This window comes from Capra hircus, unplaced genomic scaffold (assembly GCF_001704415.2).
Source record: "Capra hircus breed San Clemente unplaced genomic scaffold, ASM170441v1, whole genome shotgun sequence".
Classification (NCBI taxonomy): domain Eukaryota; kingdom Metazoa; phylum Chordata; class Mammalia; order Artiodactyla; family Bovidae; genus Capra; species Capra hircus.
In genome coordinates this window covers 19,700-138,471 of record NW_017189740.1, presented here as the reverse complement: position 1 = coordinate 138,471, position 118,772 = coordinate 19,700, and the positions used below count along the sequence as shown (strand labels likewise).

The 118,772-nt window shown below is 48.7% G+C and overlaps 1 protein-coding gene and 1 pseudogene across 8 annotated transcripts; both read left to right on the top strand.

Annotated features, from left to right (window-relative positions):
• The first annotated feature begins 26,823 nt into the window (after positions 1–26,823).
• On the top strand, positions 26,824–92,094 carry ZNF185 (zinc finger protein 185 (LIM domain)). Of its 8 annotated transcripts, none has more exons than XM_018044712.1 (24): positions 26,824–26,847; positions 39,791–39,869; positions 40,011–40,134; positions 40,349–40,414; positions 42,160–42,201; positions 42,304–42,381; positions 42,871–42,960; positions 43,796–43,882; positions 44,576–44,659; positions 44,899–44,940; positions 46,207–46,281; positions 51,404–51,490; positions 54,617–54,721; positions 56,535–56,633; positions 58,986–59,081; positions 59,871–59,960; positions 66,127–66,321; positions 77,779–77,970; positions 81,663–81,773; positions 82,800–82,880; positions 84,881–84,952; positions 85,958–86,060; positions 91,023–91,121; positions 92,046–92,094. In XM_018044712.1, the coding sequence occupies exons 2-23, from the start codon at positions 39,836–39,838 to the stop codon at positions 91,119–91,121; spliced, it is 2,052 nt and encodes a 683-aa protein (XP_017900201.1). In that variant the 5' UTR covers positions 26,824–26,847; positions 39,791–39,835; the 3' UTR covers positions 92,046–92,094. The 8 variants fall into 8 exon arrangements, with proteins under 8 accessions (XP_017900201.1, XP_017900204.1, XP_017900203.1 ...); XM_018044715.1 differs by lacking the exon at positions 26,824–26,847 and adding an exon at positions 27,869–28,255 and having other exon boundaries at positions 42,163–42,201; positions 44,902–44,940; XM_018044714.1 differs by lacking the exon at positions 26,824–26,847 and adding an exon at positions 27,869–28,255 and having other exon boundaries at positions 42,163–42,201.
• A 21,307-nt stretch (positions 92,095–113,401) lies between these two features.
• Positions 113,402–114,721, top strand: LOC102189745 (annotated as a pseudogene).
• Positions 114,722–118,772: the final 4,051 nt, after the last annotated feature.

Below are 118,772 nucleotides of genomic sequence, written 5' to 3'. Positions count from 1 at the left end.
TTAAAGAGTCACTGGGTACAGGACCCTAGATGGTGTTTCAAGGTAAAAGGTTGGGTTCACGGGCATTGGTTTGTCACAGTTTCATTAGCAGTGTGTTGTGTCTCTGAAGTATGGAAGTGTCCTGTGACTTGGAGGAACATGGAGCGGGAGTTTGAAAGTGAAAGTTGCTCAGTCGTGTCTGACTCTTTGCAACCCCATGGACTATACAATCCATGGAATTCTCCAGGCCAGAATACTGAAGTGGGTAGCCTTTCCCTTCTCCAGGGGATCTTCCCAACCCAGGGATCGAACCCAGGTCTAATGCATTGCAGGAAGATTATTTACCAGCTGAGCCACCAGGGAAGCCCAAGAATACTGGAGTGGGTAGCCTATCCTTTCTCCAGCGGATCTTCCCGACTCAGGAATCAAAATGGGTCCCCTGCATTGTAGGCAGATTCTTTATGAACTGAGCTGTCAGGGAGGCCCTAGTAGAAGTTTGGTCAAGCTAAAGAGGTTGGGTAAACTTTATCTTATCAGCCTGGGAAATCATTGACAGTTCAAGCAGTGGGGTAAGAAGCCACCAACATTCTAGCCACCCTAAAAAGAGCCTAGGAGTCCAGATAGGAAGTAACACTTCAAGCAGTGATGCAGCCATCCGTGGAACTAGAAATGGAGTCTTGGTGGAAGGCCCTGAAAAGGAGTCAGCTTGCTGTAGGATTCTTCTGCTGGGTGAGAGGGAGGAGAAGGCCAGAGCACAGAATGGAAGACTCTACTTTTGGAGCCACTGGAAGGAAGGTTGCAGGCCAGGAAGACTGAAGGTGGTGGACCTCACTGAGGAGCACCGAGGACCAAAATGCTCTGGGCCCCCACCTGTTTGGGGAAAGTGTGACCACCAGGGAACCATGGGCTCCGCACACCCCTGGGGACTTGTCAGAAAGTGGGGGCCCACCAAAGAACTGATTCTGTTTCACAAGCCCCGGCTTTGGTTCTGAACCACTGAAGTGGTCTCCCAGCAGGTCAGTGAGTCCAGCTAGAACCTCACCTCAGCCCCTGTAAGGCTGAACATGCCCACCTCACCATCCTGTTTTCTTTCCTGCCACCATAGCCTTGGAGCACACATCCCCAAAATGACCCCTGGGTAACTGACCCAGTCTGTGCCTCTCCCTCGTGGCACCTGTCTGCAGAATCAGGCCTGAGGGAAGGCCCTTGTTTCCAAGTTTGGGAAGAGCTACAGACCCAGTGCCGCATGTCCATTGGAGAGCTCTCTCATTTCAGGCCCTCTCCCCTCCCCAGCCAGGCTGACCTAGTTCTGCCCCTGGCCCATCCATACCTGGGTCAGATACACTGGGACAGCTGAGCTGATCTGTCTGCCCGCTTTGGTCCAGACTCTACACCCATCCAGGTGTCCTCCCCTAAAACAGATCTACACCCTGTCTGTCTGCTGCCAAAACACTTTAGTGGGGCCCAGTTTTCTCCTGAATCCATTCTGCGACCTATCCATAACAGCCTGTGCCCAGCCCACCTTGCCAGCGTCTCCCCCTGGCTTGACACCTGCCATGCTGCAGCCAATCTCTGCCCCTGTCATGCATGCTACCCTGATTCTGCTGACTGGAAATTGTCTTTCCTCTGCTCTCCCCACCCAGGCCAAGAGCTCCTTGCAGGCAGAGCCAACTAGTGTCCCCACAGTGGAGAGCAGAGCTCAGGAAACGAGTCACCACCTACCTGGCCTGGCATCCTAGAATGACAGCTGCAAGCAAAGGAAGCAGCCCAAAGAATGGGGAACAGGGCAGCCAGCGGGCCTAGTTGAAGCAGAGGTTCCAGGCCTGGCATTCTTGTGTGGATTCGGGAGGTCTTGTGAACCCCATAAATTGGACGCAGCCTTCTGGGCATCTGTGAGTGTGTGTCTTTTGGCAGGTGAGGCACATAGCCATCATCAGCTTTTGAAACATGTCTGTGACCCAACACAGAATTCGAGCCAGTGGGGAAGGGGGCCAACAGCTGTAGAGAAGCCTGATTTGGACAGAGGGTCCAAAGTGGACAAGCCAAGGGGGCAGAGGCCAGAGTGTGTGCCTGGGACAGGGGCTGCCTATGGCCAGCTCCACCATCTGTGGGGTCCCTGACTCCAAACTGGGGAAAGACTGGAACCAAGGCAGAGGCTGGCTCGGCAGACAGTGCAGGAATGGTTCAGGCCTTTGGCCACAACCCTCCAAACTTTGGTGTGCATTTCTACCTGCTGACAGGAGCTCTCGGCCTCTTCTCTGCTTGCTGGGTGAGACAGCCTGGTGTTAGAAGCTGTCCCTTCTACTGAACTGAAATGCCTCTCTCTGTGACCTCCCCCACCTTCTGTCCCTCCACCAACTCCAGAAGGTTAGGCTTGCAGCTCCTTGTGCTCCTGAGCACCACTCCCCTGCACAACTGGGCCTGCAGCCTCTGCTTTCAACCCTCACCTCTAACATCATTTTCTTCCCCATGAAGATGTCTCTCTTCTGGCTTCCCACAGAGCCTGCCCTACATGCCATCAAAGCCCTTCCTCAATCATACAGTACTCATGGCCTTAGCTGCCCATTCTCTTCTGAGCCAGGGGCCAGGGGCTTTTGATGCATTTCTCTGTCCCTGAAGTCCTGGGTGGTGCTTACTTCTGAGAAAAGTGAAAGCCACTCAGTAGAGTCCAACTCTTTGTATAGTCCATGGAATACTCCAGGCAAGAATACTGGAGTGGGTAGCCTATCCCTTCTCCAGGGAATCTTCCTGACCCAGGCATCAAACCGGGGTCTCCTGCACTGCAGGCAGATTCTTTACCAACTGAGCTATGAGGGAACCATAGCTGAGAAGGTGATCAGTAATTGTTACTAGACTCATGGGCATTGAGATGAGAAAGGCGGTAATACCCACATTGACCACCTGGGGAAGCCTCAGGCAAGGGCACTGAGCACTGCTCCCAGTTCCCCAGGCCAGTGCACCCAACATTACGCTGTAGATTCAAGGGACACAGGTTCTCATCTCAGGCTTTCCAAAGTGAAGGGCCCAATGAACACAAATAGATGTTTAGGAATGGAGACACTACAACCTTCCATCACCAGCATCCACCTCTTTTCACAAGCATTGCCTAGTTGATGGTCTCAGTTCAGTTCAGTTCAGTCACTCAGTCATGTCCGACTCTTTGTGACCCCATGAACTGCAGCATGCCAGGCCTCCCTGTCTGTCACCAACTCCTGGAGTTCACTCAGACTCACGTCCATCGAGTTGGTGATGTCATCCAGCTATCTCATCGTCTGTCATCCCCTTCTCCTCCTGCCCTCAATCCTTTCCAGCATCAGAGTCTTTTCCAATGATTCAACTCTTCGCATGAGGTGGCCAGAGTACTGGAGTTCCAGCTTCAGCATCATTCCTTCCAAAGAACACCCAGGACTGATCTTTAGGATGGACTGGTTGGATCTCCTTGCAGTCCAAGGGACTCTCAAGAGTCTTCTCTAACACCACAGTTCAAAACCATCAATTCTTTGGCACTCAGCTTTCTTCAGAGTCCAACTCTCACATCCATACATGACTACTGGGAAAACCATAGCCTTGACTAGACAGACTTTTGTTGGCAAAGTAATGTCTCTGCTTTTGAATATGCTATCTAGGTTGGTCATAACTTTCCGTCCAAGGAGTAAGCGTCTTTTAATTTCATGGTTGCAATCACCATCTGCAGTGATTTTGGAGCCCCCCAAAATAAAGTCTGACACTGTTTCCACCGTTTCCCCATCTATTTCCCATGAAGTGATGGGACCAGATGCCATGATCTTCATTTTCTGAATGTTGAGCTTTAAGCCAACTTTTTCACTCTCCTCTTTCACTGTCATCAAGAGGCTTTTTAGTTCCTCTTCACTTTTGTCATCTGCATATCTGAGGTTATTGATATTTTTCCCGGCAATCTTGATTCTTGCTTGTGCTTCTTCCAGCCCAGCGTTTCTCATGATGTACTCTGCATAGAAGTTAAATAAGCAGGGTGACAATATACAGCCTTGCCGTACTCCTTTTCCTATTTGGAACCAGTCTGTTGTTCCATGTCCAGTTCTAACTGTTGCTTCCTGACCTGCATATAGGTTTCTCAAGAGGCAAGTTAGGTGGTCTGGTATTCCCATCTCTTTCAGAATTATCTGCAGTTTCTTGTGATCCACACAGTCAAAGGCTTTGGCATAGTCAATAAAGCAGAAATAAATGTTTTTCTGGAACTCTCTTGCTTTTTCAATGATCCAGCGGATGTTGGCTACTTGATCTCTGGTTCCTCTGCCTTTCCTAAAACCATCTTGAATATCAGGAAGTTCACAGTTCACGTATTGCTGAAGCCTGGCTTGGGGAATTTTGAACATTACTTTACTAGTGTGTGAGATGAGTGCAATTGTGCGGTAGTTTGAGCGTTCTTTGACATTGCCTTTCTTTGGGATTGGAATGAAAACTGACCTTTCCCAGTCCTGTGGCCGCTGCTGAGTTTTCCAAATTTGCTGGCATATTGAGTGCAGCACCTCAACAGCATCATCTTTCAGGAGCTGAAATAGCTCAACTGGAATTCCATCAACTCCACTAGCTTTGTTCGTAGTGATGCTTTCTAAGGCCCACTTGACTTTACATTCCAGGATGTCTGGCTCTAGGTGAGTGATCACACCATCATGATTATCTTGGTCGTGAAGATCTATTTTGTACAGTTCTTCTGTGTATTCTTGCCACCTCTTCTTAATATCTTCTGCTTCTGTTAGGTGCATACCATTTCTGTCCTTTATTGAGCCCATCTTTGCCTGAAATGTTCCCTTGGTATCTCTAATTTTCTTGAAGAGATCTCTAGTCTTTCCCATTCTGTTGTTTTCCTCTATTTCTTTGCATTGATTGCTGAAGAAGGCTTTCTTATCTCTTCTTGGTATTCTTTGGAACTCTGCATTCTGATGCTTATATCTTTCCTTTTCAGAGGACTCCAAATTAGACTTACCTTTGTTGGGCCTGACTCTCACTCAGCCCCAGGAGTTTTGTTCACATTAGCTCCTTCAGCCCAGAGAACTTTCTAGAGGGACCTAGGTAGGGAAGAAAAGGAGAGAAGAGTATCCCTCCTTTTGTCTTATACTGCAGCCTATCTCCCAACTCTTGCAAGATGCCTTGTCTAGCAGGTACTAGGAGATGCACAAGCCATTGGCTTTCTTCTCCATGGGGTGGAGGGGGCGTGGCAGGGGTTGGGGACCATCAATTCAGAAACTATTAACAGACTCCCTGCTAAATCCAAAGGGATACACAGTTGACCAAGACAGAGCCCTTACTCAGAGAGTCCCAATCAGATGCTCCTTTCCTCTAGAGCAGAGGTCTGCAAACTGTGAAGTCAGTGTCAAGTCTTCTTGTTATCTGCTTTGGTCAATACAGTTTTCTTGGTACACAGCTACGTTCATTTATTTACATATTGTGGCTTGAAACAATGCAAACTTATTCTCTTAGGGTTCTAGAAGTCAGAAGTTCAACATCAGTTACACTGAAACAAAGTCAAAGTGCCAACAGGGTGGTTGCTTTTGGAGGCTCTAGGGGGAAAATCTATTCTCTTGCCTATTTCAGCTTCCAGTGGCTGCCTGTAAGCTTTGACTTGTAGCTGGTTCCTCCATCTTCAAAGTGGAGGTCTCTGCTTCCATTGCCACATCTCTTTCTCCCCAACATGTAGACATCTTTGGGAGCCGTCAATCAACCTATCACAGTAGCTAATGAGGTACATGGGATTCCGAAAAGGATTACTATGGCCTGATGGTCACTGGGGCAGGAATGTCCTGGTCCTCTAAGGTTTGCCAAAACCAGTCAAGCATGAGGTTCTATCTGAATGCAAGGACAAGACAGTGAGACAACTCACTTAAACAGTGGCCAGGGAGAGTTGAAGCCCTGTGGGTAGATGCACACAGAAGGTGCTGAGCAGGCCATTGAAGCAGAGAAGGTACTAGGCCCTGGTATGTGGCAGGCCTCCATCTGGAAGAGGGGGCCAAAGGGCAGACAAGTCCTGACAGGCTCAGCAGCCATGAATCCAGGGTGCGGCAGCTCCCGCAGAGCTTGGAGAGAGAGGCGAGGCCCTTGGTAAAATGCCAAAGGGCTGCCTACCTAACACTCTAACCTGCCTCTGATGGGCCAAGAGCTTTGAGCAAACTGCTAGGTCCCTGGAGCCCTGTCTGCCAAATACTATTCAGATCATTCACTGGGCTGGTTTGGCACCAAGTGATGGTTGTCAAACCTGTACAGAGGTCACAAGTATGACGGCACTGGCTTAGAAGATGCTGGGAAATGTAGGTGGATCTGTAGGGTGGGTTCAGAAAGGCCTGAGAATCCAATGTCCCAGGTGAACAAGTCTTTATTCAGCACTTCCTCCAGGCCCAGGACTAGGCCTCTGATCCTGGGGCTGTGCCTCATGTCCTAGTAGGGGAGGGACTGGGATATGGACATGTTCTCTGTGCCCCTTTTGGGGCTGGGATTAGTATTCAGGAGAGAGAAGCTCAGAGGCTGAGCTAAGGCCATGCAGCCAAAGGCCATCTAGCCACAGTGAACTGAGGGGGCTCCCAATATGAGCCCCGGTGGTACCGAGACCAAGCCTGTAGAGACTTGGCCCTGCAAGAGAGGCAGGGACAAGCCCCAAGGTCCCATGGCTCTGAGATGGGAGATGGCGCGCTGTGCCACTGCAGCTCAAGGGCTCCAGAGGTCCCTGTCCTGTTAACATAACTGCCAGATTACTCCCTATTCCAAATCCAGTTCTGGCTCAGACTGCTGAATGTTGAGTGGCTGTTTTCAGTGTGGAGGGTCCCAAGAGAACTTCTGACATCTACAGCCAAGCATCATTAGAGGGACTCTCCCTGGACTGGGAGACCCATGGCAGCACGTAAGGGCCCCTCCCTGGAATGCCTCCTGTCCCCTTTGCTGGCTAACTCCTACAAGTCTCTTCTGGGCCAGCAGCCTGGCCAATTGAAGCTCCCCCTGTGCCTGCTTCCTCCACCAATGGCTCTAGCCCAAGATTCCTGGCTCTTCTCCCTGTGTCCCCCTAGACTAAAGAGTCCTCCAAGACAGGGCCTGCTCAGAAGCTCCCTGTGACCCCTGTCGTGCCAGCCCCGTGGAGCCTACCTCTCCCCACCTCAGTGTGAGTGCTCCATAGAGCTGAGCTAAATGGAACTGAAGGGGAGGCAGAAACTTCCTGGGGTATCAGCCAGAGGAGGCCTCTGCTGTAGGAGGCCACAGGCATGAAAACCAAGCAACACAGTAATGAGAAAACAGGCATGACCCAGGGCTGAGGAAATTCTCCAGGACCATGTTTCATGAATCCTAGTTGGCCTAGGACTGCCTGGGAAGAGCCAGGCTCCGTGTAGCAGTCTTCTGGGGCCAGACTCCAGCACCCAGTTGGCCAAGCTTTCTCCTCTAGGATCTGTAACTGAGTGAGGGCACCTAGGTCAGCCCCTTCATTGCTCAGATAAGGGGCCAACACTCAGGGATGGTTGAGATTGGTCTAAGAAGAAAAGCCTTTTCATGAAAGGATACCTATTACAATGATAATCCCCTCCTAGAGTCTTCTGTCCAGCTCCTTGTAGAAGCCTATGCTGAGGGAAGTAGCAAGGGAGGGAAAGTCATAAGAATGAAGCACTCAAGGGCCACTGTGTTCCTCCCTAACCTCCAGTACCTCTGAACATGACCTGACATGGCAATGGGGTCTTGGTAGGGCAGGTTGAGATGAGGGCATTCAGGGGGACCCTAATGCAATAAGATGATGCCCTAATGAGGAGAGGAGAGACACAGACTGCCATGTGGGTATGGAGGCAGAGGGTGGGAGGGATGCAGCCACAAGCCAAGGAAAGCCTGGGGCCACCAGAAGCTGGAAGACGTGGGAAGGATTCTCTCCAAGAGGTTTCTGAAGGAGCATGGCCCAGCATATACCTTGATGTCAGATTTCTGGCCTCCAGAACTTTGAGAAGATAAATGTCTGTTGTTTTAAGCTCCCCTCTTACTCCCACCATGGGTGGCACTTTATTGTGGCAGCTTCAGAACACTCCTACAAACACTTTGACACCTGTCTCCTAGTAACCTCACAGCCAGTCAGGGGCAGAAACCTGGCCCATCTTCCCATTCCACTGTCCATGCTCCTGGTGCTGCCTCTCAGCTCACTGCTTCCACCCCAGTTGTGAATAAACAGCGCCCTTCAGCTTCAAAGCACTCCGGACATACTAATTAACTCTCAGTTAATTGGATGAAATAACGTGAAGCTCTAGTGACATCATCTCCATTGTGTGCCCGGATCTAGCCACAAGCGAAGTCTGGTGACTGCTGAGCTGTGAGCTTCATCTTGTGGTAACATGTTGTGCCTTTCACAACCATCCCCAGAGCAGCAGTCTGGGAGGCCCCATTCCCCGCTCAGCTCCACGGGCTTCAGAAAACGGCCAGCTGTGGGCACGCTTAGCCAATCAAGCATGGGTGACCCTAATGGTTTCTGTGATTAAGCATGTGTGTGTGTGTGTGTGTGTCTGTGTCTGTGAGGGGGGGAGAGAGAGAGAGAGAACCACACAGCCCTGAAATGTCTTATAGCCTGCAGACACTCACACGTACCTTCAAGTATCCCACAGGATGGCCCTGTAGGCCTCTGCGACCCTCAGGGCCTATGCACCTCCTGACTTGTAGAGCCCAAAGAGAATTCCCCTCACCTTTATATTCACAACCTCAGCGGCAAGCAGTACTTGAGCTGGGCAAGTAGCTGCTTGTGAGGCTATGAGTCAGGAGCCTACCCCAAGTCACAGTGGGGAGAAACTCAGACCAAGGCCCACTGGACGCAAGGAGTGGTAGGGCTGGCACTGTCCCCACTGCACTGAGGGCCCCGAGGACTAGACAGGGGGCATGCTGTGATACATGGAGTCCAGGATGGGGCTGGAGTCCTAACTTGGACTCTGCCATGGATTAACCAGGTCTCCCTGGCTCCATGCAGGCTCCCTTTTATTCCCCACCCAACAACCAGGGGCTCTGTGCACCAGGTGGTTCTGCTCTTGCCAATCCCTCACATGTGTATCCCAACAGGGTGCCCTGTGACACCATCAGTGGAAAAAAAATAAAAAGCTAATGCAGTCCAGTAACAAAGAAAGGAAGGCCATTCCTGCTAATTATCTTCCAATCCTTCAGATTATTAAAAAAAAAAAAACAACAACCCAAAACTCCAAGTTTGGTGCCTTTGTGTTTTTCTTACTTTGTATAGAAGTGAAATAGACCCTAAAATGAATATGCAGACCATACATAAATGTGCAGCTTGATGTCAGCTCACATAGAGAACATTATCTATGCAAAAGCACCCAGGTCAAGAAACAGAATCTGGCCAGCACCCCAGAAGCCTGTCTGCCAGGTCCTCTCCTAGGCACTACCTCCCTGAGGGGAACCCCTCTCTTGCTATCTAGTAGCAGACATTAGGTTTTCCCATTTTTATGTCTGACAAAAATGAAACCACACAGTATGTGCTCTTACATGTCTGGCTTCTCTCACTCAACTTCTCCTTGTGTCCTCACGTGATCTTCCTTCTGTGTGTGTCTGGGTCCTCATCTCCTCTTCTTTTAAGAAGCCATATTGGACTAGGACCCTCTGTAACTACCTCATTTTTCCTTAATTATTTCTGTAAGGATCCTCTCACCAAATACTGCATTCACCCTCTGTAAAATTTTAAAGATAAAACTACATGCAAATGAAGAATTTCTGTTCATCAGGACACACCGTTGTTTTGTGTGGTGGTCAGTCTCATTAGTTCTCAGGAAACGCAAATTAAAACTATGAGATCTAGGAGATCCAACCAATCAATCCTAAAGGAAATCAGTCCTGAATAGTCATTGGAAGGACTGATGCTGAAGCTGAAGCTCCAATATTTTGGCCACCTGATGTGAAGAACTGACTCATTGGAAAAGACCCTGATACTGGGAAAGATTGAAGGCAGGAGGAGAAGGAGATGACAGAGGATGAGATGGTTGGATGGCAACACCGACTAGATGGTCATGAGTTTGAATAGGATCTGGGAGTTGGTGATGGACAGGTAGGCCTGGTGTGCTACAGTCCATGGGGTCACAAAGAGCTGGACATGACTGAGTGACTGAACTGAACTGATCTAGAATTTTTAAAAAACAGAGAATGCCAAATGTTGTCAAGGATGAGAGGGCAACTAGAACTCTCATGCATGGCTAGAGGGAGTCTTAATGGGTACAAGAACTTTAGAAGACTATTTGACCATGTCTATTAAAGTTGAATATGTATATTTCTTTGACCCTTATTGAAGCTGCGTGTAGGGACCAGGGAAAGAGGATATAAAAGTATATCCCAACCACTATCAAGGGCTATGAGTTGAATAATGTTACTCCCAAATTCCTATCTTGACATTTTCACCCACATCCTGTTTGGAAATGAAGCAACATGCTTCTATATAACTATAGGTCAAAATATCATAATAAAAGTTGAAAATATACTGAATGTTTTGATAGGGAAAATACTACATATCAAAATTTGTGGGATACATTCAAAGTTGTGCTTAGGGGAAAATATTAACCACAAATATGCGTGGTTATAAAAGAAAAGGCTAACATTAATGAGCTAAGTATCCCTCTCAAGAAATTAGGAAAAGAAAATAACTGCCCTCCCCCCAAAAAGTGAATGAATGAAGATACAGAAATTAATGAAAAGAAAAACAATCAATACAGAGGGTGAACAAAACCAATATTTTATTGTTTGAAAAGTAGCAAAACTTTGGTGAGATTAATCAAGAAAGAAGACAGAAGGTACAGGAATGGAATGGAGACTATAATTATAAATGCTATGAACTTTAAACGGTAATAAGAAATTATGAGCAAAAACAGCAAGTTTGAAATAAAATACAATTCATAGAAATAATGCAACTTAGAAACGTCCAAATAGCCTTATAACTGTTTAACAATGGGATGAGCATTTAAAAGTTTCCCCACCCCATGATGGCTGATTTTATGTGCCAACTTGACTAGGCTATAGTACCCTGTTACTCAGTCACCCTTCTAGCTGTTGCTGTGAATGTATTTTATAAATGTGATTAAAGCCCATAATCAGTAGACTTTAAAGGAGATTATCCTGGATAATCTGAGTGGGCCTGATTCAATCCATTGAAAAGCCCTAAGAGTAGAGTTTCAGCTCCTGCCAGAAAGTTCTAGCCTGTCCTTCCTCACAGCCTGCGCTACAGATTCTAGGCTTCCTAGCCAGCCCTCAATTACTGACACTATATCTCTTTATACATCTCCTACTGATTCTGGTTGAACCCTGACTGATATACTCGCCCCTCCCCAACACAAAACTTGCAGGCAAAGATGATTTCAGTAGTGAACTCTATCAACCATCCAAAGAAACGATTCCAATCTGAAAAAACAATACTTTCCAGACACTAGGAAAAGAAGGAAGACTCCCTAATAATAGATGGAAAAGGAAAATAGACTAATTCTGCTTACAATAAACACGCAGACACACCCATACACATTCAGCAAAATATTAGCCAAGTGACCATAGTCAAAGAATCCTATATTCTGACCAAGCATGCTGGCATCTTACAGGGACAACTCATATGTCTGTAAATGATGAAATTCAATTTGAGGAGTAAGCAGCACACCAACAGTCAAACTTTCTAATGAAATGAATTTGAAATCAGTGCACATCCTTCAGTGACCTTCATGCCCCAGGACCTAAGCCTGACGAGCTGGCCTGGATCACTTCCCGAGATTTCCCCAGGCCACCTGCACACCTGCCTTGGGAGCCGCTGTACTCAATCTTTGGAGCACACCCGTGTCTCTGGAGTTGTTAAAAATGTGAATTGTCAGACCTCATCTCTAAGCTAAAAATTAGGAGCTCTGCATATAGTTCCCTGCAGCTCAAGATAGGCTCCTCTTAAGACAAACTTTAAGCCCTCATAGCTCAGTTAGTAAAAAATCCGCCTGCAGTGCAGAAGACCCTGGTTCCATTCCTGGATGGGGAAGATCCACTGGAGAATGGATAGGCTACCCACTCCAGTGCCCTTGGGCTTCCCTTGTGGCTCAGCTGGTAAAGAATCCGCCTGCAATGCAGGAGACCTGGGTTCAATCCCTGGATTGGGAAGATCCCCTGGAGAAGTGAAAGGCTATCCACTCCAGTGTTTTGGCCTGGAGAATCCCATGGACTCTATAGTCCTTGTGGTTGCAGAGAGTCGGACACAACTGAGCGACTTTCACTTCCACTGAGAGGAGAAGCAGAATCTGTCAAATATTAAAGCTGCGTCCACATGTGTGTACTGTGCCTTTGACGGCTTCCAGAGCCAGGCAGCTGTATCTCCTGGGGCAATGTCATGGGATCCAGCAGATACTTTCCTGAAGAGTTCTAGCTGCCTCAGATTGCTGTTCAGAGTCAGCCACTCGTCAACTGTGTGGCCTTGGCCAAATGACCCAAGTGTCCTGGGCCATAGCCTAAAGGGGGCCGAAAGGGTCACAGCTCCTCTGACCTCAGGTGAGACACCTAATGTGTGCTGGCAGCAGTCAGTGGGGAATGAGGGTGGGCATTTTTCAGGCAACCTGGGGGCCAGGGCAGCAGCTCTGCCCTGCTCAGACCCACAGGGAGCTGCCCCCTCAGCAAAAACAGACAACCATGGAGAACTTGGCTGGAGGCTGGTGCCCAAATTCAAGTCACTCCCTGATCTTTCTAGAAATATCCTGCTAAGAGTCAAACGCATGCTTTCTTTCAAATGTGGCATTTTGCATTGATGTTCAAACTCTGGCATAAGTAGCAGGTTGCATTAGTTTCATATATTTACAAGCTTCAGGATTCAGATAATTTGATTTCGGCCAAAGGAAGAAAGCCTCCTTAGAAACTGACAGAAAGAAGGGAGGTGAGACCCTCCCCAAGGGAATTTCTTTTCCCCAATCTGAACCCAGTGAGGTGATAGATGTGCAAGCTAGGAGTCCAGGCCCTGGAGACAACCCAGGCTCAAATCTCAGCTCCCACACTCACTAGCTGTGCAAACTTGGACCTCAGTCTCTTCATCTACAAAATGGGGATAATCATAGTATTGCCCTCAGAGGGCAGGTTTCAGAAGTGTCTTCTTTCTGCTTATTGAAATGTCAGTCTCAAACTGGATTTGACTCTCCCCTCCCTGCATCCCACCCAGTGCAGCCTCCCCGAAACCATGGCTCGTCTGAGACCCTCCTGCCACTGTATTGTCTTCAGGAAAATTAAGGGACACTGGCTCTTTCATGGAGGGGGGAGGTGTGAGCTCTTTCAAGGGTTCTTTGGGAGCATGTCCACTGTCAGTCCCCTGTCATGGATGGGTAGGCCAGCCCCTGCTGTTTCTTTCCCCAAGAGGGGAGAGGAGTAGGGGTGGGGAGGGGCTGTGGCAGTGGCTGGTGACAATGACAAGGCCTGTATGTACCTTTTGTACATGACAGTGGAGGGTACCTGGCTGCCACAGCAGGTGGATGCCCCTAGACTCTGAGGGCCCTTAATGCCTCACATTTTGTTGTCTGCCGGGGGTAGAAGAGCTCAAGCTCTTAGTGGGAACAAATCAGTCGTGTGCAAACAGCCCTGGGAGCAAGCAGGAGAGAGCCGCAGGCATCCTGTTCCCCTCTGCTCTGGCTATCTTGCTTATTCTGCTCCTGGTCACTAGATGAGCCTTGACAAATGTGACTGCTGATCTTCACAGACTCTTTCCTCATGGGAGCTCCCTTTTGGTTAAGCTGAGCAGGGCTCCTCACTGGCCTCCGTTAGTCTACACCCAACCCTTCCTATGCTGCCAGAGGATGCAATATTCTCTGTGGCCTCCAGTGGCCGTTGTGAGCTATCTCTGCCCCCACATGCTTGGCCTCTACCCTGCACAGTCCCTCTGAGCCCCAGCCCTGTACTATCCCATGTCAGTTTGTTTCCTCCACTTGACTGCCCCACAGGCCCTCAGTCTCACTACCTCCCAAACAAGTTTCATTCCCTGACCCTCAGAAGGGCACTCTTAAAGAGTGGATTCCTACCCCAACTTCCTTCCTCAATTGTTTCATGAGGCTTCTCTAATTCTTGAATAAACGATGTGTGCAAGTAACTGAAGCAAGTGGGCACCCTCTATGTGTCTCTCTCATTCCCAACCCAAGCTCCCTCTGGGCTCAGCCCATTTCTTCTTCTGTCAGTAAACACCTACCCCTCTCTTTGTGGGTGAACCCAACAGTTCAACTCCTCTGAACACTGGGAAGACAGGGCTGGTAGGGGCCTCCCTTGTTGAAGCTGTGAGGCCAGGGGAAGATCAGATGAAGTCTATCCCAGCCACATAGGAATGTTTCTGCTGCTGCAACAAACTTACATCAAAGTGGCCACAAGATGAGCTAATAGAAGATGGACAAACATGACTCCACGTTTACTTAGCTTTATGTGGAGTCTTGATTTCATAGGGAGGGCAGCGTGCCCATGCCATTTCCCTGATCTCTTCCCCTCCTCCCCCAGTTCCTGGACCAGGAGCCCCCCCTCCCAGCCCCCTCTCCACTGCATCCCCACATTATGGTTGATTCCTGGCATTTGAGATTCTTTCTGTTCCTTCTATTATTCTGGAACACAGGCTCCCTCCTCTTCCTCCCCCACCTTTTCCCCTAGGGGAATATCATAGAAGAATAAAGACATTCATCTTGAAAAAACTGTGAGTCCAACTTTTACCTCTAGGGAACAAACTTCAAAGAACCTTGATGATTGTGCCATTTTATTGACAGGAGAGTTCCTGCTTCCTTTCCTTTCTCCCTCTGTCTCTCTTTTTCCAAACACCCACAGAGCAGCCCATGTCCCTTGTGGGTGCCTCCAGGGGCCCAGACCTGTGACCCGAAGGAGCTCTCCACCACCCCAGGGAGACGTGACGTCACCTGCTGCCTCTGCCTCCTCCTTCCTTGAGGTCAGGCTTCCCTCCAGTCATCTTCTCAGGACCATCTCTTTCCCTTCCCCACTCCTGCCCCTGCCCCCAGCAATGCTCTGCCCCCTCCCCATTGGCTCCCATCCCATCCCAGTGGATCTTCCTCCCTCCAGCACTAGTTCTCGCCTCAGGACTCAGTGACTTGTTAAGCCTCTTAGGCAGCTTTGTCTTCCCCTGAGGCCTGTCCTGTATCACAGGGAAAGGGTTGGGGAAGAGGTTCAGGGAGCACCTTCTGGGATGAACTCATGCAGAGACTTTTAAGATGTAACTTTTTAATTTTTTGATTTATTTTTAATTGGATAAAAATTGTTTTACAATGTTGTGTTGGTTTCTGCTACACAACAATGCAAATCAGTCATAATTATATATATATCCCCTCCCTCTTGAGCCTCCCTCCCCTTTCCCATCCTTTAAAAAGCACAATCTAACCTGTTTTCTAAACACACCAAGTATTTACTGGGCTTCTACTTGTGAACAAGTACTGTTCTCACACAACTGTTGGGTTCGATCCCTGGGTTGGGAAGATCCCCTGGAGAAGGAAATGGCAACCCACTCCAATATTCTTGCCTGGAGAATCCCCATGGACATAGGAGCCTGGTGGGCTACAGTCCATAGGGTCGCAAAAAGTTGGACACGACTGAGAGACTTCACTTTCTTTCTTTCACACAAGTGTTAAGAGTGGCCAAAAGCAGTCATCATGCAAGGACTGCTAAGGCCGTCCCAGGTGGGGGAGGGGAGGGGAGGGGCACAGTGAACTCCCACACAGTTTGTGTGCTGTATGGCTGTTCTATTACAGAGGTAGTATATGTTCAAGAGAGTGCTGCCTCTGCCAAGCCACTCCCTGATGGTGGGACCTTGATGCCGGGACACATCCAGCTGTGACTCTGCTTTGAATTTTGAAAATGAGTGTTTGCAAAGTGGCATCTGCATTTTGTTGCTGTACTGGAGGTGATCCCATTCTGTTGACCCAACACTTACTGAGTACTTAGTAGTGCCCTGTGCCTGTCGTGAAGAGGAGGGTTATGAATGGAAGCCAGTTTCTCCTTTCTAGAGCTCATGGGCCATGGGGGAGGCAGAGGCAAACCATGTGACTGCCACATGATGTGGTCCAGGAAGAACCTGAACCACGTGTGTTGCCAAGGCAGTCCCCAACAGCTCAGAGGAGCTACCATGAGGTGAAAGCATCCATTGTTCATCCAGTCCCTGCTGTGTGAAGTCTTTTTTTGTTTTGAAAGTGTTATTCGCTCAGTCGTGTCCAACTCTTTGCAACACCATGAACTGTAGCCCTCCAGGCTCCTCCGTCCATGGCTTTTCCCAGGCAAGAATACTGGAGTGGGTAGCCATTCCTTTCTCCAGAGGATCTTTTTGTTTTAGATCAAATTAATTCATTCTTCATTCCAAGTGACCCCTGATTCTGCCATCCAAGTGTGTTGTGGATGCTCCCATGTTCAATGTTTCTACACCGTTCTCATCTTGTAGACTTTGTTTCTTCCTCAGTCTGACCTTTATAGACTGAAAAGCATTTCAGTAGAGACACAGGCTGTTCACTATTGGAGCTTGTCCCCATGCCTCGACAGTCACTCACTTCCTTGGCTGTGTTAATGGTTTCTCTGTGGGCCCTCTGAGGGGCTTTCCTGTCCTTCCAACACATACAGTGGGGGAGTCCACAGAAATACACTTTTTGGAAGTGATACATGGCTGGCCTCAAGGCAGCACCCAGAAGGAGGAAATCTCTCCTGGGCAGCCCACCAGCTGGCCCTGGCCCCACATCTTGAAAGTTCTTGGGCCAGAGGCAGCCTGGCACAACTTGAGTGGGCTCCTTGTGAAGTCACTGGGGCATCAGCATGGCTAGGTGGGCTGGGCTGGGCTGGTAGAGGCAGGGGCTGGCAGGGTTTGCTTCTGTGGTAAGAATGGATCTCTTTTCTTTTTTGTTTTTAATTAGTGTTTTTTTTTTAAATTATGAAAGTAATGCACTGCCATAAAAATTCAAAGAGTACAGAATGGAATAAAAAGAAAACTTAAAGTACGTTCCCACTCAGCCCACACAAACCCACTGCCTAGAGGAAGCCGTTCTGATCATTTTCATGTGAAACCTTCTAGATACTTTATGGCATATACAAACAGAAATATAATGATGCACTTGTTGAAAATCACTTTTTTAAACAAAAGGAAGATGCATATTTAAAAATAAATCAAGCATTGCAGAAAATACACACACAAAAAGAAAGTCAAGGTAACTCAAAATCCATCTCCTAGACATACCAAGTGTTTCCAAGGTGTTTCTCAATGCATTCAAACAATTTTATAGAAATGAACTCGCACTATACACGCTCTCATGTACCTCATGGAAACTGCTTTCTCTCTCTTGTTCAACAATATAGACATTTTCCATGTTCGTATCTAGAGACCTGTAATCATCATCTCAATCAGCTTCATATTATCCTGTTATAAACTTTGAATGTACACATGGATGGAAACCTACATTGTTACCAGCTTTTTAATATAAAAAATAATGTTGCAATAAGTGTACTTGTACTCATGTTCTCTCTCTCAACTACATGCAATTGCCACCTGAAGATAAATGCCAGTAACTCAAAACCATTGTATTGGCAACAGTAACACCTCTGCATCCATTGCATTGGCAACTGTAAGGCCTCTGACCACGTCAAGTCTTGGCCAGAATGTGGAGCACTGGGTGCTCTCGCCCACTGCTGACCCAAAGGAAAATCACTGTTCTATTGTGAGGTCAAACATGCCCATATCCTAGGACCCAGCATTTCTACTCTTGGGTATAATATACCCTAGAGCTCTGAATATCCAAGTGTGATTTCCCCACCAGTAGCATGAGCATTGGGCTTCTCTGGTGGCTCAGATGGTAGAGTCCACCTGCAATGTGGGAGACCCTAGTTTGATCCCTGGGTCAGAAAGATCCCCTGGAGAAGGGAATGGCTACCCACTCCAGTATTCTTGCCTGGAAAATTCCATGGACAGAGGAGCCTGGCAGGCTACAGTCCATGGGGTTGCAAAGAGTCAGACATGACTGAGCGACTAACACTTTCATTTATATAACATGAGCATCACCTGGGATCTTGTTAGAAATGCCAATGCACTCCTAACCAAACTGGGATCTCTAGGGGTGAGGTCCAGCTCTCTTCGTTTTAAGAAGCCCTCCAGGGGATTCTGAAGCCCACGGAAGTTTAAGAACAACTCACCTCAAGAATCTCTTGTCCATGTGGTCAGGAGATGTGTACAAGAATTCCAGAGCAGCCTTGTTCTTAATGGCACAACAATCAGAAGCTCACCAAATAGTAGAGATGAGAAGAAGTGGCCAAATATTGGTAACCCCAACTTTGGTGGGGACAGCTGTGGGAGGAACAGGTTTGGAAGGGCTGAAAAGGAGTTTGATTTGGGTCACCAAATACAATGCCTAATCAATGTGCATTGAATAGACCTTGGGATATAGGAATCTGAAATTGAGGGGAAAGTCCTGAGTTGGAGATGTAAGTTTGGGAGTTATCAGCCTTCCGATGGTATTTAAAGACACAAGATGGCAAGATGAATAGAAATCACCATAAAAAAGAATATCATTGAGAAGATTTCCAAGGACTGAGTCCTGGTAACTTCCAAAGTGAGGAGGTTGGAAAGAGTGGAGACAATGAGAAAGGGTCAATCAAGAGTAAAGCATTTCCAGAAGGAGTGATTCCTGTATCCAATGATGCTAACATATCCAGTAAAATTAGAACGAAAGTTGGCCACTGGATATAGCAAGATGGAGAGCACTAGTTTTAAAAAGAGACATTTCTGTTAAGTGCTGTCCATAAGATAGAAGGAAAGAAGAGGAGTAAGAGAAAGTGTAGGTTCTTCTCTTCATGGTTGCTACTGAGAAATGGAGGAGGGAAATAAATGAAGAGTAGCTTGCATTTTGATCAAATGATCCAACCAAGTGGAAATAATTGATGACCCAAGAAAAAGGTAGAAAAAACCTCTTAGCAGGTCAGAGTAGGTGGTAGGAGATGGGGTCAAAGGCCCAAGCCAGGACAGGTCATCCTGAGTATCAGGACAAAAGTCATAGATAATGGTGCTGGCTGGTTGGCAGATGTTTATATCCATCACATTTTATATAATATATATATATATATATACCACTTTATAGATATCAGATGATAAAAAGATGTTTTTAATTTTTGAAAAGTAAGCTTATTGAAGCAGAGTTGATTTACAATGTCGTATTAGTTTGAGGCATACAGCATGGTGATTCAATTTTTGGTTTGTTTGTTTTGGCCACACCACGTGGTTTGCAGGATCTTAGTTCCCTGACCAGGGATCGAACCCATGTCCCCTGCAGTGGCAGCACAGAGTCCTAACCACTGGACTGCCAGGGAATTCCCAAAAAGAATTTTTGAATGTTGGTATTGCTAGGTCAAAGGGAGTCCTCATAGTTCTTGTTACACATTTCTACAAAAGTTAACATTCATCCTCCCACCTCTAGGACCCTTGAGGCTAAGGGTGACCATTTTCCCACATCTCAGATAACCCTGGGTTTTGCAGATCCAATGTAACTTTAACTTCTCTGAGACTGTATTTTCATTTCCTTCGCATGTTAATGGGGCTCCCGCAAACCTTGTTTTGTGAATTGTCTGTTCCCTTCTTTGCTGGCCTATGTTTCCTATTGCTGGCTTTGAAAGGAGCCCTTTTTTATTTTTGGAAGATTAAGTCTTTTGCTGTCACATGCAGTTCAAATAAGTCTTCCCTGTTTGTCATTTGTCTAATGACAGTTATGATGGGTTTTGGCATTCAGAAGTTTTTAATTTCTCTCTTTTCTTTTATGGTTCCTGGTTTTCATGACATACTTAGAAAGGCTGTCCCCATCCCAGGATTCCTTCTAGTACTTTTATGGTTTCATTTTTTTTTTTACATGAAATTTCTGAGCCGTCTGGAGTTTATTTCAGTGCAGATTTTGAAGTAGGAAATCCAGCTTGTTTTTCCACATGACTAGTAGTTCCAATGTCATCTACTGAGTGATACAGTTTTAATCCCTGATTTGAAAAGTCAGTGTATTGTTTGATAAAATACCACATTTGACATGAACTTTTATTCCTTCTTTCATTCATTTGGCAAATATTTCGTGTGTGACCACTCAGAAGCCCTACCAGTGCTTGAGTGAACAGGCAAACATGAGACATGTTTCCTATATCCAAGAGGAAGGGAGGAGACAGAAGACAGTGATTCTGTAGGGTAATGAGTGCTGGAGCTGAAGGGCAGCCCAGGAAGAGACACTTGACTGGTCTTCATGGTTAGGGACAACTTCCTGCTAGAGGCGTGTGCGGAGTAGGAGTTAACCAGGGCAGGGGGACCTCAGTCAACACCAAGGCTTGGAGACCAAGGCTTGGAGACAGAGAACAAGGTTTCTGTGAGGATCAGCAAGAAGTCCAGTATGATGGGAATCTGGAGCTTGGAAGTTGGGAGAAGAAGCTGGAACCACAACAGGCATCAGACGTGGAGGGTGACAGGGAAAGAGGAGTCTCAGAGGGTACCCCGATTTCCAGCTTGGACAGCTGGGTGAGTGAAGTCACCAGACTGACAATACAGGGGGACAATAGATGTAATGGGGCAAGAGTGGAAGCCAGAAGACCGTGGTGGGGGCAGGGGGATCAAGGGTGATGTCTTGGACTAGGAGAGTGGTAGCAATGGAAGCGGGAAGAAGTGATCAGGCTCTGGGTATATTTTGGAAGTAGAGCCATAATAAGGACTTGCTGATTGATTGGATGTAGGAGATGAGGGCCAAGGGCCTGGGCCTTTAGGCATGCACAGCTGGGAGGTGCCACTGATGGGGACGACCTAAGAGAAGAGAAGTTTGAGGGGTGTGGAGTTTTATTTGATGTGTTTAGTTTCAGTCAACCCTTGGACATTGTAGGAGTCCCTGGCTAGATCTGAAAATTAGACTGACAAGAGAAAGGAGTACCCATTTATTTAATATAAAGTTGAGAGCCTTCATAAGAAAATGAAGACCTGAAGAAATGGTTAATTCTGTTTTTTTTTTTCTAGGTTTAATGAAGAAAGGAAAGTCATGCAAAGCCAAAGATAGGATGAAGAGTTTTGAGCAAAGTGCAGTAAATTCAGGGGAACTTAGCAAGGCCTCTTTGTTCGGATTCTTCTTGGCCTTATCCCTGTCTTAGAGATAAGGACGCTCCTTTTGTCCTGGTATCAGGAGAGCACCTCTCACCTGAGAGTCTTATGAACTGCTTCCAGGAGAAAGGTGGGAGTGTAGGGAAGGTCAGAGAGACCTTCTTGTTTCTGCCATTTTCTCAAACTCCCTCATCTTAAAATATTCAACATGCCATGTTTGCTGGTAGCATGTCTCAAACCCCATCAACATCCATGTGGTGAGTGTCTCTCAATGTAACAAGCTCTATTCTCAGCACTCTCTTACCAATGTAACCTTCACAACGACCCCAAGAGGTAGATGCTGGTATTCTCACCTCCTTCAAACAGGTGAAAACCTAGAGGTGACAAGTGACTTGCTCAAGGTCACACAGCTATTAATTGGCACAGCCAGGATTTGTACTCACACAGTCCAATTCCAGAGTTTGTGCTCCTAACCTTCAATACACTTGGGGAAGTGGAGAGTCAGGGAAACCAAGGGATGCATGTTTTTCTGGCATGAAGGAGTGATCAACTGTGGTTAAGAGGTTAAGTGAAGGCAGAGATGTGAGCACTGGGTTAGGAAACATGGAGAATCACTGGTAACCTTAACAAGAACGATTTTAAGGAAGCAGTAGGGTTGAAATCCTGATGGTAATGGGTTTATGAGGGAATGAGAAGCAGAGACAGCCCATGTAGACAACTCTTCCGTGGAGTTTTGCTCAGTAGAGGAGCAGAGAAAAGAGACACTAAGTGGAGCTAAGAGCAGGGTCAAGTGAGACGACTTTCCTTCTTCTTTTTTTTTTTAACATTGATGGATATGCTCCAAATAAAGTGGACCTTCTTATGATGCAGAAAAGAAAGGGACAATTACAAAGACGGAAGTCCTTGCAGAGGTGAGAAGGATTACGATCCAGAAATGGATAATGGCACCATTCTGCATTTATGTGACCTTTGCCAGCACCTTTATCACCTTGAGGTGGACAGGAAGAAAGCAGATGTTTAGATTTGTCCAGATCTGAGTGTCAAGTGAAGGTGACAGAGGATCTGTGGAGCAAGGAAAATTCAGATGTTAACAAAAGAGGTGTTAAACTGATGGGCCATTGACTGTATGCTGGACAGAGAGGGCCAGGAAGGGAGGAAAGAGCTAATGGATGGGAAGAAAGCAGACCAACAGACAGGAGATCCCCATGAGCCAGAAAGAGACTGACTATATGTCTCATCAGGAAGTAGAACTAATGTGAACAAGCCCCCTGGAAAGAGAGGAAACAGGGGTCAGAAAGTGGAAGCCTCGCAATACAGGCTTCAGAGGTGATAACAAGATGTAGGTTGCCCCTGTGGGAAGACGCAGCTGCAGTGGACTTGACAGGTTCTTTAGCGATGTTGGAGTTGAAGAACTGGGAGGCCTGAGGAGGAGGATGGTCTGCTGGCAGGGATGCTGAAGTCCCACACTCACTGCTCCACGTCATTGCACCCCCTTCCGATTTTCCCAGTCACCTTCTCACATGCAGTGAGATCTGGGTGGAAAAGAACAATGTGTCCTGTTCAAACACTTGCCTGAATATTCACCTGAGCCTCAAAGGAGGAGAGGTGTTCATCCAAAGACAGACTAGTCTACTCCGAGTAAGTGGCGTGTGGGAGAAGGGAATGCCCCCCCTTGGCTGAGGTTGTGGGGGGACCTCACTTAGGGGAGGGACCCCAGGCTCAGTTAAGGGGGAAGCTGAGAGCTTCCTTTTAAGGAGAAGTGATGCAGCTAGACTGCTGATGTACGACAGAACTTGCTGCGGGGATGAACTCTTGTCTATCTGTGCTGTCTGTTACAGGAGCCCATGGCCACATGGGGCTAAATGTGACTCTTGTGACTGAGGAACTAAAGCTTCAATTTTATCCTGCTGTAATACATTTAAATTGAAATAATCACGAGTAGCCAGTGGAGCTCTAGAGGTGTGCTAGTGTGGGAGCAGCAGTCCTAAAGGTCACAAGGGGGGAAGAAAGGGGCATGAAGGAGGGTACAATGCCAAGGAGCCTAAAGCCATGTGGCAAGTTCATAGTCTCCAAGTTCAAGCTGCTGTAATTCCCTTTCCTCCACGAGGAGAGGGTGGTCTGCCCAGATGGACGAGGAGGCCACTGAACTGTCCCCCTCCACCCCCAATCTCTCGAAGGCTGCTCCCCTTGAGGAAATCAAGGCAGCTAAGCACCCAGGGAGGTTTCTGGAAAAACTAAGGTGAGTCACAGTAACTTGGCTCTCCTGCATTTCCCCTTCCCAGGTGGGCACGGCCCCTAGTGAAGGCACAAATCAGCAACTCTTGGAGCTCGACAGACCTTCAGGTTGCTGTGGCCTCAGTTCCTCCCACTAGCCGTGTAGCCAAGCCAGGCTTAGCAGGGCCCCTGAGCGGGAGCATCCTCCCTTGCTAGATGGATCCAGCTATTCCAGAGGCACTTTTCCTGTGCATCCTGCATGCACCGCTAGGTCTCCCAGCCCAGGGCCCCACTCAGGTGGAGGGAACCTTCCTGTTTCTTGAGCAGGTGGTAGCTTTCACATCTTTCCTCTTCTTGGCCTGTGATCACCACGCTCAGTGGGCACCAGGCCTGCCAGATAGTCCAGGGACCTGGGCTGATTTTGGGGCAGCAGTGGAGCCTCTGGGGGGGAGCAGGGCTTGGGCCCCAGCCCAGGAGGACCAGGCAGCCCCCAGATCCCTCAGGCATGGCCACTTGCTGAGAGTGGCTGAGCTCTGGGGACGAGGGGGTGCTGGGCAGCCCGCCCACTGTCTCCTCCTCATGACTTCCCTTCCTCCTCCTCCCAGGAGCCTCCTTGCTGGCCAACTGTACTAAAACTCCGGAAAACCATGGCGGGAAGGTTTTCCAATTAGAACATTCTTTTTCCGATCTGTGGATGATTTTTAAAGCAGCAAAAAGCCATTCTTTAGGGCATGTGGGGATTATCTGCCAGCGAGGCCTTGGCTCAGCTCGTGCACTCGTGCTCTGGAGGCCTGGCCTGGGGCTGCTTCACAACCAGAGACAAAAGGCAGTCTGTGTTCCGGGCATCAGGTCACAGAGGCCAAGACCGATTGCTGAGTGTTTCCTGGGCTTCTTCAAAGTAGTAGTTTCAAAAGGCAGCAGGGGAGTTCAGCCTGCTGGGGTGGGAGATGTGCACGCGGCTGAGGAGGCCTGCCTGTACAATCTCTCTGCTCCCAGAGGTGGGGGCACTGTCCACAGTGCAGGAACTGCTTGGGCGTGGATTCCGCACCGTGAACCTGAACTGGTCTGCCTTTCCCACCAGATCTGGGTGCGGGTGGCAGTGTGGTGGGGAAAGGAGGTCCTAAAGGGGGGCATTTGATGATTAAGAATAAGTGTGTATGTCACACACTGGAGGGGTCCAGTTCCTAAGCCGGCAGTGCAGGTTGAGGGCAGTGCAGGGGCCTCACAGGCAATACCCAGAAGGCAGGGTCTTGCTCCTAGCCACATTGAGAGCTGGTTATAGACTCAGAGGCCGGGCCTGAAGGTTTGGGGTTCCATAGGGGCCACTGTGGCTACAACCACGCCTGGGGACCCCTGTCATGAGGGGACCCACCCTGCTTGGAGCCAGTGGAGTCACCCAACAAGTGGAAACTGGTTGAAGAGCTTAGGAGGATGAGGTGTCAAGGCAGGCCCTAGAAAGAGGGAGGGCAGGGGGGGATTAGGGTGCAAACAGGAGCCCAGCCCTCCTCACATGTGAACCTGAGAACCCCAACTGGATGGGGGTTCCATCCACAGCAACCAGGGCCCAGGTTTTAGTCCTATTTCTGCCTCAGAATGGCTGTGTGGCCCCTGTGGGCTACAGTCCATCCCTCTCTGGACCTGTTTCCCCATCTGCACCATGGCAGGGTTTGGATCCAGCATGGGTCTCCAGTACCCTCCGGTGTGAGGACACTCTGCCTGGGCTGGTTTTGGTTGTTTTCAGGTTCAACCTCAGCCTGAAAACTGTCAGGCCCTACCCATCGTCTCCCTCCCTAACCTGGGAAATCTTGGGCTGGACTGGCTTGCCTGGGTTTTGTTCCCAGCCCTAGAGACCTGAATGGGGCCTTCCTGGAGCTGATAAGCCCTGCTGGCCACTTCCTTCCATACTGCCGCCTGTCCCCCTGTCATCTGCTTGCTTCCCAAAGAACTCGCCTCCATTGCCTGCTCCTGGTTCCTGGCTCCCCTCAGCATAGGGGATCATCACTTGCCCACTACTGCCTCTTTCAGGCAGCCCAGACTGGCTGCACCTTCCAGCCCATCAGTGTTAGAGGCAGCACTTTTACCCTCAGAGCAAGGTCTTGTTGTGGGGAGAGTCCTTGAGCTGGGGCACTCCAGGAGGACTCTGCCAGAGCCTGGAGGGCTGGTCAGCTTGGAGCTAGAGATGGTGGTCAAGGCACAAGAGGAGCTGAGAGTAGAAAGGGACAGGGCCAAGCTCAAGCCAGGCAAGGGTAGAGCCCAGTCGCAACCAGGAGCCACCAGAGTCTTGGCCCTCCAGCTCTAATCCAAGGGGAAGTTCACGAAGGACCCCAGTGTTCTGGCTAAGAATGGATGGCAGTTCACCAGCATGGAGACATCTTGTCCAGGGCCCTGGTGGGACAAGAGCACTCAGTGTGTCTGCCCAAGAGCAAGGAGAGCAGAGGAGTCAAAGAGGAGGCTAATGAAGTTGGCAAGAGCCTCAAAGCCTGGATGAGATGGCTGGAGGTTGCCCTGGCAGGGGTTGGGGTGGGGGGGGGCTCCGTTGGGGCAGTGAGCAGGTGGGCAGGGCAGGGCAAGGTAGGGCAAGGCAGTCACCTTTCGAGTCAAACTTGTTTGCAGGCAAGATCAGCTGCAGGGCCTGGCAGCCTGGCAAGGAGGGAGGAGTTAAGGAAAGGCCAATCCCTCTGGCTGGTGCTGTCATGGCGGGACTGACCCAGTAGGGGTTGAATCACCTGGTATGTAGGAAGAGCTGTGAGGCCCTGGGGCAACCCAGCCCCAGGCAGCCCTTGCTCACTGGCCATTGTTGCCTTTGGACACCACTCTCGCTTGTGCTCTCTGGAGTGAGCTTTCCATTTCCTACTGGTGGCCTTCGAGAGGGGGGCCACCCTCCTTCTCACCCTTATATCTACTGCATCCCTGTGACCTCTACCTTCTACCTCTTAAGTAAGGGGCTCTGGAAGGGTAAGGGGGCCCAGAGAGGGGGTGAGACATATCTAAGGACATATAGTGAGTATCATCTTTAGGAGCTAGGATGCCAAGTCAAATCCATGCTGACCAGCAACCTGAGATCAGGGGCAGGGAAGTATTAGATGCTGGTCCCCAGACTGGAAGCAGAGAAACATTTGTTGGAAAGAGACGCAGATGAGCTGAAGTGACTTTATACTTTAGATATAATCCCTATTCCCACACCCCACACATATATTCACTCAGATATAGGGCTGCTTCCTCTCTACCTGATAAAGCCAGAGAAGAGCAAGGACAGCTTCCTGAGTGTCGATCACCTCCCAATCCTCCCCAACCCCCCATATTGGCTTCCATGTCCCAGTGATGACTCAGACAGGGCCCTGCCTTCCCCAAGCTCACCATCTAGAACAATAAAAGGTGACAGCCACTATGCTTGATTGATGCAGTCAGAGGGAACTAGGGAAGCATGGACAAGGAAGTGATCTACTTGCCTGGGTGACCTGTGGAGTCAGGAGAGAATTTACAAACACTTGAGGAAAGTTTTGAACAATGACTAAGTGCTCACTAAGCAGACAAGGGGACCAAAGACATTCTAGGGAGTCTGAGCACCAGGAGTAAAAGCGTCAAGGAGACAGGATATATTCAGAAAGCGGAAGGTGAGTGTGGCTGAAACATATTGAACCAAGGGAAGAGAGTGGCTGGGTCTGCAGCCAAATCCTTGAGCCCCTTAAAGAGGTTGCCTTTTATCTTGAGAGCGATGGGAAGCCATCAGAGAGCTACAGGCAGCTTTGGAGCCATGTGCAAAGTCCTCGACTGACTTCTGTGTGGAGACTGGATGGGAAGGAAGGCAAGACCAGAGGCAGGGAAAACAATGAAGAGGTTTGGACTAGGGTGGCGGCAGTGGGCGTGGAGAGAAGTGGATGGGTTGGAAGACCCTTGGGACCTAGATTCAGCACTGTTTGTTGAAGGAGAACCCGTTGCTCCATGGTTTGGATGCTCTCATCCTCATAGACCATCTCCTGGCCAAATCTGTGTGGTCTCTTGGAGAGAGAAGCCCCACAGGTAAGGGTAGGGGCTTCTTCTGACACTCAGTCCATCCTAGCCCCTAGCCCAGTGCCTTCACTGTCACCAGTACTCAGCAAGCATAACAATGACACAGGTACTCAAAGAGCAGGAATGAATGAATGACACTCATGAAACCGCACTGGACCTCAGGATCTGGCTGTGTCCCCCAACTGAGTTTGTGGGAGTGCCCTGGCTAGGCGGACAGGGTGTTCGCTGCAGTGCCTTTGGAACCCCAAGTTTCCCAGGAGGGTTTCCCAGCGTGAGAACTCAGGCGCCGCCGGGTAGTAGGCTCTCTGCCTTTCTTCTCCTTTCCAGCCTCCGGGACTTCCTGCATGATCTGAGCCGACAGCCACCAGTCCGCCTCCCCACCCCTGTCTGGTATCTCCATCTGTAAAATGGATCTAGGGAACAGTAGCTCTCCACAGAATGAACCCGCAGCATCTGCACAAGTCATCGCCCTGAACGGGGCCAGATCGGGCCGGGAGCGGGCTTGGGAGCAACTGGGCAGCCTGGGCCCTTCACGTGGCGGCGCCCTCCCAGCTCGGGGGCGGCGAGCGCGGAGGAATTTGCCTGGAAGTTTTCCACCGCGGCCGAGCCTTCGGGAGCTCGCTCTGGGCTCGGGGCGGGGAGCCCCGGCCTTGATTTCTCCAGCGGCCCCGGGGGGCGGGGCCGGGAAGCGGCCTGCGGGCCGAGGACCCTGGCAGGGGAATGTCCGGAATGTGCCAGGCGCATCTACCTACCCCAGGAGAGGGCAGAGCTTCGGGGCCGGCCGAGAGGAGGGGCGAGGGGCGAGGCTCTGGGCGCAGGAGAAAACCTGTTTGTTCTCCTGCGGGCTGAGCCCAATCCGCGCCTCCTCGCAGACCCGCGCGCTCCCCACCGCGCCCCGCGCCCCACGTCCGCTCCCCAGCCCGGCCAGGCCTGCGCTGCCCACCGGAGGGAGCCCGAGACCCGAGCCCGCCGGACCCTACGCCCGTCCCGCGAGTTGGGCACCTGTGCCAGGTAGGGCTGTCGAGTCGCCGTCCGCCATCAACGCGGCCGGCAGAGTCCGCGGTGGAAGGGAACTCGGGCAGAGCCCAGCCGAGTGACAGCGATGACTTGGGGCCTCAGTTTCCCCATCCATAATCTTCACTCTCTCTAAGGGCTTCTGCCGGCTGAGGGACAATACTTAGTTTTCTGATTTCGCTGTGAGTGAAGAGACTAAGAAGAGAGGCACCTAAGGCTGGCCTGGCCCACCCTCTTTCTGCTAGAGAGGGTGTGATTGTTAGTAAATGGCCTGGGGCCAGGGTGCTCTGCGAGTTGATTGCAGGCCGCGGGAATAAGGGAATCTGAGATCAGCTAGTTTTTCTTGTGTCCATTTTGTAGATGAGAAAACCAAGACCCAGAGCCTGGCTCACCCTGACGCCCAGACCGGGAGGCTCACCGGTTACTTGTGATGAGTGTGTGCTGGGCACCAGGTAGTCTCCTGAAGGGCCACTGGGAAGGTAGCTGCTCAGACCGAAGGCGCCAAATCAAGCACTGCTGGGTGTTATCAACAGGATCTGCCATGAGCAGGCTCTGTGGCTAGATTGTTTCGAGGGCAGGGGAGCCAAGAGCCTTGTCCTCTTTGGAAAGGCACAGTGATACCTCTGCCTTGGAAAGAGACTAAAAGCTCAACTCCTCTGCCTACTCTGCTACTTCTGAGCAGGGGGTGTCCAAGAGGGTAAGACACCTGGTTGCCTCCCACCCAGGGCTGCTGGGGGCTCACATGAGGTCGGTGGTGAGTGTGCCAGGGCTTTGCAATAGGAATTGTGCTCACGCTGAGCCATTTGCCCTCGGTCTTCACACTGTGAAAGGCCACATAGACACATCTCAGGACCACTCAGCAAACCCTGAGAGAGAGCCCCTCACAACCCACCCAGAGGTGGTCCAGACCCCTGGCACCTGGACCCAGTCCCGCCTGGGCCTCATGGCCTTGTGGACTTCTGATCGTGGTACCTGGCTTGGAACAGAAAACAGGGCCCCATGGGCCAACAGGCCTGGACAGTTGGGAGGAGCTCTGCATTCCCACTCGTCATTACCAGCTCGCTTAGAGCTGCGGTGGAAGGTGGGGGTGGAATAGTGCCTTACCTTACCAGGGTCTCCACTGCCTCATCTGAAAAATCAGGGGTAACTCAGAAACTAGTTCAGAGGCCCTGCTTACTGCTTCGAAGCAAGGGGCCAGGACATAGATGCACAGACCAGGAGCCAGCCTGCAGGTTGGCCCTGGTACTTGTGCTGTTCACCTCATCACCCCTGGACCACCCCAGGATAGGAAGGAGCAGAACCATCTCACCTGCCCTACCCCCACTGTCCATCAGTTCCCAGACCTAGCCCTTGTGCCTTCAGAAGCCAGGACCTTGCTGGGGCCTCTGTACTCAACTGTGGGGAGCTGATGTGAGGCGCCAAGCACAGGGCCAGGCACACAGCAAGTGCTCAGATCTATTCGTTTGTACCCTCTGGACACACACAACTCAGTGACAGAGGTGGACGACGACCACACTGAGGGCTGCCACCCTGAGTAGCATTAGCACAACGGGCTGTGGGAGCCTGGGATGGGGGAGCAGGCCTGGCTGGGAGGATCAGAAAATACTTCTGGAGGAGGAGGACTTGGAAGCAGCAGAAGGAGCTCAGGAACCGCCCGGTCAAGGCCCGCACATTCTTCTTTGAAACTGTCCACCTCCCTTCCTCCTCAACTTGAGCCAGATTCCAGACAGAGTACCCCAACCTGAGGGCACTGGTCCCAGGAGCAGCCAGCGCTTCACTTCGGCCTCCAGCCTGCCTTGTGCTTCTGCTTAGCACCCCTGTGGCCTAAGATTCAGTGGGACAGAGAGTCTGGGCCCCAAGCAGCAGGCCTGGGACCTGCCCATGGTAGGCGTCAGCACCTGGTCCCCGAACTGCCCTCAGTTGATGCCAAGAAAAATTTCAAATCTGGCCCAGTACACTCCGGAAGTTGGAAGCCTGCTGTCTCCCTTCTCCACTCAGCCTCCATGGGTGACTGATCCCTTTGGACTGGATCTTGCTTCAGGCCACAGCTCATAAGGTGCCAGCTCATGCATAATACCCGCTTGCTTTCTGCTTGCTGAATGAGGCTGCCCCAACTGCCAGCCCCTGCCCCTGGCATCAGACAGGAGTGTGGTTGAGGGAGAGGAGAGCTGCTTTCCATGGTTCCAGAGTCCTGAGCAGCAACCCATATGGCGCCCAAGGTCTTTGGGTCCCGAAGTTTGGGATCCATCAGGGGTTCTGCATACCTTCCTGCTGCACTTGCAGAGAGCTGACCGATGCCAGGACAAGGGCAGCTATCCAGAGACCCGTGTGCCTGAAAGTGACCCTCAGAAGAGGTTGACTGGTGGTCATAGGGTGTGTGATGGGACACGCAGGATCCTTTACAGTTGAGTGGTAGGAAAGCGGCTGGGAGACCAGACAGGGTTAAGACCCCAGCTTGGACACAGTCTAGTTGTGCAAACCTGAGCACGTCATGAAAGCTCTAGAGGCCCCGTGTCACCTGTCCAGAAGGGAGGCTGAAGCCAGGAGCGCTGTGCTTTCAGGGCTGTCAGTGGAGCCAGGGTCACCATATCCTCCTCCAGGAGCCATGGTCACCAAGAGTGAGGTTGAGGCCAGGTTGGAAGGGATATGGCCTCCCCACCCGAGGAGAAACCATTTTAAAATCCTTGCTAGTCTGTGCCAATTATGCACATATTGTGTGTACCCACAGATAAGTGATTTGCCACAGTACACTTCATTCTTGGTCATTTATGGATGCCTACTAACTAGCATCTGATTTGCTTTCTTTGACGATTTTCACTCGGGTTTTTAACTTGTATCTTGGAGTAATCAAAAGCTCACATAAAAGTGGTAAGAATGGTACCAAGAACCCACCCCCCGCCATATCTGGATCCCCCACTGTGAACATTTCTGGTCATATTCTTCAGGAAGGGGGACACTGATGTGGGAGCAGTTGTGTGACTGTCACCTTCCAGGGGCCACAGCAGGGTCAGGAGATGGGACCGGCTGGACAATGAAAGGACCAGTGGCCCAGGAGGTGTCATTCTCAAACTCTATAAGGAATTAGGGGAGCCGGAACCTGCAACTTAAGCACACGTCCCGGAAGACCTAGATGCCAGAGGGACCTAAGGCCACTTTCAGAAACAATCCCTAGGATTTTCCTGTGGGGAGGGTGTTCACAACCCACTGCAAGAGGTGGTGGCAGCCAAGGTGGCTCTGTGACCCTGTGGCCACAGCCTGGGTCTGAGAGGAGGCCTGGCCTCTGGGAGCAATGGTGTGCAGGCTCCCCACCGCTGCTGCTTGTTGTCCCTGGCAGTCCCTGGCTGCATCGTGGGTGCACCGCGGGTGCTCTGTGTGGCCCCTTGATCTGATCCCCGGGATTGTTGGCTCAGCATGGGACTTTCTGATGACTCAGTCAGTTTCCCACTGAACAGGCCTGAAGATTCCTACCACCAGAACGGGTATCCCGGGTACAAATGCTCACATCAGGCAGCGCCGGGTTTAAGACTGAAACAAAACAAAATGCAAAACCAGGACTTGCCTTATTACTTCTGCCCAGTGAGCTCCTACTCATTCTTTCATTGTTTTCAGAAACACCCGAGCCAAAGGCACCTTCTTGGGAATTGCAGTGCTGTTCTAGGCCCCTGTCTGTCTGCCCGGCACCGGGTCGGGCTTCAACTTTCTGAAAAGCCTTATGGGATAAATGAAAATGTGGCCATAAATGAAAATTTGGGAAGTCGGGATCTGCAGTGGACAAGAGTGAGGAAGGAGGGGGCTGGGAAGGCAGATGACAGCCTCACTCGTGATCTCCCATGACCAGGGGCAAGTGGAGAGGACTTCCCTGTCACTGGACCTGCTCTAGCAGAGGCTGAATGGGTGGCAGGAGTAAGGGTGCAGGGGTGTTCCTGGGGTGGAGAGAGTTCGTTGGGGTGGAAGTGGGCTCTGATGACCCCTGGGTCCCTTTCAACCCTCTTGACTGTCTGTGGGCTCCACTGGAATGAACTGAAGACCACCTTGGTTCCAGGCTGCAGAGACACCTGGAGTGTGTGCTGGGAGGCTCATCAGGGGAGGTGGCCACACGGGATAGCTCTTGTCAGTGGCTCTAGTAAAGGGTCCCGGGCATGTTGATTCTGCCCAGCCCCCTGGCCTCCACAGAGACGTCTCAGAGGGTCCTGCCCAGAAGCCCTTGCTGGTCCTTGAGGCCAAGCCACCTCTGCAATAGCCCAGTTACCCAAAGCAGTTGCTTATATCCAGCCTTCTGAGAGCTTGAAAAGGGGCACAAAAGTGATGGATGGCCAGGTGGCTGTGTCTTTCTGGGGTTTGAACTCCCCATCTCCTGGAGGGAGCTGGCCAACCTCAGACATCTGCCTCCCCAGGCCCTTCTGGTGCTGACGCCAAGAAGTCTAGATTCTGGGGTGTTGAGGGCTGGGATGAGGGGAGGTAAAATTCCAGACTTTCATGCAGAAGTCATTTACCTGTAAAGCACATTTACAAATATTCCCCCCAGTCCATGCATTTTTTTTCCATATTACATTTTCCCCCTCTGCAACCCAAGTCTCCTCCAGCTCTTTTTTCCACGTGGTGCGCTTCCTTCCTGCCACCCCTTGGCTTCCAGGCGTGAGGCCTAGGATGGGAGCATCACGAGCCGGCAAGGCGCTCTGCTCTGCTGCTTGCACAGGGCAAAAAGGCTGGCCAGGGCTCCTGGGAGCTGTGTGCTGCTTAGCCGACTGAGGGGCTTGGACATGACCCAGCTGCTCAGCCATCAATCTGGAAGGCCTCTGAGGGGCCCCTTCCCCCTGAACTGCTGCCGAGAATCTCTGAATCCCAGGAACCCCTGGAGGAAAACAACCTCTCTGCTGACTGTCCTCTCGCCAGCTGCCGGGACTGGGAATCAGGATGTCCTCGTTCCTGAGAGTTGGTCTCGGGAGACTGTCTGACAAAATGGGATGTTTGATCATTCCAGCCCTTTTGGCCTGGGGAATCAGGTCAGCTGACTCAGTGGCGGCTTAAGTTGACCAGGGTCCAAACTTCAATACTCAGCCAAGCTTGTGCATTGAGAAAAGGACCGGATGAGGATGACCAAACAGGGATCCCCAGCCCCCTTCCTGCTCTCTTCCACGTCCTGCCTGGGGCCTCAGCATTGTTTGTCTGGGTGCAGGTCCTCACTAGGGTGCTGGGCCTTTGACCTCCAGGGATGCTGCCAAGGAAGAATGGGAGGCTATGGCCCTGGTTATGAGCTTCACTGAAGCTGGTGCCACCCCCTCATGGCCAGGCGCAGGGGTCTGGGAGTGCTTTGAGACCCAGGCTTCATCCTCAGCCAGACAGGATAAGTGATGGGTCCAGTGACTTTTTCTGACACCATGGGACTTGGACTCTGTGTCTCTTGCTCCTTCCTTTGCACGTGAGTTGGAAGAGACAGCAGGTGTTCCTCTCCTGTGAAGTCACTGTCCTGTCAGCTTCTGTTTCTGCTGCCCCTTCCTTAAGGCTCAGGACTTCTGGGCCACCTGCAGAGGGAAGCTCGCTAAGAAAGCCCCATGGCTAGAGGCAGGGCTCTCCAGCAGGTGGGCTTTGACTACCTCGTTGTCACCCATCCCTTGGGACCCATCATTACCCTGAAGGACCTTGAGAGGGGTCTCTCACAGGCATTCATACACAAGGATGAACCCTCATCTTAAAGCTCAGAGGCATTTGCTTTAAACACAGCCAAAGAGGACCCAGCTGACTCTTCTGGGAGGTGGCTATAAGGCACAGGGACTTTTCTTTGACCCTGTTCCCCAATGCTGGGACCCCTGGAGGCTCTTCTTCATGGAGTACATGGAGTACCAGCCCCACCGATGGGGCCCAGATCCCCCATCAGGAGGGCCAGTCTTCTGGTGTGTTGAGCTGTTTCACAGCCGCAAGGGTCATGCACAGGTGTCCTCCCTACCTCCCTATCTCCCCTTTTCACAGAGGGTGGCGGCCCCCAGGTTGAATTCAGCCTGGAGGTAGGCATGGAGGGACTCTGGCCAGGGGAGCTGACTGGATCCTCAAGCAGTTTGTCATAAGAGGGCCAGAGGGAACAGGTGTGACAGCCGGGGTCCTCCTTGCAGGTTTTGTTTCTCCATGGTTTAGTCACGATACCTTCATCCAATGGTGGGGGAATCAGAGACCCATAAAAATGCTCACAGACAGAGCTTTACTAGAACATTGCCTCAAGTTGGCCCAGCAACCATCCCCTGCACTGGGTGGCCCAAGGCCTCAATGACTTCACCCAGATGCCCCTGTCACATCTGTTTTCGGTCACTGGGCTTGGCTGCATGGGTCACGGTCAGCTATGCCCTATTGCCCTGTCCCACTGCTTTCTCACTCTTGATTTCTGAGCCATACCTAACGTGTCTGCCCGGAGCTGAGCCAAGGACTCTGGTGCCAAGAGACTGCATTGTGTTTGATCCCTGCCAGCCAGAGATGGGGCTCTGCGAAAGGTCCATACACATGCGGAAAGACAGCTGGACCTCCTGTCAGCTTCCTGGCTGCAGAGTGTCCCAACTCCTCTCTGGGAGGAAGGCCTGCCCTCACTCCCCTGCCAGTTGCACACCCACTCATGCTTGCTCATGGTGGCCAGAGTCCAGCACATACACATGCAGAGAAGCCCCGACTCCTGTGCCCTCTGGCTGCAACTCCTGAAGGCAAGGCTGAAGGTGTTTTGTTCTTCTTCCCTCCCAGTTCACCTGGGAGGTCCCTGCCTGGTACCCAGCACCTGCTGCCCAGGGTGGGAGAAGGACAGTCACCCAGCCTGCTGTCAACTTTCACGTGAGCCCTGCCGCCTTGCCCCAACAATGGTGTTCTTCCCATTGTCTGGAAGAAGGCAGCCCATCCTAGATGGGCCAGGGAGCACCGAGGAAGAGTGTGGAAGCAGCCACAGAACAGAGGGACACCAGGGGGACATGAGGACTCCTGTGAGAGGTGCCGCCTGGGCTGAAGCTCAAGGCCTTTTGTCAAGGGTAGAGACACAGAAGCCTGCTTGGGAGAGTGGGTGGGCACAACATGGGGAATCAGGTAGGTTGGTGATTGCAGAAAACTTTCTCCCAGTTAGTTTTCTCATCTTGGAGGCAGAGCGTGTGCCTGTGGGGTGACAGGGTGACCCCTCCTCCTGCTGTTTCTCTCTCCATCTCTGTCTCCTCATATATCAGCCAAGCACTGGTGTCCTTGTCTGCCAGCTCTCCCAGGTCCCTCCCTGCCGCTAGTGTGCCTTCACCAGCTCCTCTGCCTCAGCTCTGACCCCACTCGCTGATGGCCTCAGATGCCTCCCGGCTCACTGTGGCTGGGACCACAGGCTCTGCACACCCCATCACTGGCTCTTCACTTTTCTCTATCCAGTCAAGGCCAGAAGCTCTTTTCCTGGGAGGTTGCCAAGAGGCCTTGCAAGGCTGCGGCAGCTGGGAGGAAGGTGCGGGGCAGCTACCCGCATCAGAGAGAGCCTTTCTCAGCCAGCCCTGCCAGGGACACTGCCCCAGCCTGCCCCAAGAGACAAGTGCAGGTGAATGGAAGAGGGAGGGAGAAGGAAGTAAAGGGCACAGAGGGTGGCCTGACTTGCTCAGGAGGACTTGTATTTGGTCCAGAGCTGCCCTGGGACGAGTCCGGATGTAGGGCCTTGGTTGGATTTAGCAAGGGAAAGGGTCCTGCCTAGTGGAGTTGAGAGAGAGGATGGAAGGTGGTAGGGAAGCCACCTATTCCTTTGGTGGCCCACGACAGGTGCTTAGGCAGAGTGATGTGACACTTCCCAAGAAATGAGAAGCCATCTCCCTATCAAGGTAGATTCAGGGCTGTCGTCCTGAAAAGGTGCACAGTGAGGACACCTACTAGCATCCAGATACCAAGCCATGGCATGGGACAGAGCTGGCACCAAATTACAGGGAGGGGCACATCATCTGGCTTGGGGGTGTCCTGCCACAGGTTTGGTGGCTCAGCACCACTTCACAGATGAGGCTCAGAGAGTGGGACTCATGGGCCAGGAGAGCCTAGAAGAGTTTGGAAGAAGCCCAAGTGCCCAGAGGAGGAAGACTGGAAGGCCTGATCAGGCGGGGATTCTCCTGCCTTTTGAAGGTGGCTGGAGGTAGAGGCTTTGGGTGATGTGGCATCCATCTTGTCTTGTTCTTCACCTTCTGCATGGGGTAAATGGGGAGGTGCATGAGTCTGCAGTTAGAACAGTTTTTCTCTTTCCATGTCTTCTTGAATTCAGGTGCAAGCCCTAGCCATGAGAGACCTGGGTGTGTTGGACATGGAAAGGGTAGAGGCTGGGGCTGCAGGGCGTTGGCTGCCCATCTTGGAGAGGATGCTGGGGTCTGGGGCTTGGAGTCAGTCATGAGGCTGAGAGGCCAGGCAGGCACCATGTGCATGGCTGATCCAAGTTCAAGGTCTCTTCTGTGCAGCAAGAACCATACTGGTGCCTGGCCACCTGGACCCCAGGCTCTGTGATGTCATACCTGGGGTCAGCAGGGCTACTGTGCAGCCACAGCTGGGTGCTTAGGTTCTAGCTGGGTCCACCACCCTCTGAAAGTGTTGGAGTGTGGCCTGGAGCCATTTGCCCAACCTCCCCCAGCTGAGTTTTCTCATAGTGAAGCAGGAGGATGGCATACTTACTGCAGGCGGGTTGCCCTGGTGTCAGAGCCTGTGTCTGCAAAGTGTGCTCCTTCTGTCCTACTGTGTCCTTGTGGTTTTGAGCTTCTAGGAGTATGTCTCCTGCCATGTGCATGTCTGACCTGTCTGAGAACTCAACCCACAATGCAGACAGGGGCAGCTTTGCAGGATGGGGTGTGGAAGATGATCATACACAGAGGAGTAAAATGTTTTTGTATACATCCTTTAGATGTTTCTTTTCCTGTGCATTTTTATGTAAATATAGTTTAAGGAAATGAACACATCCTACAGATATTGTTTTAAAAGCTGCCTTTCACTTAATAATATATAGAAACCAATATACATGAAAGTTTGTTAAATATTGCATATATCAACATCATTTGTAATGGTTGCCTACTATTTGCTTGAATGGTAGATCATATGCTTAAAGACAACTATTGGGAACTTATATTATCACCAAATTTTCACCATCATGTTCAACACTGAGATGACACCCTCTTGTATACTGAGTTCTACTTATGCACTTGTCTCCTTAGGAGAGGTTGCTATGAAGGGAACAGCTGGATCAATGACCTTGCCCTCTCTGAGGTTCTCAGTACACAAGGAGACTTGTCCTCCAAAATGATGCCCTGATTGATCCGCCAGCCAACCTGGTTTGAGAGCCTTCCAGGAAAGAGCCCTCTTGAGTGGTCCACACCCCATCCTGCAAAGCTGCCCCTGTCTGCAGTGTGGGTTGAGTTCTGAGATGGGTCAGACTAAGGGAGGGGATGGTAGGTCTAAGAGGAGAACTGGGTCAGAAGACTGGTGGTGATATTGTGTAAATCAGGAGCATGGCCCCCGCCAACCTCTAGTCCAGTGGCATAAATGGGGGCAGGGGGTGGCAGGAGGGGACTGACCTGGCAGGGCCAGCTTCCAGGGATGCTGAGGCGTATGGTCCACTTGGAGCACAGTGTTGACATTGAAGTGGGAAGAGTGACTGGGTCAGGGGAGTTTTGCCCAAGTCTTAGAGATGGTAGGGAACCAGAGGAAGCTGAGTGAGAAGCGAGGGCTGATGTGGGCCGAGAAGAATCAGGGGGCAGTGTGTGCTGCCAGAAGGAAGCACAGATGGCAGCTGGTAGTGACTGTGGCCTGTGAACTGTAGGTGTGAGGGGAGTGGTAAAGTGGAGGGAGAAGCTAACTCACTGGGACACGGATTCAGACCTCAGGTGTGCATCCATCTGGCTGGGACTCATCCGTCCTGGTCTTTGCCTGATGAGGTAGGACAAGAAACTGTGAAGATGGAGTCTGGAGCAGGACCCACCCAGCTCCACTCCCTTGTCGTGGGCTCTTGTGAGTGCCCCTGCCACTTTGGCCTGGGAGTCCCCTGTGGCCCCTCTGCCTGTATCATTGGGCATGTGCCTGCACCTGCCCTGATTTGGGAAGTAAGTGGCTTGTTTGGTTCTGATTTGACAGAAAACTTCTAGGCAGCATGACCAAGACACTTATCAAGGGGAAACTGATGAGTTTCCAACCAAGTAGTGGGAGGTCCTGAGCTGAGGCCCAGAAGAGGTAAGGGCCCACCCCCCCCCCAAGGCCTGTCAGTCAGTCACCAGCCTGAGACCAAGATCTCAGATGGCTAAATGGGCTGCTCCTGGGGCTGCTGGGATGGGTCAGTGGGCAGTGTGGTCCTAGGATCACCTCCGGAGTGAGCTGTGATGTGGCAGCCTTAGTGCAGGGCTAGGCACGCAGGGCTCCCACTCGCAATGATGAGGTGCCATTCCTGGCACGCGGCAGGCTCAAGCCTCCTTGGCTGCTCAGTCAGTGCAGTTTATGGGAAATCCAGCCCTTGCTGACATGGCAAATTTGGTTTGCTCTTGGCGCCCTGCCCTGCCCTGCCCATGTTACTGTGCCCCTGACCTTCGTGAAAACATGTCCTGGACTTGCCAGCTAGCAGCATGGCCCAACTGCTCAGGCCCTGGCCCTGCAGGGGCCCAGAAGATGGCGGGCCTCTAAAAGGGAGACCCTTGTGCCTAGGGCTGTGTGGGCAGAGCCAGGGGCTCTGCTTCCTGTCACAGCCACTCACCGAAGCCTCCTGCCCCGCTCCTGAGGCCCAAGGGACAGACTGTGGTGGATCAGTGCTTTGACTCAAGCCATCTTCAGTCAGTTCCATCCTGGAGAGCTGGCTTCCCTTCTCCAGCCCCTCCTGGACCTGGGAGGCCTCAGAGACTACCATGGCCTAGCCCTCACAGGCCACAGAAGGGCAGCACTTGCCTCAGGGGCAGAAAGGCAACAATGAGGCTAGAAGACAAAGTGAGGAAGAGAAATCAGAGCACAGAACACCTCACCTGGTGCCCAAGGGCTTGCCCATTGGATACAGAGCCTACCCTCGAGCCACACAGGGCTGACACCTCCAGGCCATGCTGACTAAGGACAGGCTAAGAGTCACTATGATCACTGTGCTAGGTTGTGCTGGGCAGTTGCAAGAATATTGGTGTCTTCTGTCCTCACAGCAGTCCTGAAAGATAGACTTTTTTTTTTAATTCCCATTTTATAAATGAGGACACTGAGGCAAGTCAGAGGGAGAGGTTAGATGACCCCTTCAAGGTCTGTCAGATGGCCACTAAGGAGTGAGAGAGACAGCCCAACCCCAAAGAGACTGTCCCCCAGCCTCTATCCTTCCCCCATCCCTCTTCCTGGATCCATCCCCCCAACATACAGGCCATGCGTTCCCCAAGGTGAGTGGCCCTGGGCAGATGTAGGATGTGCTGCCCAGAGGGGCCCTTTGGCCAGACTTCACCAGCTCTGGCTTCCCCATGCCCAGAGGACAGTCTGGAAGGTCTCAGTGTGCCAAGGACCTTATGGTGATAAGCCATTATAAATACAAGAAGTAACAAACCGTTTGCTTGCCTTTGCCCCCAGGAGCCCTGTTGAATCTACTGAGAAAGGACGTTCAGAGTGAACGCCATGAACATCTCAGCTCTTGGAGGAAGCAGCAAAGGTGAGGTCTGGGTGCCTCCTGGGCCTGGACTTGGCCACAAGGTAGCAGAGTGAGAGCAGTTTATGGGGAGGGCTGCAAGCAGGCCTCAGGGCCCTGGGGTGGGGCGCCCCTGCTGAGGCTGTCTGGCCTTGCCACCACCAGGGAAGCCTCTCACAGCAGGCGAGGAAGAGCGCAATACTGTCCTCAAGCAGATGAAGGTTCGCACCACGCTGAAGGGGGACAAGAGCTGGATCACCAAACAGGATGAATCGGAGGGCCACACCCTGTAAGTCTGGGAGGCTGGGAGGGCTGGCAGCAACAGGTTGGGTATGGGATGGCACTCCATGGGTTACGTTAAACCAGTCCCAGGGTGGGAAGAGCCCACTGCCAGAGTGTGCAATGTGGACACGGGCCAGAGAAGGAGAAGGTGCGATGGGAATGGTGGGCCAAGTTCCTGAGGTACGTGTAGCAGTCCTCTTTTGTGTTCCTTCTCTTCTCAGTGAGCTGCCCTCCGGCTGGACTCGTGCCACCTCGCCTTCATCAGCTGGGGAGGTCCCGAAGGCCAGGTGAGAGGTGCTTCCCAGATGGCAGGTGGGTGGGCCCGCACTGCAGTCTTCGGGGGACAGGGAGGCCTTTGAACTCCACTGGAAGGACGGCTTTTCCACTTCCTGGGGAAAGGAGCACAGGAATGACTGGATGCAGGTCCCCTGGGGCCAGCTGCCCCTCCAGCTACACCTCCGTGACTTCGGCTGTGAACTGAGACCAAAATTGTCACTGAACACCCCCAAAGGGGTGCAGACAGTGTCTCTGAGATCCTCTGGGGTCTTCAAGAGTCACATATGACTCCGTTGTATAGGTAATCAGAGTGCCAGGGCAGACTCAAACGCTTGCTCCAACTGTCTCCAAGTTCAAGATGGCATGTTTTGACAGCTGGCTCTCCTCTCTGTTTCAAGGACTTTTGCATAGAGGTGTTCAGGGCGGTTCTGAAGTGTCAGCACATCCTGCCCAGATCAGGAGGAACTACTCCTAAGAAGTAGGGGGTTAGCATTACGGGATAGAGAATTAGGGTTAGGGTTGAGGTTGGCAGGGGTTGGGGGCGCTAAATTCAGCCTTGATCCTTGTTCCAAAGAGCCAGCAGTTGGCAGTTGAGGACAGTGGCCACAGCTGGAAGGGTGGGGTCCAAGTTCAGTGGTAGCCCAATGGGCTGCCTCTGGTCATGGTGGCCTTGCCCAGAATCTCTCAATGACTCAGCACCTGTCACCTACCAGGTCCTGTACTGGGCACAGAGGACACAACCCTTTCCTCAGGGAACTGACATCCTAGCAGGGTAAATGGGCCTGACCCAAGTAGAGAGATGAGCTTAAAAGATAGAATAGTTGGCAAGGGCCTGAGCATAGGTCAAAGATAATCTACTCATTGTGGAGTATGTTTACTTTGGGGGTGCAGTTCTCAGCCTGGGCTTTGGTTTGGTAGTATGTTTGGAAAACACATGTGATAAGTGACATTTTTTGCTCTGCTCCCAGCCCAAGTAAGTTGTGGGGATGGAGGGCAGTACCTGTGCCACCTGCCCATGTAGGTCCCTTTAAAGGGGTGGTCTTAAGACCATCCCACGCTACTCCAGCCTAATCTTCCCTGCCCACATCCCTCACCCGACTCCTCTGAGTGCTCCCTGCCACCAAGGTGGGGAGTGAAGGCATCCCACTGGAGCTGGAGGAGGGAGGCTGGAGCAGAATGGGAAGTAAAGGATAGCTGGCCTCACTGGCTCCTGGTTGGGCTCCACCCCTTGGGCCCTCATGAGTCTTCTTGGAGAGTACTGGGCAGAGTGGGGCATCAGATCAGGTTAGGGGTTCTACCTAACATGGCTTCAGCCCACAGCCTCTGACCATAGAGCCTCCAGCCTGAGCTGGGTCAGCTCTGAGGGTAGAGGTAGGGAGTGTTGTCATCCATCTCAGAAGAACACCTGCTCAGGGGAACACTGGGGCCCAGCAGAACAGGGAGAAACACGACTTTGGATGGGATACCTCTGTGTTCATGCCCAGCCATGGAACATACCTTCCTGGGCACCAGCTGTGAGCCAGGGCCCAGAAGAATCAGCCTTTCCTGGGGAGCATGAGGGAGACAGGCAGACCAGGACAGGCATCCTGGCTAGGGATGCAGATGTGGCTCGCTGTCTTGAGAAGCAACCGGCACCTCTTGCTCCCCTTGTTCTGACCACACTGGGACACCCACCAGCCCACCCCTTTTACTGTCATCGGGCAGCCTGGGCCCACCCATGAGACTTCAGTTTACATCCTACCTTCTTTTCCCTCAGCAGGCCCCTGACCACGAGGGCTCCCACGGGCTATATCATCCGGTAGGTGACCACAGGAGCCTGCCCGCCTCCCCATGCCCACCCACATGGCCCTGGCTTCTCCCAGGGGGCTCACCAGGCTGCTTCTCCCGGACTCTCTTTCAGCGGAGTATTCACCAAGCCTGTGGACAGCTCGTCCCAGCCTCACCAGCACTTCCCCAAGGCCAATGGAGCCCCCAAAAGGTATGTTCACAGGGTGCTGGCCAGTTGTCCAGTGGGAGGTATGGGAGTCCACTGCCTGTTACTGGGGGTGGTAGGTGTTAGGTCTCTTCCTGTGTAAGGAAGGGCCCTGGACCACACGACCAGTGCCCTTGTCCTTGTGCCAGTCATGGCACAGGGTCACCAGGACAGAGTCACAGGGAAGAGGCTGTGCAGAGCCCAGACTTGCTGATCAGCTGTGCTGAGTTGTGTGCTTTGGGCCGCCATCTTCTCAACAGGCTGAACCTGGTGTCAGAAAAGCAGGACCAAGGGGGCTGGGCCTGTCTATGGCAAGAGGGTGGCCCTGCTCAGGGTGGTGCACATGTCCAGGGTATCTGGCAGGGCTTAGAGCAAAGAGGAAAGGGCACCAGCACCCACTTGTCCACCTGCCATGTGCCTGCTGGGCCATGGAGGCAAATGTGGAAGCAAGAGGGGGCCTGCGGGTACACACCTGAAAACTCCTTGTCTCTCTAGCACGGCCAGTCTGGGGAAAGCAGCTCCCACTGGCCCTCCCCGCCCTTCCTCCTCTGGCTACAAGATGACCACAGAGGATTACAAGAAGCTGTGAGTAGGCAATCGCAGACCCAACTTGGTTCCCTCTTTCCAGGGCCCAAACATGGGGCCCGCTGAGGGCAGCTGCCTGCTTGCCTCTGAGCACAATGCAGACTGCTGTCCTGCCACTCTGACCTCCTTGCCAGTTGCCACTGTGGCCTGGACCCCACCAGAGGGTGGCAAGCCCCGGAAAGTTGTACATTGTACACCTCGTACTTCTGATCTCAGGGAAAGCAGGGGCTGTAGGAAGCTTGCAGAAGGAGCTGGTGGGTCTAGAGAAAGCATCTTGGGTCATGGCCCTGACTGTTTTCTGGACTGGGCCAGGGTGGCCTAGCACCTGATGAGTCCAAGAGTGCTGCTGGCCCTGGCAGCCTGTCAGCTATGGGCACTTTGTAACTAAATGTGGGTTGCTTCTTGTATGTCAATCTTTGGGGTCCCCCTTGGAGCTCCCCATGTGGCCCCACACAGGGTCCCCTCCTGTAGACCTAGCAGGGCAGGGTCTGGACAGATGTGGATTGTGCCTGCATTCCCAGGGGCCCAACATCTTGCTTGTCCCCTGTCACCATCATCCACTGACATGGAGCAACTAGGGAATCTCTCTGCAGAAGGGGATGAGGCTTGAACTGGGTCTTGGGGGACAGTAAGGGTGGGAACAGGGAGAGATAGCAAGTCTAGCTTTCCAAGAGGAAGGAGTGGCTTGAACAGAGTCCAGGGGCAGCCAGGCTAACACATGTTGTTGTTCTTATAAGTTAGGAGGCCAAGCTGCAGAGGGCATGACAGAGAATGGTGTGAGGGTGGTCGAGGGAGGAGGGGCCATGACTGGCAGCATCTTCAATCCCCCACCCAGGGCCCCCTACAACATCAGGTGCAGCTCAGCATCAAGAGCTGCTGAAGAGGAGGAGGTACGCTTCTCTTCTGATGAGCAGAAACGGAGGTAACGATGCCTGCTGGGTGTCCCATGGACAGGGCAGGGCCCAAGTCTCCACCGCCTGGGGAGACAGGGATCGTGCATGACATATGGAGCATCTGTCTTGTCTGTTGTCGGAGGGTGGCCGCCAGCAACAGGGAGCATTCCTGGAGTCCCTGAACCACCCACTCAGCGCTGGGCCTGCCTGGGGGCCCCCTCTTAGGAACTTTCTACGAGGGCAGAACCGAGGTAATGAGGAATTTCTCTATTAGTTTGTTCAAAAGGGTCCTGAGCAAATTGGACCAAAGTAGGCAGTGCCTGGTGCCCAGGGACAAGCCACCTGCATATGGCTGGGGAGAGGGCCAGGCTCTAGAGGGGCCTTTGCCCCTTGTCCCAAAGTGAGGGCTGGGTGCTTGGGCACAGCTAGGTCCCAACCTCAGCCTGTTGCCCCCAGTGCCAACATCTGCTGGCCTGTCCTTGACATTGGAAATGCACCGAAGGCCCCCATGCTGAAGGCCCAGCAGACGGGCAATGCTAAGGGCAGAGTCAACAGTAGCAGAGGGAAGAGCTAAGAGCTCCAGGCCAGGCTGCCTGGCATTGATTTCCCACTGTGCAGCCTGCTAAGTGTGGGCTCTCGGGTAGGTCACTAAAGCTTTCTTCTGCTTCCTGAGTAGCTGCCCTGCCTCATCCATTAGCTGCCCCCTCTCTGTGCCACCCCAGGTCCGAGGCTGCCAGCAGTGTGGTGAGGAAGACAGCTCCCCGGGAGCACTCCTACGTCCTGTCAGCGGCCAAGAAGAACGCTGGGTGAGCTGCTCAGCAGGGGACCCAGCAGGGCCACCCACCTGCTCCATACTCTGGGCCAGGTCCTTTCCCCTCAGGGCTCTGCTCTTTCTCTGCCTGTGACAGTGGGTTGACAGGGACCCCACGTGTACTTTCTGGGAACCTGAGAGGTCTGGCTGCTGCCATCAGGGCAGGCAGGGTGCTGGGGATGATGTCACATGTTTGTGGCTTCTGCGAACACATCACCTTTCTGCCTCCTTCAGCAGCTCTGCCCAGGAGACACTGGCCCCGTTCATTGCCAAGAGGTAAGTGTGGGCAAAGGGAGGTGAGCTCTTGCATTCATAGGGGTGGAGTGAGCGGAGAGTGGGTGCAGGGGGGATGGAGTTGCTGTACCTGAGCAGAGGGAGTTGTGCAGAGTTGGCGGCTTCTGTTTGGAAGCCAAGGAAGTCCATGGTTGGCCATGGTGGCACAGAAGACCCTTGCAAGCAATGCTGCATAGGCAGGAGCATGACTCAGAGAACACGGCTGGTGACGAGAAACTTCCATTTGCCAGTGGCCAATAGGACCAGGTCCCTGACGCAAGATGGAGCTGTAGTGTTTCTTGGAAACACTGGGGTTTTGCACTGGGGTTTTGCACACTGGCCTCTGGGGTTTTGCAGCAACAGTAGGTACCAGGGAAGAAAGCAGTTGCTCCTTGGCACTCCTTCCCACCCTACCAGAGGTTGGCTGGACAATGCCTTGGCAGGAGGGATAATTGAGAACCCCTGGCTGACCAGGCCCTTGAAAGTGACCATGACATTGGAGATGGGTCCTAAAGGCTGAACAAGAGCCAGTGGGCCATGATCAGGACATCAGGATGGTGCTGCTGAGTGAGGGGACAGGACATCTTCTGGGAGAGGAGAGTACTTGGGGAGGACAGGGAAAAAAACTTCTGGAAAGCTGAACTTAGGGCTATTCTGTTGGATAGAGAGGGAAGACATCTATGACAAGCTGAGGACTGAAAAACAAGGGGAACTTGGCATGCCAAGTGTTCCAGGCAGAGGGCCCAGCTGTGCAGACTCAGAGGTGGGAAGACCAAAAATGCTGACCAGAATACAGCCAGCATGATCTTAGAGACAAGTTCCCACCAAGAGTCGGTTTGTAGTACTTTGTCATGGCAGCCTCAGGAACCTCATAGAGCCGTCCCAGGCCTCTCTCCCACCTTCTGGTGTCGCTGGCAGGCCTTGCCTTGTAGACACATCACCCCTACCTCTGCCTCCACTGTCACAACACCTTCTCTTCTCTGTGTGTCTGTGTCCAAGTTTCCCTTTTATAAGGACACCAGTTGTTGCATTTAGGGCTCACTCTACCCCAGTATGACCTCACTGTAACTTGATGACAAATTGATTGCAAAGACTATTTCCAAATAAGATCACGTTGCCAGGCTCTAGGCAGACATGAATTTTGTCAGGACACTATTCAACCCCATGTCCTGTCCTTATCCCAAACTGCAGTCACTCAGCCATCAACATGACTGAAAGAAAGCATGTCATTCAGGCCCCAAGTGTATCTGTTTCTCTTCTTTCCCAAAGGGTGGATGAGGATGGGTCTTCTGAGAAAAGCCAGGACCCACCTGCTCTGGCGAGATTCCCTGCTGACTCAAGCAGGTAATCAGTTGCTCACCTCTGCCAATGGCTGGTAACTACCAGCTTATCTCCTTACAGGGCCTCAGAGTCAGTGTCCCCATGTGCCCAGTGACAGGATGGGACACCGAAATCAGTAAGGGCCTGTCTGGCTTGATGTCCTGAGGTTGAAAGGAGCAAAACAGCCTGGTCTTCTGAGACAGAGTGCTTCAGTCTTGTCTGTCTGGTGCTTATCTGTGTCAACTTAACCCTTGCACCACTAAGCACTGTAGTGGCCAACTGTGGGATGTGAGGTGGTCTGCAGCCAGGGTACTCGTCTAAGGCTCTCCTGTAAGTTGATCAAGTTCACCCTGCCAACGCTGTCCTCCGCCTCCTTCTTTGCCAGTGCAGACAGGGGCAGAGCCAAAGTGTCACGGGCCATTTGGGTGGAGCTCATGCTGAGCCCAGGTGGGTGCCAGGAACTGGCTCTGGCTCATGAGCCCATGAGATGGGAGGCTCTGGCAGTGGGGTGACAGGGCAGGGAGTCTGATTGCGGGTGATCTCACTCCAGGCAGCGCTTTGATTTGCCCTGATTTCTGAGCCCTAGAGTGTTGGGCAGATAATGGTGCTCTCTTTTGTCTGCAGGCTAAAGGCAATCAATACCTCTTTGTACTCTGAGCTGAATCACGCTAAGTCCTGTGAGAATGCCACTGCCCCTGGGGCTGTTACGGGTCTTGTAATGCCACTGCATGTCCACACGCCCCTCCTTGACTTGAGCCCCTCAACCATTTGTATGTGACCTTGGTCCTTGGGGCCATCTCTTCTGTGTCAGGAGAGAGATATGATAACCTGCTACAGCCCAGATTGGTGGAGGACAGAGAAAACTGCAGGAGTTCAAGGCCAGTCGCAGGTCACAGCCAGAGCAACAGGAAAATTTAAGAGCTCTTCACGAGGTAGCATTGATGGGATATGAGGGCTTAGTATCCCAGCGTTGCTGGAACAAAGGGTCACAAACTGGTTGACACAAATAGCCAAATGTATTGTCTCCCAGTTCTGCAGGCTGGAAGTTTGAAATCAAAATGTCAGTAGGGTTGATTTCTACTAAGACCTCTCTATTTGGTGTATAAATGGCTGTCTTCTCCCTGAATTTCTTCACAAGGTCTTCCTCAGTGTGTCTGTGTCCTGACCTCCTCTTCTTATAAGGACATTAGTCATATTAGACTATGAGCCACCCTACTCCAATATGACTTCATTTTAATTATATCTGAAACATCCTTATTCCAAATAAGCTCACATTCTGAGGTACTGGGGATTAGGATGTAAATATATAAATTTTGGAGGGGACACAATTTACCAAAAACAAAGCACATTTTTGAAAAGTGAAAGTGAAAATCTCTCAGTCCTGTCTGACTCTTGTGACCCCATGGACTATACAGTTCATGGAATTCTCCAGGTCAGAATACTGGAGTGGATAACCATTCTATTCTCCAGATTCCCCAACCCAGAGATCTCCTTAATTTCTGTTTTGGGAAAAAAAAAAAAAAGCAATTAATGTTGGTTTCACATGCTTTCTTAAAGCACAGAGAAGGAGAACTAAGTCGTGTTATCAATTGACAGGCATTTTAGCATTTATTCCAGAAAACTCCTTTGGATGTTTACTACCTACCACCTGGCTGTCACAGCAAAGTGGCTGTCTGTCTTGGTCGGGCCGCCATAACCAAGTCCCCCACCATAAGTATGTGATAGTGGTTGGTCAGGAAGGCTCTTCCATTAGTGTTTGCAAATCACAAGGTACCTTCACCATGAACTGCTGGCTGGTCCCAGGCAGCCTTCCTGTCTGACGCTACCCCCATGACGCCCTGCAATGACTCAGGGGGTCACCATCAGCCCCCCATGCCCGGCTCCTGCCTGCCTAGTTATCTAGAATTCCAGGTCTGGTTGTATCCCTGAAGGAGCCCAGACCGCTGGGGAACAGGGATTGAACCAAAATAGCTGGTTTGTGGCCAACTAGGAGGGGCACCCCTGTCTCAAGCGCCAAACCCTACAGGGGAACAAAAAGAGTGCCACAGCAGGATGCCCCATCCCACTCTGGACCCCTGACCTGCCTGGGTGCCCCAAAGGCCCCTCAGTACCAAGTGTCCAAATCTGAGCTCCCATCTCCATCATCTCTTCCGTCCCTTTCCCTCCCCACCTCAACAGCCCACCTGTGGCAGTGGCCCTGCCTCCATGCACCATGTGGCCTAGTTTCTTGGGTTCATCTCATTTCCCCACTCTTGATGTGAAGGATAACTCCTGCCCATCTTCCAAAGTGCACATTCTCGGATACCCCCTCTCATTGACACTAGCCTGTGTGAGAGCCCCAGGCCTGGCTGCTGCCCCCATCACAGCACGGCTCAAGCTTTCTTGCCTCTCTGCTTCACCTGATCAGGTAAGTCTGGGCCCCAGCATGCTGCCTGGCAGAGGAACTAAGGAGCCGTCAGTAAGAGCACAGCTTCTGGTACAAGGCAAAACCCTTGCATTGCCCTCTATGGGCTGTGTAGCCTTGAGTAAGCCCCTTTACCTCTCTGTGCCTCAGGGTCCTCATATGTAAAATAGGGAGCAATAGGGAGCAGTGATACCTATCTCCAGAGGCTGTCCAAAAGACCAGATGGGATAATGCGCGTGAGGTCCTTTGTGCAGTGCCTTGGTGCTGGTACGGTTGTGTGCTTCTTGAGCTGCAGAAAAAGACAGTGAAAGAAAGTGAAGTCGCTCAGTCGTGTCCGACTCTTTGCAACCCCATGGACTGTAGCCCGCCAGGCTCCTCTTTCCATGGAATTCTCCAGGCAAGAGTATGGGAGTGGGTTGCCATTTCTGTCTCCAGGGGATCTTCCTGACCCAGGGATTGAACCGGCTCTCCTGCATTGTAGGCAGACCTGTCTGAGCCACCAGGGAAGTCCATCATCAGATGAAAAGGCCAATATTGCCCTCTATTGGTGTCAGAGGGAAATGCCACCATGGGCAGCCGAGAAGGAGCTCCTCTGTCCTCCCTCCCTGAATTCTCTCCCTCTTTTAGCTGGATGAGTCCTTTGGCACAGGCCACTTGCATTCCCACCTGCAGCTGTGGCCTCACTGGATAAGAGCTTCTGGCCTCCAGCAGCTCTCAACCTGGCCAACCACTTCAGATTGAACTAGAGCTGTGGGTGGTTGAGGGTCTGGAGAGGGGTGAGGCTGCTGGCTGCAGAGGAGGAGAGGCTGGAAGGCCCCTGTGTGAAATTGCTGGGGCTTCCCTGAAAGGGTTCCAGAAACTGGGTGGATTAAACAACAGAAATGGATGCTTTCAGAGTTCTAGAGGCCAGAAGTCCTAAATCAAGGCAGGTGTCAGCAGGGCTATGTGCTCCTCCGAAGGCTCTGGAGTAGAGTCTGTTCCAGGCCTTTCTCTCAGCTTCAGTCCTTGGCACCTCTTAGCGTGTAGATGCATCACTCCGACCTCTGCTTCTGCCATCACATGGCTGTCTTCCGTTTGTGTATTTGTCCCCTTTCTGTAAGGCACCTGCTCTACTCCAATACAATCTCATCGTAAATATTTACCTCTGCAAAGACACTGTTTCCAAATAAGGTCACATTCACAGATACCAGGGGCTTTAGCACATCTTTTAAGATGGACACAATGCCACTCACAGTAGGATCCATGGGGGCTGAGCCTTTAAGTCAAAATCGCTCCGGAGGCAAGCGTTGAGGAAGAGGCACCAGCTGAGGCAGCGCTTGGTTCCTGTTTCCTGTCTGACAGAACTAGAAATGCCAGGGAGAAGGTATGCTTTACTTGCCTGTGACATCCCCAAGTGGAACGTGTCCTTGCTCCCCGGCACAAAGGAACAACAGGCTGTCTTCATGGTCATCACGAATGGAGATGGGCTGAGATCAGAGCTACCCATGTGCACCAGGCCCCCTCTGGGCTTTCATGTGTAGAGAAGCCCTGTCCGCCAGAGCCCTTCCATTTCCTCTCGTCATCTCAGTGCCCAGAAGGTACAGAGATGAGCAGTTCACTGACCTGCCCTCCAGGGGCTCCCTGTCTCCATCCTGCCCCCCACGCGCCCCTCCTCCTGCTGGGATCCCCGAGTGTCCTTTCTGATGTGCCTGATCATGTCAAGGCCCCACCCTCACCTCAAGCACATCTTGTGGACTTTCTTTGCCACAGTCGATCTGGTCTCTGTCTTTAAGAGCCCTGCTGGCCTCTACCTCCTCCCTTCTCCCTCTGTCTCCCTCCAGTGAGTTTGGGCTGAGCTACTCCTCCATGGAACTTTCCAGGTGCCTTTGGGGCTTGATTTGGGCATGGCCCTACAGGTTACTTGTGTCAGCGCCCATGCCGCTTGGCCCTCATCCCCTGTTCCCCAGGGCAGGCCTGGGACTCACCCCTACCTGTACCCCAGTGGCCAGGGACAACCAAAGGAAGGAGTGAGTGGCTGTAATGTGGACCTAATAGGTGGTTTGGAGTGAAGGGGAACCCCACAAAGCCAGAATGTTCTAGATTCTCTCCAGCCCTAACCCTCAACACAGCCAGATCCTCCTGGGTGTCAGGCCCTGCAATGGGGACACAAAATCCAGTGGAATTGGAGGGCTGTGTGCAGTCACTCTCAACCAGGCTCTAAGCAAGGGAACACTCAAAGGGACCTCCTGAGGGCTGAGAATGTCTGATCCTGCCTGGGCTGCTGCTCATGGGCACCTGCTCTCTGACCTTCAAGCCCTGAGTCTCCCCTTTCACTGGCTGTCACTCCAGATTTGGTGTGTAGGTTTCCTGGGCATCTCGCTCACCATGTGTTCCCATCAGCCCATGAACTAACAAATTGCCACTTTGGATGCTGCAGTGCGGCCACCGACAGGGCTCACCTCTGTACCCAGAAGGCCCCTCACTGTGTCTGAAGGAGGCTGGGATCAAGAATACGAGACTGCTAAGAGGTCCTTTGGTCCCCTTCCTCTGGGACATAGAGGCCAGTGGCCCAAGCTCAGCTGCAGCACCAAGAAGACTCAAGTCTAAGGAGGAGACAAGAGAAAAAAAGGGAGGGGCAAGGTCTGGGTGTCCCACTACACTAGCCAGGACGCTCCTGAGAGAGGACAGCCTGGGACCCCCAGCACAGATGGAGAAGGGGAGGCCTTTCTTACCAGCAACTCTCTACCTCTCTTTTGGCTGCAGTGCAAGAGGTGAGGAGACTGTCCGCCTGCAGATCACAACACTCGGAGCAGGACTCCACCTGGTGGCCCCACACCTGGAAGGAATGAGGTACACATGATTCTAGAGATGGGAGCAGCAGGGCCAGGCTGCAAGTGATGAGGTTTGTGGGCTTGTTGGTGGGAGAAATGAGCAACCTGGATTCTTTGCCCCATCCCATTTCCCTCCAGAACTCCTGGGAGCCAGCACTTGGTTCCATAGCCCTGGGGACCCCCTGTCTGGAGTTGCTGACTGTCTGCCTGGTGGGGGGAGGCAGACACAGACACATGTGTGGTCAGGCCTGAGATGCCGACCTAGCCATGTGCCAGGAGCCCCTGGAAGTGATGGCTCACCCAGCTGGGCCCTGAGGATGGGAGCAGCCAGCTGTACTGGGTGGGAATCTGGGCTTTGTGGAGCCCCACCCCTGTCCCCAGGCCACTAAGGCAGTTGTGTGTGACTGGGGCCACCAGGAATGGGGCAGGGTCACTGGATCAGCCTCAACAGTTCAGGAGTAGGGCGGTTCAGGGAGGTGGACAACCAGCAGGGAGCACAGTGGACTCAGGCTTACTTGGAGGTAGGGGGCAGACAGTCAGGTAACATGCAGGCAGGGCTTGGGGGATGGGGGGATGGGTCCAGCAAAGCTGAGGTGGGAGCAATTGGAAATCTGAGCAGGGAGGAGAGACCTGCGGAGGGAGGGAGACTTCTGCGCTTCTCTGCGGCACTTTGACTCCTGCTCATTTAGCTACTCACCTGCCTCCATGCCAGCACCTGGGAGGCTGCAATGAAGCAGACAGATTGGGACCCCATCTAATGAGGCCAGAGTCTGGAGAGTGATGCCAGACTGGACACCCAGGCTAATCCTTGGGGCAGTGGGAGCTCCAAGCAAGGGCCTCTCACCCTCATGGTGGTGGGGGTGGTTAACGAAGGCTTCCTGGAGGAACTGACATCCAAAATGACTCCTGATGGATCTGTGGGTCCCTTGACTCTCTTCCTTGGCTCCTTCCTCTCTACACCCCAGGCCCAGTCAGGCACTGAGTCCTGTCCATTCGTTTTAGAGATATTTCTGTCCCTACTCCCTTCCCTGGGGCCAGGCCTCCTCTATCACTCACCTCATCCCAGAATCTTCATATTTCTACCTGGGTGCCATTTCTAAAGGGCAGCAGTAGTCCTCTGCCAGGCCTGGGAAAACCCCTGCAGCACCCCCTTCCTTTTAGGCTCTGCAGCCTGAACTCTACTTTGCCTGATGGGGCCCATTCACCCGCTCCTGGCTCCCTTTATATACCTTCCTCCCTGGATCTTGCCCTCCAGCCTTCCCCAGCCCCACTTGGCTGTGCAGGTTGTAGGCTCTGCTGGGGATGCCCTTCCCATTTGCATTGTTCAGCCTCCCATCTGCTGCACCTCCTTCACCTGTGTGTCTTTCTGTGAAGGGCTTTCCATGCTGAGCTCACACAGAGAGTCTTCTACACAAAGTCACGATTGTCCATACACAGATGGCTCTGCCCCAAGAACTCCAAGTTCCTGGAGAGCCCAGAGCCTGTCCCAGAACAGGACCACAGTAGCATTTATTGCTGGAATAATTGAGAATCACCCAGTGTGACAATGTCTTTAATATGGCAACACTGGAAGCTGCTTCACTGGTTTCCTTAAGGTGACCAGTACCTGGGAAACAAGGGCAAAGTGACCCTGAGAGACACAGGAGGAAGCCAGGCTGTGCCTGAGGAAGGTCTGCACTGTGTGCCCCATAAGGCCTCTGGCATTTTGTCTGAAAGTGACAAAGCTATAACAGCCCACTGAGATCCCCTGGAGTGCCCTCTCCCACTTTCCAACAGAAAATCAAGTTGGAGAAAAGGAAGAAAGAGGGAAAACTCTTAATCGAATTCACTAAGCCCTGCCCTGCCCTAAACAGCCCACATCCCCATGCAGGATGTAGATGCAATCACTGTGTCCATTTTACAGATGAGAAAACTGAGACCCTGAATGGTTCAGTAACTGCTAAGTCCCATGGTCAAGAGCAGGCAGATCCACAATTCCCACCTAGCCTGCCTGACTCCCACCCCACACTTTTTGCTCCATAACTCACTACAGTAGTGGGGCTAGGGGTAGAGGGCAGGGTAGGATGCTATACTTAGTACTTTACAAATTACTATTTATGATGACCTTACTAGGAGGCCTTTCAGAGTTTGTGGTTGAACTTTCAGAGAGAGGTCAGGGCTCAAGAGATTTCCATGTTGTATGCAGAGGGATGAGAGTGGAAATAATGGGGTTCAAGTTTTATGTTTACATGGGGTACAATGTCAAGGGGCTCGAGGAGAGAGGAGCCAGCAAACTGAGCACAGACCACATTGTGGAGGTGGTGGCTGCCTGGTCATTCCCCTGGAGGCAGCTGGGGAGGGTGGTCAGTTCTGGCCATGTTGAAGGTGAGCTTCCTGAGGGCCAGTCCAGGAAGTAGTGAGTATATGGAGAAGTGGGAAAAGGCAGATGTCATTGGCTTCAGAATGACAGTTGACACCATGGGAGCAGAGGAGGTGACCAAGGTCAGTGGCAAAGCATGCAGATGGTGAGGAATGCCAGAAACACCAACATTTAAGGGGCAGAAGAGGAGAAATAGGTGGAAGAGATAAGGAAGGTGTGGCAAGGCAAGTAGGAAGCAGTGACACAGTCATGATGGGTGGATGGGGGAGAAAAGGTGGAAGGTACCCACTGGGTCAGTGGTCCTGAATGGTCACAATGATGGGAGTGTTTCTGTTGGAGCTGGCACCATGAGACTCCCTGATGACCTCAGAGAGAATACAGGGAGTTTGAATCAAGAGGGTAGGATCAATTTTACCCCAAAGAAGACTATAGTCCAAAACTCTGAAGAAGCCAGACTGCTTGGGTTCAAATCTCAGCTCTTCCTCTTGTTACTTGTGGAATGTGGGACGAGTCACTCCAGGTCCTCTGTGCCTCATTTTGCTCATCTGGAAAGTGGGCATGGATAAGAACAGTGACCATGTTGTGGGGTTGATGTGAAGAGCTAATGCACGCAGTCATGAGAATGGGGTCTGACAGTCAATCAATAGTAGTTGTTAGTAGATTTTGACAATGAGCCAATCCTGCAACATCAGGATTTAAGCTCTTTGGAGAAAGTTAGCATTTGGGGAGGAGGTAGCTGCCCCAACTTAAGTGTGGGTGCTTAACTTCTGCTTCTTTCCACTATAGGTCTTCCTCAGGTTCCAAAGACAAAGAGGTCCCTCACCCCAGAGAGCCCAAGAGAAACTTGACTAGTGAAGGAGCCTTCAGGAGCCCTGATGCAGACTCTGAAAGGTAACTCAGTGCAGGGACCAGAGCCCATGTGGCCCCCCATCCAAGGTCAGTGGATGGAGCTGGAACCAGGGCTGTTCCATTCCTCACTGTGTCCCCAGTGTCTGGGGTGCAGGTCCACAATGAATATCTGTTGAAAGAATGAATGAAGGAATGCGTAAGGCCTGGAGAAAGTTTGGCCTCTGCCAAGATCCCTCAGGGAGCCACTTGGACAAAACTCTGCTGCTGCTGCTAAGTCACTCAGTCATGTCCGACTCTGAGCGACCCCATGGACTGCAGCCTACCAAGCTCCTCCACCCATGGGATTTTCCAGGCAAGAGTACTGGAGTGGGGTGCCATTGCCTTCTCTGGGACAAAACTCTAGAGGAGGACAAAACTGTAGGCCAGGCCACCCCAACCCCAGCCCTCAGCCCAACCTCATTGTGCCTTTACTCTATGGAAAGCAACCCTGTGGACAGCCATGGCAAGCAAGGCCACTGAGCTGGAGGTTTAGGGAAGTCAGTGATCAAAGGATGTGTGGGCCCTTGCAGAGCACCTCACAGGGACTTCCAGGATGGCCTGTGGACAAAGGGAGATGTAGGAGGGGTGCAAGGATGGGAGGCAGAATGATAGCAGGGAATGATGAGTCCAGAGGGGCTGGTTGTGCCCAGCATCATGCAACCATCCAACTCACCTCTCCCTGAAGCCCGACCAGGGGAGCCTGGGTGTGGTGGGCAGGGACTGAGAGCTGGGCACGTCCTCAGTGAGAAGCTGGTAGCTAGTAATGGAGAAGAGCCTACAGGCTTGTCCACCTGCCATCGTCTTCTTATTGTGGAACCTCAGCCCTGAGCTCTGTGGTTTATTAGTGGCCCCAACCATTTTGCCCTGTTTTCTGTTGGTCATCCCCCCACCCACCTCCCATGGTGCCCCCTTGCTCTGTTTCTTGGCTCCCAGCCCATCAAGTTTGGGATGAAAGCTAAAATAGTGCTGGTATCATCCTGGTTTCTGTTGAAACAGTACAGCGTGGCAACTGAAGGCCTGGGCTTCTGGTCCTTGAGGACTGCTCTCAGGATGCCTGAAAGTGAAGGTCACTCAGTCATGTCTGACTCTTTGCAACCCCATGGACTATATAGTCCATGAAATTCTCCAGGCCAGAATACTGGAGTGGGTATCCTTTCCCTTCTCCAGGGAATCTTCCCAACCCAGGGATTGAACCCAGGTCTCCTGCATTGCAGGTAGATTCTTGACCAGCTGAGCCACAAGGGAAGCACATTAAATTAAATTAATTTATGTTAATTTGAGTAAAATTAAAGCCCATTTTTCCAGTGGTCATGTATGGATGTGAGAGTTGGACTATAAAGAAAGCTGAGCACCAAAGAATTGATGCTTTTGAACTGTGGTGTTGGAGAAAACTCTTGAGAGTCCCTTGAACTATAAGGAGATCCAACCAGTCCATCCTAAAGGAGATCAGTCCTGGGTGTTCATTGGAAGAACTGATGTTGAAGCTGAAAGTCCAATACTTTGTCCACCTGATGCGAAGAGCTGACTCGTTGGAAAACACCCTGAATGTTAGGAAAGATTGAGGGCAGGAAGAGAAGGGGACAGAGGATGAGATGGTAGGATGGCATCACCAATTCAATGGACATGGGTTTGGGTGGACTCTGGGAGTTGGTGATGGACAGGGAGGCCTGGCGTGCTGCAGTTCATGGGGTGGCAATGAGTTGGACACAACTGAGCAACTGAACTGAACTGAATTAAATGACATCAAATCAAATTTACATTAAATTACATTAAATCAAGACCCAGTAAATCAGCGAATGTTTATTTTCCCATCCAGATCAATTGCACAGTCAAGTGATGGCAACATGGGATCGGAAGCCATGGGTGCCCCAGATGAAGACTTGGTTGCAGCAGATGTCAGCTCTGGGAGAGGAAGGTGAGCTACCCTGGGGAGGCCAGTGGCCCCAAGTTGCTGATTCTTTCATGTTCCTGGTGACAGTCCAGGGTCAAGCCTCCACAGCTGCTTGGGTTGCTGCAGGCGGAGCACTGCTCATTTTCCATGGTCCTGCCCAATGCTTCTCCCATCTCCAGTACTCCCACCGCCACCACATCCTTTGTCCCTGGACTTTCCACTCTCGAGATTTACCTCTCTTTGAATCTTGCTTCTTCTCCTACTCTCTTCCACTGGCTCTCAAGTTCCTCCCAAGTAGGCACAAAGTAGACATGGGGAGCTAGGTTGATCTGTGGGAAGGAGAGAACGATGGGTGAATCAACTGCCTTCTTGCTTCTTGGCTGAGCTCTAAGGGTAAGCTAGAAGGAAGTCCTTCATCTCTGCTTTTTCCCTTCCCTTCCAGAAGCCCCAAAGCCTCCTCCCTGCCCCCACCTTTCTCCTCTGGCCAGCTCTGCTCTCAGGTTCAGTGAATGGAAGAGCAGTGGCCCAGAGAGAAAAAGTGGGAGACAAGTGTATCCACCTGGGCTCTGACTTCTTGTACTTGGATGGAGTCAGGGCCCATTTTCTCAGGTGATTTGTGGAGTGGCAAGGTTCCACCTGTCCCCAGGTGGTTCCAAACCAAGCATAACTCTTGCTGGGGGGAAAAGTCCAGGTGTGCAGATGTTGGCAGAGATAGTTCAGCTCCAAGCTGTACTACAGCCCTCATGGTTCAGAGCAGATGGCCACAGAGGAATTGCGAAAGTGATGCCTGCAGAGAGCCACTAAAGCACTTTCCAGCCAGCACCCCTGCCCTACAGCAGTCTGTCTGAGGAGGGACTCCTCTGCTTTCCCAACTGGCCCTCTCAGCTGCCCCTACTTGTCCGAGCCCACCAGGAGCTGTTGCCCTCCCTATGGTTACTAGTTTGCAACTGATGCCTGAACCCTGACCCCCACTTCCAAATCAGGAGCACAAGACCACCTGGGAAGAGGGTGGCAGGCTGGGGCTTCTGGTGCCAGGAAATCCCACAGGGCCAGGGCCTTGGTTCTCTGAGCTTCCCCTAGTGGGGAGGGCTGTGCAAGAGCCCCACACCCACAGCCAGTATCACGGTGCTGGCCAGCATGGTCCTGCAGATTGACTCCATTCTCTGGTCCAACATTACTGGACTTGGTTCTTGATTACTTCATCTTTGGATATTTATCCAGATCATCCTTCTTGCGCATGCCCAGTGATAAATTGAAGTCGTTGATTTCTGTTTTCAGTTTCCTTAAAATGAAGCTGAAGCTCATATTAACTTGCAGAATTATCTGAAGAATCTTCTAGATTTTTATGACTTTTAATGCAGTGTTTTACACTGTCTTTTCTATAGTTATAAATTTTGACAATGACTGTTAAGAGACTTGCTTTTATAATCTTTCCAAAGAAAAAGTTGTTTGTCATGAACAAAAAAGCACTCTCCTTTTCCATTCATTTTCCTGAGTTTACTGATTATGGTGGGTTTGGAAATAAACACAAGGTAGAGTGTGCAGGCTAGTACAGGTGACCAGGTGCTCCATGAGCCCTGACTTTGCGGAGTGCTGTGATTCATGCAGAGAGAGAGAACTCAACCTATACCTGGGAAGGCTGCATAAGACAGCACCCACTGAATCTGTATCAGATTGATGGGCACAAACAGACTGCAAACGGTTGCTGCTTCTACAAATAGCCACAGGGCCCAGTAATAATCACAAGAGCATTTTAGCATGTGTTAGGGCCCAGACTGATGCTGAAGCCGAAGCTCCAGTATTTTTGTCACCTGATGTGAACAGCCAACTCATTAGAAAAGAGCCTGATGCTGGGAAAGATTGAGGACAGAAGGAGAAACATTGAGGGCAGAAGAAGAGGGCATCAGAAGATGAGATGGCTGGATGGCATCACCAATGCAATGGACATGAAATTGGGCAAACTTCAGTAGATGGTGAGGGATAGGGTGATGCTGGGAAAGAGTGAAGGCAGGAGAAGGGGATGACAGATGGTTGGATGGCATCACCTACTTGATGGACATGAGTTTGAGCAAGCTCCAGGAGTTGGTGATGGACAGGGAAGCCTGGTGTGCTGCAGTCCATGGGGTCACAGAGAGTCAGACACGACTGAGTGAGTGACCTGAACTGAACCGAGGGAGGCTTGGCGTGCTGCAGCTCATGGGGTCACAAAGAGTCAGACATGACTGGGCAACTTAGCATACTTGCACACATGCTGTTCTCAGAAAACGTATGAGGCAGACACAGTTATCACCCCATTTCAGAAGCCACTCTCTTGGGGGAAGTAGACATAAAGACACAAAGTCCTGAACCAAGACCAGGCTTGGCCTCCTTCCACAGGCCGTGTTCACCTGCTGGCTTCACCCCTCTCCTGGATGATCAGGAGGTGCCCAGTGCCAACTCACAACCTTGCAAGCCTGCACCAGCAACCACCAGGTAAGGGTGGGCCAACTGCCCAATGATCAACCTCTTTGCCTCTGGCACCTCAGGTTTCCCCTCGCACTTCTCAGCTCTATGACATCTTCACATCAGGCAATCACCACAGGACAGGGAAGCCTAGAAGAGGCCCTGACATAGCCCACCCACCGGGGGCAGTGGGAGAGGAGGTACAGGTGATAAGTCAGGTGACCCAGACAACTTAGCACATAGCCACAGGGACTCAAGTTGAGGTGGCAAAGAAGAACACATTGGAAGGTGGAGGTTAGAAAGAGACCCTGCTCTGGAGTAGTCAAGGGGAAGAATCCCAGGGACAGCCAGTAGAGGGCTCAGTCCTAAGGAGCCTTTGGAGGTGGCTGGGGAGGTGCAAAAGTGCAATGGGAAGAGGTTGTACATTCCCAGGCTGCACCCTTCTCTGCCCTATTTGATCTACCAATCCACCAGTGGAGAGAAGCCATTTTACTATGGATTTGTGGAGCATTTAGTAAGTAAAGATCTTTCTGGATTTCCACAGAGCCCTAGAAAATGTAAGTCATGCAAAGATGCTGGAACCCAAAACTAGCAGGACACTTCCCTAGGGATTCCAAGCTGGTCATGACCAGTGCTTAGTCTTGAACTGCAGTGTTAAGGCCACAGCCAGGGCTCACAGGATGCTCTTACTCACAGCAGCCTTTATTGGCACACGTAGGTCCCCCTTTCCTGTGAGAATCCAGCCAGGAAAGGGAAGACCCGGGCCCCCAGTCTTCTTTGGTCTGAGGCTTCAGCAGGCCTGTGTGCTTCCTCCCTCAGCTCTGATGCCATTTCGGCCTCTGCTATCCTAGCCAACAGGAAGAGCAACAGCCTGGCAGACCTGGAGGATACGGAGACAAATCCAAAGGGGTAAGGCATCAGCCAACAGTGCTTCTGTGGTGGAGAGACACAGCTCTGGTATGCACTAGCCCTTGGCTGGGAAGGTGAGATCAGTGATGCCTACTAGCCAAAGGGATGTGGCGAGGGCTGAAGCTCCAGCTACAAACCTCTGGCCTGTGCCTCCAAGGCCACAGAGCCTCCCAGTACACCTTGTTGCATCTAGCCAGAAAGTCCTCCATAATCAGGAAGTCACCCACTCTTTCAATCAGCACCCACTTGGACGGCACCTGCCCTGTTCTGGAGGTTGGAGCACACAGACAAAACCCAGCCCAGACTGGAATAGGGGAAGTGGGGCCGAACACAGCCTTGTGCAACAGGTGATTTTGAGCTGAATTTTGAAAGGTGAATAGGAATCCTCCAAGCAAAGGTAACAGTATATACATAAGACTCCAAACAACCTGGTATTTACTTGGCACTGTATGTAGCTGAGTGTGGAACAGGCTTATCACAGTAGGCATGGGCTGACTGGCCTTTATTACCAGATATCATTAATAATCACAACAGCCACTTCACTTTGGGGAACCTCATGTGTGCACAGACCTGTACTTAGTTTCTCATACGGTCCTCCCCACAATCGTGAGCTTTGCACCTAATTATAATGAAGAACAAAGGACTAGAAGTCACATCTCTGTGACTCCTGGGAAGAACAGTGCTCTGAAAGAAATAACAAGGTTGCTAAGATAAGAGAGTAATGGTGGCAAGGAGGGTACTACTTAGATGAGTGGAGTGGAGCGATGACTCAGGAGAGCTCCTCTAAGGAGGAGAAGGAACCAACAACTCTAGGAAGAGCAAGGAGAAAAGAACTGGAGATGGGGAAACATAAACTAAAAAACTCTGAGGTGGGAACACACTTAGCAGGTTCCAAAGCATCGAGTAGCTGGAGCCAACCTGGTGAGGGGGATCACAGATGAAACTGGGCCCTGGTAAGGCATGAGAGGGAGACTGCATCTTATTTCAATTTTTAAGCCAGAGAGGGATGTGGTCTGATTTAGGTGTTTAAAAAGTGAGTGAATTCCTGCAATGCCACACCTCATTACAGCTACATTTTTTTTTTTTACATTTGTGACCCCTACATAAACCACAATGCTGGGGCTTGGGTGGGTAACAGATCTCTAAGGTATGAGGACCTATTATGTGACTTTTTAATGTTTTGAATTGCACTGAAAGTTAACAGAGTGAAAACAAAAACTGACACCTGTTACCAGATTTGGGGAGGGTTAAAGAGGACCTTCCTGTGGGGCTCGGTTCTTGGTAAGGAACCAAAGAAGAATCTGAGGTCTTACCCATGGCAAAAGAAAGTTTATTAAGGAAAAAAAAAAACAGAAAGTACACCTCAACTGAAACATGGGCCAAGCCAAGAGAGGCACTGGCAACAGAATGATGAAGTACAGGGGTTTTTCAAGAGAGAGGGCTTTTACATATTCACCTAGGCCAGCATGGACTGACAGCTTTGATTGACAGTTGGAAGTTGCATAACAGCAGGCTCTATCACACATTCTTTCCCATAATTCAGTCTGTTATAATCATGTATGTATGTATAGATAGATGTAGGTATGTATGTATAGATGTATGTATGTATACAATATTTATGAACCCTCAATGGACTCCTGGATCCCTTAGGTTACTTGAGGACACACCTGCACATCAAGGGCACATGTGCGGGAATTGAAAAAGCCCCTGTGGGTTTTGTATGGACTGTCTGCCTAGGGCACATGTGCTAGAGCTGGAAAAGTGTGGTTATTTTGTAGCATATTGGTGAGCTCTCCTGGGCCACAGTGGCACATGTCTGGGGTGGGGTTTAGACATCAGCTTGAATTATCCATTATCTTATGTAATATTCCTCAAACCTAGAGAAGGATCTTGCTTCTTGCTATGCAATTTGACAGTGGAGGAAACAGAGGGCTCCTGTGAAGAGCAGAGCTAGAGATAGAGCTCAGATATGGCTAACTCTGGGCTTCCCTTGTGGCTCAGTGTAAAGAATCTGCCTGCAATGCAGGAGACCCAGGTTCAATTCTTGGGTCTGGAAGATACCCTGGAGGAGGGAATGGCAACCCATTCCAGTATCTTGCCTGGAGAAATTCACGGACAGAAGAGCCTGGCAGGCTATAGTCCATGGGGTCGCAAAGAGTCAGACATGACGGAGTGACTAACACTTTCACATGGCTAACTCTAGAGCCCAGGTTTGCAACTACTTTACTCTGCTTAAAAGTTTGCAAAATCAAAACAAACTTTATTGATCAGTGTTTCACAAATCTGGCTGCACTTGATAACCACCTGTGAAGTTTTTTTTTTTTTTTTTAAGTATCCAGAACCCATGCAGAGATTTAGACTTTATTGTTCTAGGGTAGCCGTTCCGAACACGGGACATCTCCCCCACCTCCAACCCCCGAGTCGCTTGGCAATGTTTGGAGACACTGTTGATGGCTACAAATGGGAAAGGGTGTTACTAGCAAGTAGTAGGTGGAGACCAGGGATGCTGCCCAATGGCTGACAGTGCACAGGACAGCTCCCATCACAGTTATCCAGCCCAAAATTTCAATAATGGCGAGGTTGACAAACGCTGTCCTAAAGCTGATCTCTATGGAAAGTCAGAAGATAGGGGCTGGAAAGTTTTTTACGGCGCGCAGACTCCCCCACCTTAGCTGCAGGTATCTGAGCAGTGAGCACAGAACGTATGCGCCTGCACATGCGCAGACCTGCACACCTTTGGCTCTAGGCCAGCGAGAGGCCTTCCTGTGTGCGCCTGCGCCTGGGTGCCCCGCGGGGGTGTAGGGGGGAGGTGAACGTATACGTCCAGTTCCTGTGCGCCTGCGCGCGCCGCCATTTCCTGCGGCCGTGTGCTCGCGTCGCGGTGCTTATCGGGAAATGAGACAGTCCGCACTTCGAAATGGCTACCCTGGGCGAGAGAAGCCTTGCGGGCGGTTCCTGGAAACGCCGCCAGATGGCGCGCGAAGATAACAATTCTGTCTGGCCGCCCATCTTGGCGCTTTGGGCTCTCGCTCCCCATCCCGCGATGGGCTGGAGGATCTGGGCGGTCCCACCCGCATGGAGTTGACCCAGCACCGTCACCACAGTGCAGGCGGAGGCGGGAGAGAGGAAGGGAGCTGGGTGCCCGCAAAGATCCAAAGGGGCTGTTTGGCGAGCTGCTCTGGTGATCTCTGGACGCCAGACGCTGGTCTTCAGAGCTGGCCGCGGCCAGGACCCATGGACACGAGGGGAGGGCGGCTCGACTCTTCAACCCCGAGGGACCCTGGGCGGACTTGCCAACTCAGGGTGCTGGGGCTCCCTGAGGAGAGGACGTCATTATCAAGAGGTCTAGGAGGGAGGTGAACAGGTTGGGTGGTCCGATGCGCACAGCAGTGCCTTTGTCCCAAAGTTGAACTGCGCTAATCTGACTTTGGTTTTTCTTCATCACGGTACATGACAGGTACAGGAAGAGGTGGTATAGTGTAATGAGTATGTACGTACTCCTGTGCCCGGGCTCTAATGTAAGCTCTGTCCCTTACTTGCTGTGTGGCCTTGGGTATCTTACTCATCTCTGTGCTTCAGTTTCCTTACCTGTAGAATAGTGGCAAAAATACATCCTACCACGCAGGGCTGTTGTGAGGGTTAAATGGTTTTGTGTGCAGGTCATTTCCTGGCACAAAGTACTACATACATGTTGGAGTCTCGTTTTATTAAAAGTTAAAGCTAAATAACCAGCCCCAGAGGAATACCTCTTTCCACCAGAACTATTTAAGGACATGAGGAATGCTGGCCTCTGTTCCTCTTTTCCAGGTTTATTGGCTTGACTTAATTTAATAAGACACAGAGTCAATCACCCCTTCTTCAGTAAATTTTTGTCATTAGACTTTACATTTAAAGCATATGCTGTTTTCCTGTGTGTTGCAAGTCTGAGCCTTTCAGGTTTATGTTCTCTCTGCATTAGGAACAGGTGAACTTTAAACACATGTATTCACTGTGGACAACTGCTGTCAATCACTGGAAGAGTCTAATGGAGGTACCACAAGAGTGGAAGGAGCTGTTGTCTTCCATGTAAAGAATATGACTGTGTCCACGATTGGCAGTAGCTGGACTAGGCTTCCAGATTTTTGATCTAGTTACAGCCAGAAGTATTATAATACCTTTCCTATCTCTAAACACTTGACTTCTAGGCAGTTCATTAGGGGCCAGGAGGACTTCTCGGTTGTTACATTGCTCAGCAAGACTTCTTGTGACTGTTTTACTAAAATTTATTTTTCATGGGTCAGGTGGGTTATACCTTCTATAATTGTAGTGACTCTGCTCTGAGGCCTAGGGCAAAGCAGCTTTATTCATCTACTTGTCCCTGTGTCACAGTGGACATTCAAATTGCTCTTTGCTGAGAATCTTGGCTTTATTCACAAACTTGGTGAGGATAATTTCTATTATCATAATTCTACTGGAGCCATGGGTTGGTACAGGACTCTGATTAAGTAAAGTTAGCTCATGGGGTTCTCAAGGCAAGAATACTAAGAACTAAAGAGCCTCTTGATGAAAGTGAAAGAGGAGAGTGAAAAAGCTGGCTTAAAACTCAACATTCAAAAAATTAAGATCATGGTATCTGGTCCCATCACTTCATGGCAAATGGATGGGGAAACAATGAGACACTGTTTTTTGGCCTCCAAAATCACTGCAGATGGTGACTGCAGCCATGAAATGAAAAGAGGCTTGGTCCTTGGAAAAAAAACTAAGACCAACCTAGACAGCATATTAAAAACGAGAGACATTACTTTGCTGACAAAGGTCCTTCTAGTCAAAGCTATGGTTTTTCCAGTAGTCGTGTATGGATATGAGTTGGACTATAAAGAAAGCTGAGTGCTGAAGAATTGATGCTTTTGAACTGTGGTGTTGGAGAAGACTCTTGAGAGTCCCTTGGACTGCAAGGAGATCAAACCAGTCAATCCTGAAGGAAATCAGTCCTGAATATTCACTGGAAGGACTGATGCTGAAACTGAGGCTCCAATACTTTGGCCATCTGATGTGAAGAACTGACTCATTTGAAAAGACCCTGATGCTGGGAAAGATTGAAGGCAGGAGGAGAAGGGGATGGCAGAGGATGATATGGTTGGATGGCATCATCAACTTGGTGGACATGAGTTTGAGCAAGCTCTGGGAGTTGGTGATAAACAGGGAAGCCTGGTGTGTTGCAGTCCATGGGTCACAAAGAGTCAGACACGACTGAGACTGAACTAAACTGAACTGAAAGCTAGCTCAGGGCTTCCAGAGTCAGGAAACATGCTCTTTAGGCCTTTTTGGTTTGTCATTGACTCAAGCCTATATGTCATAATGGGATGAGTGTGTCAGGGTTTTCTTCTGGCTAAGGGAGTGGCACTATTGGAGAAGAGCATACTTTCCAAAAGTTATGAGTTCCGCTCCTCTTGTTATTCCAGCTTGAAGGCAGTGAGTCTGCCTACTATGCAATTAACTTCCATGAATAAAGAGCCCCAAGGCTGGAGGTAGCTGGTGGTATGAACTTCTTGCACTAATATAGCCCCCCCCCCAATATAGCCCTGAGCAATTGGAGGCAGGCTGCTGATTGGCAGGGTTGAGTTCAGGATGGACCAGGATCAAGGTGATGGTGGACTAGATAGTCATTTTCTGGAATGCTAGGCTCATGTTCTCAATAACCTGACTCAGTCTTGGCCACTGGCCTAGTGGGCATATGACATCTTTGGTGCCTGAGGCCATCAGGCACCAGCATCATCACACAGAATATGGAGGAGGCACCAATGATGAGAACAAGGCCCTTGGAAGCATGCCAGGATGGGGATGGTGATGGGAGGGAAGTGCAAGTATAGGTGTGATGTCAGGCCAGGAAGGATGGAAGATCTCCCAAAGAACTTGATACTGTGGACAGCTGGGAGGCCACTGCCTCCTTGCTGGATTCAGAGGGTGGCAAAAGCATCTGGTCTCAGGCTTCATCTTATACAGGGACAGCCTTTGTCAGTTGGAGGGGAGCAGCGGTGCTGGGGTCCTCCTAAGGAGGACATGAGCACTCCCTGAAGTGGGGGCCATGCCAGGCTCCTTTCCCGCCCCCTCCGGGAGAGGAGCCTGCTGTGGTCACAGAAGGTGATATGGATGTGCAGGGGATGATCAAGGACTCATTCTTCCTCAGCACCTTGGTTGTTTTTGAGGAGAAGAATGTGGTTACCAAGGTGGGAGAGGCGTGGCAGGGGAGGCCCCAAGTCCTGCAAGATGATCAAGGAGACCCAGCTGTACCCACCCAGCAGTGCACAGACCCCAGCACCTCAGAGCAGAGCAGCCCCAGAAATCCTGAGCAGCGCCTGGAAGTGGACAGCCTGGTCAACAGGTAAGGGCTACTCTGTGCCGGGCTCCTGCTAGCCTGCCTGAACTGGAGTTTTTTCGGTGGCCATGACCAAGGTAGGACCCACTTTTGCCCCACATCCATGCCAGTGCCTGGCGCATTGCACACCTAGATACTCAGGCTCCTGCCTGGTGAATGCAGTTAAAATGGTGAGTCCCGGGCACAGAGCAGTGTCAAGGGGCTTCTTTTGGCATAAGGAACTGAGATGGAGCCTGTGATTGGAGCAGTCATCTGTTCCCAGAGGTAAGAAACCCTGGCTAATTTCTTATATGTGGAGGAGGAAGGAGGTCTCCCAGAGTATAGGAGCACCACAGATCGGGGTGAGGGTGGTCCCAGGTAAAATGAGGGCGATATGTGTGTGTAAAAAGCATCTGTCAGAGAATTAGAAAGGATGGGGGGAAGGGGAGACTGTGAAAGAGTACAACAAGGTGGAGCAGAGAGAGAGGGTCACAGTGACAGGGAGAAAACAGGAGAGTGCGAGCATATTAGAGAGGTGCCCTGATACTGGCAGTAAAGGTGGGAGTGGGATTATGATTGGTGATGTGTTAGTGTGTGGTATGCATGAGTGACAGGGCAAGTGTAATTGTCACTAGAGATGACCTTGTGGTGTGGGTGTGAGGTGTTCAAGTCAAGGCTTTCCTGATGGCATCTGCCTGGCTGAACATTACATTCATGCCCTATAAAGCTTATGGATGTGCTGACAGATGGTTGAAACACTGCAGGTTTGTATTGCTTGGAAATTTCATGAAGAGCAAATATGCTTTCATAAGCACTTATCACTTCTGCAGATCCAAGCAAGAGCAAAACGCTAGAAGGGAACACAGGAGTGTTTCACCAACCCAGGAAACAGGGAACAGTAGCTGTGGCTCCTATTGAAGAGACAAATAGAATAAAAACTTAAAGCTCAACTTTGAAAAAACTAAGATCACGGCATCCAATCCCATCACTTCATGGCAAATAGATTGGTAAAAAATGAAAATAGTGGCAGACTTTATTTTCTTGAGCTCCGAAATCACTATGGACGGTGACTGCAGCCATGAAATTAAAAGACACTTGTTCCTTGGAAGAAAAGCTACAATAAACATAGACAGTGTATTAAAAAGCAGAGACATTGCTTTGCTGACAAAGGTCCATCTAGTCATGATTATGATTTTTCCAGTAGTCATGTAGGGATGTGAGAGCTTGACCATAAAGAAGGCTAAGTGCTGAAGAAGCCTCTTGAGAGTCCCTTGGATAGCAAAGAGATCAAACCAGTCCATCCTAAAGGACATCAGTCCTGAATATTCATTGGAAGGGCTGATGCTGAAGCTGAAGCTCCAATACTTTGGCCACCTGATGCAAAGAGCCGACTCATTAGAAAACACCCTGATGCTGGGAAAGATTGAGGGCAGGAGGAGAAGGGGGCGACAGAGAATGAGATGGTTGGATAGCATCACCAACTCAATGGACATGAGTTTGAGCAAACTCTGGGAGACAATGAAGGGCAGGGAAGGCTGGCATGCTGCAGTCCATGGGGTTGCAAAGAGTTGGACATGACTGAGAGACTGAACAACAATCTTCATGATACTGGGGTTTTTATACATGGAGGTTCCATACTTAAGTAGGAGGCTATTTTTAGTGCCAGGTTCATGTGTTAGATGCAACAGGTTTTTTTATTTAAGAACATCCAACTGGTCTTTGCGGAGAAGACAATGGCACCCCACTCCAGTACTCTTGCCTGGAAAATCCCATGGACGGAGGAGCCTGGAAGGCTGCAGTCCATGGGGTCGCTGAGGGTTGGACATGACTGAGTGACTTCACTTCACTTTTCACTTTCATGCATTGGAGAAGGAAATGGCAACCCACTCCAGTGTTCTTGCCTGGAGAATCCCAGGGATGGGGGAGCCTGGTGGGCTGCCATCTCTGGGGTCGCACAGAGTTGGACACGACTGAAGCGACTTAGCAGCAACTGGTCTTTGATTCCTTTTGTCCATCTTTGACTCCAGGCCCTGTAGAGGCCCAGACCAAGATACTGAATGAACAGCTTTGGACTTTGTGCTACAGTACTCAGTGGGCTCTCTGGTTAGACAGGGTGTAAAAAATGCAACCTGTAGGTAAAGGAGGAGGTGATTGGGCTTTGGCAGGGGGAGTTAGGGTGGATGTCAGGAGAGTCTTTCTTTATAGGTGAGATGAGGTTGAAGCTGGAAGACTTTGCCAGAAAGATAGATACATTGTGATGGAAATATAGACTCAGGGTGGCTGCAGTGAAGGAAGAATTAATGGTTGGCTTGGTGAGAAGTGATGAGAGAGGCTGTGCAGGCACCTACTCCTAGACTGACAAGCATGACCCACCTTCTGAGGGCCCCAGGCACCACTGACAGGTTTTGCAAAGGAGAGTCTAAAGACCAGACATGACAAGCAGGGTGGATATACAGCAACACAAGGGAGGAGACCAGTCAAGAGGCTGTTTGCCCAGCCAAGAGATAGCCGACAAGTTGCCTTATCAAAGGTGAAGGAAAGTGGTAGCCAAGGCTGCTCCCGAGATTTCACGTTTGAGCAACTGTGTGTAGTGATGGCCCCAAGGTTTGATAGGAACTAGCTGACGGCTGGTGAGGTTAGTGGGGGTTGGTGTGCAGAGATGTGATAAGGTCATTTGGGTCTGTGAGGATGACTATATGCTGAGTCCTGGGAGTTCTAGTGAATCATTGACCCTGAGGGTGGCCTTAGAGATGCCAGCACACTACACACTACATCAATCCAGTAAAGGACAAAAACTGTGATCACAAGCACAGGTGGGCAGGGTCAGAACCTTATGCCATAAGGACTTGGACTTTCTGCAGAGGACAAAGAGCCAAGAAGATTTCTTTTTAAATTGTTATAAAATACACATAACATTAAAATTACCTTCTTAACCATTTTAAAGTATGCAGTTAAGTGGCATTAAGCACATTCATAGTGTTGTACAGCCAATGTCCAGAACTTTTCCATTAAACAACAGCTACCCATCCCCTCTACTCCCAGCCCCTGGCACTTACCATCCTACTATTTGCCTCTATAAATTTTCTACTATAGATACCTCATAGCAGCGGAATCATACAGTATCTGTCCTTTTGTAACTAGCATCTTTCTCTTAGTCTTAATGTCTTAAAGGTTCATCAGTGTAGCATATCAGAATTTTCTTCCTTTCTAAGACTGAATAATATTCCACAGTGTGAACATACTGCTTTTTCTTTGTCTATTCATCTGTCAGTGGACACTTGGGTTGTTTCCACCTTTTGGCTATTGTGAATAGTGCTGCAGTAAATATGGGTGTACAAATATATTTTCAAGATCCCGCTTTCAGTCCTTTTGGGTATATACTCAGAGGTGAAATTGCTGGATCATATGATAACTTTAAGTTTTTTTAGAAACCACTGTACTGTTTTTCCACAGCAGCTGCAGCATTTTCCATTCCCACCTACAGAGCCAGAAAAGTTTTAAGCAGATGATTGATGTGGTCAGATTTGTGCTTTACAGTTATCTCTATGGTGTCATTGAAAAGATTGGACTTGAAATGGGCAGGTACAGGCAGGGAGAAGAGCTTGGAAGTTATTCCAGTCCTCCAGGTAAGAGATGATGGGGTGCTAACTAGGATAGCAGCTGTGGAGATGGAGACAGAACTGTTTAATAAGAATAATGAACCCAGAATTGGGGGAGCAATGAGGAAGAGGGAAGTGTCAAGTCAGAAAGTACATGGCTAGGTGCAGTATGTGACCTCTCCTGGCTCACGTGGTGGGGCAACTCTCCAAGTTGCTGCTGCATTTCCTGGAGTCATCTGAACAAATGCCCACTTTACAGACATACCAAACCAAGGCAGCAGTCTCAAATGGGTCAACAGACAAGGGCACCTGAGGCAAGGCTCTGGCTTCCAGATGTGGCTGTGGACAAGCCCTCTTGACAAACCCAAATGATTCTCCATTTCCAGTCTTTGGGTCTAATCACTGGCATGGTATCTCAACAGACTAGGTTTATCAGAAAATGTGGCATTTGGAGTGTGTGGGCCAGGGAATTAAGGGCTGCTTACTCCTCATAGTCTCAAGTAACAATCAATTCCTCAGCCCCAGCCTGGACATATGTCAGAAGGAAAGGTAGTTTATGCACCCTTCTAGTGGATGAGGCTCGACCAGCCTGGGATTCCAAGAAGCACAGAAGAGGGCAGAGTGAGAACTGCAAGGACACAGGCAAAAATAACAGCAGAATTGTGAGGGAGAGTTGGATGGAGGATAGAAAAAAACCCAATCAGCATCTTAGAATGTCTCAATTGGCCAAGTTAGAGTAGTTGAGAGCTGAGACAGAATAGAGAATTCTTATGTGTGGGTTGCATATAATTTCACATAGGGACAGTTGGTATGGCCCAGCAGAAGAGGACCAGAGGACAGTCACTGCCAAGGATAAAATCTCAGGCTGCGGGAGATTGTTTTTCCATCAGTTTAGCAAACTTTAATTTTTATATTATCTTCATTACCTCCACCATAGTTAGGTCTCAGGTCAAACAACAGGGGGGAAACACAGTCACACCATGAACAGAAAATTGGATTGAAAATTTACTGAGCATGGCCCCACCCATCAGAACAAGACCCAGTTTCCCCCACAGTCAGTCTCTCCCAACAGGAAGCTTCCATAAGCCTCTTATCCTTTTCCATCAGAGGGCAGAGAGAATGAAAACCTCAACCACAGAAAATGAATCAAACTAATCACATGGACCACAGTGTTGTCTAACTCAATGAAACTATGAGCCATGCCATATAGGGCTACCCAAGATGGACGGGTCATGGTGGAGGGTTCTGACAAAATGTGGTCCACTGGAGAAGGGAATAGCAAACCACTTCAGTATTCTTGCCTTGAGAATCCCATGAACAGTATGAAAAGGCAAAAAGATAGGACATTGAAAGACGAACTCCCCAGGTCAGTAGGTGCCCAATATGCGACTGGAGAAGAATGCAGACATAACTCCAGAAAGAATGAAGAGATAGAGCCAAAATGAAAACAATGCCCAGTAGTGGATGTGGTTGGTGATGGAAGTAAAGTCCAATGCTGTGAAGAGCAACATTGCATAGGAAACCGGAATGTTAGGTCCAGGAATCAAGGTAAATTACAAGTGATCAAACAGGAGATGGCAAGAGTGAGCACTGACATTTTAGGAATCAGCAAACTAAAATGGACTGAAATGGGTGAATTTAATTCAGATGACCATTATACCTACTACTGTGGGCAAGAATCCCTTAGAAGAAATGGAGTAGCCATCATGGTCAACAAAAGAGTCCAAAATGCAGTACTTGGATGCAATCTCAAAAAAGACAGAATGATCTCTGTTCGTCTCCAAGGCAAACCATTCAATATCACAGTAATCCAAGTCTATGCCCCAACCAGTAATGCTGAAGAAGCTGAAGTTGAACAGTTCTATGAAGACCTACAAGACCTTATAGAACAAACACTCCCAAAATATGTCCTTTTCATCATAGGAGGCTGGAATGCAAAAGTAGGAAGGCAAGAGATACCTGAAGTAACAGGTAAATTTGGCCTTGGAGTACAAAATGAAACAGGGCAAAGGCTAATTAGACTTTTGTTAAGAGAATGCACTGGTCACGGCAAACACCCTCTTCCAACAACACAAGAGAAGCTCTACACATGGACATCACCAGATGGTCAATACCAAAATCAGATTGATTATATTCTTTGCAACCAAAGATGGAGAAGCTCTATACAGTCAGCAAAAACAAGACTGGGAGCTGACTGTGGCTCAGATCATGAACTCTTTTGCCAAATTCAGACATAAATTGAAGAAAATAGGGAAAGCCACTAGACTATTCAGGTGTGACCTAAATCAAATTCCTTATGATTATACAGTGGAAGTGACAAATAGATTCAAGGGATTAGATCTGATAGAGTGCCTGAAGAACTATGGATGGAGGTTTGTGACACTGTACAGGAGGCAGTAATCAAGACCCCAGAAAAAGAAATGCAAAAAGGCAAAATGGTTGTCTGAGGAGGCCTTACAAATAGCTGAGAAAAGAAGAGAAGCTAAAAGCAAAGGAGAAAAGGAAAGATATACACATTTGAATGCAGAGTTCCAAAGAATAGCAAGGAGAGATAAGAAAACCTTCCTCAGTTTGAGGAAGAAATGCAAAGAAATAGAGGAAAACAATAGAATGGGAAAGACCAGAGATCTCTTCAAGAAAATTAGAGATACCAAGGGAACATTTCATGCAAAGATGGACACAATAAAGGACAGAAATAGTATGGAACTAACAGAAGCAGAGGATATTAAGAAGAGGTGGCAAGAATACACAGAAAAACTATACAAAAAAGATCTTCATGACCCAGATAACCACGATGGTGTGATCATTCACTTAGAGCCAGAAACTCTGGAATGTGAAGTCAAGTGGACCTTAGGAAGCATCACTACAAACAAAGCTAGTGGAGGTGATGGGATTTCAGCTGAGCTATTTCAAATCCTGAAAGATGATGCTGTGAAAGTGCTACACTCAATATGCCAGCAAATTTGGAAAACTCAGCAGTGGCCACGGGACTGGAAAATGTCAATTTTCATTCCAATCCCAAAGAAAGGCAATGCCAAAGAATGTTCAACCTACCGCACAGTTGCACACATCTCACACACTAGCGAAATAATGCTCAAAATTCTCCAAGCTGGGCTTTGATAGCACGTGAACTATGAACTTCCAGATGTTCAAGCTGGATTTAGAAAAGGCAGAGGAACCAGAGATCCAATTGCCAACATATGTTGGATCATAGAACAAGCAAGAGAGTTGCAGAAAAATATCTACTTCTGATTTGACTACACCAAAGCCTTTGATTGTATGGATTGCAACAAATTGTGGAAAATTCTGAAAGAGATGGGCATACCAGACCACCTTACCTTCCTCCTAAGAAATTTGTATGCGGGTCAGGAAGCAACAGTTAGAACCGGACATGGAACTACAGAATGATTCCAAATTGGGAAAGGAGTACATCAAGGCCGTATATTGTCACTCTGCTTATTTAACATATATGCAGAGTACATCATGCGAAGTGCCAGACTGGATGAAGCACTATCTGGAAACAAGACTGCCAGGAGAAATACCAATAACTTCAGATACGCAGATGACACCACCCTTATGGCAAAAAGGGAAGAGGAACTAAAGAGCCCCTTGATGGAAGTGAAAGAGGAGAGTTTAAGCTGGCTTAAAACTTAACATTCAAAAAACTAAGATCATGGCATCCAGTCCTATCACTTCATGGCAAATAGATGAGGAAACAATGGAAACAGTGAGAGGCTTTAGTTTAGGGGGCTCCAAATCACTGCAGATGGTGACTGCAGCTATGAAATTAAAAGATGCTTGCTCCTTGGAAGAAATCTATGACCAACCTAGACAGCATATTGAAAAGCAGAGACATTACTTTGCTGGCAAAGGTCTGTCTAGTCAAAGCTATTATTTTTCCAGTAGTTATCTGTGGATGTGAGAGTTGGACTGTAAGGAAAACTGAGCGTTGAAGCATTGATGCTTTTGAACTGTGGTGTTGGAGAAGACTCTTGAGAGTCCCTTGGATTGTAAGGAGATCAAACCAGTCCATCCTAAAGGAAATCAGTCCTGAATATTCTTTAGAAGTACTGATGCTGAATTGAGGGTCCAATACTTGGGCCACCTGATGAGATGGACTGACTCATTGGAAAAGACCCCAATTCTGGGAAGGATTGAAGGCAGGAGGAGAAGTGGATGGCAGAGGATGAGATGGTTGGATGGCATCACTGACTCGATGGACATGAGTTTGAGCAAGCTCTGGGAGTTGGTGATAGACAGGGAAGCCTGGTGTGCTGTAATCCATGGGGTCACAAAGAGTTGGACAGTAATGAGCTACTGAACTGAACTGAATAATTTTATAGTTCTGTCATTCCCGATGCCTGAGTATAACAAAGACAATGTAATTTGAGGTATAAAGGAAGACCTAGGATTTCTTGGATGACTTAACTGGTGAAATTTATTCCTCAGTTACTTGGAAGAATCAGAATTCCTCATGAGGGAATACTTGTTCCAACAAAAGTTTAGCAGCAGTAGTTGCAATGGCCCTTTTAAAAGGGAAAGCTTCAAGCCAGTGAGGGAACAGACATGGTAATAAGAACATATTTAAAATCATGAGATTTTGGAGATGAGTGAAATCAAATTGCCAATGAAGGAAAAGGTCCTGAACATATGTATATTAACAAAATTCCATAGGTAAGTGATAAAAATTTCCAATACAAACCCATTGGCTTAGAATACCAGAATTTAAATTTAAAAAAGTAAAATTGCAACCAAATTAACATTTTAAAAATAATTGAAATTATGACTGATAACATTGTGCTGTTGTTTTCTAACATCGGGCAATTCAGGGCAGCACTGGGACTCAGAAATAAAAGCATACCATGGACAGTGAGAGCACTGACAAATCTCTAAGAATTTTATATGATTTCTGAAATATTTATGTAATGAACATTTTACCCATTAAATTTAGGAAATGCTCTGCATTAGTATTATTGTTATTTATTATTATTGGATTGATGCTTCTCATGTAATTTATATAATATAAAATATATTGTACATTGTACAGTATAAAATACAAATATACAACTCACAAGACAGCTGTTTTTATTAAATTAACAATATTAGACTAGCTTTGTTTGCCAAGAATTTACCTAAATTCTTTGAATTTGAATTTTTAAAAAATTAATGTTAGTTTATAAAAAAATTCTTATAAAATAATAATTTTTCTTCTGTACATTCAAAGTACTAGAAAATTTTTAATGAGTTTTAGAAATACTTAATTTATATAAGTATTTATCCCTAAGTCAACTGGAATAAAGGTTAAGTGATCTTGTAAGTTTACTTGGTAATTCTATTCAAAAGTAAAGAGATATTACACATTTATAACATACACGTGTACATAATGTTCAGATAGACTCAAATGGAAATCTTATGGCTTTAATTCTAAAATTTCAACCATGTGTCAGGTATAAACACAAATTAAAGACTCATTGGTTTGTATAAGAGCTCATTCTCCTTTTTGCCACACTTTATATTTTTATCAGAATTCTGTTTCTGGCAGATGGGATAAGTTGAGGTCACCTGCTCAACATGAAGGCTAAAGCTTCCTGCTAATATTTGTACAGGAGGCTTTAAATTTTTTTGCCCTAATATATAATCTTATGGAGACTGTAGACTAAATTTTGGGTGAGGGACCAAGGAGAAACTAGTCAGTTGGGGCACCTTAAAAGTTATCTACGTGGACAAAATATCTAGAACATTTCCAATTAGGTTTTTCAGCATATTGTTTTTAAGCTTTGTGACCACGGAGAGCTCCCCGCCATTGAAGGGAGAGCCTAGAAGGCAATATATTTGTCCTAGACACTTAGGGGAAGAGAAGTCCTTAATTACAGTTACTTTGGGATATTGGGAAGCAATAGTTGCTTCTGTGGAGAGTTGACAGGGAGATGGGAATGAAGAGACGAGAAGAGCTAGTGCACCCAGCTCTTTCAAGCAGCTTGGCTGTTGCAGGGGGGAGAGAAGCCATGGAGTCGGAGTGGGGTGGGACGTTTGAAGTTAAGAAAGACCTTTTTGTTTGCCTTTAATGGGCCGTCTAAGTTATTAGCCCATGCTTCTGCTTTTATCCCACTTCTATCTGCAGACTTAGTGATGGGAAGTGTAGTGGCAGCTACTTGGTCAGACTAGGGATGGGAAGGGCAGTCGAAGTTACATCCTGAGAGCAATTTGTGACCTGCAAGCAGACCCTCTCCCCATAATTTTCACGTGTAGGGGGAAATGAAAATGCTATTACTTCGTTAAAAATAACTGAGTGCTTGGCAATAAAAAAGACAAGGAGATCCTAACTGCGATCAACAAACGTGCAACAATGGTACGTCTGTGCTTGAGCCTGTGTATGTGCCTCGAGCTCATGCTCAGTGGAGTTTGGCAGGTGTGCCCCTTCAACAGCAGCCATTTTTTGCATCTGAGAGCTCTGACCGCGATGTCCGTCGTGAAATACGACTATCAATAAAGAAAATGGCTGTCCTGGGCGTGCTCAGCTTTGGCAGGGCTTATTCTGGGCTTTTCCCATGTTAGCCAGCAGATGGCAAGCAAGGATCACCAGTGGGTTGAGCCTCACCTGTTGGGCATGCTCAGAAGCCTTTTGATTTTCATGGCCCTTCCCCGCGCATTGCAGGGTCATCAGTCTGTTGGAAAATGTAGAGAGCCCTGATGATTCTCTTCCCACTCCTTTGCCCTCCTACCCACCCTGCGCGCCCCCGCCCCCCACCCCGCCCCAGCCAGCCAAAGCAGGACATCCCTTTAGCTCAAACAGTAAAGAATCTGCCTGTGATGCAGAACAGAGTTCCATCCATGAGTCAGGAAGATCCTCTGGAGAAAGGAATGACAATCCACTCCAGTATTCTTGCCTGGAGAATTCCATAGACAGAGAGGCCTGGTAGGCTACAGTTCATGGGGTCGCAAAGAGTCAAATATGACTGAGCTACTAACACACACAGCCAGCCAAAGCAGCTGAGGGGAGAAGCCTCTTGCCAGAGAGCTGGTGCCCTGCTGGATTTTTGTGCACAGGCATTTTGAGCACCTCAGCCTGGGGAGAAGACAGGATGGCTTGGGACTATTTAAGCAGGACAGGTGAACTGGGACTGGGGAAATTTGGAGAAAGGAGCGATGGTAACAGGATGAAGGGGACAGAAATGCCACTGTTTCCAGCTAAGAGAGGTCTTTGTCTTTTAAAACATCACTGAGGTCATCCGTAGTCATTTCCAGTAGTCATGTATGGATATGAGAGTTGGACTATATAGAAAGTTGAGCACTGAAGAGTTGATGCTTTGAACTGTGGTGCTGGAGAAGACTCTTGAGAGTCCCTTGGACTGCAAGGAGATCAAACCAGTCCATCCTAAAGGAAATCAGCCCTGAATGTTCATTGGAAGGACTGATGCTGAAGCTGAAACTCCAATACTTTGGCCACCTGATGAGATAAACTGACTGATTGGAAAAGACCCTGATGCTGGGAAAGATTGAAGGCAGGAGGAGAAGGGGATGACAGAGGATGAGATGGTTGAATGGCATCACTGACTTTATGAACATGAGTTTGAGTAAGCTCCAGGAGTTGGTGATGGACAGGGAAGCCTGGTGTGTTGCAGTTCATGGGGTCACAAAGAGTCGGGCACAAATGAGCGACTGAACTGAACGGAAGTCATCAGGTGTTCTTGGGGACTGTGTTTGTGATGGGAGGGGAGCAGTGGTGTTGGGGTCCTCCTGAGGAGGACATGAATGCTCCCTGAGGTGGGGGCGATGCCAGGCTCTTCTGTGCCCCCCAACCCCACCTCCTGGGAGAGGAGCCTACTATGGTCACAGGAGGGGATATGGGTGTGCAGTGGATGATCAAGGACTCATTCTTCCTCAGCACCTTGGTTGTTTTTGAGAAGAAGGTGGTCACCAAGGTGGGAGAGGCGTGGCAGGGGAGCCCTGGAGTCCTGCAAGATGATCAAGGAGACGCAGCTGTACCCACCCAGCAGTGCACAGACCCCAGCACCTTAGAGCAGAGCAGCCCCAGAAATCCTGAGCAGTGCCTGGAAGTGGACAGCCCGACCAACAGGTAAGGGCTACTCTGTGCCAGGCTCCTGCTAACCTGCCTGAACTGGAGTTTTGTCAGGGGCCACACTCCAAAGCAAATCCTAACACTAGTCATGCCCGTTACCTTCTTCAGGTGTGATTGGCTAGGAGTCCTTGTGAAGCTGATCAGCAATGAGCATACCAGGGGTAGGTCTCTGTGGGCTTGAGTATGAAGCCACAGCATCAAATCTGTTACACCAAGCCTGACAGCCATTTGTAGCATGAAGATCTGGGTTGGCAGAGGGATACAGAGTGCCTTTGCCATTCATGGGGGTGGAAGATTCCTGAGGACAGTGTGCTACAATGTGAATAAATTCTTCCACTGCCACAGCCACCAGGATGGCCTTGCATGGCAGCATATCCATGTTCCTGAGCTCCCCAGAGATCTTTCCCCAGAGTGGCCACAAGTTTGGGAAATGATATACAAATGAACTTCCGTGGTAGCTCAGATGGTAAAAAATCTGCCTGCAGTATAGGCAACTTAGGTGCAATCCCTGGGTCGGGAAGATCCCCTGGAGAAGGGAATGGCAACCCACTCCAGTACTCTTGCCTGGGGTATTCCATGGACAGAAGAGCCTAAATATTCCATGTGAGCCAACTGTAGGTAGCAAACAAAATTGCCAGCCCTCTATCCCCACCCTCATGAAGCACACAGTGAACCAATGACCAACTACTACAGCAGTAACACCACAGTAATAGGCATTAGCATTTGCTTCGAGCTGAGAATGTGCAGGCATCCTTCTGATGCTTTATGTGTACTCACTTAATTCTCACACCAACCATATGGGAAAAGTGCTATCATTATTTGTTCTATAGATAAGAAACTGAGGCAGGAGTAGGTTGAACAGCTGGCCAGTAGTCGTCCAACCAGGCAGTGGCCTAATAGGGATTAAAACACAGTCAGCCCAGGGCCTGTGTTGCTAATCACCATGTCATATCTGCAGCCTCTCCATTTTTGATAAACTGGCTCATCTTATCCTTCAGGTCTCCTTGCTGCTTCAGCTCTTTTGTCACCTGAACTATTGTGTTGGGTGTGGATAAGTGGATGCCAGACACTTGCTAGCTGCTCAGTCAGAAATGGATGCTGTTTCCTTCCTCTTGTACTCAGTCTTCTTTCCACTGTCTGGTTTTGTACTTTATCCTCCCACCTGTCTTTCCAGGTTCCCACGGGGCTTCCCCTCCCAGCCAGTCCACCTCCTCCAGTCTCCATGGTGCATTCCTATGTCGTAGAGTGATATAGGAGTAGCCCAGGGTGACTGGGCACATTGAGGCAGGGAACCTCGTCCAGAGTGGGGTGAGAAGGCAGGTACCCTGGAAGGGCTTCCCAGAGGAGAAGGTGGTGTTGTGTGCAAATGTACCAGAGAGGTCAGGTGCACGTGACATAGTCCCTAAAGATGGGGCTTGGGATCTGGGCAGGTGCTAGATTATGATTGTTTCCTACAATCCCCACTCTTAAACTAGTTGAAGTCCTGTGCACTGGATTCTCTGGCAAAGGGGTGGTAGCCCAGAGGCTAGGGCAGGTGGATGAAGCCACAAACTCAGGACATGATCTGAGTGGCACCATGTTGGAGAAAAGCCAGAATTAACCCAGGGCAGTGTGTTCCCATAAAGCTGGGCTGAAAGTGTTAGACAGGGAGTTGACATGAGGTGATGGCACAAATGGGGAAGGCTCAGGGATGGAACCTAAAAGAATTCCCTGAACTGTAATAGGCAGGCAGCTGCAGCAGCTTTTGGTATGGGACTGCTGATCCAGGAACAGGCAGAATAAAAGCAAGTAATGGCCTGGCCAGAAAAACACCTTGTGAGCTGGCTAGGAGGTCCAATTCCAGGGCAAGGGTTGTGTGGTACACCAAGGGGTTGAGATTCAGAAAAACCATTATGCCTGTAACTTTTCTTCCTCTTCTTATGGCAGGTGACTTCCAGAATAAGGTCCATCCACATCTCTTCCTTGGTGATGCCTAAGTTAATTTGCCCCTCTCTTCCTCAGCTTTGTATTCTCCAGAGACTTCACTGGAGGAAGGGGGCAGGGAGCTCATTCCAGGAAGGGGCTGTTTGTCAAGTCTGTGCAAGCCCTATAGCTATGCTATAACCAAGTGAGTCACAGGCCAAGGCCCTTGGCTGTAGGAGTAGTTATGGGCACATGCTAGAAGGCTGGGGTCTTGCTTCTGACTTATAAAATGAGTGCTTCTACCCATTGATTTCAGGAGCCTCAAAGAACAGAAGCTCAGTGATCTTCAAGGTTTGTTTAAAAAACATTGGCATTCTTTTAAACTCCTTGACATGGCAGTTTGGGCATTAACCCCTGATAACCCTGTGTGACTCTGCAACACATCAGTTCTCAATATTGATGTACTTGAGCCTCCCTCCACTTCTTTCAAGGACTTCCCTGGTGGCCCAGACAGTAAAGTGTCTTGCTTACAATGTGGGAGACCTGGGTTTGATCCCTGGATTGGGAAGATCCTCTGGAGAAGGAAATGGCAACCCACTCCAGTACTCTTGCCTGGAAAATCCCATGGACAGAGGAGCATGGTAGGCTGCTGGGAGCCAGCACGGGAGATCCCACCCATGATAAGGTCATGTGGAGGAGACCTGACAGGCAAGGCAGATCAGGACTTGAGGGACTTCCTGGACCTGCTCAAGCATCTACCCCAAACCAAAATCTGTCTGTCTACTGTTTACTATATTATGCCTTTCACCAACTCTTCTGACATTAACAGGGGTCTATCCCTGACCACCTTTCTCTGGAGAAAATCAACTTAGGGCTCTAGCTGATAAGTTTCCTGGGCATGAAAGGAACATTTCAATTCAAACCCCCCTGTTAGCATTCTAGCTTGCTTGGCAGGTTTATCCAGACTCTTGAAACTACGCATATGATTGTTCACAAACCATGACACAGGAAGCCAAAGCATTCTAAAAATATAGAGCCCTTCGAGGGGTGAAAATGTTTTATTAAAATAATACTGCTGACGGGTTTCATTGTTGAGCCAATGCTTGCTGCCAAGTTCCCATATCCCTTATCCATTGTGTGCCTGGGAGTGCGTTAGTTAATATAGTTGGAATGTAAGAAAAACAAGTAGTAGCCTTGGTATTAACCACATCAGACCTTTGAGCTAATAAGTTCTTTTTTTGTTGTTGTAACCCACTGCACCTTTGCTCCATGAGAATGTAACTCTGTTTAGTACTTTCTGAGGCTGACACAGAATAGAGCTATAAAGGAAAAACACTTCAAGGGAAAACAAGTTTTCTGGTTGATCAACCTTTATCAAAAAAGGGTCATAAAATGTCAACAGGCCTCCAAGGCCAGAAGATAATGTACACAACATAAGACCCTTGTTTATGGGAAAGGTATGCAGAAAAAAATCCTGGTTTCGATAAGGGCAAAACTGCTGGAATGTTTGAGCTGACTCTGCATGACTTTGCATCTTTCACTTTCCTCTATGTACAAGTCAGGATATAAAAGCTCCTTTTGAAAATAAAGTTACAGGCCTCGCTCACTGAAGCTTGGTCTCCCTGTGTTATTCTTTTGTTCACCGATGCCATTCATCCTGAGGGTATCCCTGGACTCTACTGAGGCTGGACCCTGGCAGTAGGCTACAGTCCACGGGGTCGCAAAGAGTCGGACACGACTGAGCGACTTCACTTCACTTCACTTCACTTCACTTTCACTTCTTTCAGGATGAGAAACTCCTCGAGCTGTACAGTCTCTGTTCCCAGCCCTGCCCCTCCTGAGCAGCATCCTTTTCACATGCCAGCCTCCCCAAGTGAACTGGAGCCCAACTCAACCAGGTAAGAAGAGACCATCTGGGAGATGTTCTCTGGGCTATTCCCTGGAGCTAAAGGACTCAGCTTTTGTCTCATGCTACTTCCTTGACATTAGTTCTAGTGCCTCCTGCAATTCCCAGCAGCCTGCTGGTCAAGGGGCCACAGAGTGTAGCCCAGGTTCCCCTAGTATAAACTCCTGTGTGGAGGCCTGAATGGAGTCTCCCAGTGAGAAGCTGATGTGTCACTTTCTAGGGCTCGGCTATCCTTTGGACCTTGCTAGTGTCTCTTGGGGAACATGATTGAAAAGGCCAAAGAAATACCTCTGAGGCCAGGGCCTATGTCGTCTATCTCTCACACATTATCTGTTGTGAGAAGAGGCACATACCTACTGCCTCACCTCTGCTCCTGGCCCCCATGCCATGTTAGAGTTCAGGAAGAGAGTCATTGCAAGGAGGCTGAGTGAGGTAGGGGTGTGTGTGTGTGTGTGTGTGTGTGTGTGTGTGTGTGTGTGTGTGTGTGTAGGAGAGATCAGAGGAGCCTCTACTGCCATCAAGCCAGCAGGCTGGAGTGCAGAGCATGGAAATGGGGCCAAATTTGGGGTCATTATGAGTCTATCATGAAGCAGACCTTGTTTCCAATGATGCCAGTGGCTTGTCCAGGGTGAGGCAACTTCTTGACCTCCGGAACTCCATGAGTGAGAAGGGAGAGAAGAGAGAGATTAGATTGCAGGTAGAGATTTGAAAATCTAGGATTGAGGCTTATAAGCAACCTCAGTCCCAGACAAAACAGAAACAAAATGTGATGAGAAAGGAGGATAGAAAATCCACTTGACTGAAGTCTCAGGAGAGTAGTGTACCACCACTGGCTGTAGGGAGCCTCTTTCTAGCACTCTCAAATCTGCACACAGCCAGCTATACCCATGAGCTTTGATTTCAGCCCAAGTCCACTAAATGGGGGTTCTCCCTGCCCTGGACCCCTACTTTAGATCAGGACCAGTCCCCTGGACTCTTCCAGTATACCTATTTCTGTTCTGTTATGCTTTTTCTATAGCAAAGGGATTCTCTTTGTAAAGGAGTATGTGAATGCTGGTGAGGTATCTTCCAGGAAGCCACTGTCTTCATTCTATGGCAGGTAAGAAGTCCCAGATCTTTCATATCATGGCCTTCTCCTACCAGGCCCTGTGCTGTTCTCATTCCTGCATCCCCAGTACCTCACTAAGTACATGGCCCAAGTACCTTCATTTATCATATAGATGGATGATTTAATTGCCCATGGACATGATATACCTTTCCAGCTGTTCTACCTAACTTGATGTCTTATGCTCCCCTTTTATCATTACTTCATCCTATGCTCCACTTCCAGCCTCATCCATTTCTACCTGTCTTTCTCAGTAGACTACAAACTTTCGTTTTGTGAAATCCTGAGAGTATCACTCTTGATAGAGCTGTTGAGGCCCTTAAGAACTGTCTAGTTAATTCCATCCTTCCAGAACTCAGAGCTCCTCTCTTCAGATCCCAAGCTCCTTCCAGCATGCCTGTTTGCTTCATTTGAACACACATTTGACTGTGTGTGTTCACACAGATACATGCATAACTTTTCAGTCATCTTCTCTTTGCTTGCTTCCTGATGCTGTATTGAAGTCTACCTCTGTGCCACCTCAGCTAAAAACTAGCCCACACTGAGACAGTGTTCTCCTGGGAATTTTAAAAAATGACACATCCCCTCACTTCTGTGGTTAGGATTTTAGTAACAGAAAGGAACATCCTGGCTTTATTTCAGGATTCTGCCTCTGGGGATTCCAGGCCAGCTTTCACTGTTGCTGTGGAATGATGAGCATGGGCATGGGGATCAAGTTCAAGTACACACTCAACCCTCATTTGTTAGGTCATTTTGGGAAAGATGGTCAACTTTTATGAGTCACAGTTTCTTCATTTGTAACTCTTTAGAATGATTTTTCTCCAGTAGCTTTTTTGAAATACAATTCATATATCATAAAATTCACTCTTTAAAGTGTACAGCCCAGTCATTTTTGGTACATCCACAATATTGTGAGATCATCACAGCTATCCAATTCCAGAAATTTTTATCACCCAAAAAGGGAACTGCAGACCCATTAGCAGCTCTCCCCCTCCTCCTGCCCGCCACACACACCACTAGCCACAGCCCTTGGCCACCACTATTTTCTGTCTCTATAGACTTTTCTGGGAGGTTTCTATATGAGAAATACTGTTTACTGTTATAAACCTCCAGCACCCTCAAGAGAGCTATCTTTGCCTCTATGAACACTATCCATCTGGTATTTCTTCTTTCAGTCTCACCAGTACTTTGTTTAATTGGACACTTAGAATTGTGTAGTTCAGTGTGTTTTCCCCTTTTGCATTACATTCCAGGAGGTTTAGAAATAAGCTTAGTGCTCAAAAGAAATCAAAAGCTGGGCTGAAATTCTAGTTCACTCCTTTTACTGCAAGCATGACCTTAGCCAGGTTACTTACCTCAGGAGGTCATTGCACAGCTCCTATGAGAATGGAAGCTTCACCAAAGCATATCCTAGAGCTTGTAGCTAGTTTTCCTTCCTTGGAAATAGTTTTTAATCATTAGTTTTATGTAAGAAGTCATATTATTGAAAAATAAAGACATAAAAAGGAAAAAAAAAAGCCACCCTGAATTGCACTCTGTAACTCAAGCACAGGTATGTTGGAATGTTTCCTTCCTTTTTTGTTCCTATTCTTAGTGTCTGATTTCTGCTGTGAGTGGGCTTCTGGTGACTGTCACATTATAACCCAGGTATATATGTGGGGAGAAAAGTCATGGTCCTTTCCCCCTGGTCAGTGAAAGTGACAGTTCTGGTATGCACAGCCTCCAGAATCCTAGCCACACACTTGTCATCTTCCTCATCATGGCAGGTCTTCTTTGCCCCCAAGGCAAAGGATCTTCTCTGCAAGAATTATGCCTTGGTGGCACCAGGTTTAAAGCTTCCCTTACCATTTAGCATAACAGACAATGGCAAGTCAGGCAGTCACGTCTCAGCTTGTGGCCACAGGGTTAATCAGAAAAGCATTCTCCACTAATGACTGCAGTAGTGATCTGCCTCCCATTTTTTTCCCTCCTCTCTCCCATCACACTCCCTGCAGCATTGGCAGCAATGAGGACTCATGCAACATGGAGGAGAAACTCCCATATGATGGTACTCCATACTCTGAGAGGTAAGTCTGCTGTTACCAGGGAGCACACAGGTCTACAGACGAGAAGCAGCTGAGGGAGATGTAGCCATTAAATCCATTTGCTTTTGTCTACTGCTTTGCTACTTCTGATCCATTTCCAGATGTGATGTGTCACACCACAGCATAGGGCATGCTTCCCTCATCCAGGTGTCACACTTGTGGCAACCAAAGCCTTTGAATCCAGCTAAGACCAGAAGGCAAACACAGTGAATCAGTGACAGAGCTAGGACAAACCCCAGGGCCCTGACTGCTCTGCCGTCTAACTGTGAGCTGGAACTGGTGGTGGTAAAATACGAGGGAGGAACAGAGCTGTGACGAGGGCAGGAGTCTTTAGTAACAGTGTCAAGAAAATGAGCCCTGGGCCAGCAGCGGGGCAGGCAGGGACATTCAGCAAGTTCTGTCTGAGGGGGAAAAGCAGAGGTGACTCCAGGAACAAAGGCAGAAATCCTGGAACTGGAGAGATACTCAATCTACAAGTCGGTATCTAGGACTCCAGTATGAGGTCCCAGCAGGCTCCACAGCCACACTGACATTGTGATAGTCCTTGCTGTCCCTGTGATATTCCAGGCAGGACTCAGTGGTCCCAGGCGTGTAGAGAAGGATCGTGGAGACAGGGAGCTAGGTATGGCATATAAGAACATGTCTCCTGTAGGAGAAGACATGGGTCTTCCCATTCTAGAGGGGAATAGCCCACCATGCAGATATGTTTGGCAGGGGGAGAGGGAGAAGCAAGCTGCCTGGAATAAGAATCACATTGCAGTGTCCACGTGTACGATAGAGTAGGGTGAAGATATGTGACTGGTTTCTGGGAACAGTGTGAGGGTCTACAATGGGCTGAGGTCCAGCGTGGCCCAAGGCTATACATGGCCAGTTGCACACCACAGGTAAAGGTGTCAGGCTGCTTGCATCAAAGCACAGAGTCTGGCTGCATCACATCAGTAGCCTGTATACCAGCCTAACCGTGGATTCTTCTTTTTCATTTCCCAGAACAAGTGGAGGGATCTGTACTTACTGCAACCGGGAGATCCGAGACTGTCCAAAGATTACCCTAGAACACCTCGGCATCTGCTGCCATGACTATTGCTTTAAGGTAAGGAAGAGGGGTCGGAGAAGGCAATGGCACCCCACTCCAGTACTCTTGCCTGGAAAATCCCATGGACGGAGGAGCCTGGTAGGCTGCAGTCCATGGGGTCGCTAAGAGTCAGACATGACTGAGCGACTTCACTTTCACTTTTAACATTCATGCATTGGAGAAGGAAATGGCAACCCACTCCAGTGTTCTTGCCTGGAGAATCCCAGGGACGGGGGAGCCTGGTGGGCTGCCGTCTCTGGGGTTGCACAGAGTCAGACACGACTGAAACGACTTAGCAGCAGCAGCAGTAAGGAAGAGGGATGGTGTTGCCGAGAACGTCATCCAGAGCTGAGGATTCCTTTTGGGTTCAGAGAGTGTGGAGAAGGCTTGATTTCTGAATGCTCATGCTCCATCTCAGGGGCTTTGCAGAAGTGGGAGCTGAGTGAGCTCTCAAGTCTAAAGGAGCTAATGAGTGTTGGCAATTCTATGTGCTTAATACTGTGAGGGAAACAAAATCAGTCTTATGGGGAAAGTCTTTTCCCAACAGAGGGCCAACAAGTGCAAAGGCCTTGGGGCAGGAGCACGGAGTATTTTAGCTCACATGGCCTGAATAGCATGAGTGAGAGATTAGTGGTAGGAGATAAAGTCACAAGGATGCCAAAGAACTGGATCATGTAGGTGTTGGAGGACACAGAGAGACTTTAGATTTCATTCTAAATGAAGCTGGAACCTACTAGAGGGTTTGGGTGGTAGAAACACAAGGTCTAACTGAAGCTAGAGAAAACAAAACAGTCACTTGATTAGGGAGTTGGCATGGCAGATGTCAAGATGGTGGCTGGATTGGGGATACTGTTTGAAAACAGAGCTGGCAGTCTGTGGGGTGTGAAAAAATGAGAGGAGTCAAAGGATACTCCAAAGTTTGGGGCCCAGCTGTTACCTGAAAGGATAGTGGTACCTTTTACTGAGAAGAGAAATACTGGAGGGGAGCAGGTTGGAGCAAAGGGGAGGTGTAGATGAGTGAAATTTCAGGGAGAGCTACATGGGGAGCACCTGTGGTCATATGGATATGTGTGTTTGTGTTCCAGGAAAGGGCCAGGGCTGATGAAATCACCTAGGGTGTGAGTAGATGGGGATGAGGGCTGATGCTGAGCCCTTGTGTCTTTCTACCATTTAGAGGTTGGAAAGAGGAGGGGGTCTACAGAGGAGGATGAGAAGTCACACAGAATATAATGCCCCAAGTGACAGAGTTTCTACAGAGACTCCAGTGGTCTCCAGTGTCAGTGGTTGCTGAGAGATTGAATGGGATGAAGCCTGAGGACTGCCCTTGAACTTTGCAGCATGGTGGTCGTTGACCTCAGTTGGAACAGTTTTGGTGGAGTGATGGGGATAGAAGCCTGACTGGAGTGGGCTCATGTGGGAATGGACAGAGTCACTCTGAAACACTCTCCTGATGGGTTGGCTTTATAAGAGAGCAGTGCAAGTGGACAGTGGGGCAGAGGTGCCAGGCATGGGTTTATGCTAATGGGAGTGGTAAGAGTAGCAAGCAGACACTGATGATGCAGGAGAAATGGATGCTGATGGTGATCCTGATGTACATCTGGAGGAGAGAAAGATGGGCACCAGTTAACACATGACAGGGACAGAAAAGGCTGAATCTGTGGGTCATTATGGAGAGGTTCCCAGGTTGATGGGTGGAAGAATGAGGAACTTCTTCAGTAGTTGCCTCTGTTTTTCTCAGTGAATGAGAAAACAGGATCACCTTTGAGGGGTGGGGAGGAGTGTTGGACACTTGAGAAGAAAGGAGAGGATTTGAAAATTGTCTCAGAGACAAGGATGGTGGATGGGCCCTGCAGAGCCTGCTTGAGGCGAGGACTCGTGCATTACTTTGGAGACCAGTTAGCATGTAGTGTGTTGTTACCCAGCCAGGTTCAGCCACAGAGGTGAAACAGGGACTACTAGCATTTACTGGGGCAGAGGCTATGCCAGGTGAGTTGGCATGGTTTAGTCTGTGCTCAAGGGAATAATAACAGTGAGGCGATGGCAGAGACTATCCAAGTGAGTTGGAGGACATGAGAGGGGCAAATGACTTATTGGTTGTGATGAGGTCTAGAGAGCAGTTCTCACACTGGAGCATGTGACTCACACTTCACTATCCCCTGAAGGGCTTCTTAAGACAGAGTGCTGGGCCCCAGCAAGGTTTCTAACTGAGTACGTCTGGGTGGGACCTGAGAATTGGCTTGTCTAAGAAGTCCAGACAATGCTGAAGCTGCTGGTCCACAGAGAGTCTGGCCAGAGCAGTGGCTGAGGTAGAGAGAGGCTCAGAACATTGGAGGAAAGGAACAAAATGCTAGGTGTTGGAAACCCCTCTGTCTGTGCAGATGCAGAGTTGACTCAAGAGTAGAGGTGCAGAGAGAGACTGTGACATGTGGTTCGGTAAAGACCCATCTGTTTTCATGATTCCTGGACTTAAGTGAAAAGTTATTACAAACAGTTATCAACAATTAAATACCAATAAATTGGATAACTGGGAAGAAATGGATGCATTCCTAGAAACATACTAAGATGGAACCAAGAAGAAATTGAAAGCTTGGATAGACCAATAATAAATTGATTAAATCAGTAACCAAGCACCTCTCAAGAAAGAAAAACTCAGGGCCAGGTCTTCACAGGCAATTCTAACAAATATTTAAAGAAAAAATAATACCAATCCTTTTAAACTCTTCCAAAAATAGAAGAAAGAACACTTCCAAACTCATTTTATGAAGCCAGCATTATCCTAACACCACGTCAAGCATAATATTAGAAATAGGGCTATGCTATGATCCAGCAATCCCACTTCTATGTATATACACAAAGGAATTGAAATCAGGCTCTCAAAGCAGTCTCTGCACTGCCTGTTCACTGCAGCATTGTCAACAATAGTCAAAACATGGAAGCAATCTAAATATGCAGTGACTGATGGATAAAGAAAATGTGGTATATACATTAAGATGGGATATGATCCAGCCTTTACAGACAGAAGGAAATCCTGTCATTTGCAGCAACATGGATAAAACTGTAGGACATTGTGCTGAGTAAAGTAAGCCAGACAGAGAAGGGCAAACACTTCTTAGTACCACTTATATGAGGAATCTAAAATAGCAAAATCCTTAGAAGGGAGTAGAACAGTGGTTGCTAGGAGCTTGGGGAGGAGGTGAAACGGGGAGGTGATGGTCAAAGGACAGACTGTCAGGTATGCAAGATGGGTTAGTTCTAGAGATCTACATGGCAGTGTCTGTAGTTAATAATATCATATTATATAATTAGAACTTGGCTAACAGAGGGAAAGAACGTTAAATAAAAAATCCCAGAGTATTGTTCAACTTTTATTTATATACCTTAATCACAGAGCACCCCTGTTAAACACAGAGCAGAATTACTTAAGCAACTCTTGGCACATTTGGTGCCACAGAGCCCAGTGTTAGAGGAAAGGTACAGTTGGAGTGGGTGGGCATCCAGGGAAGGCTTTGTGAGGGAGGTGGGTCTGGAGTCAGAGATGAAGATGTATCCCGAGGTATTTTCCAGGTGGCTGAACAGGTATCCATCATGCATGCAGAGGGAATACGAATGAAGAGGCCAGCAGGAGGCTGGCAGGCATGGGAGGAGGAGGCCCACAGTGGCAGGAATTTTAAACTTGCCCAACTGGGTCACACACAGGGCAGGGAACTTAGAATTGTGGCAAAACAGTGAGACCTGGTATTCTTGGGAAATTCTTAGAATGTGGGCAGGGTGCCTGAGACCCACCCCTGGGGGCCATGAGCACAGAGGTGGAAAGGATATCACTTTCACAAGATCACAGAGCTGCTCAGAACTGAGGGTCAAAATCCTGGCTCCAAAATCAAAGTGAATGTTGTCCGAGCTGTACTCTGCGACCTCTCAGGAAATGCCAGTCCACTGCTCAGGTTTCATCTGTATAAATTTATCTGTTACTGTCCTTTATTGGAGATTTATCTTACCTCTGTTAGACTGGCATAACATTTTAAAACACTAATTTGTATTGCTACATTTAGGAATAAAGAGAGGACACTTAATGTCCACAGCATCATAACAGCCTTTTAGGCTCCTTGTTCTCCACAGCGTGAGGGACGTTGCAAGCCGAGGTTGTTGATTTTTTTTTTTTTTCTTTCTGTTTGCAGAGGTTATCCTCTAAATGCATCACCACCACTAGTTGGCTAAGTTGAGGTTCAAGCTCTGGCCTACAGTAACTAAAATGACAGAGGGCTCATTAATTTACAGTGAAAAAATGGCCAGGAGACAGGAACTGAAAGGTAGAAGAAGAAAGACGTCAGAGAGGTGTTGGGTGAGAATAAGCAGAGGGACTTAGGGATCCTAGCAGGTGATCTCCACTACTTTCAGCTGGAAGCAGAAGGCTTGTCCAGGGTGTGCCTGGAGATAGCTGGAGCCCCAGACATATGGGGATTCTTGGTCTCCTCTTATTTGAGACTGTCTGCAGGCCCCTCTGCTCTAACCTCTCAGAACAGGAGGGGCTGCAGCAGATGGATAGCCATTTCATCCTTTAGAAGTTGGCTGGAGAGCAGGCCAGAAGGGCTGGACTGCTGAAATCACCTTCCCTCTCATTGCACCTTCATATCACCTTCATTTCACTTTCAACATCACAATTAAAGCTCTCCAATAGATGAGGAAAGAGAGCCTCAGTAACCCACCCAAGCTCAGCCAGCTAAGGAGCAGTCAATTTAGGGCTCAAACTCAGGCCCAATTCTGAAACCTGGGCTCCTAACGACCGTGTGATCATTCTGCCTGTTAGTTTTTGTTTTTGCTTTACTGTTGCTTTTGTTTTTGTTTGAGATTTGTCTCTGTTTATGCCATTTTTTAATTGTCTGCTTCAAAGTCCAGGATGTGGCATCAGCTTGGTACCTGCGCACTCCACTCATTTAGATTGCTGCACTTGTATGTTGACCTCTATCTTGTTTTCTCTTTCAGTGTGGGATTTGCAGTAAACCAATGGGTGAGCTTCTGGATCAGATCTTCATTCACCGTGATACCATCCACTGTGAGAAATGCTATGAGAAGCTGTTCTAGGTGGGTGCTGCTAAGCAGCAGGAAATTTACTAGGGAGAAGAAATGTGCCCTAGCATCTCCCTGAGTCTTGACCTGAGGCACTGCTATCTCTCCTAGCCTTTATGTTCAGGGTGCCTGAGTCCTCATGTCCCTATGCCCTGTAACACTTTGAAGTCTTAAGTGGTACAGATGACGAACTTCCCCATGGACATTTGCAAGCTGCAGAAGCCACTGTCTCTTCCTCTCAAGAAGCACCTTCCATGCAGCACCTCGCCTAAGCCCCCTAGCTGCCCTGCTAGGTCATTGGCCCATTTGGGGACAAGAAAGTAAAGACCTAAAAAGGAAAAGGACATGGGGAAGCACCTAGCTTATAGATGGCACAACCAGGACCTCAACCCAGGACTTCAGATTCAGGTTTTCTGCCATAGTCCCCCGGGCTGCCTCCACCATTGCTCAGATAGCATCAGATCAGGACTCAACAGCCAAGATATTCAGTAAAACAAGATATATAGCTCGGGACCGCAGCAGGTAAAGGCCAGGATAAGTGGGCATGTGTGGGAAGTGATGGTGCTGTCCTGGTGCTTGGGCAGCCTCTGGGCCACATGGTCAACTCTGCTTGAACACAGGTTTGCATGCTAAAAACCAGTGGAATTGACCCCAGTGTCTGAGCTTCATGGGGTCTGGTGATCCTGGCAGCCCCTCAGCCTTAGCACCTGTTCAACTAGAAGTGCAGAATAGAGTATCTTCCTTGAAGGCAATGGGAATGGGTAGCAACCAGGCCCTCCACCACTTACGAGCCTGTTCTGCCTTTTCCCCAGAAGACACATTGATCTGGACTATTACTTCCCATGCCTGGAGCAGTTGTCCTCCCCAAAAGCCTCTGACTGCTAACTAGATTGAGTGTGTATTTTCAGTCTCATGGATACTTTCTTTTACTTCCTCCAGGCTGAGAAGAAAGTGATGACTCCTGGACAAGTTTGACTATCCCCAGCTGCCCCAAGTTCCTGGTTCTTCTTCCCTCACTTCCTTCCTCATGCTTTTGTTTTCTTCATGTTTTTGCCCTTCTTAAATTGAACTTAGATCTCTTCAAGAAAATTAGAGATACCAAAGGAACATTTCATGCAAAGATGGGCTCGATAAAGGACAGAAATGGCATGGACCTTACAGAAGCAGAAGATATTAAGAAGAGGTGGCAAGAATACACGGAAGAACTGTACAAAAAAGATCTTCATGACCCAGATAATCATGATGATGTGATCACTCATCTAGAACCAGACATCTTGGAATGTGAAGTCAAGTGGGCCTTAGAAAGCATCACTACGAACAAAGCTAGTGGAGGTGATGGAATTCCAATTGAGCTGTTTCAAATCCTGAAAGATGATGCTGTGAAAGTGCTGCACTCAATATGCCAGCTAATTTGGAAAACTCAGCAGAGGCCACAGCACTGGACAAGGTCAGTTTTTATTCCAATCCCAAAGAAAGGCAATGCAAAAGAATGTTCAAACTACCGCACAGTTGCACTCATCTCATATGCTAGTAAAGTTATGCTCAACATTCTCCAAGCCAGGCTTCAGCAATACGTGAACCGTGAACTCTCTGACATTCCAGCTGGTTTTAGAAAAGGCAGAGGAACCAGAGATCAAATTGCCAACATCTGCTGGATCATGGATAAAGCAAGAGAGTTCCAGAAAAACATCTATTTCTGCTTTATTGACTATGCCAAAGCCTTTGACTGTGTGGATCACAATAAACTGTGTAAAATTCTGAAAGAGATGGGGATACCAGACCACCTGACCTGCCTCTTGAGAAATCTGTATGCAGGTCAGGAAGCAACAGTTAGAACTGGACATGGAACAACAGACTGGTTCCAAATAGGAAAAGGACTACATCAAGGCTGTATATTGTCACCCTGCTTATTTAACTTATATGCAGAATACATCATGAGAAATGCTGGACTGGAAGAAACACAAGCTGGAATCAAGATTGCCGAGAGAAATATCAATAAACTCAGATATGCAGATGACACCATCCTTATGGCAGAAAGTGAAGGGGAGCTAAAAAGCCTCTTGATGAAAGTGAAATAGGAGACTGAAAAAGTTGGCTTAAAGCTCAACTTCAGAAAATGAAGATCATGGCATCGGGTCCCATCACTTCATGGGAAATAGATGGGGAAACAGTGGAAACAGTGTCAGACTAATTTTTTGGGGCTCCAGAATCACTGCATATGGTGACTGCAGCCGTGAAATTAAAAGACGCTTACTCCATGGAAGAAAAGTTATGACCAACCTAGATAGCATATTCAAAAGCAGAGACATTACTTTGCCGACTAAGATCCGTCTAGTCAAGGCTATGTTTTATCCTGTGGTCATGTATAGATGTGAGAATTGGACTCTGAAGAAGGCTGAGCACCGAAGAATTGATGCTTTTGAACTGTGGTGTTGGAGAAGACTCTTGAGAGTCCCTTGGACTGCAAGGAGATCCAACCAGTCCATTCTGAAGGAGATAAACCCTGGGATTTCTTTGGAAGGAATGATGCTAGAGCTGAAACTCCAGTACTTTGGCCGCCTCATGCGAAGAGTTGACTCATTGGAAAAAACTCTGATGCTGGAGGGATTGGGGGCAGGAGGAGAAGGGGACTACTGAGGATGAGATGGCTGGATGGCATCACGGACTCGATGGACGTGAGTCTGAGTGAATTCCCGGAGATGGTGATGAACAGGGAGGCCTGGCGTGCTGCAATTCATGGGGTCGCAAAGAGTCGGACACGACTGAGCGACTGAACTGAACTGATCTGAAAGTTGAACTTGCTTACATCCAGTAGCATATCTTAATGATCTTATGATAATCCTCTGTGTGTGTACTTTTTTTATAGCTGAAAAAGCACTTCCCATCCATGATCTTACTTCAGGCTCAAGCAGAGTGTTGAACAATAATTCCGTTTTGACTTCCCTAAGACTGGTTGGCTTCCTGATAAGTTTAGGTGGCTTGAGTGTGACTTTGGGACTTGAAAGCGGAAGGAGACCCCCCTGAAGCTTCTTAGCGGCCAGGTTAAAGACTGTTGACTATCCCTAGTAGGTAAATTGCAGACACTGAATGCTAGGGATTGACATAGGCTAATCTTTAGCTTGTCTATTTGCCATATATATTTTTTGAACTTTCCATATCCTTTTACAACTAGTTCGTTGCTTTCGATGAGTTACATAGCAGATTTTAGTTACCTCCTCCTATCTACCTTTCAGTATAGCTGAATTCTTCCCTGAAGGCATGTGGGCATGTATTAGAAAGTTTACACATTAGGTTTAAATTATCTGTGATGTAATTCTTAAGAGGCTACTGACCAAATGAACATCATGTCTGAATTTTGATGGTTGATTGATACCTTTGACCTCATTTCTAACCCCTAAACTTCACAGGGATCCCCTAAAGTACGTCTTAAAGTGCATAAACTCCAGAAAGATTATGAAGGGAGAAAGTCAGTTAACATTCTTGAGCCCTTACTACATAGCAGGCATTATAAGAGAGTGATGGCATTAATTCCCATGCTAATCTTGTGCAGAGCATATTTTTCTCCCCAGTGTGCAAATGAGGACATTCAGGCTCAGACAAGAGGTCAGAACCATTGCTGTATCTCTCCAGTAACTGTAACTATAGTCCTGAGCCTGTATGGAGGTTACATGGTCCTCCTGGGGAAACTGCCCCCCTCAGACCTTCCCTGAGGCACACTTTCACAAAGAGGGGCAGGTGGGAAATTGCACTCCTCCTCTGGGCATCCTTGGTAAAATATAAGAAGAGCCAAACTGGCCCCCCTCACCCCCTCTTTTCCATGAAAACACCTCTAAACTGAAATACTCTTAGCTGGGAAGAGATTTGACTCACAGATCTTCCCAAAGAAGTGCTCATCCACCCAGGAGAAGCTCCAGTTGGTTAGCTGATCTGAGTACAGGGACCTCAGTGACATCCCATTTTCCAGTCCAGACTCTGTCTCAAGCTAGCAACAGCTACCAAGATCCCAGGTACTTGGAACAGGGACTCCTTTTGACCAGCTGGACAGATGTAGGCCCATGCAACTGGGTTCCTCCACCTTTGGGGCCAGCACTACTGCCTAAATCGGGCTTCCCTGATAGCTCCATTGGTAAAGAGTCTGCCTGCAATGCAGGAGACTCCAATTCCTGGGTCAGGAAGATCCACTGGAGAAAGGATAGGCTACACACTCCAGTATTCTTGGGTTTCCCCTGTGGCTCAGCTGGTGAAGAATCTGCCTGCAATGTGGAAGACCTGTGTTTGATCCCTGGGTTGGAAAGATCCCCTGGACAAGGCAAAAGCTACCCACTCCAGTATTCTGGCCTAGAGAATTTCATGGACTGTGTAGTTCATGGGGTCACAGAGTCAGACGCGACTGAGCTACTTTCACTTTCACTGTGTAAGTTTTGCAAAGCAAAAGGACAAACTGACAGTTTTTCTGATTAAAAATGAGGAACTTTTCTCCTAATTTTGCAGAAATTGGGCTGCCTTTCTGAGTGTCTGGTGTCCTCTGCAAGCGTTCAGAAGTTATTTTGTGGAAGTTGCTCCACATTCAAATAATCTTTTTTTTTTTTTTTTTGATGAGTCTGTCGGGGAGAAAGTGGTCTCCCCGTTCTATTCTTCCACCATTTTGGGACCACCCCTTCTCTTGATTTAATTAGAAAATGTCTCTCCATCTCTGTCCAGTTTCTGAGCCCTGTGCACATTGGATGGTGAACTTGTCCTTCTTGCAAAATGATCAGAGAAGTACATTCAATTTATTTGCATTGATGTGTATCAGATTTGCTCTGGAGGGAAAAATTGGCACAGCATGCCATGTACTGACACAAAATATGAGCTGGTTTCCCTCAAGACTAGCTCTCAGCCAGGGACTTGGCACATGGTAGTGATTGACACATAGTGCTGAATGAATTAGTGAAAGGGAAAGAGGTCCAAGATAGGCTGGCTTCCCCACCTTCAAGATACACTCTGTCTTTAAGGGAGTTTTAGAACCAATGTGCAAGATATTGATTTCAATCTGAAAAAATCTCTTTCATGGTTGAAATGGCTCACAATTCTGCAGACTTTAGGGGAAGAGGTGGTTGCATTATACTTGCCTTCTTTTTAGTTGCCTAGAATTTTTAATCATATTTGCTTGACTCACGGTAATGTGCATGAACATAATAAATGGTGAGATACTTCATGTGTAAATGTTAAGGTTTCCTTTTTTAAGTGTAATACCTTGGTGCATTTGGCTGTGTCATTAATTTTCTCCTATTACTTGAAGCTATTCTCTTTACAAAAGCAAATAAATACTTTTAAAGAATTTAGAAAGATGGCAATGATGACCCTGTATGCGAGACAGCAAAGGAGACACAGATATGTAGAGCGGACTTTTGGACTCTGAGGGAGAGGGAGAGGGTGGGATGATTTGGGAGAATGGCATTGAAACATGTATACTATCATGTAAGAAATGAATCGCCAGTCTATGTCCGATGTAGGATACAGGATGCTTGGGGCTGGTGCACAGGGATGACCCAGAGAGATGTTATGGGGAGGGAGGTGGGAGGGGGGTTCATATTTGGGAACGCATGTACACCCGTGGTGGATTCATGTCAATGTATGGCAAAACAAATACAGTATTGTAAAGTAAAATAAAGTAAAAATAAAAATAAAAAAGAAATATCAAATATAAAGAGAAAAGACAGAAGTATATAGAAACTATACATGCACAGGAGTTGTGCAATTCTAGGCCTGTCAAATCTTTTTTAAAAAAATTATTTTTATTGGAGTGTAGTTGATTTTCAGTATTGTGTTAGTTTGTGCTATACAGCAAAGTGAATCAGCTGTATATATACAAATATTACCCCTCCCTTTTGGAGTTCCTTCCGATTCAGTAAACCAATCAGATTTTCTTTATTTTAGACCTATCAGATCTTAATGAGTAATGTTTTATTCTTTGGGACCCATCCTTTCATTGCTGATAGGTGGCTCCTTCGTCCTTACTGAACACTTGCAATCACCAGGAGCACAGTCCCTTACAAGCCCATTCTGTCTCTGGAAATGCATTCCTCAGTTGAGTTACAACCTGTTCCCTCTAACTATCATCCACTGATAATCTATAATCCCTCTCTTATATGCTAACCCCTAAAATATGTAAATATGCTTGTTGGATTCTTCCTCTGTCAACTCTTCCCATTTCAACACCCCTGTTCCCATCAACTCTGGCAGTAATTTTGAATAGACATTTCTCAAACACCCTTCTCAAAGATGCACCCTAAACCACACATCCCAACCCATCCCTCCAGATGTGTACCAACAGGAAAGACTTTTCATCTTATTCACTAGGGCCAGTGGCCCAGGCTTTTAGAATCCTGTTGAATTCTGCATATCAGGTGATCCATGCGACCAGGATTTTTACCCGAAAATATAATTTACATGGAATCTACGTCTTGATCCCACCTGGGGCCAAAAAGAGTTGATCAGGAAGTCATTCCAAAGATAGAAGACATGACAGAGAAATCCTTCCACTACCAAGCAGGGATGTTGGGACCCAGTAATCAGTAGACATTCTCACTGCAACCTCAGCCACCATCTCGCCTACATGAGTACCATTGGGAAATGAAGAAGATGCTTTATCAATTCAAAGGACAAGAACTATAACAATAGCTCCTAACCAGATATTCCTAGGACTCTCTGTTGGTAATAGTATGTGACAAAAACACCCCCCCCACCCGCCCAAATAGATTAGTGTTATTTTGAAAAATGACTTAGCAGAGCAGGTTCCCAGCAAGCCACTTGATCCCCATACTCAGCCTTTGCTATTCCTCCTTCCCCTTTACAGATCCACACCTATGAGGGCCCCCAACCCATACACCCCATGTGCGGTCCTCTGGGGGACTCTGCTTATTAATGTATTCCACCTGTGAATTTTGACACAACACATTCCTCTTGTCCTGTTTGTCTGCACAGTATCTTTTCCCCATGAATTTCCCAGTGGAGGAAATCTTCCACTTGGGGACCCAAGAGTGGTTATATTGAATTTGAAGTTGAGATTGCTACCCGGTCATTTGAGGCCCCTCTCGGCACTGAATCAACAAGACAGGTGTTATTTTACCTGCTGGCTGACTGCTCCTGATTATTGAGGGGGAATGGAGTTACTACTATACCATGGAGGCAAGAAGGATCATATCTGTAACCTAGGAGAAAAATATGAAAGTGTCTCTTAGTGTTCCCATATCCAATAATATAAGGTAATGGACGGCTATAATGACTCATGCAGGCAGGACCAGTAACAGATCAGATTGGTTCAGAATAAAGATTTGTATCTTATGGCCACATAAACAACCAGATACAACTAGATGAGGTTATAGGGAACTGAAGTGCTAGTGGAAGAAGGAAGTTATAAATACTGAGTATGACCTCATGGCCAGTTGCCAAAATAACAACTATACATACTTTGTCTTGCTTTGTTATTATATGGTTGACTCGAATGCCCATTATTTTTTATTTCTCCCATTCCCAAATGCTGTGTTTGAATTGTGTGGGTGTTACTTAATAATATAATTTAACCTATAGAGTACAATATATCAAAGTGTAATTATGACAGAACTAGAGAAGGAACAGACATCTCCCAGAGAATGAGAGTGTATCTAACGGGACTTTTGCCATCCTACCTTGCTGAAGAAGGCAGAGGTGCATTCACTGATATGAGGAATAGTCACATCATGCTAAGCAGAAGCATGGTGTTGCTACTGTTATCATTTGGAAGAAAACCATGGAGAGAAGAGTACTATGGATGATGAGTGGTCAAAGAGGTGGACCGTGCTGGATTGGCTGTTAGCAGCTAGGCTGCATCTCTGCCCCTTTGTACATTTTCTACTCAATATATTGGATAGTCCTTGGAACTACATGTTCCAGAATCCCTCATCAGAGCACCTCCAGGTTTGATTATTGAGCACTTATTCCCTGGCAGCAGCACTGGGCACTAAGGAGTGTCAAAAAGAGGTTATACCTAAGTTTTACCTGGTTTCTTTCCCAGTGACTTCTGGGAAACCTCCTGAAAATCATCCATGACAGTCCTGCCTGCAGCTGGAATCACTGGGGGCTTTTTCCTAGTGTATCAGCAGCAGCCTCCCTCCCCTTCACTGCTCCAACCTTCTACTGGTTGTGAAAGCCACTGATTTCCTGGTCTCAACCCTTCTTGCTTAGGAAAGAGTGGCACTGCTTTTCTGATGGGCTACCCTGTTAATGCTGTCTCCACCCAGTCTTCTTCCGCACTGTATACTCTGCCTGTGAGTGGCTTCTGCGCCATGCCATCTGTCCCATGAAAAATCCCTGTACCAGGCCTTCCTCACTATACACACTGAACACCTTCTGCACAGTGCTGTAGCCCAAGAAGCACCTTGTGTGCCAGGCCCATTATCTAATAACATCTGCAGAATTCTCTTTCCTCTGAACATCCTCTGAACACAGCCTCACTCATGAATGCTCCCTGTGTTCCCTCCTCATCCCATCCCCCTCTGCGCAGTAACTCCTGTTTCCTGAGCTCCTCTTCTGGGTGCCTATCATATTGTTATGAGCTATGGATAGCTTGACATAAATGAGAAAGGGTTTCTTATATCCAGCCTATAGAGCATGAAAGCATCAGCAATGTTCCAAACAAAACCTATAATCGTCCTTCATCAGTTCGTTAAGTCCTATGTAAGAAATTCTCGTCCTTCTCAGTCTTGGGTTAGCAGCCTCATGAATCCATCAGCTCGTTCCCTAGAGTTCTGGAAACTCTGGCTCACTGCAGTGATAGAATTTCAAAGTTATCTAAGTAATGGCATCAGAAACTTGTGCCTCAGAACATTTGGCAAAGTCCTTTTCCTGAGGGTCTGAGACAGTCCTTTTTTTTTTTTTTTGAAGATACAACATTGTGGCTTGTAGGTGATTGCAAGCACTTTCAGGGAAGCATAAGTGCAAGAGAAAAGATTTAACATGCCCATAGTTAAAGATGTGGTGAGAGTTCAACACAAAAATAATGCAACTGACAAGGAAATTTGGTTGTTTCTGTGGCGTGAAACATTTAAAAAGATAACATTTAAAAGAATTATGATTGATAACACTACACTGTTTGTTGTTGTTCAGTCCTAAATCATATCTGACTGTTTGCAATGCCATGAACTGCAGCATGCCAGACTGCCCTGTCCTTCGCTATCTCCCGGAGTTTGCTCAAACTCATGTCCATTGAATCAGCGATGCCATCCAACCATTTCATCTTCCGTTGCCCGCTTCTCTGCCTGCCCTCAATCTTTCCCGGCATAATGGTCCTTTCCAATTAGTCGGCTCTTTGCATCAAGTGGCCAAAGTATTGGAGCTTCAGCTTCAGTATCAGTCCTTCCCATGAATATTTAGGATTGATTTCCTTTATGATTGACTGGTTTGATCTTCTTGCAGACCAATGGACTCTCAAGAGGCTTCTCCAGCACCACAGTTCGAAAGCATCAGTTCTTCAGCACTCAGCCTTCTTTATGGGCCAGCTCTCACATCCATACATGACTACTGGAAAAACCATAGTAGTGGTAGTGTTAGTCACTCAGTCGTGTCCGACTCTTTGTGATCCCATAGACTGTAGCCTGCCAGGCTCCTCTGTCTATGGGATTCTCCAAGCAAGAATACTGGAGTGGATTGCTATCCAGAGGATCTTCACGATCCAGGAATTGAACCCAGGTCTCCTGTGTTGCAGGCAGATTCTTTACTGTTTGATCTACAGGGAAGACCAGAAAAACCATAGCTTTGACTATATGGACCTTTGTCAGCAAAGTGATGTCTCTGCTTTTTAATATGCTGTCTAGGTCTATCATAGTTTTCCTTCCAGGGAACAAACGTCTTTTAATTTCATGACTTCAGTCACCATCCACAGTGATTTTGGAACCCAAGAAAATAAAATCTATCATGGTTTTTAAGTTTTCCCCTTCTATTTGCCATGAAGTGATGGGACTGGATGCCACGATCTTAGTTTTTTGAATGTTAAATTTTAAGCCAGCGTTTTCACTCTCTTCTTTCACCTTCATCAAGAGGCCCTTTAGGTCCTATTTGCTTTCTGCCATTTGACTGTTATCATCTGCATACCTAAAGTTATTGATATTTTTCCTGGTAATCTTGATTGCAGCTTGTGATTCATCCACTCTGGCATTTTGCATGATGTATTCTGCATATAAATTAAACAAGCAGGGTGACTATATGAAGCCTTGACACAATTCTTTTCTAATCTGGAACCAGTCCATTATTCCGTGTCTGGTTCTAACTATTGCTTCTTGACCTGCATACAGGTTTCTCAGGAGGCTGATAAGGTGGTCTGATATTCCCATCACTTGAAGAATTTTCCAGTTTGTTGTGATCCACACAGTCAAAGGCTTTAGTGTAGTTAATGAAGCAGCAGTAGATGTGCGTGTGTGTGTGTGTATGTGTGTGTTTTAATTCTCTTGCTTGCTCGATGATCCAGTGGATATTGGCAATTTGACCTCTGATTCCTCTGCCTTTTCTAAATCCAGGTTACACATATGGAAGTTCTTGGTTCATGTACTGCTGAGGACTAGCTTGGAGGATTTTGAACATTACCTTGCTTGTGAAATAAGCACACTTGTATGGAAGTTTGAACATTCTTTGGCATTGCCTTTATTTGGGACTGGAATGAAAACTGAGTTTTTCCAGTCCTGTAGCCACTGCTGAGTTTTCCAAATTTGCTGGCATATTGAGTGCAGCACTTTAGCAGCATAATCCTTTAGGATTTTAAACAGCTCAGCTGGAGTTCCATCACTTTCACTACTTTTGTATGTAGTAATGCTTCCTAAGGCCCACCTTATTTCATACTCCACGATGTCAGGCTCTTTGTGAATGACCACACCATCGTCATTATGCGGGTCATTAAGACCTCTTTTGTATAGTTATTCTGTGTATTCTTGCCACCTCTTCTTAGTATCTTCTGCTTCTATTGGGTCCTTGCTTTTTCTGTTCCTTTATCATGCCCATCTTTGCCTGAAATTAAACTGTTTAATATCAGGCAAAGCAGCACCAGGACATATCATAAACAGTAAGGGCATTGACAAACCTCCAGGAAATTCATATTGTTTCTGAAACCTTCATTTCAATAACATTTTGTCCACACAGATGTAGCCTAGGGAAGGTTAGGCATCTCTTGTGATTTGACAAAGCCTCCCATGAAAGCCAATATATCAAATAAAGTTTTTACAAGGTTAAAGATCCTTTGTGATTTTCCAGGGTCACTCTGGGAAAACTCAAATAGGGTTTCATAATAAAGACTATATCACTCAGGGGAATTCCTTGGTGGTCTGGTGGTTAGGACTTTGTGCTTTCACTCCAAGTGTCCGGGTTTGATCCCTATTCAGGGAAATCAGATCCCAGAAGCCTCCTGGTATGGCAGGGGGAAAAACGAAAAGTATATCACTTAGGATTTGAGTGTGGGGAAAGTAAAATAAAAGAGTTGTCAGGAAGTTTGAACACTTGGTTAAATGAGATCATGTGTCAATAACAAACACTACTTATCTATTTAACCAAAGTGACAAAATGTTTTGAAACTACATATTGATTGAAAGGCAATTGTAAAGAATCTTTGTTCTTTCAAAATTGACAAGGCTTGATTGAGGGCCATGATAAAGTCAATGTAAAGCAAAGAAAATTATTCTGATAAGAAAGAATCTTTGCTTTCTAGACAGATGACTCAAAAAGTAAAGAATAACTATACAACCATAGTAATTTTACTACCAATAATCTAAGGAAATATTTCCAGTTTAATAGAGAAAATCAAATTCTAGTTTTGCATCAGTATACTATTAGATATTATAGCTCAGCTTTTAAAATCTTACAAACAAACCCATTGATCTTTAGCCAGCTTTGACTACAAGAAAGAAAATCCCTTTTCTGAGAAGCATATCCATTCAGGTTTTGTTCTGCCCTTTCATCTTTTCCATTTTGGAACAACCAGTCATTTTACTTTATGAAAAAATTATTCTTTTTCCTTAACAAAAACATATCCTGCACATTTTGTATAGTTAGTTGCTTTAATATAAGTATTGAGTTTTAAGTTAGCAAAAGATCTTGGAAACTATCTTTAAGGCTGACATACTACATATAAAACATAATTACTGCTAAAATAAAGTTGCATGACAGTAAATTCACTTTCATTAATTCCTGAGAATTTTAAGAGCTTTCAATTCATAAAAATCACTTAATTGTCTCTAAACCAATCATAATGGAAATCCCTGAAGGGCTTTCATAATCTAATTCAGCAATACCATCAGGGTAGGGCAAACATAAATATAAGATAAATAAGTCCTGGAGATGTAAAGTACAACATGGAGACTATAGTTAATAAAACTGTACTGCACTGTGTATTTTTGAAAGTTGCTGACAGGGTAGATTCGTTAAAGTCTCATTGTAAGAAAAGAAAAAAAACTATATGCATTGATAAATGTTAACTAGACTTATCACAATGATCATTTTTCAACATATACAAATATTGTTATGCTATACACTTGAAACCAATATAATGTTATATGTTTTCAGACATACTTCTTTAACCTCCACTGTTTTCTAGGATGGCAATCAGAACACCTCTTCCCATGGTATCATATTTTGTGATACCTATACCCTGTAATGCCATGTGGCTGAGTGGGGGCTTCACAGAGCCACAGTGCACTTGTGTTATGAGAGCCCTCAGGTAAAATGCTCCACATGGGGTCTGTGACTTTCTGACACCAGCAGGTAACCACTTTTTCTTGGCATGGGAAGGATTTTAATTTAACAGGCTTTCAGTACTTCCTAGTGAAGTCAGGCATGTTTAGTTATATGTTCCCCTTCTCAGACATAGGAAATACCTGCACTTAAAGGGGATTCTTGCTCAGTAATCACCCAGCTTTCTAGAAAAGAGAAACACAGAATCTCAGTCCCATACCAGTCCTCCTGAATCAGAACTTGCATTTTTATCAAGATCTACTGGATATGGGTCTCCCAAGTGTCTCAGTGGTAAAGAAACTGCCTTCACAAAAGCAGTTCTAAGATGGAAGTTTATAGCAATACAATCCTACCTCAAGAAACAAGAAAAACATCAAACAGACAACCTAACTTTATACCAAAAATGACTGGAAAAAGAAGAACAAAGTAATCCCAAAGTTAGCAGCAGGAAAGAAGTCATAAAGATCAGATCATAAATAAATAAAAAAGAAATGAAAGAAACAATAGTAAAGATTAATAAAATCAAAAGCTGGTTCTTTGAGAAGGTAGACAAAACTGACAAACCTTTAGCCAGAGTCACCAAGGAAAAAAAAAAAAGAGGTAAGAATCAAATCAAGAAAATTAGAAATGAAAAAGGAGAGGTTACAAGAGACAACACAGAAATACAAAGGATTATAAGAGATTGTTATGAGCAACTACATGGCAGTCAAATGGACAACCTGGAAGAAATGGACAGATTCTTAGAAAAGTTCAATCTTCCAAGACTGCACCAGGAAGAAACAGAAATTATGAACAACCCAATTACAAGCACTGAAATCGAAACTGTGATTAAAAAAAAAAAAAAAAAAAAAACCTCCCCAAAAGCTAAGGCCCAGGGCTAGATGGCATCATAGGTGAATTTTACAAAACATTTAGAGAAGAGCTAATGCCTAATCTTCTAAAACTCTTTCAAAAAATTGTAGAGGAAGGAACACTTCCAAAATAATTCTTTGAGGCCACCATATCCGTGATACTAAAACCAGACAAAGACAAAACAAAAAAGAAAATTACAAACCAATATCACTGATGAACATAGATGCAAAAATTCTCAACAAAATTCTAGCAAACGGAATTCAACAACACATTAAAAAGATCATATGCCATGATCAAATTAGGTTTATCCCAGGGATGCAAGGATTTGTCAATATATGCAAATCAGCCAATGTGATATATGATATTAATGAATTAAAAGATAAAAACCATATGGTAATATCACTAGATGCAGAAAAAACCTTTGACAAAATTCAGTACTTTGATAAAAAGTCTTCAGAAATGGGCATAGAAGGAACCTACCTCAACATAGTAAAGACCATATATGATAAACTCACAGCAAACAGTATTCTTAATGGTGAAAAACTGAAAGCATTCCCTCTAAGATTAGGAACAAGACAAGGGCGCCCACTCTCACCACTATTATTCAACAGAGTTTTTGAGGTGCTAGCTATGGCAATCAGAGAAATAAATAAATAAAAGGAATCCAGATTGGAAAAGAAGTAAAAATCCCACTGTTTGCAGATGAAATGATACTATACATACAAAACCCTAAAGATACTATCAGAAAATTACTAGAGCTAATCAGTAATTTTGAATTTAGCAAAGTTGCAGGATACAAAATCAATACACAGAAATCACTTGCATTCCTATATACTAACAATGAAAAATCTGAAAGAGAAGTTGAGGAATTAATCCCATCTCCCATTGCAACAAAAGGAATAAAATACCTAGGAATAAACCTACCTAAGGAGACAAAAGAACTGTATACAGAAAATTATGAGACTGATGAAGGAAATCAAAGATGACATAAAGAGATGGAGAGGTATTTCATGTTCCTGGGTTTGAAGAATCAATATTGTGAAAATGAGTATCCTATCAAATGCAATCTACGGAGTCAATGCAATCATTGTCAAATGATCAATGGCATTTTTCACAGAACTAGAACAAAAAAATTCACAATTCATATGGAAACACAAAAGACCCCAAAGAGCCAAAGCTATTGAGAAGGAAGTCTTGAGAAAGAAGAATGGAGCTGGAGGAATCAACCTTCCTGACTTCAGACTATCCTACAAAGCTACAGTCATCAAGACAGTATGGTACTGGCACAAAACCAAAAATATTGACCAGTGGAACAAGATAGAAAGCCCAGATATAAACCCATGCACCTATGGGTACCTTATTTTTGACAAAATAGGAAAGAATATACAAAGGGGCAAAGAAAGCCTCTTCAATAAGTAGTGTTGGGAAAACGGGACAGCTCCATGTAAAAGAATGAAATTAGAACACTTCCTAACACCATACATAAAGATAAATTAAAAATGGATTAAAGACCTAAAGGTAAGACCAGAAACTATAAAACTCTTAGGAAAGCATAGGTAGAACACACTATGACATAAATCACAATAAGATCCTCTATGACCCACATCATAGAGTAACAGATATAAAATCAAAAATAATCAAGCAAGACCTAATTAAACTTAAAAGCTTTTGCACAGCAAAAGAAACTATAAACAAGGTGAAAAGACAACCCTCAGAATGGGAAAAAAGATAGCAAGTGAAACAACTGACAAAGGATTGATTTCCAAAATATACAAGCAGCTCATATAAGTCAATAACCAGAGAAACAAACAATCCAATCAAAAAGTGTGGGAAAGACATAAACGGACATTTCTCCAAAGAAGACATACAGATGGCTAACAAACACATGAAAGGATGCTCAACATCACTCATTATACAAATGAGAGAAATACAAATCAAATGAGAGAAATACAAATCACAACTACAATGAGATATCTCTTCACACCAGTCAGAAAGGCCATCATAAATAAGTCCACAAACAATAAATGCTGGAGATGGTGTGGAGAAAAGGGAACTCTCTTGCACTGTTGGTGGGGATGTAAATTGATACATCCACTATGGAAGACAGTATGGAGATTCCTTTAAAAAATAGGAATAAAACCACCATATGACCCACCAATCCCACTCCTAGGCATATACCTTGAGGAAACCAAAATTGAAAAAGACACATGCACCCCATTGTTTATTGCAGCACTAATTACAATACCTAGAACATGGAAGCCACCTAGGTGTCAATCAGCAGATGAATGGGTAAAGAAGCTGTGTTACATATATACAACAGAATATTATTATTTAGCCTTAAAAAGAAATGTGTCTGAGTCGATTCTAATCAGGAGGATGAACCTAGAGCCTATTGTACAGAGTGAAGTAAGAAACAGAAAAACAAATATCATATACTAATGCATATACATGGAATCTAGAAAGATGGTTCTGATGAAATTATTTGCAGAGAGGTAATGGAGTGGGGGGGGAGGGGGACAAGGAGGAAGGAGATGGTGGGATGTATGGAGAAGTAACATGGAAACTTACATTACCATATGTAAAATAGATAGCCAGTGGGAATTTGTTGTATGAATCAGAGAACTCAAACTGGGACTCTGTAACAACCTAGAGGAGTGGGATGGGCAGGGAGGTGGGAGGGGCATATGTATACCTATGGCTGATTCATATTGATGTTTGGCAGAAACCAACACAACTCTGTAAAGCAATTATCCTTCATTAAAAAAAAAAAGGAATTAACCTGCAAAGCAGGAGATGCAGGCAGATGTGGGTTCGATTCCTGGGTTGGGAAGATCCCCTGGAGGAGAGCATGGCAACCCACTCCTGTATTCTTGCCTGGAGAATCCCATGCAGATAGGAGCCTGGCTGACTACAGTCCATGGGGTCACAAAAAGTCAGAGATGAGTGAAGTGACTTAGCATGCACCGGATTTGTGCATACCTTTCACTGCAGTAACCTGAGCTGCAGGCTTCCCAGATGGCTAAGTGGGTAAAGAATCTGCTGGCAACCCAGTCATATGTGGGTTGGAGCCCTGGTTTGGGAAGATCCCCCAGAGGAGAAAGCAGCAACCCACTCCAGTATTCTTGCCTGGAGAATCCCATGGGCAGAAGAGCCTGGTGGGTTTGGGTCCATGAGGTCACAAGGGTCTGACATGAGAAGTCACTCGCATCCACAGCAGCAACCCTGAGCTTCACCCACGCCCTTTTCTAGACCGGCTGGTGGGGGTCCAGTGTGCTCCTGCCAAGATTTCCTTCAGTGGAAGAAATCATTGGAAAAGGGTGAAAAGCTGTTTGGCCACTAGGTGGGTAGTACTAGATGGTGAAGTCAAGAAAATAATGGGAGAATGGATGAACTGTAAACATTTTCATGCATGTGTGGTTTTTACAGGAAGCCATTGTAGTTTTGCCATCCTCCCCTAGAGAACAGTGATTAAAAGAAAAGGATCAGGATTTCATTTAGTAAGCACCCCTGGGGCTTTGTTTTTGCACCCAGTGCTGAGCTGAACCCTTGGAATACACAAATGGAGAGCATGACTGGCAACTGTCACACCACAGCTCCTGTCCAATGTGGAAGAACCCTGCCAAAGAACCATAGTGACTGCTGGGCTTATGGCTGTGTGCCATGTGGTGGCTAACCTTTGAGCGAATCCAAGGTTGGATTCTGTCCAGCTCTGAAAAGTAAGGTGCTCTGCCAGGAGCCAGCACAGGAGATCCCACCCATGACAAGGTCATGTGAAGGAGACCTGACAAGCAAGGCTTCAGGACTCGAGGGACTCCCTGGGCCTATCCCACCCATGACAAGGTCATGTGGAGAGACCTGACGAGCAAGGCAGATCAGGACTCAAGGGACCGCTGGACCAGCTCGAGCATCTACCCCAAAGCCGGAATCTGTCTGTCTTACTATTTTATGCCTTTCACCAACTCTTCTGACATTAACAGGGGGCTATCCCCGACCACCTTTTTCTGGAAAAAGTTAACTTAGGGTTCTAGTTGATAAATCTCCTGGGCATGAAAGGAGTATTTCAATTCAAATCCCCTGTTAGCATTCTAGCTTACTTGGCAGGTTCATCTAGACTCTTGCAATATTGTTGAGCCAATGCTTGCTGCCAAATTCCCACATCCCTTATCCATTGTGTTCCTGGGAGTGCATATAGCTAAGATGTAGAAAAAACAAGTAGTAGCCTTAACATTAGCAACATTAGACTTTGAGTTAATAAGTTATTTCTTTGCTGTAACCAACTGAATCTTTGCTCCATAAAAATGTAACTGTACTTTAAGGGTGACGCAGGGTAAGGAATTTAAGAAAAAATGTTTCAAGGGAAAGTAAGTGTTTTAGCTGACCAATCTTTATCAAAAAGGGGTCATAAAATGTCAACAGGCCTCCGGGGCAGAAGATAATGTACAAAAAATAAGACCCTTGTTTATGAAACGGTATGCAGGAAGAAACCTGGTATCAATAAAAGTTAATACTGATGGAATGTTGAGCTGACTCTGCATTTTTCACTTTGCTCAATGTACAACTCAGGGTATAAAAGCTCCCTCTGAAAATAAAGTGGAGGGCCTTGCTCGCCAAAGCTTGGTCTCCCCATGTCGTTCTTTCTTTCTCTTTCCTTTTCCTCTTCAGGCTGATTCCCTGCAGCACAGGGGCCCTCTGAGATCACTTTCCTGCCTGTGCTTCTAAGACCCACTTGAGAAGGTGCCCAAGGTGGGGCACCTTCAGCTATACGAGAGGGTGCCTGCAGCTTAAATGAACAGAGGAAGTCTAGTGCTGGGGCTTTATTGGCTTTCTGCGTAAACCAAGGAATATCAGCCTCTTTCTCTCCTCTATTTTCTTAACTGCATAATTGTTTCCTTATCTCTTTCTCTATCTCTCTCAGTCACCAACACCATTCACACTTTGTATAACCCTGGATCCAACTGGGGCTGGACCCCGGTAGTGCCCCTAGTTGAATTCCAACTCTGTCCACCTGGGTGCAGCAGGGCCAGGAGCGTGCTTGGGGCAGGGCAGGCGAGGGCTGCCCCTGTCAAGAAGGGGCCATGGGTGCCATGTTGCTTTGGTGCAGCTGCAAGTGGGTCGTGTGCAGTTGTGTGGGGACCACGTGGGAGAGGGGGTGGAAGGGCCTGTCATTGCACAACCTCTTCCCGCCAGCACCTCCTGGACCGTGTGCACAGCAGCAGCAGCATTAGCACCAGATGCATGGTGGTTGTGGTGCTTGGGCACTTTGACCTGGAGGCATCTCCAACAGGTACTGGTCAGGGCCTGGGACACAGAGTGCAACCCAAACCACATGGGATTCCCCAACAATGACCCTTGCCATCTTTGTGGTGTCCCAGGGCCTGGTGGCTACATGTTTCCCCTGGAAGTGGGATCCCATTATATCAGGCCTGACATGCACAGTACCATGCCATTTCCAGACATTGTGACAAGCCTCGGAATTGCAGGGGCCCTCTTGCACACCTAATCCTGCTCACAGCCATTGCCATCAAGACTGGTAGCTCTGGGCCTTACCCTGGAGGGAAAGTGGCTTCAGCCCTTCCTCTCCTAGCCTCTACCAACTTCCACTGACCAGACGTTTTCCTGCTCTGGAATAAGGGGTGTTGGAGGTAGAGAGTATGTGAAGGCTTGGAGGAATTTAGGAAGGTGGGCCTAGGTGAGGGTGGGGACCATAGGGAAATGAAGGTGGAGGCTTGAGGACAGTAGTTGGATTTGAGTGAGGTCAGGGCTTAGGACATGCATTGCGCTTGGGAAGAGGTGGGACATGGCTTGGTGGGCGCAGGTATCGGGCTTAGACAGCAGCAAGGCTTCCATAGGGATGAGACTTGAGTTGGGGGGTTGGGTCATGGGAAGGGGTGGGGCTTCATGGGGGCAGGGATTTAACTTTCATTGGGGTGGGGCTTGGCCTCAGGGGCTGAGCTCAGTTGGGGGTGGGGCTTCATGAAGGTGGGACTTGGATGGGGTGGGGCTTGGTGAGGACCTGGGTCAAACATGCCCATAGACTTGGTGTCAGGGGTGGGACTTAAGGCCTCTGTTGCACTTTGGTGGAAGTGGGACTTGGCAGTGGGGGCAAGGTGTAACAGTGAGTGACAGAGTGCAAATCGTTCAGTCTTGTCCAACTCTTTGCGACCCCATGGACTGAACTCTTCAGGCTAGAATACTGGAGTGAGTAGCCATTCCCTTCTCCAGGGAATGTTCCGAACCCAGGAACTGAACCCAGGGCTCCCACATTGCAGGCAGATTAAGGTTTAAGAGAGGGGGTGGAATTGTGGGTGGAGTAATAATAAATGAGGAGAGTGAAAAAGTTGACTTAACGCTCAACATTCAGAAAACTAAGATCATGGCATCCAGTCCCATCACTTCGTGGCAAATAGATGGGGAAACAGTGGAAACAATGTCAGACTTTCTTTTGAGGGGCTCCAAAATCACTGCAGATGGTGATTGTAGCCATGAAATTAGAAGACGCTTGCTCCTTGGAAGGAAAGTTATGACCAACCTAGACAGCATATTAAAAAGCAGAGACATTGCTTTGCTAAGAAAGGTCCATCTAGTCAAGGCTATGGTTTTTCCAGAGGTCGTGTATGAATATGAGAGTTGGACTATAAAGAAAGCTGAGCACCGAAGAATTGATGCTTTTGAACTGTGGTATTGGAGAAGACTCTTGAGAGTCCCTTGGACTGCAAGGAGATCCAACTAGTCCATCCTAAAGGAAATTAGTCTTGGGTGTTCATTGGAGGAACTGATGTTGAAGCTGAAACTCCAATACTTTGGCCACCTGATGTGGAGAGCTGAATCATCTGAAAAGTCCCTGATGCTGGGAAAGATTGAGGGCAGGAGGTGAAGGGGACAATGGAGGATGAGATGGTTGGATGGCATCACCAACACAATGGACATGGGTTTGGGTGGACTCTGGGAGTTGGTGATGGACAGGGAGGCCTAGTGTGCTGTGGTTCATGCAGTCACAAAGAGTCAGACACAACTGAGTGACTGAACTGAACTGAACTGAATAATAATTGAGGGCTTCCCGATGGCTTAGCCAGTAAAGAATCCACCAGAGATGCAGGCAGACGTGGGTTCAATCCCTGGGTCACAAGACCGCCTGCAGAAGGAAAGGGCACCCCACTCCAGTATCCTTGCCTGAGAAATCCCATAGGCAGAGGAGCCTGGTGGACTATGGTCCATGGGGTCACAAGAGTCGGACACGATTAAGCACACACACTGCAGCAATAATCGTAACTGCACTAGCGCTGAATACCAATTGAGCAGTTTTTTGTACCACTGTATCAGAGTGATTGTGAAGACTTCTGTGGACTTAGAATTGGCACAGCCTGAGCAGGACCTTGTGAGGCAGAACTTCGGCCTTGCCTGGAACAGATCCAGTGGAGCAGTGCTGACTGCTGGAGGGCAGGTCTCTTGCTGCCTGTGGGTAGAATTCTAGCATTTGCACTGCCACTGGATCCCTAACCAGTGTGCTGAACAGCTGTTAGATGGGATAGTCCTCTGTAACCCTGGGAAAAAGCAGAAGGGGCAGGGTTGCCTGCCAAGGTTTACAGGGTCTGCAGGGTAGGGTCACACCTAGGGTCAGGGAAGTCTGTTCCTGCAGTGTGACACTGGAGACCCTTTTGGGGTCCCTTTCTGCCTCTGATTCTAACTTCCAGACAGCTGGAAACCATAGGAGACTGTTTTTAGCTCTTGATCCTTGCTGCCCACCCCTCATCTTCCCCCTCCCCCCAACAAAAGATACTTCTTTGGTTAGATGCTAGTGACATCACGTGTTGCTCCTTAACCTTACCTACCACATGACACCCTTCTGTGATGGAAACCCATGGCCCATTCTGTTCTCAGTATCCATGGCAACACCACAGCTTGTCACACATTCTCTTCACCCACCAGTTTCATTGCCTTATGCAGAGCCCCAGTCATCTTTCTCATCTGTCAGGCATTTTCTGAGAAAGGAGGGAACTGGATCTCTTCGTTCTCTAATCTTTGCCCCAGAGAAGTGGGTACCAGGTGCCCAGGGACTGCACAGCCCTGAGCCAGGGCATGGGTGTGAGCACACACCCACACCCACACCCACACCTACACACACACACACACACACACACACACACACACAGGCTTTGTCAGGCTCTGCCCCCAAACACACACACCTACACACACACACACACACACACACACAGAGGCTTTGTCAGGCTCTGCCCCCAAACACACACACACACACACACACGCGCACACACACCACCCCTCTTGCTTGGAGGGCTTTGGCAGGCCCCGCCTCCTACCTCTGGCCTTTTCACCACAGGCACCTCCAGGACACACAGCAAAGTCCTGGGACTTTGAGGAGAAGCCAACAGGAAGTGGAGGTCAACAGGGAAGGGATGAGGCAGGGGAAGCTGGGCCTAAAGAAAACCCTCCATCAAATGACTGGGAAAGCCCTCGGAAGCAGGGGCTGAATCCCTGTGACCAGAAAACAGAGTAGGGTAGTGGAGGGGTTTTGGTGGGGGTTGGGAGGGTGGGCATTGATGATATTCTCACTCCATTCGCATTTTAGGCTGTGGAAAATGGAGACTATTCTGTCTTCATACTTGGCACTGACCCAAAATTCCTTGACTCCTGGTCACACTCTGTGAGCTGATTACTGCCCTTAGTATTAGACCAGTCCATAGAAAGTGGGAACAATGGCTGTGACTCAGTTGGAGGATTGGTGCAGAGGAATGGACCTGTACTCTAGGAAGGCCTTGCTAATCGTGGGGATCCCCATGGAGTGTAGTGAGGTGGAAATTAAAGAGACCCTGAGGAGGGGCTTAGAGTCCCTCTTAACCTACAGGGTCCTGGGCACAATGTTCAGAAGGGAAGACCATGCTAAAGCAGGTTTTCCTTGAATTGACTGACACCATCAACTATGCTACAGTGCCCAGCCGGATCCTAGGAAATGGAGGTACCTGGGAAGTGGTGGTGAAACCGCGCAGCCCAGATGAGGAATTTATCAATAAACTGAAGGACTTCCTAAAAGATGAGGGCTGAAGAATGGTAGATGTGGCCAAAACCCTGCAGTACAGCACTCACTCGGAGGGCGCAGAGCCAGAGGGCATTGCTCAAGTCAGGCAACCAGTCTTACAGCCTCTGAAAGAAAGCCTGTGGTACTGAAAACTCAAGACATTTTTGGGAAACTCTCTCCCAGGCCCAGATGAAGAGAGCTTTGAAACCTGGCTAGAGCAGGTGACTGAGATGATGCAGCTATGGCAGGTGCATGAGATAGAGAAGAGGCGGTGTTTGCTGGAGAGCTTATGTGGCCCTGCCCAGTCCATCATGTGGGTACTGAGGGCCAGCAGTGACTCTGTGACACTGGAGGAGTGCCTAGAGGCCCTGATGCAGATCTTTGGGGATAAAGAGGACCATAGAACCTCACAGTTTAAGTTATTCCAGACCTTCCAGGAGTCCGGAGAGAACATCTCTATTTTTTTTGGTATGGTTAGAGCCCCTGATTCAGAAAGCCAGGCAGTACAGCCCCTTGTCAGTGAGAAGCACAGACACAGTTCTCCTGAAACACATCCTAGCTCGAGCCTCCATGACCACGGCCCTCCATGGCAAGCTCGAGCTACTGGATCAGTGAGAATGTGCACCCACTTTCCTGCAGTTAATGAAGCTCATTCGAGATGAAGAGGAGTGTGAAACCACCATGGCAGTAACCGAGGAGTACCAGAGTCAAGCAGAAAGGGTCTGCAGGGCATCAGAAGACAGTGTCCTGATCCCTCAGGTCATGGTATAGGCAAGGTCATTTGCTGAGAGCAACACTCAGACCATCCAGGAAGGGATCATCCCATTTCTGAAGTGCAGGTGGCTGTCCTCCAGCTGTGACACTGGGAAGGAAGGCCACAGCCAGGCATTATTTCCTAGGGCTGAGAACCAGCCTATGGCAAAGCCCAGGCCTCAGCTGGCAGCAGAAGAGTCAGAAAACAAGAGAGAGGCTGGAGCCATTGAGCCACCCTAAACCTTAGGAAGGATAGGCTCAACACATCCAGGCACCCCTCTGCTAGCAGGCAACAGATGAAGTGTAACAGGGGGAAGAGACAGTCTACACAGGCAGCGAGGGCCTTGAGTGGGGCAGAGGGACAGGGCAGCCTGGCCCAGCCCTCTCAGCCTCTACCAGCTGGAAGGTGCTCCACCAACCAAGCCAAAATCAGTTCAGGGAGGTGCAGGAGACCCAAGCGGGGGGCCACATCATGTGCAGCAAAAAGGGGTGCCAGTGCCTCAGACAGAGACCCCAATATAGCAGAGGCTGAAGAAGGGCAGTCCACACAAACAGTGGGGGCCTTGAGTGGGGCAGAGGGGCAGGGAAGCCAGGCCCAGCCCCCTCAGCCCCTACCAGCTGGAAGGTGTTCCACCAACCCAGCCAAAGTCACTTCAGGGAGGCGCAGGAGGCCCAAGTAGGGGACTGTCATGTGCAGCAAAAGGGGTGCCCATGCCTCAGACAGAGACCCCAACATAGCAGAGGCTGAAGAAGGTGTAATCGGGGGCTCTGGCATTGGCCCTAGCTTTTGGCCACCTGCAAACGCCGACCCTGTGGGCTCTGAGCTACTGATGCTGATGGGCCCCCAGGGCACATGGGGCCTAGAGGGGCCTCTCTGGAGGCCATCTCCACCACAAGGAGCCAGCACTGGCAAAGAAGAGCTGTGGGGCACACGGGAAATACTCCAGCAGGGAGACTGCAGGAACTAGCCTGTCTTCAGGATCATCTACACTTCCCTAGGGAGTCCCCAGGAAGGCAGCACCCTGGAGCCTTTCTGCAATTGAGGGCAGAGGACCCAGAGGCCCATAGCACCCAGCACCAGCCTACAAGCAGTCTTCCCCCACCCCAGCCCCTGCAGCCTGGAAGGGCTGTAGGGACAAGGACAGCAAAGACTGTGAGGAGATAAGGCCCTGGGTACCTGGTGGGCCAGTACCCCTTTGCTGTGAGTGAGTGTGCATGTAAACTTTTGTTCCAAAGGAGGAAAAGGAGAAGGAGGAGGAAAAGGGGAAGGAGGAGGAAGAGGAGGAGGGGGATGCAGGAAGAGGAGGAGGGAGATGGAGGAGAGGGAAGAAGAGGAGGAGGAGAATTCATTAGCAGGAGGGAGGGTTGTTTTGTTCTGCTTAAGTTTGAGCTTGGTCACTGGAGACCTGGAACTCGCCTGGGGAAGTACCACTCACCAGCTGTCAATGCTAAGGTCAGCCCCAAGGCCTGCCAACTGGGAACAGCCCTTAGTGGCCAGCCCAGCTTTGGTGAGGAGTGCCTGCAAACAACTGCTGCCCACACTGGCCAGAGAGACTTTAAGGGCCATGTCATGGTGCCTGGGCCTCCCCCTACCCCTCCAGAGCGGACCCCTATTCAGTATCCCGTGGGGCAGGCTGCTCCTTGTCCTGGGAAGTCCAGATGTGTCCCTGTATGCCCCCTAGTGATCCAGGTTACAAGGAACTCCTCCCTGCCACAGCCCCTCTCCCCTCCCCATCAACACACAACCCAAAGCAATCATCCACTTCCTCCCACCCCCTGCAGAGCCCTGAGGTGCCCATGAACCCGGGCCAGGTGTCCCCACCTACCCAGTCACCGACCCCTCGGCCTTGCCACATGCCCTGAGCTTCAGCACTAGCCAAGGCCCTACCTGCTGTGGTCCCGGGTCGTCAGCTCAGTGTGTGCTTTCCTGGTGCAGATTCGGGCCTGATTCTGTTTGGTCTCCTGGATATGTGCGTGTGTTCTTCTCTGAGCATTTTCCCCCACTGTGGGGCAGAGACACCCCAGCCCACTCCCAGGAAATGGTGGGAAGGAGGGGATGGATGAGGGCTTGGCTGGCGCCCACCCCAAGACCTTGGGAAGGAAGATCTGCATTGGGGCTGCAAAAGGGCTTTGGGAGGCCCCCCAGGACCTGTGCTCTGGTGGGCCACCCATGCTTCCTCAGGACTTAGTGTCCTGGACTTGGTACAGCGTGCCCTGCTGTGTGACTGTACTGTGCCTGTCATAGGGCATGTGGGCCTGAGTGGGAGGGGCTGCCGTGAGGGGATCAGGCATTGCCAGCACCCACCAACCTGGGAAGACACGTGTGAGGCCCTCGGGAAGGAAGAGTGTGGGAAGAGGGAAGGCCACCATATCTGGGGAGGGAGGGCACCTTGTTAGGGACCCCGGGAGGTTGGGAGCCAAGACCGTGATCTTCAGTGGACAGTACAAGTTCTTCTCTGTGTTGTCATTCCCTGTCTTCAATAGTTTCAGTCAGTGTGGATGAGTGTGAATTCATAGATACAGTGGATGTGATGTTAGATATACTGGGTATGATGTCAGATATGGTGATGTGTTGTCATTAACACAGTTGGTGTGATGTCATATATAGTGGATATGATTGCTTTTCAACAAAGTTTCCTGAAAACTTGAGCTGAGTCTCATCTCTGATCTGGACAGTGGAGGGGAGGGGTGGAGGGGGTGGGGGGAGTGACAGTGGCCTGGTATCCTGAGTTGGTGCTGTGGTGCAGTCCTGGAAGTGTCTGAGATGGTCTGTGTGGCCCTCTGGGCTGGATGGAGCTGGGTGACAGGGACTTATGGGGAGGGACTATGGCTGGTTGGGTCCCCAGGAACCTCAGGGAGCCCCCAGGAATAAGTGGATTGGATGTGGGGGGAGGGCAGGGCAAGCAGATAGGACACCAGGCTCCAGGATCCCTGGCAGCTCCATGGGGGCTCCAGGCACCCAGATGGTTCAGAGATCACGTGTGCCATCCCAAGGACCAGACAGCCACAGGAAGGTCCTGGTGTGAAGTCAAAGACCACTGTCAGGATTGTGGTGCAGGATATCAGGGTTGGGGTGTTTGCCCACTTTCCTGAGATCAGTCTACCCCTGCTGGCCAACAGCAGCCAGCCTGCGTTTGGGCAACCGGGGGTGGTGGGGGCAGTGGTGTGATGTCCGAGGAAAGGAAGGTGGGCCAGCAAGAGTTCCACAGGCCTCAGGCCCTGAGCGTGGGCCAGCAGGAGTTCCACAGCCCCCTTTCCTCAGAGGTGGGGAAAGGCTGACAGCACTGTCATCCAATTTGAGCCCAGGGCAGGGTGGCCTGCTGAGAGGCAATGGCACCCCTCTCCCTGTCCCACTCCTTCACACTAGTCCTATGTTCTGGGAGCAGGCAGGAGGCAGACATCACACCCACTGTGTTTAGGACAACAAAACCACTATATCTGACATCACATTCACTATATCTGACATCACATCCACTGTATCTGTGTCATCACATCCACTGTATCTCTGTCATCACACCCACTGTATTCTTTCTGCAGCCTGGAGAAAGAAGAATGTGCCCCTGAACTTGAGTGCACCATCACTGCAGTGCAAGTGGAGGCAGGAGAGAGGAAGGGAGCTAGGTGCCCACAAAGATCCAAAGGGGCTGTTTAGCCAGCTGCTCTGGTGGTCTTTGGACACAGAACACAGGTCTTCAGAGCTGGCCTCAACCAGGACCCATGAACACGCGGGAAGGGCAGCTCGACCCTTCAACCCCAAGGGACCCTGGGCGGATATGCTTGCTCCTGGTGCTGGTGCTCCGTTGGGAGGGGGCATTGTTATCAAGAGGTGGAGGAGGGAGATGGACCGGTTGGGTGGTCCAATCTGCAGAGCAGTGGAGCCTTTCCTATGTTACTTTCACCACAATATACATTGCTTCCAGTTTCAAAGGCCTTAGCAATAATAATGGATGGCATCACTCACTCGATGGACATGAGTTTGAGTGAACTCCGGGAGTTGTTTATGAACAGGGAGGCCTGGCGTGCTGCGATTCATGGGGTCGCAAAGAGTCAGACACGACTGAGCGACTGAACTGAACTGACCAGTTTTCCCAGCATAACTTGTTAAAGAGATTGTCTTTTCTCCATTGTATATTTGTGCATCCTTTTTCAATGATGACACAAATAGACAGAGAAAGATACCATATTCATCCTAACCTGCATACAGATTTCTCAAGAGGCAGGTCAGGTGGTCTGGTATTCCCATCCCTTTCAGAATTTTCCACAGTTTATTGTGATCCACACAGTCAAAGGCTTTGGCA

Excerpts from the sequence above, each read along its gene's own strand:
- ZNF185 (XM_018044712.1), top strand. The coding sequence starts at position 39,836 with ATGAACATCTCAGCTCTTGGAGGAAGCAGCAAAG. Across the intron at positions 42,961-43,795 it reads ACAGAGGATTACAAGAAGCT|GGCCCCCTACAACATCAGGT; the intron begins GTGAGTAGGCAA and ends TCCCCCACCCAG. Across the intron at positions 84,953-85,957 it reads GGTACTCCATACTCTGAGAG|AACAAGTGGAGGGATCTGTA; the intron begins GTAAGTCTGCTG and ends TTCATTTCCCAG.